Source organism: Nipponia nippon, unplaced genomic scaffold (genome assembly GCF_047370975.1).
Source record: "Nipponia nippon isolate SJK-2023a ecotype South Korea unplaced genomic scaffold, ASM4737097v1 scaffold_3, whole genome shotgun sequence".
NCBI classification, from domain to species: Eukaryota; Metazoa; Chordata; class Aves; order Pelecaniformes; family Threskiornithidae; genus Nipponia; species Nipponia nippon.
The window spans coordinates 46,759,982-46,881,877 of NW_028262347.1; the positions used below are offsets into that span (position 1 = coordinate 46,759,982).

The window sequence follows — 121,896 nt, forward strand, 5'->3', positions numbered from 1 at the left end:
ATCTGAAAATGATCAGCTTGGTGTAAGTTCGTGCTCCCCATACTTGGTCATTGGCCAGACTAACCAAAACTTCCTTACTGTCTGTCTCCCTGCTTGTCTTTTTATACATATTTAATGTCTCTTGTCCCCTTCCAAACCTTTTCATATGCACACACACACACAAACACACGTGTACTTCAATTACAATCACTGTAGTGCTAGGCAACCTATTTGCTCTGTTTTTGCAGAACACTTACTCTAGTCATCAGCCATGATTGATCTCCTAGGAATTGCAACAGGCGGGTCAAAAGAATCTCAGTCCTTGTAATTTTCTAGTAGACCCCATTGTAAGAGGTATGAGAGGCAAGACTAGACCATTCCTTAAAGATCCCATTGAAAAATACAATTCCTTGTTAAACAAGAAAGTAATAATGTTAATTACATGATCTCATTCTGAGAAATGACATTGCTATAGTGCATGTCCAGCAGTCAAAGCCTTGAAAGACTTTTTTTGCTTAAGCTTCAAAGCAAGTTTTGGTTGTTAGATAGATGTGTGTCAATATGAGTTGGCCATACAAAATTTTTGTAAATAGATTTCTGAAGTAGTTGTGCAATTCTCTAGAGAGCTGCTTGTCTCAGACTATAATTAGAACCCTGACTGGAGGCAAAGACATAACATTTAATGACATAGCTCTTATGCAGATATTACTAGAAGGAGAGAAGTCGTACATGTTCTTCTGACTGGAGATAGGCTTGGTTTTTTCTCTATTAAAAAGTATGATATGTTATATGTAGGTTCTAGCCCAGGATCTTACTTCACCTGCGTGGCCTCAGACATCTTATAACACCTAGCAGAAAGACAAAATGAGACTCAGGGATTCTGTATGTATTGTATGTACATACGTACAGCTACTTATACAACTATATGTACATATCTAAGGATTTTTCTTCCCGGAATACTGAAGAATTTAAAGGGGACCAAACCTGGAAAATCTAAAGTGCAGCATGATTACATGTATACATATCTTGTGATAACAGGATAAGGAAACAAGGAGTGCATAACATTTTACTGATTCCAAGATGATTTTGCACTGGCAATGACATGAGTTCCCAAGAAATTGTGTTATGGTCATTTGAGGAAGGATGTTTCAATTTAGTCACAAAAGTGTCTATGTTCATCTCCTTTGTGAGAATAGGACTTTCTGGACCAGTACTTAATAAATACATATTTATCCTGTTGGTTTATCCCAGATGATCTTTTGTCCCACTATATTTGATGCTTTAGCACAAATGTTATAGAAATATAATTATCTGCAGAGAACAGGTATGCCTATCAGCGTACAAGGGGAAAGGGGCTGTTTGTTTCTAAGGCAGGTAGGGCTGTCTAAGTGTATCTCAGGTGAACACCACTTTTGATTTTGCTTTCCCAATAAAAAAGAATTCCCACATGAATGCAAGGGATTTTTGCATTCACACTACATTGTAAAAAAGGAGAATCTACGCATCATCAGTTGAATGTCTTCTTTCATCCAGATGCTACACATTAAAACTTTAAAGGATTTTCTATGCCACAGTCAGGACACAGAATGGGAATAATTTCCCAGTGTATTAAAACTATGAATTGAGTTCTAAAAGACATACATGGGGCTTGAGTTGTTTTACTGTATTACTGAAAAGACAGTATCCATTTATGAATAGGAATATTAAAAGTACACAAATGTTTCAAGTCACTTATATAAAATATACAAATCCCACAGATGTAACCTATACTGATGGTAGAAAGGATAGCAGCGAAATAATTTTGCCGCCTTTTTTTTTTTTTTTTTTAAGTCTAGTGTCTCAGGGAAATCTATTCTATAGTTTCTACTAAATACTCTTTAGTTTTAATTATCCTCCTTTGATCCTAAGATTGATAGCTTTCCCAACTTTTCTATAAAATGTTCTGAAAGTTTAAAGAGACTAGGACTATCAGTAGTATCTTTAATATAGTTTGTCATTGAATATTTAGAAACTGATACAGACTTAGCCAATTGGGCATAGAATGAGTCAAATACACTAATTTCTAATACTAGGGTGGTAATCCATAATCCATCTTTACTTAGATTGAAGCTAGGTGTCTAAACTTCTGCCTTAGAATGTCAGAATGCATATCAATGTGTCTGTTTTCTAAGATAAAAAAATTCATCCTGGCAAGCATTTTTTATTGGGCAAAAGTCAAGATGCAGTAAAAGGATGTCTCACTTTAATGTGACTCAGAACACACACTTCAGTTACAACTAGACCTCCAAACTCACCAAATTCAGGTCAGTCTTTATATTGGTTTTCTGGTTTTGGTTCAAGACCAGGGCACAAGACATCAGAGGATGGATTTACATGTTTGAGCACATTTTTAGTTCAATTGTCTCTACTAGTAGATGCCTTACAATTCAAAAAGCTATACTAGGATTCTTGTGTTTTGATCATGAATACCTTTGCATAGCAGTGAAGCAAAAGTAGAATGTGCTTTAATTAGAATCTGTTCCAAAAAGAGAAATGTTTTTAACGCTTGAATTTTACAAGTGTAATTTTGCCATAAGCTCTCATATGGAAAACTAATCAAAAGGATATTGGAACATAGTATGCTTTCAGGTTGGTCCCAAAGAAAAGAGATCAGATTAATCACAAAGATTTACTAGGCAATGGTATGCCTGCACAGCATAGTGAAACACTACAAACAGATAGAAAACAGCCCTAAGTAACCTGAGCCACTCAGGTATTGGACATGTACTTTTCACCCAGGCAAAGGTATGGGCTGTGGGGGGCAGTAGCTGTGCAGCTCCCAGGACACGAGCTGCTTCTAGAAGTTGAGACTTCCCAGATGCAAGGGTAGCTGCTACTGCACTTGGAACTGGTTGGAAACCAATTGAACTATTCTGACTGAAATGTGTTTAATCTAAATGGAACATTTTTAATGTGTGAGCATCTTGCTTTTATTAAAAAAAAAACCAACAAACCTTTTATGTCAGAAAAGCTTAAATGATTTTATGTTGGTATTGTTTTGACTTTTGCTGCCTATATTGGTCTGACTTTTTGCTGAATGAACAAAAAATATTTATTTAATCATAGTAGTTTATATTTTCTTATTACATTATAGTGTCCGGGGTTTGACTTTTTGGCTCTCTGATGGGTTAGCTCTCTTGATTGAGAACAGTCTGCATAATTTAGTATGGAAGATATACAGTCTGGGAAGATATTCTAGTTCACAGACAACAGGGAATAAAGCTCCAAAACTTAAATTCTATGAGTCCATAGGATTGAATATTCATTAACCTGTCTATGTTTTTTTACATAATTTTAGTAAACAGAAATGGAATATATCGACCTTTCAAAATTCTTTTTTTTCATTGTGTACAAAAATGTCTCTCGTCCCAATATAGGACAAGAACACATCCTGAAATATTTGAAATGTCCAGCAGAAGAAACATTTGAATTAATTCTCTCTCATTTGACATATAGGATTAGAAACAATTTAAATATCTCCCACTGCTTCTGTAATTCTAAACCCTATTTTCTTACAAGTTCTAAAATGTCACAAGTAACATCACATTTGTATTATCTTTACTGAAAAATGCACATAAGAACACCAAGACACAGCAATTGAGCTTTCATTAAGTGTTCTAATTCTGCTAGTGATGAAGGTGCATTTGTCACGGATGATGTATACAGCTCCCAGGACAATTAAATAAAGGGATTAAGAAGTATCTGGTCAATAGAGTAACTCCCTTGCTACAGTATGATGGATGTTGTTTATCCACAAAAAACAAGGATGTACGAAAACTCTGTCATAAAAAAATATCAACCTGGAATGGCTTAAACTAATAGTATCTTCCCTGAGTATTTCCAAAATGGTCATAATCAGTGTCACAAAGCTTCTTGTAAATGACGTACCTTAATTTGTGGAAAATTACTCTGCTTAAGGACAACTTATTTCTAGATGGGAAGTGTACCACTGCTATTGCAGGAACTACTACTTCTTGAGGTACTAGCATTCACTGATCTTTCTGTACTGTTTCTCAGATGTCTCTGTCTACTTCCGCCTGCATTATAACTGGCAAACAAGTTGATACATATGCAGCCCTCAAGTAACTGGATTTATCAAACTATGCAGAGAAATACTCTTCACTTAGGGCTGAGCTGCTGGGCTGCACTGGTTGTGTGTTTTCCTTTGAGTATAATGTTCTGGATCTTATATTTTCTCAACATATTTGTCTGTATCAAGAAATCAACACTCCCCACTCATTAGCAGTTTAACTTCCATGAAAACTATGTGAATAGATAAATCAACTTAGTTCAAAATAATTTCCTACTCTAAAAGTGTTTGGGATTTATTAGATATTGCAGAAATAGCATTGGAATATTCATCACCAGGCAAACTGATATTATTGTACAGTAGACATTCATCAGTTTGATTTATCTTCCTGTTTAATCACTAGCAAACACATAAATCACTACTTAACTTTTCATTTTTGAACAGTGCCACTGTTTTTATACACTTGATAGCTTTAAAACTGCAGGTTTTGAAACATCATACAGTTTCTCAAATATGTGAGATTTACGTTTCTCATTGAAGTAAAGTGACAGAAAACCAGAGAAATTATTACTATTATTTCTTCAAAGTCGATTTTCCATTTTTTGTTGGCTATTTGATATAGCAGATTCCAGAGAAGACTGAAATAAATGTGGAGATTTACAGCTACTCCTCAGTGATTTCCACAGAGGAAAATATGAAATAGTTTGTATTTCCAATCAATACTTAGTGCTTCTTTCCTCCTTGCCAATTCTTTTTAATATCTTGCAAAATTTCTGCTGCAATGATTTAAAGTTTCAGGAGAATTTTACTTCTCCTCAGAATCATAGCAGTAGTTGTGAATCTGGAACCTTTCTTTGGGAATGCTTGATAAATAGGTCATCTTCATTATGATTAATTTTAGAGACCCTCCCCCATTTGTTACAAAAACATGAAGTATAATCTGTCATGGATTTTAGTACAGATTTAACTCTCCTGTCTCTAGAGTATAATACCAGACCTTGTCCAATGAACTGTGCAAAGCTGAAGGGCAGCTTTCTAAAACAGAAGGGAACAAGGACCAGTGATAGATACCATTCCTGGTCCACAAAGCTTGTAGATAAATCCCACTTAAGTCCAATTCCAAGCAGGACTGCAGTCTTCAAAACTGATGCACAGGTACTATGCATATGATTTTTCCAGTAGCTACGTTTTTTTAAGCAGCTCATTTTTTTTGAAGACACTAAAAACTTCAGCTTCAATGCTGTCTTGACAAAGTCAAGTAGCTGGTTGTTTATCTCATTCAAAATTCTGTTAGGTATGTCTTCATCTTAACTACCTAATATGTGAGGTTTTCAGAATTTAAGTATGGGGTAGAAAAAAAAATGCAGTGGTGATTATGGCTTTTCTTCAAAACATGACTAAGGAGAAGGAAGCAATGTCAGTCCCATACTATGTTTGAAAACTGACCATTCAAACTATTGGTCAGACTATTGGTCTGACTATTAAAGGCAAATACAAGAGCCAAGGAGGATTTGAAAGTCTAGCTTTTATTGTCTTTGAGTACTTTAACTATGAGAGTACAGCAGTCCTCTTTTTTTGTGAAGATGGTCTTAATCCCTTTTATTAAAGCTGTGCCACTTTAATCAGAAAAAAAACTTAATGGTTTTGTGATAGAAGAGGTGTGAGCAAAGCATTAAAAGAGGGATTATGACATTCTTATTGAATTCATTGGCTATTTGACATACTCTACAAAGTCAATCTTTACAGCAAGAATAGGAATTCAGGTCTCTTCCTTTTACTTACATCACCTAATCTTGAGAAAAGAGAGACACATTTACTTTGAATTTTTGTTATGACTAAATTATTTGATTATTTACTCAAAATGTATCATTTTGTGTAAGAGGAGTAAGAACACCCATTCAAAACTAGTCTTCAGATTAACGGGTAGAAAAATTTCTAATGACAAAAGAGCACTTTTCTCCCTCCATCCCATTCTGAGTGATGAAGAATTTGAACCATTTTCCAGCTCCTTATCTCACCATTATAATGAGTAAAAAGTCTAGCATTTTTTTTCATGTTTTAGAAGAGATTGACCACTACTTCTCTTTTCAGAATAGGACCCTCATTACATAACTGCAGAAGAGGGATGAGACTTGCAAATCTGAACATCTTTTCCTTTAGTAGTATGCAGCAGTTTCAGAAAACTTCTCAGTTTCTCAGGTAGGGATTAAAACGCTCTCCACAGAGTTACCAGTGCTTGGCTTGGGGCTGCCTACTGAAGTAGGCAGACCTTTGCATCTGAAGTACAGACCTTTGCATTGAATTCTTGGGTTTCTTAACCCTCTTACATATTGGATAGGATCTAAGTCTCTCAGAGTTAAGCACTGAAATGCTCTGTGTAATGACACTAAAATCTCTCTATACATCTAGGCCTGAGCTGTCAAGCACAAACCTTTCTAGCACCCTTTGCCAATAAAAGATTGATCTTTCCTTATGCATGATGAAAAGTCACTCCAAGAGACAGGATATGACTATAAGATATAAGCAAAGTTTTGGGTAATCAGTGACAATATCCATATATTTCCCTTCTTTTCTCCCTCTGTCATTAGAAAGAGAGAAAGAAATGTGAGTTTACTTTTCTGCTTCCAAACGAAAGTCATCAAAGTATTCCACTGTTAGAAATTTAGTGTGGAAGTGATCCTTATGCCTTCTCATGACTCATGAGAAATATTACTTTATGTGACATTTCATGGAAGTAGGAGAGTTAGGTCTTAAAAAGGACCGAGCTGCTTAGCAGGAAAAAATAGTTCTTCCTTTCACACAGCTCAAGCAGCAAGCAAAGCAAGTAAACAAGTTCAAAAAGGAAAAAACCCATCTAAATAGCAATTTGTAAGTGGGTTTTTTTGAGCCTTTTTCTATGTATTTACTTTCTAGTTGTTAAGAAACTTCTGATCAGACAGAATATTTGAAATGAGGAAACATCGAAGTCCAGTCTATCATTGCTTTAAATGGTTCCTCTACAAAAACTGATATAGACAATGCAGAGCCTTTAGCTTACATAGTCTAACCTATGTCTTTGTATATTGTAATACATGCTTAAAAAAATACATACTATTTATTGAAACATTAAATGTAACAGCTCCAACCCATACAGACTGCAATTAAATTCCTTTCCAACCTGCTTCATCATAATTCTAACTTTCTTCCCACAGATTATTTTTAAAAGAATTTGAAAAGAGTAAAAAAAAAAGCTATGTGACTTCCTTTGGTCTTGGGAAGTAAAGATTCTGTGTTGATCTGGCTCATCAAGTACTGTATTTGACTGGAAAGGCACAACGCAGAAATATCTAGATTGGTATAAACAACATATGTGTTTCATTTGACATCTTGCAATGGACAGAATGGAATAAATTTTAAAAATGGAGATAAGAGTTTATTTTATGATTACGGTTTGAAAATTCTAATAGCTGAAGTTATAGTAAAAATTAATAGAGAAAAGGTTAATAATACAGTTATAACGGTCATACATCATATTTTCTGGGTTGAGTTTGGTTTTGAGGGCAATCTATTGGAGCAGAATGATGATTTAGAACTGCAATACAGTGGGCTTCTCAGAATACACTACAAATTCTTCCTTTGCAACCCCTCTCCCATTATGGTCTAAAAAGAGCAGTTGCAAAGGAAGAATTTATAGTGTGTTTCCTTTCCATCAGTCAAAGGTGGTTAGTTTATTTTTATCTTTCGCTATTTACATATGCATCACTTCCTCAGGAAAATTTCAGGAACTGACATCTCTTTCCACACTGGAACAATAAAATAAGCTGTTTCCAGTCTTTTGTAGAAGAGATTTCTTCTTTGCTAACATAACTTACAGGTAGCAAATGTCTTATATTCTGAAATCTACTCAGGGAAAGTGTCTCTGACCAGATTCACAGATCACAACCAGATAGAGGTTACCTGTGTCTCCTCTGGCTTTCTTTTTTTTTAATGTCCTTATTAATCATAAGAATATAAAAACATCTGTAATGGCTCAGACTATACATCTATGCCCTTCTGAAGAGGTCAGGCCTAAAGAAGGACAAGAAAAGGATATACTGACACTTTCCTGATAATGTCCTAGCCTCTGGTGATTTGTAGCTCATGATTTCTTTTAGTGAGATGTAGTACTTTGGATTTAATAACCTTTGATTGGTTTATGTTTCATAAATTTTGCTTTGTTGGTGTTCGGACCCAAATCAAGTCATGAATTGTAGAATGGCATACAAAGTAATTGCCTTCAAGCTGGATGACAACTTTTAAGGATATCCCAGCTTTTGTATTCATAATTGTTAATCTGTATTTATGTTTATCCAGGATGTTCTCTTCCCTCCACCACAGGTTGCTTTAATTATAAGCCTGTTATTAAAATACAAAATCATTTATAAGCCTGCCTGATCCCACATGTCTTTATCGCTTGCTCTCTATTGGCCCTTCTCTATGCACACAGAGAATAGAGCAATAGTACTCTGCGCCTGCACAGAGTACCTTTAGCGTTTCCTCAGTTGTATTGGTGTAATTCTCTGTACCATCCACGATCTCCAAAGAAAATCTACTAATAAAGACTTTAATGTCACCCATGCAAAATCACTGCTGAGGACCATGTTACTTTTTTCCTTAGTCCATTCTTTCACACAGAATAGTTGCTTACTAACTACAGAATGATAATAAGTCCCACCTCATTGCACAACCACCCAGTTTTGTTCTGGAAAATGTTTTTACTACTCTTGAAGTCATGATCACCAGTTGTTTATAGAAACCAAACGATGCATTAAGACATTGCTGGAAACAATTGTAAAGAAAACAGGACTTAACTTGCTCCCATTCCTTAGATCAGCAGCAACAGTGAAAAACAAACTAACAAATACGGACTCATGTTGCTAAAAATACCGTCTTCTGAAAATATGGAAACTCAGAACCAGGAACATTAATTGCTGTAATCTTCCTATAAAATAGTATGAAAAACATTTCAAGAATAATTTTCTCAAATCATCTCTCAGGGACACTGAGAGATATATCTGCAGCCCAGTTGCAGTACAGACAAGGCAAGGTTGCCTGCATCTTAATTTTGAGAAAATTATAGGTTCCTAGTACCAATGTGATAAATATACAGCAGTGTGTTTTGTCTTCATTCAGTCATTCTTTGCTTTTTTATTTCAAGAGCAGAATTTACAAAGTCATTTAGTGCATTAACTGACTAAATATCTACCAACAAGACGACAGATCACCAAAGTGAAATTTAAGTTTAAAAAATACCCAAAGAGGTACTGAGATTAATAAAGGAAGCTCTTCAGGCCCTTACACCCAGACAAATATTGCACAGCAGCAGACAATGGGATTGGAGATATATATATATATGACTGGCAGTAGCTTTTAAATTGGATTTGTACCTAAGTATTACATTATGGCTCACATGCTTTTTTTAATGGTTTGTGTGTCAGAAGGGCTGGATTAGCTTTTCAACATATAAGAAAAGAAATTGTACCTTTCGATAAACCTTTCTTTTCCTTTGGAGCAAGCATATAGATTTTTGTTCATCTCACGGTTATAGAGACTTTTCAAAAAGGTTGTATTCAAGGAAATATGATTTCTCCCTCAACTAGTAAAAGGCCGATTGACCTGACAGGTCTCTTGAGGGTATGGGGTCTCAGAACTTGTCTGGACTTGTCTTGGCCTGAGCTAATTTTGGCAACTGTCTAGTGATCAATTGCTATTGCTTATCTCATTTTGGCTTAGCCCTGCAAATATCATGATAAAAGTCTCATAAACCTAGGTAGTAATTGAATAACAGACAATAGTTCTTTATGCTACTTGGGGTTGAGGGAGGCTATTGTGCAACTTAAACTAACAACTAAGGGGTGAAGATAGTCAAACCTTACCTATGAATCAGTGAAGAAAGAGCATGTAATCAGACTGTGTTAGGAAACATAAAAATATACCCAAGCAGATCCAAGACCAAGAAAGAAGAAATCCCCACCAACATCATAGTCCTCCTAGCAAAGAACAAAAGACGTGGTCAGCTCACTATAACGTCCATAGTAGATACTCAGATATTTATGGACTTCAGCCTTAACTGTATTACTAACTATAAGTGGTATCCCATTGCAACTGGACTATAGTAATCATTGTTGTTGTTTTAATTTGGATTTGACTCTTACTATATTATTTGGCAAGCAATAAGTTCTTGGCTCCATATGTAAGGCGGTTCATCTTTTGCCCATACAAGATTTTCAGTATAGTAAGGAAATATGCAGATTCTTATAAGTACAGTTCTCCTTAAGATGTGAAAAATACAATCTAGATCAATAAAGAAGTAACACTACCTGAGTTATAACAAGACCTTTTGGTTCATCAAAGGGCTAAACCCCCCCCCCGCCCAACATATATTTGGCTATAAATACATTCCCAAATACATAATACAGACACTTTTCCCAAAGTATTTTTCAGACTATTACAATAATTAACTTTTGTCTTTCATTCAGTGAGTAAGAATTAAGGCTGCTTGCAGTCACCAACCTGGTGACATTGGTCTTGAATAAGATGATTTCAAAGAACTAACATTTTTTATGTGTTTTACCCTAATATTGCAAAGGATTACTTATATTTTTCACTATCAAGGAGACTGTGCATCTTCAGATAGTGGTTTGGTTGAATATAATTTAATTGCTCTTGCAACTACATGTTTTTACTCTGAGCTGACTTTGATAAACATCCTATCCTGAGCCGATTGTACCATTTTTTCTTCTTTTATTATTTCAGTACACCAGCTCACTGAAAAAGGATGTGTATGTTATCTTTGTTCTAAAAGAATTGAAACTAAGCAAAATAGAGGTTATACTCTACTGGGAGAATAACTGTGCAAGAACAGCAAAGTAAGGTTTCATTTAATTCAGCCTGGTGAAGAATGCATTGTCTGTCTTTGTGGATAAGAAAAATAAGGGAAAGAACCTTATGAAGTTGCAGATTCCCTGTTGTCACCCTCTGAGGCATCACTCATGCTTGACAGCTCACATAACATAGCCTAGATGCGTAACTGATGACCTTTGCTGTTGACATCTTCCAGACAAGGGCTAACCAAGTCAGTCATACGCATCTTCCAGACACCTGTTTTCTCTGTGAGAAACAATGGGGGCTTTGGAAAGAAAGAGATGCAAGCTATCTAAAATGCCTTTAACTACAACAAGAAATGAGATATTTTCTAAGCCACCCGAATGACAATCATTGTGAAAGAGTGAAGAAATCATTTTGTTGAAAACAAAAAGAAAACATCTTTTTGTTGCAACAGGCATTTAATGGTTACTGCTAGACAAATGACTGACATATAGACGAGGGTTTCTCTTAGTGATACCATACAGTACTAAAAATTAAGAAAAAAAATAGACATGGTATTTGTAGGAACTGAACAACCAAGGCTAAAAGGGGATGGCAGTGTAGATACAGCCCAGTAAATATGATTTTGTCCCTACTAATAAAAGGCCACAAATGCCCAGCCTGACAGTGCAGGATCTCAGGATTTACCCAAGCTTGCCTTGGCCTGACCTGGTTTTATCTCATTTTAACAACTGTCCAGCTGCCAGGTCACCATTGTCTAGCCTGTTTTAAGTAATAGGGTAAAGGTCTGACAAACATTGACAGTCTCTGTGTAACAGACAGTAGCTCTTTTTCTCAAATGAGCCTGGGGAATGCTATCATGCACTTTTCAAACTTTATCTGTAAACCAACGAGAAAGCATCAAACTGTTTAAAAACATAAATTAAAAAAACAAACAAACAAACAAAACACATCCTACTCCTCCTAAGCAAAGAGCTCAGGATGCCGACACATCTTCATTGCATTGTCCCTTCCATTTCTGTTACAGGAGGAGGGAATTCTGTCTTAGGATCCAGAAGAGCATTGGACAGGAGAGCAAAGCACCAGAGAAAAGGGACAGAAACTAGAAAGGGCATTTTTGTGTGATAGTTCTAACTATCAATACTATTATTGAAGGCTGTTTTGTATTTATTTATTCTATTAAATTACTAAAATATTAATAGCAGTAACAATAAATTATTATCTCCAAATATCTGGTGTGTTCCTTGTTCCTCATAACAAGATTGTTTAAGTGTAACATGGAATTGGAATAAAAATATTTAAAACCTGTAAAGTAAATAAATAAATAAATGGGAAAAAAAGTCTTTAAGGTAAATGAGATGCTGGTAGCTAAAATGCCAAGTGGACAGTATTAAGGAATAAGTTTCTGCTTTTATAGGTCCAAAACCATTTCTTTTCAGATATAACAAGTAGCTTGTTTTCTGCAGCTCCTGGTCATCAGGATCAAGTTTAAATGGCATTTAGAGTTAGATTCTCAAAGATAAGCAGGCAGCTAAATATGTGTCAAATCAGATCTCTCAGAGGCTCCTGGCCTATGTGCACATCTGGCAGAGATAGTCTGGACCTGAAAACAGGTAGAGTGATATTAAATTTTTCATCCTGAAAACCAACATTATAGACCTTAGTCTGTCTTTGAATTAAGCCACATACCTCTGTTGCTGATCTGTCCAGAGATTTCCTTCAGACTGTCTTACTGGTAGTCAGCACTGATTTTGTCTTTCTTCTATCCCAGCCGTTAACTGTCAACAACAAAGGAAAGAATAATGGAAACAAAGGGCCAAGGTGGGATCCTTTTTTGTTGGAACTACAGTCTCACACTGTAAGGTAAGTCCAGTCTCTGGATGACCACAGACTGTCTTTTTTATCAATATGAAGCTTTCTCTCTGATAAAGCTGCCTGGTTTCCATCCTTTCTTCACCCTTTCCTCTGTCTGGTCCAGCCCTTGAAGCACCCATAATGAGAGAATGGAGCAAGGTTTTGCCAGAACCTAGTCGGTCTAGGAAACAAGTCTTATGAGGAGCAGCTGAGGGAACTTGAGATGTTTTTCTGGAGAAAAGGCTTACTGCTCCCTACAGCTACCTGAAAGGAGGTTGTAGCCAGGTGGGTGTTGGTCTCTTCTCCCAAATAACAAGTGATAGGATGAGAGGAAACACCTCAATTTGCTCCAGGAGAGGTTTAGATTAGATATTAGGAAAAATTTCTTCACTGAAAGCATTGTCAAGCATTGGAAGAGACTGCCAGGGAAATGGTTGAGTCCCCATCCCTGGCGGTATTGAAAAGTCGTGTAGACGTGGCACTTAAGCAAATGGTTTAATGGTGGACTTGGCAGTGTTAGGTTTGCAGTTGGACTCAATCATCTTAAAGGTCTTTTCCAGCCTAAATAATTCTATGATTCTATGATTCACTCTGAAGTTGTTCTTCTCTGCCATAAGGCTACTTTGCAAATAATGTAAGTGAATATGATGGCAAAATACGCAGCTGTTCCACAAAGAATGATGGAGCTTGCTGTGGCTCCATGTATCAGAAGGTTTAGAAGGGTCTGAGTCTCAAGTGCCCTCTTTTTCTCCTAGGGGGTGGACAGACTACAGTGCATAAACTGAAGATATTTATTTCCTTGCAGCCTGATTCATTAGACTTATAGCTTCAAGGGACATGTGGAAGCTAGGGTATTACCAATAGGCAAGACACAAAACATGCATATGAGAGTGGCAATGTCTGTACCTGTTGCACAGAGTGCTGGATCTTGTCTCTCAGAAGGAAAAGGATTGTAGATATGTCACTCATTCCTGTCTTCTGGGATCTCTACAGAACGAAGTCTGTTCATACATATCTCAAGTCTCACACTGGCCCTATTTTAGACCATGCAGGCCAAAAGAGGACATTTCCATTCTGTTAATGGAAGTGCCTGAATCAGTACATCAACTTTTAGGAGAGCCCATGTCTGGCTGTCCTGAAGCTTACGAAGTATCTAGATCCCTCTTATAACTCTATCAAGGGAGAAACAGGCAGTAGCAAATGCCAACACTACTGTGGCTGGAATACTTCTGCATAACCCTTATAGCTGAGACCAATAGCCTCTGAGTATCTACCTGCTGATAAACAGACTATTTCATTAGGAACCATGAGCTTGGAGGGCTGAAAGAGAAGAGTAGAAGAGACACTTATTGTCACTAGTAAGCTGTTGTGATTTTGACTTAGTGATTCTGGCAGAGCACATTCTGTAGAAATTTGTAGAAAAACAAGATGTAATGAGTATTTGTACCTGACTCTATCAGCTTCACTGTTAGTGGGACTGCTACTAGTCCCTTATGGGGTGGTGAAAACCTCCCAAAGACTCCTCCAGACTTTGTGTCTGCTCACTCCTTTTTTGACAGCAAACTTTCCATGTCTTTGAAACAATTGTGGAATAGCGTATGTGGCAAATATAATCATAGAATCACAGAATGATTTGGGTTTGAAGAGACCTTTAATGACCATCTAGTCCACCCCCCCTGCCATTGGCAGAGACATCTTTCGCTAGATCAGGTTGCTCAAAGACCCATCCAACCTGGCCTTGAACACTTCCAGGGATGGGGCATCCATAACCTCTCTGGGCAACCTGTTCCAGTGCCACACCACCCTCATCATAAAGAATTTCTTCTTTATATCTAATCTAAACCTATTCTCAGTTTAAAACCATTGCCTCTTGTCCTGTCACTACAGGCCTTGGTAAAAAGTCTTTCTCCATCTTTCTTATAAGCCCCCTTCACATACTGAAAGGCCGCAATAAGGTCTCCCTGGAGCCTTCTCTTCTCCAGGGTGAACAACCTTAACCCTCTCAGCCTTTCTTCATAGGAGAGGTGTTCCAGCCCTCTGACCATTTTTGTGGCCATCCTCTGGACTAACAGGCCCATGTCTTTCTTGTACTGCGGACCTCAGAACTGCATGCAGTACTCCAGGTGGGTTCTCACAAGAGCAGAGTAGAGGTAGAGAGCCACCTCCCTCAGTCTGCTGGCCACACTTCTTTTTATGCAGCCCAGGATACAACTGGCTTTCTGGGCTGCAATCACATGTTGCTGGCTCCTGTCCAATTTTTTGTCCACCAATATCCCCAAGTCCTTCTCTGCAGGGCTTCTCTCAATCAGTTCATTCCCCAGACTCTAATGATATTGGGGATTGCCTCAACCCGGATGCAGAACCTTGCACTTGGCCTTGTTGAACTTCATGAGGTTAAATAGAAAGAGAATCCTGGAGATGTCAGTTCAGTGAGGTAGCCTGAACAAAGTGTTGGCTTACCACATCTGTTAATGACATTAAAAGCCTCTGTAGTAAAGCTTTTACAGAAGAAAGTCAAAAACAGATATCATAACTTTGGCTAAATTTTTGAGTATTTAAATTATTTACATAAAATATTTAATATATGTTAATAGCAGTTCTAACAGGGCTTAGAGGTATAATTAAACTACTCAGGCTTGGCAGGAAGTAGTCAGCCAGCAGTTCAAACAAAAAACAATAACCTTCTCTCAGAAAAAGAAAAAAAATACTTGTAGGTATATAGACTCTACAGCTGGTTTAAACATAACCATTTTTCACAAGAGCTGAGTCATCAAAGGAATCTGAATGTATATCCAAAACCTAAAATCTAGAAGGTAATCAAAACATAAACATGTAAATCTTTAAGCACACATGTATTAGACGTGAAACCAGGTTAAGGATGAAAAAGATTATGGAGAACTCAGAAGATGATGCCCAGTTATCAGTCCCACAACCTCACAGCTCCTAGCAAGTTTTGTCTTCAGAATTGATGGAGGTCTTCAGGCAGGTGGGGTTTCCTGAAGTGTGTTAAGTAAGCTAGCTCAAAAATACTGAAAAGGCATCTGGTTGTTACATTTAAGCAAGACCTGAATTTTGTATATGTTTTACTTGTAATCTTTTGCCCCTGATGTTGTACCTAAAGACTTCTCTTCCTAAATAAATCTTTTCTTTGTTTTACTATTAAGTTTGTCTGATGTGATGAATCACTATTAGTCAGCACCAGGTGATTCAGAGGCTAAGCCTTGCACAGCTGCTGGAAATTGTAATCAAAGAAGGCAGCTTGATAGGTTCTTGCAGGGATGCTCCCATGTATATAAAGATCTAAAAGGCAGATGACTGTTAATTAGGTAGTGCAGCTCAATTAAATTTGCAGTTATTTTTGTTTTTACTATTTCTGTCAAGGATTTTAGCCTTGGCTCCTTGCAAAGGTGGGATTTTTTTTTTTTTAATTAACTTGGGAAGAAGGATGAATCAGAGTAACACAAACTTTAGTGCCATATATGAATGGGCTTGGCAGATCTATATGAAGCGGCATATGCAAGTATTTTTCAGTTATGACTAAGTAACTAAATAGGAAGAGCAGGTGGGTGAAGCTCGAGAGTAAGGAGTCTGGGGGTGTAAAATGTCAAGTTTGAATAGGAATCGTCTCGTAAGCCTTGAGTGAGGGCCCTTCTCGCAAGAAGCGGTTACCTACAAGGTATGTTAACGCTCTGGCTCTATTTTTAACCTTCATATGAGATATGGGGAATGGTGCAAACATGTAGTATCCTTTGAGAGTGGAAAAGAGAGCATCTGTATTTGTTTTGAAGTAAACTTCTCCCAACTGAAGGCTCAAGCAGCTTAAAGTCAAGGCAGGGCAAACTGTTGATCCTAGTAGAAACAATGTGAGACGCTGATAGTGCTAACTTGAACATGGCAATTGAGCTGAGGTTGCTTTGCATAAAGTCTAATTGCCATGGTTTTCTCTTGTACACAAAGCTGTTTGTATGTGGCTGAAGAAATAGTGAATGTTTACTTAAATCAAGGACTTAAATCAGCTTGTCTTAAACACTGGGAACTGGCTAAGAGACAAGGCTAGGAGTCAAAGGCAGACACAGGGACTATTATAGACCTGTTTGCTGTGACTGGTACAGATGATACTTTCTGGCTCTATCAGCTGAACCCTTACCAGGGCTGAAGTCCAGCTGTGACACTCCTGTGTTCCCTCTCCACTAAACTTCCAATAGATTATCACTCATAAATAACAGTCTTTAAGGCTGATTTTGGATGGATCCCAAGGTAGTCCCACAGATGTTTTCCTGGATACGCTGTATCTAGGCCTCAGAGGGAAAGGGGTATAAGAATCCCCTAGAACTGATTGACTCAGCAGAGCCAACATCTTTCTGTTTTTATTTCTTTTTGTTGATGCTACAGAAAAGACATGGATGGATGCTGTGTAAATTGTTTCATCTGCTTGGATTCAAGGAGTTCACTGTAAAAAGCCGGTCCACAAAGCATTTATTATAGTGTGCTCTTGCACCCTCAGCAACAGCATTTATGTCTCTCACTTTTGTAATCCATGTATGGTATTATTCCTGTGTGTAAATGTTTCTCATCAAATCCAGATGTTATATAATGTCCTTTCATAAACTTGCCTGATGCTAGAGCTGTGATGGCACCCATCCTCTATCCACAAACACATTAGTACCTTGCTCTCCTAATCACATGGCTAACCACCTTTTCAACTCCCATTCATTCCAAACCAATTTCTAGAAAATAGTAATTCTGAGAGCCTCTCTTTTTCTTTGCTGTTGACCCTGTAGCACATAGAGCATGGATGTTTTTATACTGGGGAATGGCTTGCCTAGCTAGAAATTAGGCTGGTAAAGGTGACCTGTTGTGTAGTCCTGACACAAGCTTGCAACCACTGTAAAGACTGGGCTTTCCTGTATCCCCTGGTAGTATGTCCTCCGTACCCTGTGTGGGGCACGGTTAGGTACAGTGATTTCAAGACAGCTTTTAGACAGCTGTTCAAAGACAATGTTCTTATAGCACTGGTGCTTTACCCCCTTGAAATCAGTGGAGTTAGAACACTGCTAAATTCCTTCATGGTGACTGACTTGCATCTTGAAGTGTTTAAGAATGTGACTCTTTGAATTAGGAAATTTATTTAATAAATAACACAAAACAGCTTTCCTCAGAACAGAGCAGATATTTATGCCCTCTTTAATAAATATTACATCACCAGTGAGCAGCAAAAAAGAAAATTCCCTCTGAAAAACAAAATAGTATTTTTTCCTTTTTTATATGGAACTGTAATATTGTATTTCTGGCACAATGGGATGCTGTTCAAAGCAGAAAATTAACAGTACTTCCTGTATCACTTTGTGCTTCAGGAATCTGCCCTCAAGCAAAAACTGATTTTTTCCAAATTTTTCGTGCAGATGAAATCCAGAGCACCCAGCAAAAGGAACAGGCAATACTGTCCTCCAGGAATGCATTATAGTTAGTTTCCCATCTCTCCTGGAACTCCTTACTAAACTTCAAACTCAAGTTTTCATGTTATCCAGATTATTTTTTTCTTTAATATTTTTACTGCCATTTTCCATTGAGCTCTCTCTTGCTGTGATGGTAGACTACTCCCTCACTGAGTGTCTCTCGCTTATGTTTCTGTTTATCTTTCTGTCCATCTAGCTATGCATGTGTGAGTATGGTTTATGTTTCTATATATTACAAGGAGTTTTCATATAGAGTTCTTATGTAATATATTGAATTCATACATTTTGTTATGTGGATTTTATTATCTTATGCTAGCATGAAGGAACTGAGTGGTTACAGGTAGAATTTTTAGTCTGATCAACTATAGACATTTCATTTTCTAACTATTATTTTTTCCTCAGTGTCTTTTGTGCCTTCTTAATCTTGAAGAAATTCTTGGGATGCCTTTATATTTGAAGGTGTTTACAGTGAGGACAGCTGTTTACATACCTGTTAACTGTTATGATTTTTTCCTGTTTAGTACACAACTAGTTCTGAAAAGTACATGAATGAGAAAGGAGCAAAGCCACAGAAAAGTGAGCTTAGTACTATTTCACACTCTAAACTCTCATAGATGCCCTCAGGAGTAAAAATATAATTCCTCTGTGTTATCCAAGAAATTGCACACATTCTGTCAGAAGAAATACAGGGACAAATTGATTAACCAATGTTTTTATTATATTATTATTTTATTATTACCATTTTATTATATTATATTGCATGTTTTACAAGGAATGGCTATTAAATAACTTTCTGAACTACATTTCTTAGTGTGAAAACAAATATTGATTTATTTATTTAGCATCTACTTTGGCGTGTGAGCTCAGACCTGTGCAAGCCCTCATTCTTGACACAGACTTGCCCTTCTGAAATTGCTTTAAGTCTGACAATACTAAAGGAAAGGAGTTGCCCATGTGATGATCTATTCTCTTAATACAGAACTCGTATATCAGCAGAATAAAGTACATTTTTCATTATTGTTAATAATGGAATAGGAACTAAACCTAGGCAGGTCAATGAAATTTAAATGTTTGTTAACCCTAATAATGTGAATCGTTAAAAAAAAAATGTGCAAGTCTCAGGATTTCAGTTAAAACAACTGAGAAATTGAACACATTCAAATGGCAGTCTACAGGGTATAATTTCATTTTCATGCAGACCTTTATAAACTCAACCTCTTGCAAAGTACTAGAGTTAATTGGAAAGTAAAAGATGAAGAAGGTTCCTCATAAGCCTATTTTCCCCTTTCCTCTACATTTTTTAATGGGAAATCTACGGGTTTTTGTCAAACCTAAAAACCTGAACAGTGATGATTTCTGCTTTAGGAAACTGAAACCTGGATATTTTTGTCCATAACTTCAAAAATTTGTGTATGTGTTGGCTAAAGAGTCAGCATTCTTGCCAAACTCAGATGTTGGTCAAAAGAATGTTTGAGGAAACTGTTCACTCTTCCCATTTAATTGAAAACTAATTTTGTTATTGAAAAAATGTTGATAGAAAATATTTCTTAGCACCAATAATAAGCCAAATACTGTGTGATTTAGGTTGTCCACCCAAAGGAGCAACCACTTATTAATTTCTCTGCCATCAAACATACTTTTGAAAGTATTTAATGACAGTGGTGGCCAGGATAATAAGTTTTCATGTTCTGCAATTCTATTCTGAATTATTAAAGAGCCTTGGAACCTTTCCCCTTATTTCCCTGCAGCTGAAACACTTCAGGGAAAATCTGGCCACAAAAAAGAAGGAAAAAAGAAAAAGCAAGCCATTATAATGAAATTTTTGATTGCTCACAAACAGCAATTTGATGTTTTATTTTGTTTTAAAGTAAATACTATAACTTTAGAAAGCAAAGAGGTTTCTGAGTTTTTAGGTTATGTAGTTATCTAAAGTTCATACAAGAACTTGAATTAAGCCTGTATTTTGCTGCTATAAAAGAAGCAATAATTTAATTTAGTTTTTTCTTAAATAAACATTTAAAAAGCAACAGTTTCTCAGTTTATAGAAGTACAAATATTAAACCCCACAATAAAAAAAAATCTTTCCAGTTTTGACTTTGAGAAACATTTCACTGTGTGGTCTAGACAGGTCCTTCTGAACAAATTGTAATAACCTGGACCAGATTTCATCTCTGCTTTGTGGTGTGAATAGGGAAGGCAATTAATGTGCAATCAAATTAGGAGTCATGCTGTATAAAGCAAAGTACTGTATTACAGGAGGCTACAAAAGATATGAATTAACGTAATGAGTTGTTAACAAGACATATTCACCCATTTTGCCTCATGGCATGAGGGCTAGATAAACCATGTTGCCATACCCAGACAATACAACTTTAATTTATGCTGTAGCTTTGGGAACACCGGTGCACCAACCTCATCATGCCAATAAAGATTAATGATCAAAATGCTTAAATAATTCACCTGTTTTTCACCAGAGAGATAAATATTCTGACACTACAAAACAAGCTGAAATAAATAGAATATAGAGGACAACAGGAATTTCCTGTGAAAGTCATTGAATACTCCAGATGTCATTGTGTAATTAGAATCTAATGAAAGCAGGGATCAGTTTAATGTCCTGTAAAATAAACTGGAATCTTTCCTTTGAACACTGTCTCCTGTCCCATGCTGCACAATGTGTATTCACTATTGCATTGCCAGGTTACATTTTAAAAAACATTACTGTTTCAAATGGTGTGAAACCGAAACCTAAAAGAAAATATAGTATTGTAGTATGTGCAGAAGAAAAGCTTATTAGACTTCAGAAATGGCTAATAAAACGCAGTCTTGAAACAGAAAATAGATTTAGAAAACAGAAATAAGACTTTTGTCTCAGTCAAGAGGACTTTTCCAAAAAGTATGAAATGTAACAGAGAACAAGGTTACTTCTTTGTCTCATTTTTAACAGCGTGAAAAAAAAGTACTAGAGCCAAAATGTTGCCTTTAATGTTATTTTCAATATTCCATCATGATTTTTATCAGTCCTCTCCCTTCATAACAAGGCCTTTTTTCTCTTTCCATGTTGAGGCCAATCTTAATGCAGAGCAAAACAGATCCTCATTTCCTTTTTCATTTTTAACACAGTCAAATGGTGAGAAGAAACATCCCAGACTGAGACTGATATGTTCCCACACTCTCTTTTTTTTCTCTTTAAAATGAGATGTCAATAAAATCCTCAACTATTTCAAAGCGTTAGTTACAGAAAAGCTAGCTATCTTAGGTGCTAAACATAAGAAAATCACAAGCCATGTTTTAAAGAGCATTGGGTTTTGACTTTTCAAAAGCAGTAGTCAAAGAAGCTGGAAATAAAATAAAGTGTGTTCAAAAATAAGAAAAAAATATTTGAAAGAAGACTTCTTCCAGCATATGGGGGAGGGGGGGAGCTAATACAATAAAAAACAAGTTTTTTTAATAGGTGTGGGGGAGGTACTTCCAAGCAGTTGAAAAGAACTGGAAAATGAGAAATCACAGGGTGAAAAAAGTTTAAAAGGTGAAAATAATGAAATGTAAATAAATGAAACATAAATCAGAACCAGACCAGCTAGAATAAATTGAGCAGAATTTACAAGGAAAGGAGGAAATAAAAAGAGGCAGATTTACTTCAGAACTAAAGGTCCTTCAAAGGAATCTGAAATGTAAAAGAAAGTTGACCTAAGTGAAATGATGTGTAGTTAAAACTGGAAACATAATTAAAAGTAGAGTGGTTGGAAATATTATTATGAAAAAAAATCTGAAGACTTAAAAGTTGAAAAGAACTAAAGAATAAAAATCAATACTGGTGACTGAAACATAAGACCCCAAGTAAATAAAATTAGAATTTGATTCAGAGTGCAAAAATAATACGGCATGAAAAGCTGCAAGAGATTTGAGTTTGTTCATTTCTAAAACCTGCTCCAGTGGAAGAGTTCTGACCTTCATTATAAATATACAAATCAAAATAGGAAAGCATTCTTTTTCATAGGCAAAAAGTAAAGCTTTTTTTTTTTATTTGCAGTACAGTTAAGATTTTTTTCTTACCATTTCTCAACATAGAATTTGAAGAAAGTCATGCTAAAAACACAGATTTCTTTTTTTATTGTTACTGGTATTACATTGGTAAATACATACCTGAGACAGACCAAGACAATACTCTTGCAAACCTAATTTAGGATAAGAGTATCCTCTTCCCTAATATCTTGTAACATCAGGCCTGATGTTTTAATTTTCACTTTTTCAGGGCAGCCACCTGCACAGAGCCCTCTTGACTGTCAAGCGGCTACACCTGTGCACAGGAGTTTGTTCATATAGGAGCTGATGTTTCCTTCGTATTTTTCTGCCAAAGGACAAAAATATAATTCCACTCATTAAGTGGAAGGATAAGTGGAAAAAAATCAAAGTTTTAGCAACTTTCCTGAAGACCCATGAAAGATCCTATTTAAATTACACTATTCCTTAACTGACCAAATGGGCAGGATCAAGTTCATCTTTATTTTATGTACTTTTATAGGCTACTTGAGCTAGGAACCTGTTCTTTTTCTGTATTCAGTAATTCACAGAGAGCTCTGAAGATTGTGTATCTTTCTGAAGGTTCCTGTGGAGGAAGATTAGACTTTTAACTCATCATCAAAGACTTAGAAGTATGCATCTGGGCTTAAATGCCCTTTCTTTTCACTTAAACTGCCTACTAACTTCAATTTGAAATCAGTGGAAAATAAGAAACTGCAGCATGAGTCTGGTGAACTGAGGCTGCCAGAGTGTGTCTCAGATATTTTTAGTTATTCTGTTTTTAAAGCTTTAAATTTACCAATGACGTTTTTTATTCATTGTATTGCCTTGAATCTACTGCCTATACTAAGTATCTCTACAATAAATAGCTTTACTTCTTGTTTCAGTGTCATTTTCAGGTTATAATATACATATCAGAACTAAGGGAAAGCAACACTTCCGAAATTAAAATACCATGCCACCTGTATTTTCTTAAAATACTTTTAAGAATACTGTATGAAGTTATTCTGATCCACATTTATAGTAAGTATGCATGTGAGAAAGATACTTTCAAGACATAAAATCTTATTAATGAGTATTGTATTTCCTACTATTGGAATAATAATATACCATTCTCCTTTTAAATAGAGTATTTTATTTCAAAGAGTATTAACTTTGGTTATGATTATAGAAGCAGCCCCAAAGGTTCTAAAGACCCTTTTAAAACTCATTGTGATGACAATAACAGTGAACATGTGTTTCCTTTGAAAACTCTGAAATGTATGGAACAAGCAGTTACTTGAGTAGATATCCTTAAATAGGAAAGATTACCTAATCCAACATGGAACAGATGATAGCTACTCTCCATACTATGGAAACTGTAGCAAACACTACACATCAAGGTTATCCCCCCAGATCTCCAGCCGACCCGGGCTTTATACCCCCAGCAGTAGGTGTGTCATGTTATAAGGGGCGGAGACAAGGGAGGGTCGACCCTTAACTCTTTCTGTACAGCACGTGATCTTCCGGTCGCCAGCCCTTATCTTTACTACAGGAAACTAACTTCATATAAGTGGAAAGGACACTGTTCTTTATGATTGAATCCTTAAATGTACAGTACCATATTCTATGCGGGCACTGAGCAACAGAATTAGAGAAATGAACATTGCCTGGTGATTTAGCTAATGTTTTCATTAGCCGCCTCCTTTGCTATTGCCTGCAATTCAGCTGGCACAAAGACTCATGGTGGAGAAAAATGGTACTCTCTCATTTTGTTGAAAAAGATAAACTTCAAGGAGACCCTACACTGGGATTGCAAACCCTTCATCAGTCATAAGGCTGATGTATATGGTCATAGGCTTGTCACAGCAATAAAAGCATTGACACAGTAACAAGCTAAGAGAAGAAGATTCTTACAATGAGGGAAAGGAAGGATGGACATCTGTTAGTGCAGCCAAAGGCTGCATTGCTGCAGATTCCTGGACAAAATCGTACAGACTATATTCCACAAGATATCAGATTAGGTGTCAGGAACATTCAACTTTTTCTTGGTTTCCTTTTGCCATACACTTATTTTTTTAACAGTGCCAATGCTGCTGGGTTTTGACCTATTCAGGCAAGGATTATGTGTCCCTAAGTTACATCCTTCATTGTAGAAAGGAGGGAGTGTTTGCTATGGACACGATGCAGCCTCCACTGCTTCAAACACTGTTTCTGAAAAACCTTTGTGAAAATGAACTTTTCCTAAGCGCAGGAGGGGGGGAAGCAAAAAAACATTCTTTGCTCTTCTGTCCATACTTATTGGGGCACAGATGGGTTTTGCACACAGTTTCAAATTCTTAATAAGTCTGCCAGTTAAAATACGGCCCTATGATTTAGCATACCTTTTGGTACTGTGTTTTCTTATCCACAGTAAGTTAAATCATCTGTATTAAATGTTATTATATCGGAAGAAAACTGTCTGAGGGAACACTATCAAAGGTTTATGAAAAAAGGTATTGAAGTTTTAGAAAGATAATTGACTGTTGCTTGTCACAAAACTGGTGTGTGATTTGGAAGTTTTAAATACATTTATTAGTTATCTAGGAAAAATGAACAGATATGAATACAGCATGCATTTGTCATTAAGCTGAGAGGATAGTTAAAAATAATGAGAATAAAGGACACAAAGGAATCTAGTTAATATTTATGTGGCTGATGATTTTTAGTATGTTTATCAGTGAAATGAGAGAAAACATGAAATTGTTCCTCCTTAAATTTGTAGGTGACGCAAAAAGAGAAAGGGTATTTGTATTGGATTTACATGGCAGGGCTTTGGCAGCAGGCGGGCCACAAGGGTGGCTGCTGTGAGAAGAGATCAGGTTAACCCACCGCAGTCCTTTCTGGTGCCCAGCGTGGGCTCTGGAGGAATTCCAGATAAGGACAGTAATTGGGAGAGGTAATGGGCAAAACTCAGCCTGGATATTGCCAGAAAGTGGAATATTTGTGGGGAATTTTTTGTTGTTGTAATGTGGTGAAGGGATGAGGAGTGGAGTGTGTGTATATTGTCCACCTTTGCCGGTGCAGTGATGATATTAGTTTGACTGGTGTGGGAAACTTTTTATTGAAGTAAGTGAAGTTTGTGCAGATTGTGTGATGAATGTATATTTTAATGATAATGCTTAAATATGTGTTTCACAGAGGTGAGGGGTGGATGTATGGTATGCAGGTGCCCAGGTGCTGGCAGCAGGGGCTGCAGGGCAGCCTCTGTGAGGAGAGGCTGGGGCTGCCCAGTGCCAGATACAGCCAGTTCCAGCCGGTTCCAACCAACCCATGATAGGGCACAGCTGAATCCCCTCAGACAAGATGGTGGTGCCTCTGGGAAAACAGATTTTAAAAAGGGTAAAAGATGCTACGTGGCAGCTGTGAGAGAGGAGTGAGAAAACTGTGAGACAAACAGCCGTGCGGACACCAAGGTCAGTGAAGAAGGAGGGGGAGGAGGTGTTCCGGGTGCTGGAGCAGAGACTCCCCTACAACTCATGGAGGAGACCATTGTGGGGCAGGCTGTCCCTCTGCAGCCCATAAAAGACCACATTGGAGCAGATATCCATTCTGCAGCCCATGGAGGACCCGATGCTGCAGCAGGTGGATGTGACCTGAGGGAAGCTGCAGCCTGTAGAGAGCCCATGCAGGAGCAGGCTCGTGGCAGGAGCTGCAGCCTGTGAGAGAGCCATACTGGAGCAATTCTGGAAAAAATGCATCCCATGGGAAGGACCCACATTGAAGAAGTTCATGAAGGGCTGTATCCCATGGGAGGGACCCCACAATGGAGCAGGGGAAGAGCATGAGGAGGAAGGAGCCGCAGACCTGAAGTGTTATGAACTGACTGCAAGCCCATTCCCCATCCCCCTGCACTGCTCAGTGGGGAGGAGGCAGAGGAGTCAGGAGAGAAGTAGAGCCTGGAAAGAAAGGGGCGGGGGAAGGCATGTTTAGTTTTAGTTTTGTTTCTCACTATCCTGCTCTATTTCTAATTGGCAATAAAATAAATTAATTTTCCTCAAGTTGAGTCTGTTTTGCCTGTGATGGTAATTGGTGGGAGATCTCCCTCACTCAACACACAAGCTTTTTCATCTTATACTGTCCCCTTGTCCTGCTGAGGAGCAGGAGGGAGAGAGTGGTTGAGTGGGCACCGGGCAGCCAGCCAAGATCAACCCACTGCAGTACTGAATAATGAAAGATTAGTTCTTGTCGATATCCATGTTGATATACATCTCTGCAAAGTCTGTGCAGATAAAAACAAAGACAATAAGCTACACAGTCTGGAGGGCGATTTTTTAAAAAGTAGTGACTAAGAAAAAGATACTGAGATAACCAGCTGAAGGATAATCGGTGGAAATTGCCTTCTGGCAAATGCAATTTTTGGGAATGTCATGGTGCATCTCTTACACGTAAGCAGACCATAAGGATTGGAAGGCGCAAGTGTAGATACTGTGGTTTCCTACAGCCTTTCTCTGCATGGCATTTGTGAAATCATTGTTTGACGATGATGTCCACATCTGGTGTTTATTCAAAAGAAAAATAAAAATGATTTTATTACATTCTGTAGGTAAGTGTGGAATAAATTTCTCAAAGTATGAGCATCTTTAATCTAACAAGCAAAAACTTCACAGTATGCAATGGTTGGAGGCTAATGTAAGACAAATTCAGACAAATATTGAGGAATATATTTTTTAACACAGATTAGCTAACCATTGAAATAGCTTTCCTAGTGAGACAATGAATTCTATATCATTTGTAGTCTTTAAATAAAGGCTAGACCATTTTCTAAAAAAAGTCTCTAGCTTGGAAGTTGTAGACTGGATATGTCACTTACCAGTTTAAATCTACAGCTTCTGCAAGCAGGTCAAGTTATGATGATTCCTTGTAGACTTGAAATCTATGCTAATTCTTAAGAGGGATAGCAAATTTGAGTGATAGGTTGGAAAAGCAATTGCCAAGAAGACTGAGGAAAGTTAGGCACGAATTTACAGTGAGGTGCTTGCAGAGGTGAAAAAATCAAACACAGATTTGTTTTATAAACACAGAGATCTGCATCCAAACAAAATGTAGGGATTTTGTGCATGACTAGTGATTTCCTTTTAGTGCATCTTATTCTGAGCATGATCTTGTAAGACAAACTGGAAAGATTTTGGAGAAAATCAACAATTCCATAGGGCAGAGATTCTTTTTTATTGAGACATTTAAATGGAATTATGTACATTGCATGTCTGAATGGTAATTATGAAGTAAAGGAAGATTTTAATAAACCAGTACAAATGGTGAGGAAAGTAAAGATGAGATGGTTCAGGATACTCATCAACCCATTCTTTCTGTATAATTACCCTCACACAAACCCACTTTAAAAGTAGGATCACTAGCATTTCAGCATGTCCAGATTCCTGATATTGTCAATTTTCATAATTCAAGTGAGATTTACTGGGGAAACAGCTCTAAAAAAGGGTGAAGCCACATGCTTCTCACCGACCATATTGCATATATAGTTCCAGATTTTTTGTTATGACTGTAGATATCCATGTACCTCCATTCAGGCTGAAACTTTCACTGATTTTTGGAGATGTTTGCAGAACGCTTTGAGTAGCTACAGAAGAAATTGCTCATAAATGTGTCCAGCTCTGAATAACCAGCACAGTATTTCTCCCTGACCTTTTGGACAATAAGAAGCTGACTTTTATGCAGTTGCTGAGAGCAGCAGCAGAAACCAGCAAAAATAAGGTGTCTACCATTAAACGTGAAGCAAATTTACAATTAAGAAAACAGCCCTAATAGACTGTTATGGCTGGCACCATGCAAACGGTTTCTTGCTTTCCAGTCTATGTCTTCCATCAGAGTAACCGTATGCTGTTATTATATTAACAATAATGCTCTGCTCCAGAAAATAAAAGTGATTAACAATTGATTAGCCAGTGTTCCATATGCTACTGTGTTTTCTTACTCTGCCTCAATTTAAATGTAGGCTTTATTGCCAACAGCTTTGTTCCACTTCCCTCAAAGCTTGCTTTTGCACAGTAGGAATAGCAAGGAAACTGCCAGAGGAAGGCCAAACTTTTCACATAGCGTCTGTGCACGCAAGAGCTGCACACCACTAGTCTGTCACAGGGCCGACCAAGTTGATCAGTACAGTTCCCCTTTCTTTTTTGGACACTGTGTCCTGTGGAAAAGCAGTGTCTGAAGTTTTACTGAATCTCTTTTGACCTCCTTCTATGCGGTTCCTAGTCTGACAAACAGAAATGAGAGTTTTTTCCCAGTTCATATCAGGGCTGTTCAGATTTGGGAGTCACGTATAGTGCAAGTTAGTTGGTACTAAGTCCATTTTCAACGAGATGCTGGTTTGATTCTTCCCCTCTCTGCCTTCCCCCAGGCGTTAGCAGCCTACCTGATCTAGCCAGCTGTGATCTCTCCTTTTCTGGATGGCATTTACAGGCAGTTCATTTTTCACCTCCGCGCTGGACTAGAGATTTCCTGGAACTGTTCTCCTTTCTCGGAATTGAGGATGGCAGCTCAAATGTTCTTAGAGCCTTTGTTAAATGGATTTTGGAAGGTCTCTTAAGAATAGGCAGGGCTGGATACTGATCAGGATGTCTTGCTCTACTAAACTAAGATGCATGGGTGCAGCAACCATAACCCTTTTTTCATTTTCTCCTTGGCTGCAGGCAAAAGGCATTGTGTTGAACTACAGCAATGGAGATTCAAATACAGGCAGAGTCTGGTGTAATTTGTTTTAAGTATCACTTGATTCTCCCTCTTGTGGAGCCCACCAGTTCTGCCACTTAACCAGCCTGGCACCAAATCCCCATCCTCACATCCCTCTAGAATATAGGGATTACTTTGAACAAGTGGAGCTGATGTTTCCCTGCTGCAACTGCTGTTACATTCCAATATTATATCCTAATTCTAGACAATGTTTACCCTGTAAAGCACATTCACCAAACAGAATCCTATATCATCATGAAATCTTTTAGCATTCATGTTCTGTATCATCTGATTTCCAATATCTTTTCCCAATCAAAAAAAAAAATCTCTTACATATGTGTTTACTGTGGTTGCTGGGTGTTGACAATATGGGAGTCACTGGGGAAAAGTGCACCACTATTTGTGAAATTTAAAAAGATACACTAGGGTTCTCATTGGGTGGTTTTATGAAAATATGAAGCAGTGAATTGGTTTGCTTCAAATTATTTATTATTTGGACCCTGTTGTACATGAGGATAAAAAGTACTTTCCAAGTACAAAAACAGAACAGACCATTTTTATATCAAATCATTCATGTCCCTCCACAAAAACACAAAGCTATTTCCCTAGAAAAGTTGCAAGCCAGACCGTACAGTCAATTTAGGAAAACTGAGTTTTGCTCACAGCAAAATGTGACCAGCTGGTAAGTATGCACTTCTTTGCAGCAGCAGAGAAAAAGAAATCTCTTTCTGCTTTATGCTTGTAGATTGAAATAAATGACTGCAAAGTTCTCAAGGTGAGGGTGCTGTTCACTTTTAGAAATATGTCTCCTTTCATATCTTAAAATTAAATTCATTTTCTGTACATGGAGAAAAGAAATTGAAGATCCATTGATAACTGGCTTTTTCTGCATTTTGAGCGGTTTCTCTAGTCCCTTGTTACTAGACAGAATGACACACCACAGAACTACATGTAATTTTTTTCTGCTTAACTTATTTGGCTAGCAGTACTGTATATTTTCAGCAGCTACATGACTATGCTGTACTGTGTCTTTTTGTGTCCATGAGTTGGATCTTTCCAAAGCTCAGAAGTCTGATTCAAAGAAACTATTAAATTGCACAGGCAGCAGAAACGGCAACCTGCAATATCTTCTGTGGTTCGCGATGAATTTGAGCCCTGACTTCTGACTCCTATTACTTTGTGTGGGTGGCCATTTCACAAGTTATCTGCAGGGATATTACTAATACACTGATACTTTTATTTGAAGTCCAAGCCTATCAGTTAGAATGAAATCGTTCTGAAGAACAAACACATTTTACGAGGACAGGGAAAACTTACTTTCAAATGAAATTTAGTCTCATGAAATCCACAGCTCTGGCAAATGTCTCAGATTGGCTGACCTACCCATCACCGGCAGTTTCTGTAGTGGGTTGAGGAAAACTATCAACAAAACACCTTGTTCCCACGAGCATCAAAACATCCCAGCTGCCAAAAATAGGCTCATTTTTATGACTGTATAACCTGCCAGAGTCTAAATATGATTATTAGCCACAACACTGTGGAGAAAACAACTACTTTGATTTTGTGAGGAGCTGAGTACTCATAGTTCCCCATGATACAATAGTCCTAATAAGAAAATCAGACCTGATATGGCCTGCGGTTGTCTAAAAGGTACTCCAACCGAGGTCTCAATATCTGCATGTACATTAACTATAGGGGTACTATTTCACTGAATACAAAAACCACCAAAACTGCTTAAATCAGTCTACATGTGATAGAGTTTTTCTAAAAAAGAGAACTATATCCTCCCATAACAAATAAAATCAGGCCTTAGTACAAGGTTGCAAAATGTGATGTTCTCACCCTGTTTCTTTGAATGGTTTTCACCAGAAATAGCTGGAAAAAATGGGATATTCTCAAGGAAATTTCGGTACCAAATGAGCATCTTTCTTCCCCAAAGAATTCCCAAGCAACTACCAACTTCATCTTGTCATCTTTGCAAACTGATTACAAAATCCCAAACCCACCTTGAAACATGCACATAAACTTTTAGTTTTGTTCTGTAGTCCTCTGAATGAAAGCAGCCTTGCCTGCATTCCCCTCACTCTATGTGATGTTGACTGCATCAAACCTGGAGTAAGAGTGCCAAAATATGGCGCTAAACTGCTTCAGAAGAGCTCCAGCTAATGTCCCTGATGGATGCTTTTTCAAGTTCCCATTCTGTACAGGGCAGCATTATGCATTGTTTTGTCTAACCCCCTTTATACTTGATTACCTCAAGCCTGTTTCCATAAAACTGAAATATTATGCACCACACTGTATTGAATGGGCTGGATGCACACTTATGACTGCACTTAAGAGAATGAAATGGGTAAATACTCTGCCCAGGATATAGTGCTCTAAAATAATGTAATGGAGAAAACAGATCAGTGTCATAGACAACTCTGAGGCATTTCTGTCATTGAGAAAAATGGTTTTCATGGGGATTGACTGATCTATCTGTCTCTGTACCTATCCGTATTTCTGTCTGCATTAATCTATTTCCTAGAAGCTATGCAGTGTTTCACCAGATGTGTTGCACACATTGGAATTGCTGCTCTTATCAGCAAATCTTTGGACAAGAAGCACTTTAACAGTATACAATGAAGGACTCACAAGAAATGAAAATGTACTTTTGTTAACAAATCTGTTAATCTCAGCTGGTATTTTACTATTTTGTTTTGAATTTATGAGCAAACTTTTGACTGAAATGTTAAAATTTACCTGAATTTCCTCCTGCCTATGAAGGGGCATAATTTTATTATTCTGCAGATCAGGTCATTATTATTGTTATTACAGTGATTCATGGTTGTACTATTCCACTCCCAGTATATTAATATTGGTGGAAAATTGGAAAAGTACATCAATGACTCATGTCCTTACAAAGAGGATTTCTGTCCTGACCAGCCACAGCCTAATTAAAAAGGAAAGTGAGATGAATTATACACCTAATTACAAAAGTACAAAGCAAGTTTTCTTCAGAGAAAGAAAGAGCACATATTTATCTCTCCAAGTGGCCCCTAGCATATCTGGCTTAAGATAGAACCATAGAATTGTTTAGGTTAGAAAAGACCTTTAAGATCATCGAGTCCAACCAAGCACTGCCAAGTCCACCACTAAACCATGTCCCTAAGCACCACATCTACCCATCTTTTAAATACCTCCAGGGTTGGGGACTCAACCACTTCCCTCAGCAACCTGTTCCAATGCTTGATAACCTTTTCAGTGAAGACATTTTTCCTAAAATCCAATCTAAACCTCTCCTGACACCACTTCAGGCTGTTTCCTCACGTCCTATTGCTTATTACTTGGGAGAAGAGACCGACACCCACCTCACTACAACCTCCTTTCAGGTAGTTGTAGAGAGCAATAAGGTCTCCCATGAGCCTCCAGGCTAAACAACCCCAGTTCCCTCAGCCGGTCCTCATAAGACTTGTGCTCTAGAACCTTCACCAACTTCGTTGCCCTCCTCTGGACGCACTCCAGCACCTCGATGTCCTTCTTGGAGTGAGGGGCCCAAAACTGAACACAGTACTCGAGGTGCAGCCTCACCAGTGCCGAGTACAGGGGGACAATCACTTCCCTAGTCCTGCTGGCCACACTATTCCTGATACAAGCCAGGATGCTATTGGACTTCTTGGCTACCTGGGCACACTGGTGGCTCATATTCAGCCGTCTGTTGACCAACACTCCCCAGGTCCTTTTCCACCAGGCAGCTCTCCAGCCACTCTTCCCCAAGCCTGTAGCATTGCATAGGGTTGTTGTGACCCAAGTGCAGGACCCGGCACTTAGCCTTGTTGAATCTCATACATTTGGCCTCAGCCCATCGATCCAGCCTGTTCAGATCCCTCCGTAGACTTCCTACCCTCAAGCAGATCAACATTCGTGGCCAACTTGGTGTCATCTGCAAACTTACTGAGGATGCACTCGATATCCTTGTCCAAATCTTTGATAAAGATATTAAATAGAACTGGCCCCAATACTGAGTCCTGGGGAGCACCACTTGTGACCGGCCACCAACTGGATTTAACTCCATTCACCACAACTGTTTGGGCCCGGCCATCCATCTAGTTTTTTACCCAGCAAAGAGTATGCCCATCCAAGCCATGAGCAGCCAGTTTCTCTAGGAGAATGCTGTGGGAAACAGTGTCAAAGGCTTTAATAAAGTCCAGGCAGACAACATCCACAGCCTTTCCCTCATTCACTTCGCAGGTTATCTTGTCATAGAAGGAGACCAGGTTAGTCAAGCAGGACCTGCCTTTCATAAACCCATGCTGACTGGGCCTGATGCCCTGGCTATCCTGTACGTGCCACTTGATGGCACTCAGGATGATCTGCTCCATAACCTTCCCTGGCACCGAGGTCAGGCTGACAGGCCTGTAGTTCCCCGCATTCTCCTTCCGGCCCTTCTTATAGATGGGCATCGCATTTGCTAATCTCCAGTCAACTGGGACCTCCCTGGTTAGCCAGGACTGCTGATAAATGGTTGGAAGTGGCTTGGTGAGCACGTCCTTCAGCTCCTTCAGTACCCTTGGGTGAATCCCATCCAGCCACATAGACTTGTGTGTATCTGTGTGGTGTAGCAGGTCACTAACCATTTCCCAATGGATTACGGGGGCTTCATTCTGTTCCCTCTCCCTCTCTTCCGGCTCAGGGGGCTGGGTACCCCGAGAACAACTGGTCTGACTGTTAAAGACCGAGGCAAAGACATTAAGAACCTCAGCCTTTTCCTCATGCTTTGTCACTATGTTTCCTCCTGCATCCAATAAAGGATGGAGATTCTCCTTAGCCCTCCTTTTGTTGCTGGTGTATTTATAGAAACATTTTTTGTTGTCTTCTACGGCAGTAGCCAGATTAAGTTCCAGTTGGGCTTTGGTCCTTCTAATTTTCTCCCTGCATAACCTCACGACATCCTTGTAGTCCTCCTGAGTTGCCTGCCCCTTGTTCCAGAGGTCATAAACTCTCCTTTTTTCCCTGAGTTCCAGCTGAAGCTCTCTGTTCAGCCAGGCTGATCTTCCCCACCAGCTCGTCTTTTGGCACATGGGGACGGCCTGCTCCTACGCCTTTCAGATTTCCTTCTTCAAGACTGTCCAGCCTACCTGGACTCCTTTGCCCTTCAGGACTGCCTCAGGCTCCTGAACAGGCCAAAGTCTGCCCTCTGGAAGTCCAAGGTAGCAGTTCTGCTGACCCCTCTCCTTACTTCTCCAAGAATCAAAAACTCTATCATTTTGTTATCACTATGCCCAAGATGGCCTCCAACCATCACATCACCCACAAGTCCTTCTCTGTTCACAAACAACAGGTCCAGTGGGGCGCCTTCCCTAGTTGGCTCCCTCACCAGCTGTGTCAGGAAGTTATGACCCACACACTCCAGGAACCTCCTAGACTGTTTCCTCTCCACTGTATTGTATTTCCTGCAGACTTGTGGTAAGCCGAAGTGCCCCGTGAGAACAAGGGGTGGGAATCATGAGACTTCTCCCAGCTGGTTATAGAATATTTCATCTGCCTCTTCATCCTGGTTGGGTGGTCTGTAACAGCCTCCCACCATGATATCTGCCTTGTTGGCCTTCCCCCTGATACTTACTCATAAATACCCAACCATATCATTAACATTGTTAAGCTCTAGACAACCAAAACACTCCCTAACATACAAGGCTGCCCCACTGCCTCTCCTTCCTTGCCTGTCCCTTCTGAAGAGTTTATAGCCATCCATTGCAGCACTCCAGTTGTGCGAGCCATCCCACGATGTTTCCGTGATGGCAACTATATCATAGTTTTCCTGCTGCACAATGGCTTCCAGCTGCTCCTGTTTGTTGCCCATGCTGCTTGCATTGGCGTAGATGCACTTCAGTTGGGCTATTGATCCTTTCACCTTTTTGGGGGAGGAAGCCCTAATTCCTAGATGACCATTCTCAGGTGCTTCCGTGATTTCTAACACATGCGTAATCCTTGTGTCTTTGCTGCTGCATGGATCTTCATCCCCTGCCTCCACTGAGATGGCAGACCAAAGGACCTTGCTAGTATACCATCCCTCAAACACTGGCGTGCCACCCTCAGGCTTATCTCTAGTGAACCTTGTTTTATTCCTTTCCCCCTTCAAATCTAGTTTAAAGCTCTTCCAATGAGCCCTGCTAACTCCTGTGCAAAGATCTTTTTCCCCCTTTGAGACAGGTGTACCCCATCAGTCACCAGCAGTCCTGGTGCCGTTTAAACCAGTTCATGATCAAAAAAACCAAAATTCTGCTGGTGACACCAGGCTCGGAGCCAGGTATTGATCTGCTGGCTCTTCCTGTTTCTTCCCCTATCATTCCCTGCAACTGGAAGGATAGAGGAGAACACTACTTGTGCTCCTGATCCCTTAACCAGTCGTTCCAAGGCCCTGAAGACTCTCTTGATTGCCCTTGAACTTCTAGTTGCAGCTTCATTGCTGCCTACCTAAAAAATCAATAATGGATAATAATCTGAGGGCCGTACCAGGGTAGGAAGCTTTCTCTTCACATCTTTAACCCAGGCCCCAGGGAGGCAGCAGACTTCCCTAAGAAGTGAGTCCGATCTGAATATTGGGCCTTCTGTTCCCTGCAGAATGGAGTCTCCTATGACAATGACTCGTCAGATGCAAGCAACTTGAACATTTTCTGAGATCCCAGGCTGCAAAAAGTCTATGTTTTGGCTAAGTTAGATAGTGGTGAATGTTTTCTGTGGAGAGGAAAAGTGAAGGGAATCTCTAATGCCTGCAGAGTTGCTTCAGTCTAATAGTGACTGTAAGAGACCTAGCATTTTATCACTGCTGATCCGGTATAACTCTCCTTCACTCGAGTGCAGCTAGAATCCCTTATGCCTTCTTGAGAATAAACTTAATACTAAAAATAGAAAAACTTTATTAACTAGAAAAACAGTACTCAATATCCTATTTTGACCGTCTTCAATGTATCAGTGAAAAATTTATTGTTATGGGACTGTTAAGATATGGGTTGCAACATATTCATACTTCATGGAGAAAATAAAAGGTATGAAGAAAGATGAATTAAACCATGTCACACAAGAAGTATGTGTCAGTTAGGTTTAGAACTGGTATTCCATGATGCATAATTCTGTACTTGAACCTTAAGAAATTCTCTCCTGTCAGTTATTTATAGCAATTGTTTATATATACTTGTTGCATATGCAAAATAGGCTTCAAGCTTGCTCTATATGCCTGTCATGACATTCTTGGTGCTCAGCTGTTTGGACATTCATTCACCCTATGTCACAGCTCCACATGTACATCGTCCGTCTGTACAGCATCTGCTGCCACACGATCTCATTCTCCCAAAGGACAGTCAGGTGCTATACATAACTACACACCGTCAGGAAATGTCAACATGCATTTGAATTTTCTACTTTTAAAGCAAAAAGCCCCAATTATTTTTTTTCCACCTTAAAAGCAAAAGCAATGGGAAAAAAGGATAGTTAAAAACCTCAACTAAACTAGGCAACTGCCTGCTCTTGCTATTAATTCAAAAAAGCTATAAAACAAGCACAGAAGAAAATGTAAGGTAAACACATTGGCCAAGGGCTATAGTGCTAGCCAGCTCTGCACTAGCCATGTGAAATTGCACCAGTATTCAGCATCTCCTAATCGCAGCAAAAAATGGTTTACAGCAAGGACACATTTCTTTCTTTGGCTTCATAAGGAAAACTTCTTCTCCTTTCCAATGAGTGTGACCTGATCTTTCTGTCTAGATCTGACACAAACTTCATTTGTGATCTTCCTAGTCTTTGTCTTCCCTGCAAAATGGAGACCACACATCCTATTTCATGGGACCTTCGTGCAAGTACAGATTTAAAGTAAAAAATAAGAAAAAAAAAAAAACCAAAATATGCATCACAGGCCTCACAGTTCTGGGAAGGGGCTAAAATGATCTAAACTATTCTTGCATTCTCACAGGCTTAAACTGTTGGAGAGTCAGTGTTGTCGTAACTCCAGCAAACAAGGAAGGCCTGTACAGGATGTGCAATCCCCTTTGCACTATAGGGTTGTTTACAGCAGCTCTCACAACACTTATTCCTTCATTCCCAATTGCTGACAGTGCCCTGCCTCCTGTAGGCTGGTACCTGACCCTTTCCAAGGCTAGTGTACTTGCTGGGAAGGAAGTGAATCCCATGGAATTTGGACAGCTCTATCTGCACCAGAAGAATCCTCACCCATGATGGTTTGTAGGTTTTTACAACATTGCCAGTCATGAAGGACTCATAACAAAGATGACAATCTCACAGCTTCAGTAACAAATCTGGCCTCATTGGAATCAATTCCCAAACATGTTTTTATTCCTATCTTTTTTTAAAAAAGATAGAAATGAAAAGTTAAAGGTGAGGCAATACCATATATATAGCCACATACAAGTCATACTCTTCTTCCATCCCATATAACATATAGTCTTAGCAAAAGGGTTTTTTATAAATAGAATAACTTAGTCTTAATAGCACCTACCAATGAGTAGACCTGACTTCTGCATGTAGAAAGGAAGCACTTGCCAGCACAGATGAATTCTTTCTCATGCTGTTGATGATGCAGCTATATTAGTTCAAGACTAGACTGTCAAACTAAATTAGGGGCCAGAGCACTGAAAATGAAAAACATACTGGCACATACTGCACAGTTTGGCTCAAATATGTGACATGTGAGCCAGGATGCCTAGTACATGAAAGATTCAAAAATGAAAATCTTCACCCTTAATGGTTGCACAAGGACATGTTTTCACAGGGTTAAGCTGCATGACACCCATTAAAGTAAACAGAAGTTTAAAGCTTAAATCTTCTGTCCCACTTTCAATACTTTCCTCATCATAGCATATACAGAGATTGAAATATCACATTTTTCCCTGAAGACCTGCAGTTAACAAAATGAGAGGTTAATTAGTTTGGTTCATTATGCACCACCTTACTCAACTTCTTAACATCATGCAAGCAATAAAAAACTGAACAGAGGACTTACTTATTTTCTCAATTTTGGAGGCGTTTACTCCTGTATTTTTTCTGTCAAAAAAGGAAAGGGGAGAGGAATATAACTGAGCGTCCCACCTAGTATCTCATTTTGTTGCTGTTGCATTCCTTTCCCTTTTTCAACAATTGTCATAAATCTTCTGGCGTTAGGGAGATGCACGCTGAGGGGACAGAGTGGTGCTGTAGCACAAGTTACTTCTGTCATAAAAGGCAATTGTAAGAATGTTCAAAATCTCTGAGACGAGATGAGGTTTCCTTGGCTTTTGTTCTATTTGCGTTAAAGAATTACATCCAAGTCTCACTAAAGCTGAGTACTCATTTCTCCTTGCTCAGTAAAACACTGTCTTGAGGGAACAGTAGGTATCTCCCACTGTATCTGTTTGCCTATACCACTGCCTGCTAGGCCAGATTGTGAACTGTAAGCTACAATCCTTTATTAGTAGAGTAGACTGTTTGAGAGAGGAGACTGAGCTTTGTGCATGTGTGTGGTGGCAGGTATTTCTGGCTTTATACTGCTTTCCACAGTGAAGTTTATACCCTAGTCAGGCTCCTGGAATGGGCTAGCAGAATGAATATATAGCTGTCTGGATCTGTTTGTCCCCTGCAAGGCTGCATTTTGACAAAGGAGGGTCCAGAAGCATGCACTGTGCATCATGCATGTAGTATATGTGAGGGTGTACAAAGGCAGAACACAAAGACAATTTTTGCCCTCTCCGTTGCTAACTGTTTTCTTGTTCCAAACAAGCAATACTTATAAAAGAATATCCTTCATTCCTGATGCTCACAAAAGTTAGAAACTCTACAATTTTTTTTCTCTGTATTAATCAAATTAAAGCAAATTATTTTCAGGTCTATAACACTGAGATATTAATGTTTGAACACCATTTTCTTTTCCACAACTTTACTCCATAGCTATGTTAATTGACATTGCCAGTCACCTGAATGTTTACCTAAGTACTTTTTAACTTCACTAGTATAGGATGTCTTGTTGTCTAAAGTGATCACCATATCGTGATCTCAGTGAGTTTCTGGCTATTTGCATACTTTCCACATGTAACATATTCCTGAGGAGCTGATTCACTCTATGATGACAAAACGGTTAACCTTCTGCCCAGTATCTGCTCCTGAAGCTGCTGAGACAGGGTATGCTTGTGCCTCTGAAAACAATGTGATACTTGTTGCCATTTTTCTTCAAATCTTCCATCTGAAGAAACTCAACCGTCTAACATAGCTGCAAACCTTTTGTTTTTATTCCTGATGTTGTGTCTTCAAGTGAGATCTTCTACATGTTGTATAGCGTATAAATAATTATGCATAGAGTCAACAAGAACACTGAAGTGTTACATTTTCATTATGCATTTTTCTTCATTTCCAGACACAGTCTTAAAATCTGTTACACCACATGCTGAGTTTCTCAAGCATTTTGCCTGGGCAGCATTCAAAACTTCATATATGCCTGTAAATGTGCTAGGAGTCAAATCTAAGATCTGACTTAGACACATTTGCATTGTCTCTAAAGAAATGGGTTCCCATGGCTAAATAATGATATTCTGTAAAATAAAATTAGCCATTCAGTATTGTGACTGTGATGATGAGAGGTCAGCAGCACAGTCAAGCACACATCAAGACAGGGAAACCTACTGAGTCAATTCAGCAGCAGCAAGCAAGAAGAGTTAAAAACTAAAGGAGTGGCAAATTATTATATTCACATTAAAGACATGATAAGGCACTAACATTTCCCTCACAATTTGCTCTAGAAGATTATTAACCTGGTTTAATAAGAATGCATTATGAATTCAATTAGTAGTACATACCATGAAAGTTTATGTACACATAATGTAGGCTTCTTATTGATATAGTGGATCTGGGAATTGTTCCTACTAAGCCAAAATTCAGATTATCCAGTCATGCATCTCCATCTTGGGCTAATGTTATATGATTGAGCAGATATAATAATTTCATTACTACCAAAAGAGAGAGGTCCATCCCTCATCCCACTCCAACTGTCTATTCCTTTTCTGACTGTACAATCTCCTCCTCTCTCCTGCATCTGTTCTTGCACTCATTTCACCCTGTGACGACTCAGTTTAATTCACCACCTAACAAATTTGAACTGGAATAAAATTTGAAGTGTGTTGCTGGGCTAATGAATTGGATCTGTTCTGTGAAGGTCTGATGAATGCCAAAGTGTGCAGGAGTGAGAGTAGGAAGATAAAAACACCCTCCTCCATCTCACCACATTGCTAGGTTTGTTCAGTTGCTTTTTGATATCACAAAATCCCACAACAGGTGCTTCACTTAAGAATGGTTTGAAGTGTTTCAGAGAATGAGAATTAGATCCCTGGGTCCTTTACACAGCCAATACAGAGAAATGCAGCATGCGTACACAGTCAGAGTGTGATCTGGACGAGACTCCTTCTGACCTGTGCAGTATTGGCCTAAGCGTTTTCTGTCCAGCGTAGAAATACAGACTCAGCTTCTCTGCATTCAAACTGCAGAGGCAATTAAGAAATCCAGTGCAGATAGTTAGAATGTAATTTGTATGTGTGTGATAAATGCTGTTAGGCTCCTTCTGCAAATTCCAGGTACTTCACCAAACTGTTAAGTGAGTCCTGAAGGCTGTTGATTGTGCAATGGGGCAAAGACAGACATGGAAGGCTAGAAAAAGTTATCCCCAATAACAGAAGCAAAGGCTGTGGAAAGAAGCTTAAGAATTGCAATTCAGTCCATTCTGTTGGTTTTTAATGATTTAGTGTCACCAGCTCTTTTTATACAAATATATGGCCATATATATGTACACCATGAGCCAGCTAATTTTCAGCTACCTGCCAACAGTAAATTACGTAAAACCTTTAAGAGACTGTGGATATTGTTTAGTTGTTCATATCACAGTTTTTGTGGAGAGAACTGAATATTTCTAAGGCTGAAAGTGAAATTCCATGTTTCTTTCTTCAGTGCCAGTGCAGGTTTAAGCAATTCCTGCCCTCAGCCCTTCCTTCCTGTCTCTACACCACATCCATTGCGCCAGCACAGCTGTTTGTGCAGACTGTGGTGAAAATGGGAACCATCTGAGAAATCCTGGGGTGGCAGAGAGGAATCAAAATCAAAAGGAAGCTTATAACAACATTTGAATTAAGATGTATGAGAGACTGACCTTGCACTGTGACAGCTACAAGGTATATGGAGGCCTTGTTAAACTGACCCTAGAGGATCTGAGGTCTGGGGAAGATTTTATGGTTTCTTATGAAATTTCAAAATGTGTCTCAAGAACCCTCTTATTTCTCTAATTCAAAAGATCTTTCTTTATCTAGCGACCTTACTTTTAGCCATTTGCCACTTGTAAGAGTCTTCATGGAATAATCTTAAACTTATTTGAAAATAAATCTTCTTGAGGAGTAAAGACAGATCCTTAAGTGTCACCTGTTCCATCCCTCTTTTGCTTTTCTCTTAGGAAGCCAGTTGCATTATAGCTAGATACATGTTTATGTATAGGTATAGGTATAGGTAATGTGTACGTATATGGCTTACACCATTTTTGCAAGGCACTCTATTTTTTATGTCAGGTAAGCAGTTTGTCTTTTATGTTTTTGCTGCCTAGGGGAGAGCAGAACATTCATGACTTCTTCATTAAATACAACATCCATGTTATTAAACACTTTTTTATTCAAAATACTTTATACTTGAACAGAGCTGAACACTCAAGTTCTATAAAGATCCACAGACATTAATGTCTCACCTGTCTCACAGTTTCTCCGGAGTGCCTCAGTTTCTCCTTTTTTGAGAACACGGGGTTCTGTCACACTTAAGTCCCACACCAAATATTGCCCATTTATAGATCTATAATTTTGGAACACTTCACTGTCCAGATGCATTGCATATGGGAGGCTGGGTATCTGGTTTCCATTCCCAGGACCATACCGTAAAATGCATATCACTTAGGTGCTTTGAGTTTTTGGCTAATTTCAAGTCTGTGAGTAATGGCTGGGACTATTCATATCCTTGATGCTAGGCAAATGCTCAGGAGATTTACTACAATGTTAAATCACAGTAACACAGTGGTCTCCGACTCAGAGCTTTTAGTCACAAACTCTCATTTTTCTTCATCCCAAATCCTCATACATTGAGTTTTCTGTGCTTTTAAGTCATTATTTTTCTCCTTAAACCTTAAATTCATGGCACAACTTACCTGCTATTTTACCCTGACAGTTTTGCCTTCAATTCAGACAGCTAAAATAAAATAATTTTGGAAGGCTGCATTTCTTTAACATCTTTCCCCAGACCATCTCAAAATGCTTTATGAAAAATAACCAAGCTTTTCAGTATGTGAAAGGCATATGAGTACTTAAAGAGCCCAAGTCTTTCTTCCCAGCCCAGCATTTTCTTGTCCACATTCCTCCTCTCTCTCTCCTCCTACGCTAACAAAACTTCAACCACCTTTGATTTATACCTCTCTTTAACAGCTATATCTAACTGTAGACTATTTCTTCTAAAGGCTTGATTACACCGTACTACACATAGCCATCAAATCCTGTTTTCTTTCTGAAGTCATTTTTTTTTTCCATACCTTTTTATCCTTCTGGTCACCTACTACTTATTCAATTTACACTTTGTTGTTCATTGAGTGAGTCTTATTTCTGCAGTATCTTTTTCCTTCTTCCTTCTTCTAGTGAGCTCCATTTCAGTTCCACCCCCTTTCACCACTCTTCTAACAATTTTTCTTAATTCCTTGTTCTTTGGATTGCAAACCTGACTCTTCATTTGCATGTATTTCCTTTTTGCTTGAATCAAAAATTTGAAAATCAGCTAGACTTGCTTTGAAGCAAATTTCTTTTTTCTTTCGAGATCATTTTCATTTTCGCTAATCAGTTCTACTTCTTTTAGTTAAGAGTATCTCTTATCCTTGAACTTCTAGTGATGGAAAACATATTCTTCTTTTTCCACCTGCTGAGTTTGGATTGGACATGAGACATCCAGAGGACATCTCAAAAGCAGGAAAAGATATGGGACTGAATAAAAAGGTAGAATGTCTACATCTGTTTTTTCACTTAATAAATTCTTTATATTCACACCATAATTTAAAGGCTATGGCATGGGAGCTCGCACTGCCATTCTGTGTACTTTGTTGGGAAAAAATCAACAACAAAGACATATATTGATGCTGATTTGAGACAAGAGTGTCTTAGTTAATATTTTCACTCATTTAGTACTAAGTAATGATTAATACAGTACAGATGAAAGACATGGTGATTCTGTCAGACTGAGCGAGCAATGCTTTACACCCTCTTTACGAAAAGGGTTAAACAGCTGCCCAAAGCATGTTTTAATCATAGAATCATAGAATCATAGAATCATAGAATCATTAAGGTTGGAAAAGACCCTTAAGGTCATGAAGTCCAATCGTTAACCTATCACTGCCAAGTCCACCACTAAATCATGTCCCTAAGCACCACGTCTACCCGTCCTCTAAATACCTCCAGGGATGGAGACTCAACCACTTCCCTGGGCAGCCTCTTCCAGTGCCTGACTACCCTTTTGGTGAAGAAGTTTTTCCTAATATCCAATCTAAACTTCCCCTGGCGCAGCTTGAGGCCATTTCCTCTCGTCCTATCGCTTGTTACCAGGGAGAAGAGACCGACCCCCACCTCACTACAACCTCCTTTCAGGTAGTTGTAGAGAGCAATAAGGTCTCCCCTCAGCCTCCTCTTCTCCAGACTAAACAACCCCAGCTCCCTCAGCCGCTCCTTGTAAGACTTGTTCTCTAGACCCTTCACCAGCTTCCTTGCCCTTCTTTGGACATGCTCCAGCACCTCGATGTCCTTCTTGGAGTGAGGGGCCCAAAACTGAACACAGTACTCGAGGTGCGGCCTCACCAGTGCTGAATACAGGGGCACTATCACCTCCCTGGTCCTGCTGGCCACAGTATTCCTGATACAAGCCAGGATGCCATTGAGCACACTGCTGGCTCATGTTCAGGTGGCTGTCAACCAACGCCCCCAGGTCCTTTTCTGTCAGGCAGCTCTCCAGCCACTAGTAGTAGTAGTAGTAGTAGTAGTAGTAGTAGTAGTAGTAGTAGTAGTAGTAGTAGTAGTAGTAGTAGTAGTAGTCGTCTATCAAGAAGTAGCTATCAAGAAGCTGCTTGCTTTCAAGACCCAAAAGTGTCCTACTTGGCACTGGGATACTGACAGCATGTTGTTGCTTTTACTAGCGTTAAAGATTTGTTGTGTCTTTCTTGGATACAAAAAAATCAAATACCTATGAAAGCAGCTGAAGGTTCAAAAGATTAGTAAACTTCTGACTTTTAGCAAGCCCATGATCATCCTAAAGAGTTCTCTGTCTTGGTAGAGAATAAAAATTCAGCATTTTCCCCTTCTAAAAACTCCTGAATAGGCCATTTTACCAACACACATGAAATATGAGCACCATCCAGTGGCAAAGGAAGTAGATCGCATCTTAACATTTTCGATGTATAATATATTTTGATTACCTCCTCTTTTTCCTCAAACCACAGAATCTAACTAAGCATTTAAATGTTTATATTAAATTTCCTGCATTTTTGAAAACTGGCATAACCACATTTCTGCTAATTTCTCAAAGATGTTGTAGCAATAGGAAGCTTTTTTTGAGTACATTGCATCTCAGCTGAACAGTGCATGTTAGTCTTTAATGGTGATCAGTACAGTTAAGTTTTTTCATTAACAATGCAAAAATCTTTTGCAAACACATCCTTATTTTCTCAGCCACTGCTATCACAAACATAACTGATTCCTCCGTAGCGTGACAACATAACTGTTCCTCTTATGCCAGCATGAGGATTCATCAGCTAACATGTATCATCTGCTGCTCCCTGAGAACAGGGTTATGATAGTTCAGATTTTTTTCATTCATTGTTGTTTTTTTCATTCTTTTTTGTTGTTTTTTTCTTTTTTTTTTCACTGTTCTCTTTTTTCCTTCTCTGCATGATACTCAGTAAGGTGTCAGTAAAATTTTGATACATTAGAAAAACCTAACAACAGGCAACAAGACTGTATAATCTCTGTCCTGTAATTCACTGAATAGGAGAACCTCTGTTGAAGAGTATGGAGGTAATGACGTGGCCTTCGTTTGTGCCATACTGATGCTGGCTTATTCTGTTATCTTTCTTTGGGAAAATCAAATCTCACAAAACATATTGGTTTCAGAAACCCTATGAATTCTGCAAGAAATTATATTGGAAATGTGTTCTCACTTTCCACATGGATGATTTTGTTCTTAGGCTATTTCAGATTGTGTAGGACACAAATAGGATTTTCTTTAATTTTAAGCATGGCTGCCTTTTTCAATGATCTTTTCTTTAAAAAAATGCAAATTAATTGTGGTTATGACTGACATGACACAGACTTTCTGGCTTTTAAGTAGATAAATATCTGAATCATCTCTCTCCTGAGCTCTACTTTTCTTTTACTTTTCCTTATCTATAAGGACAGCGAGTAGCAACTTGCTCTCAGTATGAAAGCAGTGTGCATTCCCATGGTTTTAACAGCAACTGTACATACTATTTCATACTTTGCTTCAGCAGTTCTTTCATTAATATCCAAGGACTTGGATGTTACACTTCACAGTAATTATTTTTAATGTTTTAAATCTCCACATTAGCATTTTTTTGGACTACTCCCACTTCTTCAGATAGGACAGTGCCTTCATTTTTAGCCCATCTGACTAAACCAAGTTAAAGGAACTTCTGCACTTCAGGGTGTTCAATCACAGTTGAGATCAAACTGTGAATCGAACATCTGGCAGTAGACAGGACATACATTCTGAGCTTTCTCAAGCCTGAAAAATTTCATGAAGCTGAGGTGAGACATGCTAATTGGAACTATTAGGAAGCAACTGATTGAGAAGCAGTGGTTTAAATGAGTGGAAAATCTAAATACTCATTAGAAGTGTTCAAGGAGACAGGCAAAAGGGCAGAAAAAAGACATCTATTCCCCAGCAGAATAATGCTCAGCAATCTGCTTAAGTAGCATTAGTCCCCTTTGTGATGCTTTGAACAGAAGTAGCTATTGCACTTCAGTAGTAAGATCTTGCTCACATTCTTTTTAACAGGTCTTGTGTAGCCGCAGATATTTGGCCATCACTTCACATTTAAAACTAGGTTCTATGTTAACTAAAAGCACACGTCACTACAGGCAAGAAGTCTGTAATAACTGGGCACAGAGGGGATGCACAACTACCCTGAGCAGTCACTTACTTTAGAAGCCTGGTGTGATATGATGGTGGAAATCTGCTGCTGCTCTGCCACGGCAGGAATATTTTGTACGTGCTTCCTCTGTGTCTCTAACGCTGATCCATTATACACATAGTAATATTGCTAATTGATCAGCTATGAATGCACAACCTCCTTTAATTACGCCAGTTCTCTCCCATGTGTTCTAAGACATGCATTTTAGAGGACTACGTTAAGGTCTGTTTTATGTGTGCAACTTCTAACAAGCGTAAGATAAGCCTGGTAATTAAATGCACCTTTTTCTCAACTAGTGCTACTAGTTCAACTTTCTGATGATTGGAAATAACTTCAAAAGTTCCCAGGTTAGAAATAGAAAATTATCTGGGATTATCCTCTCAAAGACAAAAGAGTTATCCCTAAGGAATTTTATTGGGTTGCTAAGGCATTTTGATTTGTTTAAGATTTTGCTCCTTTTCGTGTTTGGCATAGCTTTTCCACACTGACATGCTCAAAGCTGTACTCTTGAAACACACAGCTACAGTATGTGTTAGAACGCCATTGTTCCCCATGTGGACAAGCAGAAGGCACTTACCTCTTGGACCACCAGGATCCCAAATCCGGCTTCACTATTTTTCTTCCCACATCGAAGGGCAAGAAGTGGGCAACGAATGATACAGAATAGGCAGAGCTACGTAAGAGATCTGTTTCAGTTTTTGGTCTCTGAAACAGGGTTAAACTGGAGTGATGCAGAGTAGGATAGTGAGACATTCATACCCACTTATGATTCTGAGACTGGCAGTCTATGATGGAGTGACTACAGCAGTGGACAAGGGAAGAGCTACAGATGACATACATCTCGACTTCTGTAAGGCCTTTGACACAATCCCCAATATCCTTCTCTCTGAATTGGAAGGATATGGATTTGATGGGCAGACTGTTCAGTGGATAAGGAATTGGCTGGATGGTTGCATCTAGAGGGTAGTGGTCAATGGCTCCATGTCCAGATGGACATCAGTGATGAGTGATGTCCCTCAGGGGTCCGTACTGAGGCCAGTGCTGTTCAATATCTTCATCAATGACATAGTGGGATTGAGTGCACCCTCAGCAAGTTTGCAGATGACACTAAGCTGAGTGGTGCAGCTGACACGCCTGAGGGACAGGATGCCATTCAGCGGGACCTGGACAAGCTGGAGAAAGGGGCTTGTGTGAACCTCATGAGGTTCAACAAGGACAAGTGCAAGGTCCTGCACCTGGGTCAGGGCAATCCCCATTATCAATACAGGCTGGGGGATGAAGGGATTGAGAGCAGCCCTGAGGAGAAGGACTTGGGGGTACTGATAGATGAAAAGCTGGACATGAGCCGGCAATGTGCTCTCGCAGCCCAGAAAGCCAACTGTATCCTGGGCTGCATCAAAAGAAGCATGGCCAGCAGACTGAGGGAGGTGATTCTGCCCCTCTCCTCTGCTCTGGTGAGACCCCACCTGGGGTGCTGCATCCAGCTCTGGGGTCCTCAGTTCAGGAAGGACGTGGACCTGTTGGAGAGGGTCCAGAGGAGGGCCACAAAAAAATGCTCAGAGGGATGGAACACCTCTGCTATGAGGAAAGGCTGAGCAAGCCAGGGTTGTACAGCCTGGAGAAGACAAGGCTGCGGGGAGACCTTATTGTGGCCTTTCAATACTTAAAGGGGGCTTATAAGAAAGATGGGGACAGACTTTTTAGCAGGGCCTGCTGCGACAGGACAAGGCATAATGGTTTTAAACTGAAAGAGGGTAGATTCAGACTAGATATAAGGAAGACATTTTTTACGATGAGGGTGGTAACACACTGGAAGGGGTTGCCCAGAGAGGTGGCAGATGCCCCATCCTTGGAAACATTCAAGGCCAGGCTGGATGGGGCTCTGAGCAACCTGATCCAGTTGTAGATGTCCCTGCCAACTGCAGGGAGGATGGACTAGATGACCTTTAAAGGTCTCTTCCATCCCAAAGCATTCTATGCTTTACCTCAAATGAATTCATCTGGTTTTTTTGTCTGATGCTGGGACAATGTAACTAGGTTCTGCCCTTTGCTTATTGCAGGTAGCAAAAGCAGTATTTACGCCTAAATTTAAAGCTCTTTAAGGTAAGGAGTAAATCATGTACTAGCTTCCAGAGTATCATGCCAGTTTACAGTGCTACATCAACTACTGTATTCACAGTAAAAGTCTTTGTCCAATAGTTTATTAAGATGACTGATTTAGCATTTTTTGTTTTCAGGTTTCTTTTAGCATCTCTATTCAGCTGTTAAATGTTATTCTTTCAGACAGTCCAGCTGAGGGAAAAGCAGGCTGTGTTTTAAGTGTATTAGGAAATCACAGAGAAATACCTTGCCCATCTCTTTATTCATAGGTTAAAATGTAATGCCATACATACAGTTCTTAACAGTTACCAACTGAAAAAAATTATCTGCATAAAACAGAAGCAAAACTGAAGGAGACTAATTAGAAAAGCCATCTTGCTTCAACTCTTGAAACGACTACATACAGAATAATATACATATTTACATTACAAGTATATTATATAAATATAATATATATGTAATCTTGTAACCACAATAAATATCAAGAAGGTCTTTTGTAGGCACACAGCATAGAAAAAAATGCAGAATCTGCACAATCCTTAAGATTCTTGGAGTGACTCACTCTTACATTGTTTTCACACTGAAAAAGCAAATATTTTACACAAAATATACAGCCACGGTTTATGCAGTCCCCACTGAACAGGGAATCTTTCCTCGCCTTCCTGTAAGTCTACTCCTTGATTTTCTAATACTATTGCTCTATACAGCTATTACATAAGAAAATAGTTTGCAGGTTTGTTTTTTACTCAGCTAATAGCCTAAGTAATTATCAGTGCTAACAAAATAAGTACAGCATATCTACATAAGGTATATACAAGTGTTTGCACAAACAGGGGTTTGGTGAACTACTTCTGAGCTCACTTTTAATACTGGGGAGTTAACCTGAAAGCAGAAAAAAAGCATTTTCAGTGATACGACCTCAGAAATATTTCATCATTTGAGTGAGACCTGGGCTTCAGAGATAGAAAGCTTTAAATTTAGAAATTAATTAAAAAATCAAATTCTTGGCTATGCCGGCAAATGTAGGCCGCCATTGATTTTGAATATGTTCCCTTCAGTGCAAATCAAAACCCAGAGAATTAATCCAAAGGGAGTTTTCTCAACCTGTACGTACCGTCATGACATTTTAAAGACTGTCACTATGGAGCACCTGAGATTGCACCCTAGTAAATGAAGCTGACCACTTCTCATAGGAGAGCCATGATCAGTGAGAGACGAGAAACAAACAGCATTTTTTTTCTGCAGTTACAAATCAGACTCTGGCATATCAGGCATATCTGCCATCAGGTACCCAATACCATAACGTCCATTTGGAGCTGTATCCAGAGTTGGTGATCCAGTCTGTTTTCGATATATGTTTTTGCCAAAATTTGGAGATGGCACTTCACTTGGACTCTTCCCATGAATCAGACTTGTGTTATCTCCCTCCAGATTAACAGGTTCCTTTATTATCCGGCCTCTTTTGTAGGACACAGATGCCAAACTACCAGAGCTGTCATCGATAAGGTTGCAATGGCGCACCACGAAGACTATTGGGACCGGCAGTATGGCCAATACCATCAGCGATATACAGACGATCATTCCCCATGTTGGATAGCTGTGGAACTCTTCTGTAGCCTGAGCAACCCAAGAGAAAAAACTATTAATACATATTTACTTAAAGAAGAGCACATCTACAGTCCTCACCAAGGCATGGAGTTCTCAAACACACACTCATCTTTTTGTCACCTTGCACCCACAATGTGGGTATCGCTACAGATCTCAAATTTGAACAGATGTGGGATTACTACCTTTCTGCCAGCGAGCAGGACCAAAACACTGTCCCAGAGTTTGAGATGCTCAGAGCACTCTAGTAGAGCCCAAATCAAGATTTTCACATTAGGCCTTCTTCTGTATTTGTCTGTAGTTGTTCCCTGATCCTTTAAAGGATGTTCAGAACACACGAGTGTGCAGAGGTGTCTGTAACTGTGCCTGGAAAATAAGTCCCTGTTCTGTAGGCTAATAGCTGTCTAGACAGGGACTGTCTCAGATAACCCTGTGTAATAGTTCTACTTTGTATGAACTTCATGCAAACTGTAACATATTTACTAGGGAAGTAACTGCACCCCACACCTCTACTGCATTCACGAATCACTGGTCAACAGACTGTTTGCCTAGTAGCTCAGTTAACATTTAATTTTATACATGGAAAGGAACACTATGTTTGGCATTCTAAGATATTTCTAATTTTTCAGGGCAAGAATCAAACATGACAAGAGCATTTTTCTGAGAATCCTGAGAAAGCAGTAGTGGTTGTCTGGTCTTCCTACAGTAACGTAGACTTTTTTACACTTTACCTGTCTTTGCTGTGATTTTCCCCGCCGGCTAACTCAGACAATTGTCCATTAAGAAGGGTCCCTGAGATTCATTTCTCTGACAGTTTATGCTCCCTATATTTTGCATGACAAGCCTGTAGAAACAGCTGAGGGCTGATGAGCCTACAAACTAGCAGAATGCTTAGGAGTTATCTTGACTGAATCTCTTTTTGGAGCAACACGCAGCACTGACTCTGCAGTTTACACAGACAAGTTTTTTACAAATCAAACATTCTTATCAGAGACAGGTTTTAATGCAGTTGTTACCTACAATGTGATATGTGTTCCCAAAGGGGAAAATTTACGACATTGCTAAATCTCAATGTTTAATTCCACATAAAAAATTGATGTGATATCTGAAATGATTTGTTCAGTGTTATCATCCAACTATTTTCTGCAGTAAAATGAGTTAATGAAAGTGAACAACCTCTCCTATGCTTAAGAATTTCTTCAACATATATACAAAAACTAAAAGCCACAAAAAGAATGAAGGTTTGTGTCAAGCAGTTATATTTTAAAGCAGAACTACTCTAAAGTTAAAAAATAGTTGGTTTTACATTAATGTTACTTGAGATAAAAACCACCATGTCATTATTTATACTGATTTTTAATTTCTTATTGCAATTTTTTTGTCTTTTCATGTACTTCTGAAATACTTCAGAGATAATCATTATGATGGTGATGGCATCCATTACATACATACCGTATCTTCAATCCAAGCATTGTAGCCAGGAGGACTTAATCCCATTTGGACAATGCTAGCCACCAGCAAACATAACAATACTAAAGGTGAAACATACTTCCACATGTAGTAATAATACGGGCTTGGAGAAAACCCAAGCATATCCTTCAGATCCTCCATAAATCTGTGAAGGGAATAAAAGGTTATTGTTAGCGCGTACACTGAGATTTCAAGTACTATAATTGATACATAGCACTTAATTTGAGGGAACAGACACGCTGAAAAAGTGCATGTATAGAAGTGGCTGCAGTTTAGATTACTTGATGAACTGAAAAATAGAGCTTGTATTACTAGTTCAGAACAGATGAACAGAAGGTATTGCTACACAGTGCAGTGACTTAATAAACTGCTTGCCAGACCATGCTGGAAAGATATTTAAACTCACCTTTCTTTTATAAGATTCTTTTTTACATCTTCTTATATTGTCTACTGGGTTGTTTCCTAAGGCATGTGTCATTACTTTTGAGGACATATACAACCAGCACATCTTACAGATTCTACAGAATTAATTTCAAACCCACATGTGTGCTGCAGTGTAAAAAAATAACTTTATGCATAAGCTATGGTTTGCATCATATAAGTTGCTGAAATAAAACTTTGTGAACTTTTAAATCTGCCTCCTTGTGCCTCAAAATTGCAAATTACGATATGAACAGAATTCCTATTTTTGTATTCTTGATGGAGGAGTACATGGTTCCAGAGCCAGGAGAAAAAGAGAGAGTATTTTTATAATTAATTCTTTTGGAGAGTGCACAAACACTGATTCTGTTTTAACTTTCCTTGTTGTCCCACTCCCTTTTGAAATGCTTTTGAAAAAGCTCTTATAGCAATAAATATGTTTTCAAAGCAGTTACATATGTGAAGCTACTGTCATATAAACTCTCAACAAATTTTTTTGAACTGCATAGTTTGGGATATTCTGTCCTTTGCTTACACTGCAATGAAACACATCATTATAAAGAAGCTGAATTTACAGATGTATTGTGCCCTCTGTAGATAGCCTTTTCTTTTCTGGGATCTCCAGTTCTTCATCCAGTTAAACATAAATCTATTATCTTCACTTTAAAGTCTTTCATCATCTCCATCCTACTTGCCCTTTTTTAAGAGCTACCAAGCTCCTTTAGCACCAATTCCAGCGTGGCAGATTTTCCTTCTTGGCTACAGGGGATTCACATGTTGTCTTTTTTTCTGTCCTTTGGCTGTAATCCCTTTGGATGCAATGTTGGGTTTTTTTTTCCTCTATCTGATCAAAGACAATGTGTCTAATAAGACATATATATGGATCATCATCTATGAGGAGGACCCCCTAGTACTATCACAGCCAATGACAACTTGAAGTTGTTGATTCCGCAAACAAGAATGCTAGGCTCCTGAAGAAGGATATTCTGGAGAAATATGCATCAGAAGAAATATTAGGAATACTCCAGAGGGAGGTCCAGGTGGCTGTTATGAATGAGAAATTTGGCTGCTGACTTTTCACTATATCCTGTCAGAACCTCTTCTGAAAACATGAATCAACTGCACTGATTCAGAAGTGAAGTATTACCATATTTTAGCTATTCCTAAACACCAGCTTTCTCATAGGTTAAGTTGCTGACTTTTGGCCTGTCTACCTCCCTTCACAGTGGAACTCTACCTGACAGACACTACCCACCTGATACCCACATCATCCCTTTCATCTTTTGTTTGCATGTGTAAAAACATCTACACGGTGTTTTCATGTCTATGTGATCAATTATGGGATTATACATGTGGCCCAAGTGGGAATTCTCCCTTAATGAGTAAGCAGACCAGGCACTACTTGCATAGACCAGAAACACTGTCTGGAAACCATAAAATTAAATTTTCTTATTATAGTTTTATTTCATTATGGCAAGGGACTGGCTGATTACTCAGATTGAACAAGGAAAAATTCAAATGAAAACCCACCCGTTCTATGTCACCCTTTGTACATGCAAAGGAATCACAGATGTTTAAATTACTTCAACATGCTAGTATAGCATATTCTGTTTTATCTGTGGATGGCATGAGTTATTTTTGATACAAACTTTTCTATTCCTTAAGTGTGGCACACACTGATCTTGCTCGGTGAACACATTCTGGTGATTTTGGTGATAAGATGTAAAAAAAAATTAGAGGGACTTGACGGTCTTTTCTCTTCAGCCGTCACTGATAGAAGGTCACTTAACTTCATTGTCAACTGTACTGCTTCCAAATAAGTTTTGATCCTATTCTTTGCTATCATTTCCTCTATTTCCTCTCTCACAACTAATGCAAAGAACAATTAATTGCTATAACACCCCAAACTAAATCTAGTTCATAAACTGAAACTTTCTTATTGTTACTGCCATTAGAGTTTGCTTTGTTTCTTTCTCAGGCTGCCTGGAATACTGCCGATCTGGTCAGTATACTCATCCTCATCTGCTGCTTAGACCATGGTTATTACTTCTTGAAATCTTTCTCTTGCTGTCCGATTTCTATATAAATTTCTTATACTTGTATATCCAGCCTCCTTTCTAACTCTCTAATTTTGCCTCTTTTACTGCATCCTCCTCTCTTTGGATCTCTTGCAATTGCTCTTTGGGTTTCACTACACTGTCCTGATGCAGTATAACTTGCTCCAAACCTGTTTTCAAAAACAGACTAGATTCACCTCCAGATTGACCCACTTTCTACTTACTTGTATTTATGTGTACATCACAAATACTTCACGCAATATAATTAAAATAGTAATAATTATTGTAATGAATACTGTTGATATGGACAGGGAGATAAATTTCTTTCACTTACTTCTCTATTCCATAAATGCGGGTGACTGCAATATTCTCCAAAATAACCACAATAAGCAGGGGCAGAGTAGCTGAGTAGTCATCAAACATCGTCACAAAATAATTTCCAGAGCGCTGCACAAAAATCAGGCCAATAAAAAATGCTACCAAGCAGCAGATGACTGGAATAAAGGACAGAAATGTGAGCTGTAAGTATAACAAAATTCCATAGACAAAGAGGAAATAAAAGAGTTTGAAACAGGAAAGATACAAAACGCATTATTTCATATATTCAAAGTTGATAACATTTTCCGTTTTGGGGGCATCTCAATTTTAAGAATATTAGGAATCCCACCTATTCCCTACACAACCGAAAAGTTATGAAATTAGAATTACTGGAATTGCCATATCACAGCAGTTCTGATTAAACAGCAGAGATTAAATTAGTATTTCTCATTAAACATTTAACTTAATGTGAATGCAAGGCTAAAATAAACAAAACTGGTAAGCTAAACATCATACATGTTACCTGGCCACTAGATCACTTTTTGGAATTTGGAAGTGAAAAGAACCAAAGTTTCAGACTATGATTCTAAAAAATAAAAAGGCTCGGCTTCCCCTAGATCATTCACAGCATGAAGTTCCATTAGAATCTGTCTAAATGTATTCGTGCACTAAGCAACAAAATTTCTGCCCCTTCTTTTGTTCAGGGACAACCCGAAATATATTTCTTGAATGCTTGGTCCTGCATAATGAATCTCAATATAATTTTTCCTACTAAATTCATTGAGAATAGGACTGAATGCTTAAGTAGCCATAAAATAAGTCAAATTTCAATGAATTGTAAAATAAATTGTACGTTGAGCACCAGTAAGACATTCTTCCACTTAAAGTGCCCTTTTTTCCCCCCCACTGAGAACTTAGGTTAAGGATACACCTAAGCAGTCTAAAATTAGGTGAAACGAATCTGGGCTAAAGTATAAAATATCCTTACAGAATATACCCATTACATAAATCCCAGATAATCAATTAGTACTGATTAAAGTAGTGAAAGGAAGACTATGACACTTTTTTAAAATACTGTGGTGTAAGAGCAATCACTTTTTTCAACTTGTAGTAACTATTGTTATAATGACTTTCAGAGAACAGAAATTTAGAATAAAAGAGATCATTACAAATGGATGTGAACTCCTAATGCAAGGTGACAAAACCAGAACACAGATAAAGTCTCCCCAAACTGAGTCTCATTAACCACACCGATTTTTATTACTGACCCTGAGAAAAGAATTAGACCATCAGAACCATGTGTACGTGAATTTAGAAATTCTTGTTATTCTTATGTTCTCCTATAGTGTCTTACCATTACACCCCAAAAATATGCATCTTTAGTTGTAAACTAAGGCTGTGGTAGGTATACTCATCATAACTCAGCGCATACACATGCGGACTCCAATTTGGAAATAACTGAACTCAACTCAATTTGGAATTCCCTGAACTCCACAGGGGCTGAACTGGAACCATGGTGCAAAAAGTTGCAAATGTGTTCACACTTCTGCAACAATTGAAGATTTGTGGTTTCTAAGCACAAACTTTAGTGCAGGCATAATCCTTCTTAAATCCCACTGATACTGCATGAAGTATAAGGCAAGCTTTTCAATTTTATATGTTAATTATAAGTTGTAATCCTTTGAGTACAACTGAGTTTAGCAAAAATCATGCACGCATAACACTCAAAAATTACCATAGAAAGGCAGTTCTTGATTATTCCTTTATCTTAATAGGGTTTTTTTGTCAAATGCAGTAACAAGGAATTACTGTAAAATGCTCCATTACTCCACAGTAATGACTATATATCATGGTATGTGCATATATACTTAGGGAACACAGCTAATTTCTAAATGTCACACTGGTTAATCAATAACAATTTAAAAGCCAATTTAAAAACAGAACAAAACAACAAACCCCCAAGTGCTAGGTTAGGACTTCTGAAAAATCAGCTGATTAATCTTTATGAAGAATTTTATTCATAGATCTAGCAAAGTAAAAAAATACATCTTCTGTTAAATATTACTTATTATCTAAGTACTCAGCAGTCAGGAAAGAGCAGTGCTCTGCTGCATCATGGGTTAACTCTTAGAAAATAAAAAATACCATAAGCTGCTTTAACATTATCTAACTCTATGAAGGAAATAATAATAATATATTTTCTATCTCTCCTGTCACAGGTATTGATATGAAATCTGAATTTGTGTCCCTTGCAGCTTTCCTGAAGATTTTCAGAAACCTAACTTTCACATTTTATGCTGATGTTCTAGCTCAAAAAGAGAAACTGCTACAAGACAATATCAGAGCTACATGAACAGGCTACACCTCATGTAACTTTAGGCATTTAAAAAAAAAAAAAAAACAAAAAACCAAAACACACAACAAACAGACATCTTGTTTAAGACCCTTTCCACATTCAAGAGGGAAAAATATGTTCTGATTTTTAACGTATTAAACATTTCATCATAAATTAAGATTTCATTGGCCTACTGAGGAATACTTCATAGTAAATTGCAACGTATTTTCATTCTTTCTTTTGCTTTGTTTCCCTGGTCTGTGATGGCTGGGATGGAAAGTATTCTGGAAGAGCTCAGAAGGGCTGACCATACAGAAATTTGTAACAGAAATCCTCCATTAAATTTTAAGTTCTAGGATCTTCCTGCTCTTGTAGCATTCAGGGAAAGGTTTTACTTGCAGATATTAATGCGCCTCTGCAGGGAAGTACAGTCTGGAATACAGTGACTTACTGCTCTGTAAAATGTCAGCACTGAAAACTTTTATGTCAGAAAACAAGACTTTATACTCTCAAAAAAAATTTTTAGCTCTAGTGAGAAAAGAAAGCTTTGTGCAACTCACCAGTAAGAATTTCCTTCCTGACTTTGAAGGTATCAACAATGGGTGTGATGATGCCTTCAATAGTTCCAAACATACTTCCCAGTCCCAAATTTACCAACATGAGGAAAAACATGACTGACCAGAAGGGAGAAGCAGGGAAGTGGGTCATTGCTTCTGTAAAGGCAATAAAAGCTAAACCAGTTCCTTGAACTGCCTGTCAGTGAGGAAAAAAAAAAAAAAAAAAATCACATTATTCATGGAGAGTATTTTTTTTCTAGTGTGACAGTCTGACTTTATGTTCATGCAATGTCATTGATTAAATATTGAAGTTAGAGTGGGAAGCTGCTATCTAATATGTGATTCTTCCAAACCTGCAAACTTAATACTATTTACTGAAATACTGGATTTGGCTGAGAATCTGTAAGTTGATTGATATTAACAACACACTTCTTACTCTCTTTCATTGATAATTTTGCGTGAGAGCTCTTATACAGGATGGCTACAAAATACACTCTCTTCTCTCCAGTAAGTATATAAAAGACTTCATTTCTATACCTATTTGTTTCAAATTTAAATGGCAGGAATAGTATAGAAACTTTTAATGTCTAAGTCACTGATTTGACATTTTAGCTTCAGATACTGGTGCAACTACATAAAGGTCAGTGTTTAAAACTGGAAGTCCCTCTGAAAAAGCTAGAAAGGTATCTCTTCTTTTACAGATCTGGTTTACTGTAAAGATTTCAAAACAGGATGATATTCATTAAGCAATTATATAATAAGTAAAGAATAACTTTTTTACTTTCTAGTGAAGTAGTATTTATATTTAATAATTGTATCTTCACATTAGAAGACATCAGTCTGAGAAATTGATAGGTACTCCTCTGTTTAGTCTTTGGAAAAATCCTCACACTCAACTCTTCTAAAAAAACCAGAACTTTAAAACCTCATGAGAAGAGCAATATAATGATCAGAATATATTATAAATCAGTGAAGACTATATTAAGACATTGGACCCAAAAGTCCTCAGGTGAGCTGGAATGCGACCCTGCATAGAACCATGTGTTTTCATATGGATCTCTAGAGATGCACTGCTCAGAGGTATACTGTACTGATACTCTGTGTAAGTATACTTCACAGTTTACTTCAGGCTTCAAAATACTCATCCGTTCATAATCTCTGTATTTAAGACTTACTTATTACTCTTACCTTGTTAAGTTCATCTTCAATTTGACAAGATTTCAGACCAAGAGAATCAAACTCTTCTTCTTTAACTTTCTGAATAATATCATAAACTAAATTGTAATCTTCTGCTGTAATGCTTGAGAAATTGATATGATGTGGGATCATATCCTGGCTCAGATTGCCTACTTTCAAAAGTTTTAAAATCTTCTCTGAATTTCTGTAAAACACAATAAAACAGAGAAATCAAAACTTGATGATCTGTGTTAATTCATAAATGAAATATACCATAAAAATAATAATAAAAAAAAGAAATGGATATTCATACTGGATAACACATTTTTCATTTATGATATTGGCTTTGAAACCCAGAACTGCAAACACCACCAAAGTTGCCAGCACGGAAGTGAAAAAATTGATGAAGGACACCAGTACAGCATCAAAATGGCAGTTGTTGTCTCTCTTGTTGTAGCTTGAAAAGGCAATGACTCCACCAAATCCAAGCCCTAAGGCAAAGAACACCTGAGTAGCAGCTTCTCTCCAGACCTTGGGCTCCAGCATTATTTCAAGCTGTTTGAAATTAGATATAATATATGTCAGCTATAAAATGCATTTCTAGTATATGAAAAGACAACAGAAGAAAAACAGGAAGACAACCTACATTACAAAATGCTAATACTCCACTACAACTGTATTTTCATTATGATACAATGAAAGCTGAATGTGACACCTAAAGTTGAGCAAACTTATCAGCCAGAATTTCTATTGATTTTATATGATACAATCCTTAAAGACAAACAGAGTATGTTCCTAACAATGAGACACTACTAGAGCTGTGTGATTATTGAACTAGCAGCTAGTTATACTGTGAAATTAGAGAGAACATCAGTCTTTTTTTTTTAATAGTATTTACTGGTTGGGTTTTTTTGTTTGTTTGTTTGTTTGTTTTACAGTACATGTATTATCAGCTGTTAGAATTAAGATTTATTTTGGGATGATCAACCCTTTTATAAATGCAGTAAGTATGTTGAAAGTTGTTTGTTGTTACTTTTCAAAAAAAAAAAGTGACCATGAAATACACATGCTTATATGGAATTCTATTACATGCAAATATGTAAAGCAAAATGCAATATATGAAATAAACACAAGCCACCATAATCTGTACAATCCATGAGTCAAATCTCCTTTAAGCTAGATGCTTCAAACTTACTGTAAGTTAAATGGGTCATGTATTTCAGGGACAACTAAGCCTTTTATCAAAAAAACTGAACTGTATTGCTCTTTCAGATGACCATACTTCAAGAAGTATCTTTGTTAAAGTTATGAGTCATCATCTATCTATCTCAGATCCTTATAATACTGAATCACAAAGAAGAAATACATGTGAAATTTAAACACTAGATTTTCTTAAGTTGATTCAGGGCCCCCATTCATTTAACAGTGAAAGACCTTACTTCTGTGAATGTGTTGGGATTTTTTTTCTGGTTTTGGGATTTTTTTTTTTAAAACCCTAGGCTTATCAAAAACAGTAAAACTAAAAAGCATCAGCATAGATGTCAGCATCAGAAGACTGACTGTCTTATTCTGAGGAAAAAAAAAAAACATAAGTCTGCTATTATTACGATAACATTTTGAAAAATTTTCCTATTTCCCATAAAGGTATAATATTTATTATAGATAGGTAGCAGATACCTTCTTTATTCTTTTACATATAGCTAAAATACAACATATTTGAAAAAAAAGGTGTTTATGACAATAAGCTTGTTACTGCCTTACAATTTTTGTTATAATTACAATGCACAAGTAGCTATTGCACATAGTTCAAGCTGCCCTAGACCTTTTCCACTAGAGGGAGCTCGAGGAATAGTCTTAATTTTACCAAATCTGTAAAAGGTTTAAGTATCGAAACACTTCTCGCTTTCTGCAATACATGATTTGGTATCATCAAAGGTAGTACGTTCTCAAATACACATTGCCTAGCATTTCAAAATAAACTTGTGACTCATTTGCTATTGTAAGATATTTTCTGTGAAATTTTGGGGGCTCTGTACTTAAGCTTCATACAGTCCTACAGTTTCACTGTAGTAGTTGACTTCAGTGGGCTTTTCATATACCTTCTTTAGGTTTTTCATTAAGGTTATTATTTAGAATTTCTGCTTTGTTCATCAACCATGCCAAAGAAAGAAATTCTCCCCTTCGTTAGCCCTGTGCTCCCACACCTGCATCATTATGCTAACACAACTGTTCTGTGGCAGTGTTCTGATTGTCTGTGGTCAAAATGTGGTCCTTTGCTGAACTAATCAAGGCTAAAAAGACTTTTCTCCCTCCTCATGTTTATCTACCTAGATTATTTTCAACCTAGGTCAGTTTAGCAATTCTTTTTACAGTCTGCCTGCCCAAATAAACTGTAAGCCCAATCGAGCGAATGGACACAACAGGTGGGTGAGTCTGAATTCCTTCAGGTAGTTTCGTACAAACCTACAGTCCAAATTAGTGCTCAAGTACAGAAACAATCAGAGATTATAATGAAAATACTTTTCAAGGTATATTCACATATACTGTAGGTGACATATAGGCCTCCTAACCTCAAATTTAAGCCACAACTTAAATTTTGAGATACAGAACTGGAAACCAGTAGCAGAAATTAAAAACAATTTTTCTTTCAAGATTGTTTATCTGAACACTTGAAACAACTGTATGATTAAGTTATAACGTAACTGTAAAGTAAGCATCAGCTGCAACTTATTTTAGGTCTAACTCATGAAAGATGAAATAGTGAAGAGGTGTTGGTATTCAAGGGGAGTTTCAGTGTTTACTTTCCCTCAGTATCTAGTGGTACTTCTCTAGTTAAAGAAAGGATTAACATTGTGCCTGAGAAACCAAATTATAACTTCAAGAGGCCTGTATTCCATCTCTGCTACAGACTTCCTCTTCATCAATAAGCACTGCATTTCTCTGTTCCTCAGATTTCCCAAATTTGCCTGAGCAGCGTCCAAGTTCCTGCAGAACCACAACTCTAAAGCGGTGACCATGAGTGAAGCAGAGCACAACTGCACATCACAATGCAAGAAATAACAATGTGATAGCTAACAAAGGTCATTTTTATAGGATGACAGTTCTCCACAGACTCAAAACATCTGGAATCAAAACAACTGACAACATCCCTGTCATCTGGCATTAGCCACTATGTGCATTGCTTTTAATGATCTTATTTAATGATCTTTATTTTTGAAACATCAGTCCTGTTCTGCTCAACTGTATTATGAAATGCACTTGTTGAAAAGTCCATTTCAGAATACAATAATATAACATGAAGCCCAGCATTATGCATTCCTGAGCAAGCATGGCTCTGACTACTCAAGCATGCTGTTCCTGTAGTATAGATACAGTTACAAGCATTTGAGATGGGTGTGGGTAGAATTTAGATCTTCAGGCTAAACATTGATTTGTAACATCCCTTCTCACCTCCACAGTTATAAAATCTAAAGTTCTGTAAGACACATGCCCAGTAAAAATGTTGACAGCAAAAAATGTATGATTAGACCCACTGCTATCTTGGAATGACAACCATACAGAACATGATAAGGAAAGCTCAGTAGTGAGTACTTACACTACTTTTACAGGATGAGCAGAGCATTAAAGACAGGTCTCCTGTACTTTTGGGCTACTATGCAAACAGCACTAGTTTATTTCTAAAAAGGGACAAATCTATCCCCTTCCAAAAGGGACAAGTTAATTATGTAAATCTGTGACAGCATTCAAGGTAAGGCATTTCACTGTGACATCCCAGAACTAGGCATTTCAATCCTAGAGAATGGCAAAATTTAAGATTTGCTTCTCTTTTCAGTATTTGGAGCTTTCTAAACATCCTGAATCCTGGAAATAACAGTGTGAGTTGCTTAGCTTTGTAAAGGCATCTAACTGTGAACTTGTCACCTAAGGGAGGTAGCTCTACACAGACCCTTGGAACACTTAGAGCCTTTGGACCCTAGGGCTTGATATTGTGCCACTGAGGGCAACAACAATTTTGCAATTTAACCAAACAGGGAAATGGTCAAATGTTCTATGAAGATAATAAGCTTAAATGACAGCATTCATAAAAAAATGGCCAAATTGCCACTGAAACTTTAATAGACTGCAAACAGAAATTAAGCACATACCTTAGGTGTGAACATGTGACGAATTCCATCCACTGACCCATTAAGGAGAAGTCCTCTGATCAGAAAGCATAAAAGTACCACATAAGGAAAAAGGGAACTAAAATACATGATCTGAAAAACATTAAAAAGAAATTTAACATGACATCCACCGATTTTATTTTCAATAGCTTAATTCATTACTCAGTATATAACTGAACTGATAATCATATGCTCCAAGAAATATGCAGAACACTTCCCATTCCCCTTGTCTCTGCAGAAGAAAGCAAAATCACACGACTGTAAAATAAATTCTGTACTGTATCAAAACAATACGGTTGCCATTGTGTTGACTAACTGATAACAAACTGCTGAGCTTCCAGGGAAATTCAGTATGAATTCAATGAGATGACGACGAGAACAGAAGTAGACTGTTTTAGAAATGCTTCACTTTACAAATGCACTTTGATTCAAGTACATAGTATGGTAAAGATATGCAGCATGAACAAAAACTCATTCTGTCTTCAGGAGAGAAGACAGAGTCAGGGGAAAGTATATAACCAATGGATTCACACCACTAGGTAATTCTTACTGCCAAAACAGAAGAAAAGCTGGGGATATTCTCTGATCTACAGAAATGATTTAAGATCTAGTAGGTTTGAGTCATAAAAACTAGACAGCAATATTGCACTGACTACTGGACAAACAACATGCCACGGAGTTGTCAGAATCCTGAAGTGCAATGCCGCGCAGCTTTCCACAATGAAGCAGCATGCTTTTGCTACTGCACATGTGAAGCCCGACACTTTTGGGCTTCTGTATCACTTAAACACTTTCATAACAGAACACCTTTCTGACACACTGACTCATTTATCTAATACAAATCGTAAATAAAAAATTAGTAGTCAAATACAATCTTTCATTCTCCATCATGAATGAAAACAAATCTATTCTGTGCTTTAAAGTTTAGTAAAATGATTCTCTTGCTAAACTTGCTAGTTGTTTCTTTTACTGAAATACACTAAAGAGGTCACAGAAATTTTCATCTCGGTACCAAACCTTTTAATGGCAAAGAATTTGCTATTAGAACAGATTATTTTTCATCTGGAAGTCCCATTGAGATCAACAGAGCTAGTAAATCATTCACTAGCCAATCCACCTGGCTGCATGGAAAGGAAAGAAGACAACGTGATGGACTCGGATGCAAAGGGATGGTTAGTCATTAGTCAGAAGAAACAATCCAGAATCCTGAGAAGCACCCGTGTTAATGACAGAAGCATGGATTCCAATGACAGTAACAATAAAGAGCAAAATGCCAAGGAACTTTGAGGACCTGAGCGCACTGCAGTCATACTGTGAGTATACATCGAAGTCTAATTCCTTAGACGTTCAGAAACACACAGACTTAGGCTGCATTAACAATTCAGCAAAGCTGAGGTACAGTTACTTGCAACAGTTACGCTGATGAGAACAGAAATTATTCTTCTTCAGATTTCCATTCCCACTAAATTACTACATTTCCCACTAAAATTACTACAATTTTAATGTTAAACTACTAACATTCCTCTACTTCAGATTATACAAATACAGAGATGACTCACAGCTTCTAACCTGCTCCTACATATTTCATGAGAGGGTGTGGTGAACAAAAATGTTGTGAAATTTTTCAAAGTAAAACATTGTCATTTAGGTAAACAGTATACTCACTTTTCCTGAAGATTGAATGCCTTTGATCATGGCTAGGCATACCATGACCCAGGCAGCCAGCAAGCAGATAGTCATCTTCCAATTTAAACCCCCGCTCTCTGACAGAGAGCTGGAAATATTCAGCGCTTCTCTGTACCAGTAATAAGTGGTTGCAGAACTTTTTTCACACTCTGGCTCCACAACTGTCAAGAGATGTCAGCAAGTAAAGTATGGGTTCAGGACAGAAGTATTTTCCCAACATTTTATAACAATGTTCTACCAGTTCCCAATATTTGCAATTGTGTTGTCATAATTTACTGAGAAACCAAACTTACAAGGAGTCTAAGACATTCACTAAAAGAAAAAGTGACTGCTATCGGTGAAAGGTTCTGGGAAAATCTTTGTAAAACAGCCTTTTGGGATAACATATTCCTTTGCATATGGTCAATCAGGGTCCTAGGCAAAAATTAATTTTCACTTAAGTACTAAATAGTAGGCAGGCCTAGATGAAGACACGCATTTCATTTACCACAGAAGATTACATTACCTACATATGATACCGTGACTTACATACTATGAAAAGTATCTCTCTGAAATTGAATACTGAATTATATTAATTTTGAAACTATATGGAAAACAAATTCTCAATTGTGTCTGCTTTGATGTGACACTGAAATTAACAGGCACTTAATTACTATTAGAAATGACAAAATAACATAATGATACCAAAGTGATGAGAAAAGGAAAAAATGGCTCCTACACAGCTACGTTAAATGAAAGTTGCTATGTGTATTCCAGAATTGATTTTTTTATTATACTGTAATTCTGCTTTACTTACGTTACCAAACAGTTTAAGAAATTGTGTGTATCTAGACATATAACACATATTAATAGAGAGAATTCTTCAAAGAAAATACGTACTTAACTTTTTTATAAATTATTTATATCTGACAATCAATCGTATCTCTAAGCTAGGTCCTGAGTGAAGGTTAATTAATGAAAAGAAGGGAAAAATATACTAATTTTAAGAAACCTAACACAGATGTCAGATCTTCACTGAAATAAACCATCAAAAATGACAGGATGTTATCAAATATAGTACTTTTCTGTGTTTAAGCTTAGTTCAGATGAACTCAGCTGAAGTTAGGCTGAGACATTGTATCTTAATACTTAGGCAGGATAAGAGTATGTAAACAGACAAACGCTGTGGCTCGATTAATGGACAATAGCTTCTGGGATACAGTCAATTTGACTGTGTGCCAACATTCACAAATACTGATTATTTTTAACAACTGAAGCAAGCAACTCTGGTAAAGACACTATAAAAATGTACAACTTTTCAAATGTCCCTGGTTATGTTCTTTATTAAAGGGGTAAAAAAACCACAAAAGGTAATTAAAGAAAATTTAAGATCTGAAATAGGAAGAAATGAAAAGAAATATTTCATATTTCAAGAGCAAGGATAATGCAAAATGCGTAACTATTATGAGATAATCGAAACCAAGGGATAAGGAACTTTTAATGCTGTTGTATAATATGTCCATTTGAGACCATCTCATTATAGCAACAAACCAATGCCCAATTATCTAATTTCTATTAGTTTACAAAGCAAACAATGCTTTTATCACATGCATTTCATTGATGTTTACAGTTTTCCAATTTCTGCCTTGTTAGTAATGCAACAATTTTTACTTGGACACCAGGAAGTACCCTACTAATTGAAATGTAGGAATATCTTTCCTCCACCTTTGTTTTTCACCACATAAGCATAAAAAGCAGTATCAAAATCAGAAAAAAGTAATCAGAAATTGTTTTTTTCTGCACCACATTAAATAGCACTCTCTTAATTTCATTACTCTTTAAAATGCTGTTGACAGTGATGTTCCTCCCCAAATACAGTATATATTTATCTTAGATTAGGTTTTTTAATAGTATTTTTCCAAGTATATTTTCAAAGTATTATAAAATGACATCTTATTAAGATAAAAAAGCAGCTTTGCATACAACACTTTTTCCCCAAAAGTCTCTCTTTGAGTTGTATTTTTTCTCCTTTATGTTTGAAAATCTCGAATTTTATACATTTTATATGATTTCTAAGAACATTAATATAGACTTACAGGTATGAGATGTATTTTTAACTAAAGGACACTGGTCCCATGGTAATGGATGCTGAAAAGACTGGGAAAAGTAAAACAGACTCCATCCAATAATGACATTGTAGTACAGAGCCACAAAGAAACATACCTATAAAAAAAAAAGTTAATTAACTACATTTGTAAATTAAAAAAAAAACCAACCTACTGAACTTCTGCATATTTCTGCATATCAGCTACTGAACCTAATTTTAACTAAAACAAGTCAGAATAAGAACTCAATGGCTTGCCCCATTGAAGTACCTGGCATTTTCTAAATTTTCACTTTTCTCTGTATTTATCATGTAATACCTAATATTTTTTTTACAGGCTTTTTTTCTCCAGAAGACTACTCTGTTCCCTAGTCAGAATCACAAAATACAAGTTGATTGGTTTTACAGGCACTTCTGTATCAACGTTTTTAATGTACTAATTTAATATCTTTTGAAACAGTGCAAACCGACCTTGAAGCCCAGCTACAAATCAGTGGCCTTTTCCTGCAGCAGAACGGAAAGCCTAAATCATACAGACTGAAATCAAATCACACAATTAATGTTAAAAACTTACTACACAGCTTGCAAATCCAATTCCTCCAAGTTTAGGGCTGATATAATTCCACACACCAATACTCCCTCGGCGGATCCTCTGCCCCACAGCAAGCTCCAAGAAAAAGAGTGGAATCCCTATTACCAGTAGTAAGATTAAGTATGGCACAAGATAGGCACCTATTAAAGAAACAAAGTATAAAACAGAGTGAGAGGGAGAAGTCAGAACTTGACAAAACAAATGTGAAACCTTCTAATAGTTTCAAGTTTGAATTAGTGTCATTCACTGCAAAGCTTTTTTTTTTGATCACATGCAAAGAGTAATTTTACCTGAATCTTGGCCATATATCTTGTAAGATATGAAAAGCCCAGCAACATCAAATTTCTAAAGCACTAAAACATTTTGAGGCAAAACTTACTGAAAGTGAGTTACTACCTAATCTAGTTGTTCGCTTGCACAAAATTTTGGGCATTTGATCAAACTTTTTAGAAACATAGTGATGCAATCAGGAGCTGAATCAACATTCCTTAAAAACTCTACACCTTGACTTCTAACAGAGCAGCAAGACTGAATTTATAAAGGAAATACGGAAAATACCGTGCATACAATATTCTGAATTTCATCCAATCTTAAGCAGTTTCAGAAGACCATACTGTTGATTTCTCCATGTGCACCTCAGATGCTCAGAAATGGGATTTCACAGTTTACAGAATAATGATTCTATCCAGCTAAGCACAAAAACCGTATCAGCCCGTTTCTACCAGGCTCCAGACAGAGGCTAGAGACATGAGGTGGAAATGACATGGAGCATTTTAGATCCAGATCTTGCAGTATGCACGAACTCTCACTGAAGGCATATTTGAAAATGCAACTGTTACTTCACCTTTATATATATATATATATATGTAAAACAATTCCTTTTTTCAAGGTGTTGTTCCCAGGAAGTAGTCATATATAATTCTAACTTCAGGATGTATCTCCATTTATTTCAGTGAAACTAATTGCAATACACTAACTGCCCTGACAAGTTCCGAGCCCAGCCTCCTCCTTGCTGTTGACAGTATTTAGTACTAGAGCTAACAAAACATTTAGGCATCGGCAATTAGCAACGTGACACCTAATTTTCAAATGCATGGCTCTTATGCTGCAATATAGAGTACTTTGCTGGCCACCTAATTCAAAGGGCTTAGGACTTTTAACTGCAACCACTTGTAAGGCTAAAGAAAAGCACTTAAGAGATGGAGACTGCAGCATGTTGGAGCAAGCTACAAAGCAAAGATCTAAAGACATCAGAAGCTTAGACTAAGAGCTATTAAGTTGTCTAATCAGTCTATTCATCTCTGTGATGACAGGGAAGATGAGCAAAGTTCAGAAACCAATTTGGGATTTATCATCAACTCCAGCTAAGTCCTACTTTAAGTTTCTTCATCCAGCATCAACTTTCTAGGGCTTTTTTAGGGGTCTATCAAAATACACTGTCATTTGCATATCCTTAGTAGGTAGGTTATCTCACAGAATACGGTTTATTTTAGAAAAGTTAAACTTTCCTAAGCTGTGCAGGAGGCCTCAGATTTTCTGGTACCATCCACTCATATTTAGGTCCACTTGCTATTTTGCTCTTCATGAAATAAGCACAAATTGGACATCACCTTCCATTATAAAGATCTTACAAAGATTTTAAGCATGGAGTAACTACAGTCTTGAGTCTAAGAAAAGCAAGAAAAAAGACAGAAGAAAGAAAATCTGAGAAAAAACTACTGGTGGACCAAACAAAGAATATTGATCTTATTTACCTCACAGTCTATAGGCCATGGTTAGCAATGAAATAGATCCTTGTGTTTTATTTTCATGACATGATAATATGATATGCAATGATATTGTTCGAGCAGCATTTGGTCAAAGACTATGCCAGGCTCTGAACAACGTACTGGTTTTGAGGTTACCATACACCCTCACAGAGACAAACATCATGGTCTATCTATCCATTTCAGCACAGTATAGACTTTAGTATTATTTCTACTGAGGTAGCAGCTACATTCCCAATCAGTACTTTGGAGTCTCTTGTCGTTCATCTTGTACGTGCACATAATGGAAAGAACTATGAAAAGAGAGACAACAGAGACAGAAGGAAATAAACATAAGGAAAACCGAGGAATAGAGTAACAACCACATTCCAGAATGAGGGGGACTGTCTGTCATAAGAATATATAAGACAAATAGTACTATTAAATACCCTTGATTTACCATCAACATTGTCTCAAAATTTCTGTGAGACAGAAGTATACTGTTAATTCATACCACAAATGAGAAGCTTTGGCATCACTATCTTTAAAAATTTGGTCATACAATTAATTGAAAGCCAACAGTACATAGTTTTTTACATAGTATAAGACTACTGTAAATGATACCTGAGGTCTTAATTAGACAGGTGTTGCATAGCTGTGCAGAGACAAGCCTAAACAGCTCAAAAAAATTGGGGCCTAAGTGACTTACCCTGTATCCCACTGGATGACTGTACTAGAGCAGGAACTGAACCCAGCTCTTCAGTGTCCCAGTCCACAACCTTTATCACAAGGCTGCAAAGTTAAGCACATGTTTAAAGACTGGGCTGACGTGGGTGTTTTATGGTGCAGTATCAATTTAAGTTGCAAGATTTATCAGTTAGATTCAACTAAATGAGTTAACTAAATGTGGTGTTAAATCCACATCACATTATACATGACACAACCCTGTACCTCAGTGTATGTAGCCAGCAGACTTCATCTCTATACTGCAGGGCTTGTGCAGAGCACCTGTAGCGGTGGTCTTATCATTTACACCTGCTGAACTCCCTTTTGATCTTGTGCCCCTCCCCAAAAGGAGGACATAATGGAAAATAGTGCACATATGAGTTTCAGTGCAATACAGTTTGGACGTAGCTGATTATACAACAGTACTTCACAGCTGCAAAGGGCTTCTGTGCCCTCCAGTCAACATGAAACCACAGCATCTCTGCACAAGTATTTTGTTTCAGCCTCCCCTTGAAGCTAGACATACTTCAAAGAACTGTAAGACATCTTCACTTCCTCATAAAACAGAATCACTATGGAAACAGCTCAGCATGTCTCATATTTGCCAGTGCATGATAACATGGGGCCTTGGAGTTACAATATTGAGTAAGCATCATTTTTATCTGAATTAGAACAATAAACTATACATGCTGGCCTTGAACAGCATCCTACAATTAGTTATATTATCTGCTAGATCTGCCAGTTAAGCAGTCTTCTGAATATTACAGTTCTGTGTGGTTCATGATCCGCAGGTCTCCTTTCTACATTTTAAAAATTGTTCTACAGTAAAGTAGCTTTTTTGCATATTTTGGCCTTAAACACTGGCTTTCATATTAAAAAAACTCATCTCAACTTCATAAGGAAAAAAAAAATCTAAAAAAAAACCCTCATGAAGAAGGCTTCACTAGAATGAACAACAAAGATACAAAAGATTTCAGGAACTGGTGAATGTTAATACTGTGCACAGCACTGCTTTGATTTCTTAATTTTTTTATTTAACCAAGCACCGCAATGGGATAACTGATAAGTTGTCTCTCTTGATACTACAATATGTACTACATTTGGCAACATTATTGATAAAAATGGAATATTAACATTGGTTTTGATTTAAGTTTTTATAAATGCTCAGGGGGGAAAAATAACATAAAATGACATGATTCATAGTGATTAGAGTTGGAAAATAATTTCAGAAGCCATAATGCAAGACGACGTAACTATTAGTACCTTGATACTACAGAAGAACTCGTCTTCTCCTAGCCATTCTTGATGTAACCTGAAAAATCTAATAACTTTCCAGATTTGTTTCAACTGCTGCTGTACTAATTTTTAATTAAGTGTCTAGTACCTGATTTAATTTTTATTCAATGAAGGTGAGCTTTACCACTGTCTTGAGGAGACATGCCAGTTCTTATAGCTTACTGGACACGTACTAATAGAAAGCAAGCGAGAAGCTGATATTCAGATGAAGATCAACTTATTTTCAATGTTGAATGTTAAAATTTTCAAAGTTATGACAAGTGAGCAAGAGAAGACTATAAGTTTACAGTCTACTAAGCTCCTATAAGTGAAATTATTTACCATTACAAAATATAAACTGCTTTTATCAGGAAAACTCTGATAAAAGGTTTTGTGTTTTATCTGTAGGTTTGTAGTCTATCCTACTGATAGGATAGTCTTCCTGTTACTAGTCTTTCAGTTTAAACATGTTCAGGTGTGCCTATTTACGAAACTGTGCTTAAAGGATGAAAATCCCCTTAGCCAATAATCTTTAAGGAAGAATTACATTTACAAAATAAAAATAAGACATTTTCAGCACACTGAAGTACAACTGAATTGAGTCTGATAATACAGTTTAAATCAGAACTCACAAAATGATATTGAAGTCATCAGTGAATTCAAGGCACTAATTGTAAATTATTGATCAAAAGCTAAATAATGAAGCCACTGAATCCATACTCAGTTTTGCAATACAAGGGAATACGTGCTTTGCTCCCATTCCGCTTGTATTAGACAATCAGACTGTAGCTTCTAATGACTACTCGGTCTTTAACAGTTTACATACTATTTCCTCAGCACTTATGAGCAATAACTGCTTTGTTTTTTATAAGACCACAGAACTTAACTGTGCAATCTGCTGGTGTTTCAGTATAAAATCCAGACTACTTAACTGTAAAAACTTGTGATGTGACTCTACTCATGTCAATCTTTTCAAAACATAATGGCAAGATAATCTGCTATAGCTTTCCCTATGCTGCTCACAGCTTTTATATGTTTATCCTTGTTTACCAGTTCCTTTGACTTTCTACGTCACAGAGATACTAAAAAGACTGACCTTAAAAAAAAGAAATCGGGAAAATTAAGTTAATGCTCATGAAAATGCAACATAAAATCTTTGGGTGTGCAGTACTTTGTAGACTCCCAGGAACATCTGCAACACTAGAAGCACCTCTTAGATAACTATGCTCATTTGTCTTCATAATAAAACTTACTCAAATATCACTTACTCTAGCAGAACACCTAACTTAGTTTGCTTTTGTTACTTCTCATATGTGAAAGTACCATTTTACTTCTGCTAATCCTAAGGGAACACAACAACCAAACAGAATAAACTTTAAATATTTCCTTTGTTTGAGAAAAGTGAAAGGTGTTCAAGCTATTCACCAGATGATAGCAATGAGCAGCAGAAAAATATAGGTCTAGTTTGTCACTACTTATCAGCCTCACGGCAAGACTGGTTAGACCTGAGCAGTTTATTTTTAAGGCTCACTATCAATCGTAGGAAGCTAAGGCAGCTTTGAACCTACTGCATGCTAACATAGGTTATGAAATTGTTATATAGGAACTGTGCCTATCTAAACAAACACACATATTGGTCTTCATATAGTAAAGGAGTAATAAACTGTCTAAGTGTAAAAATGATAAATATAAAAAAAGACTTTAAAGCTAAGTTAGAGTATACCCAGCTCCAACGCAAATCATCTTTGTGAGGCATCAAGGAAGAAACAGCTTTTTTATCTGTTAGGCTGCAAAGAGCAGAGGAGGTGCCTTAACTGCCAGAGGGGGACTGGGCATTGCCTACCAGGGAGAAGGGGGACCTGTGGTGAGGACAGAGGTGAAGAACGCCGAGAGATCTACAGTGAGTTCCTCAAAACTTTACTGAACACCTTCAGCCCCTCATTCACAGAGCCTAGAACTCCTTTGAGCCTTCCCTCTCATCCCAAGTCAAGAAAATGAGCACCCTGGAGTGCTCTCAGTCTCTTCCCAGACTTAATCCTTCTCTTGATACTTCCTACATTACAGCTACATCCCAAATGTGGATTGAAGTTTGTCCCAGCTGCATACTAGCCTCTTCTCTCACCTCTCATGACAAACTTTTTTGTGGGAGAGAGCCAAGTATGAAAGCCAGCAAAGAGCTACCCAGTCTAGCTGTAACTTAAATAAGCATAAAAAATACAAGATATTACTCTAAACATTTATGAGTTTATATGAATTAAAGCAACAGGAAAAACTGTTAAAGGATCACAAGAAAGAAAGCGAAGGCAGTTGTTTTGGTGGCATAGACCAGATCTGGAAATAGAGATTGGAAAGATACTTATGGATGTCCAAGTACCAGTGCAGTGTAGCAATACACAAGTTACCTTTAAAGATGGCACCACAGATACCTCACTGAAGCAGTACAGAGCTCTGAAGTCAGGAGTGTTGGCATAGCACAGGCCCTAACCATAAACAAACGCAATCTCCCTAGAAAACAGGGGAGTAAACACCCAATTTTTTCTCCACAAAACCCTCAAATAATACACATCTAATTGGGCTAACTTTTCTGTCTCTTTTCTATGTTTATTTTGTTGCTTTTGTTGTTTATGTCGCAGAAGTTACAAAAAAAAAAAAGCCAACATTGAAGATTACTACATGGTTAGGATTTGCCTTCTCTCTTACTGATAGCTTTGGAACATCTAATGTTGGAAGAAACCTGTGAAGGAAATCAATGAGTAACTACAGTTTGTTACTTCTGTGTGTTTTAAACTTGGAGCAGATGTATTGCTTTACTACTTTTCAATATACTCCTCTCGCCTGATCATATTTGCCAGATGTAAGTTGCTTAAACATAGGGAGAAAATGAAAAATGTTTGGACAAGACTAAAGGTGGAGACCTAGCCGTACACTCCACTGAAACAGTTCCAATGAAAATCCACAGAAAGGCTGTTTACCTTATACTCAGAGCCTTCAGTGAGTATTTATAGTAAAGCTTTCTCAGCAAAACACTACAGAACAGTTCTGACACTGATAGTTAGAATGGGTTGCATAAAAACACTCTAATTTTCCCTACAATGAAACATATATGAAATAGTATCTGTAGCAGAAAACTAGAACCTCACATAAAATGCATGTAGTTTTTACCATGCATTGGAACTTTTCCCTTCCTTGCATTATGGCTAACTTGAAAACCAAGAAAGCTTTAGCTCTAATGATCACTTGCTTTTCCCTGTTGTTCTGAAGGTTGCAATTCGCTAAAATGGTGCACAATTATTGTTAAAAGCCAAATATATCCTTGTCTCAGCCATGTGCAGAAAACATTATGTCTCCACAGACTATGTTATATATCCAAGTTCCTGCAATCACTGCACAGGGGAAAACATTTAATTTCAACCTGAAATGACTCCGTATTTATTTTTTCAAGTTTGATTTGTGAAGTGCCATAATCCCTGAAAGTGTTTTGGTTTTTTGGGGGTTTGTTGGTTTGTTTTTATAAATGTGAAATTAATAATTACTTTAATACATTTATATTTTATCTGAATTAAATTTACACTCACTGGCAGCATAACTTTAAAAGTGCCTGACAGTATGAAGCCACCATCCTAAGGAACATACCAACAGATCTTTTCTGTTGCTTTGAAGGAGAATCCAACGGGCTTGAAAAATTAGTAACTAACTAGATTAAACACAGACTTTCAAAAGGGACACAACTACACGAAACAAACCGCTGTAATGCATTATCCTTGAGACTACATCCTGACACCATACTTAGGATGAAATGATAAAAAATATAAATATTTTAATAGCTACATCTTTAACTACAAATCTGTTTTAATAATTGTTCATTAACAAATTTATTATTTTTTTCAACTAGTAGTGACATATGATCAGTTCAGTACTGTGTCTAGCAGACTAGATAAGATTGCCATCCATTGAAAAGCTGTTTTTTGAGAAATGACATTCAACATGTTTTCTCAGTATCACAGTTACAGATGAAGGAAACTTTAGATTCCACACAAATCATTAAATCAACCATTTAATGACTTTCTCTCCAGAATAAAGAAGAAAAAAAAAAAAAGGAAGGTAAATGAGAGTGGGAAAAAAAAAAAAAATCTTATAACTAGATAAAAAAGAATTTAGACTTTATCCTGGACATAGAATACTTGAAAGTATAAACTCCATTTTTACTGCTTGAACTGAATGAGAGAAAACAAATAAAGTACAAAATTGTATTCTGATTATATTCTAGGCTCGTTTCTGTACTCCTCAATTACATCGGCTTTACCATTCAACTTCTAAAATCCATCATGAATAAAATGTTGTTCTTTATTTTCTATTTTGTAGTACAGATTCACTTTTTGTTATCACAAAAAGTGACAGATTTGTTTTGAATTCAGCTAAGTAATTAGCTACAATATGATGTGCATTAATGTTGTATATAGTAGGGTACAGTATAGCATAGGATAAAATACTAATCCTGGATTCATAAAGGAAGGTCTCCAGCCTCATACTTCATACTACATTCCAGTCCATAGATCGACAGCTAACAAATAAAACAGCTTGATATTATTGTTCTAAGTGAAAGGTAACTTGTTATTCAGGAAAACGGTTAACCAGCACAAAACAGATGTATTCCCTTAATGTAAATGTTATGATTTAAATTATTATCAGTAAAAAAATCCATTTTATTCCTACAGTATTTTGTTGTTCTTGCAGAAAGTAAATTAGGATCAAATGACTTAGAAGCTAAAGGCAATTAAAAAGTAAAGGTGTGAAGCTTAGTACCACTAAATACTAAAGACCAAATACTGCTTTGGTCTTTAAAGCGGATGCAGATTCAGTGCCTTGATTTATTGTCCAAGTACTATAAAGAACACTTTAGCACAACAATCATCAGGTCCTAAATAGTGCAACCCCTCCATAAAGATGTGTTTTGCTTAACCACTACTTTGACCACTAGTTAAGGTCATACCAACAGCTTTCTCCCCTAAAATGAGGAAATGGAATCTGCTACTTACTTTAACAGATGTGTCTCTCTAAATAAGGAGAACATGGGTTTTTCCTCATAGGCTCTGGCAGAGATTAAAAGAAAAACCTGACATACTGGAGCAGGTTTTACTATGGAACTCTCTGCTAACCTTGAAATCTGACAGGTTAGCTTCATCATTTAGCTGTGACTAGCTGTCACGAGACTTACCTCCACCATTTTTCTGACACAGATATGGGAATCGCCACACATTCCCCAATCCCACAGAAAATCCAACTTGTGCCAGAATATATTGAAGTTTGCTGTTCCAAGCAGGTCTTTCATCTTCTACATCTGAGCCTTCTTCAACATCCACATCTTTTTCTTCTTGATCATCAACCATAAGTTCACTCTTCTTAAAGGCATCATCTGAAGAGTCTTCATTAGAGAGAAGGTCCTTAACTGACTCAATGACCTCATCATCTAGTTCTCTTTTCACTACTTTGCTGTTTTTAGGCATTTGTAATATAAGAAAAATAGTAAGGAAGTCAAGTTCAGCTGAGACAGATGGATGAGTGCTGAAGAAAGCCCTCCCTCTGCTTGGCCAAAAATATTGAAGAAATAGACTGAAGATGGTGCCTGATGAGTCCTTGATACCAGCAAATCAAGAGTAAAAACTCTGGTTTCTGAACGTTTGTTCTACTGAAAGGATCTGTGAAAAAAATAAAAAAAAGGATATTATACTACTATGCAGAAGAAACTTAATTTAGAAATCATATGCTTTAGTTTACCCATTTCTGCTTATCCTGATTTGACAAAAGGAGAAAAAGAGAAGAAAGGGATGTTAAACCACTTCCAAATTATAGGAATCAAGTCCACTTTTTCATGTTAAATATTTATGTAGAATACATTTCATTCACCTGCTGAGAGGTTTTTTTGGTTTTGTTTTTTTATTTCCTAAAGACTGATAGGCTAATTGCTCATATTTTGACAGCTTAACAAGATTCTTCTCAGCAGGCATAATGGGGTATGCACTTTACATAAAATTTAGGAGCCCAATTCCATTACTTCCTGACTAACAGCTGTACTTGAATTTATTAAAAATACATTTTAAACAAAGTAGATTAAGTTTTTCAGACCATTTCTGGAAGTCATGCAGCAATTAAGATTTTGATACATAGGGTGCACCTAGTGCTTCAAAAGCAAGGGTGACTTATTTTTCTGTTTTCTTCATCAAGGAATATATACTCACAATCATTTTTTCAAAGGAGAGATGCTCATCTCTTACAAGCTTTGATGCTTTACATAGTTTCTTAGAAACAGGAAATAATTAAACATACCTGAAACATCTGAAAAACTGTAACCAAATCCATTTTAAAAGCCTGCTGTTTCAAACGTGTATGTACAGACACAAAAATGCCTCCATTTGAATATGTGTTTTTCTTCTACGACAATGAATCATTTAAAAAGACAGAAAGACTTGCTTGCAGCTGCCATACTGAAGGTAACCGTAACATTTTGGGGAGGAATGTTTTTTGAGAAATTCTTCACTAATCACATGGGACAAAACTAGTATGTGCAAAGCCATCTGCACAATTAAGAGTCTTAAAAGGGATTTAGATTATGTGTTAAGCTTCATGAAAACCCTAAAGAGGGAATACACAAGGAGTCTAATCAAGAACTGCTAACTGATGAGAATCAGAAATTACTGCGGGATACACAAGACCTTTCAGCTTTTGCGTACGGACTTGCTGCAACATCTGGTCCATAGGACGAAGGCTGTATGATGTTCTGATGAACTCGCAAGTAACCAAGAACTGCAAGGTATTACTGGACTGTTAGCACAATAATCGAGAAATCAAGCACCTCACGGCTCCTTCAGTGACAGAACAGAAAGACGTTAAGCCACTGGAACCCACAGCTTATCAAGATGAGACTTCACAACAGAACTTAAACCTCTGTCACCACAAGTACTATCATCAGCCTTGTGGCTCACAGGACAATTACCTTTTTCAATAGTTTCCAAGGATTTGGAAGTTGAACTTCACTCCAGTTGCCTACTAAACTCCATTCTAACCTCTTTCCATTCACTCCCTAGGCTCCCGTCACTGCCTTCTCACTTTCCCTCTCCCTCCTGTTCCTGCCTCCTCTCAGCAACTCCAGCTCTGGCAGTCAGCCCAAATTTTTTAAGCACAGTAGAGGCTACTGGCTTGTGATCTGCATCATGCTCACCACTGACACTGGAAGAGTGGTCCTATAAACCCTCCTCCTGGCATGTGGTGGAACTAGTGTCAAGCTTTGTTTTGTCTGATACCAGTCCTCAGAAAAAAATTAAGTATATGACCTATACACAGAACCATATAATGGGGAGAGTTGTTAAGACAATAAATAAATTCTAATGCTGTATCCTGTATATCTGGGCTAAATGAATGTCTGCTCTGGCCTCTTTTTATCTGTTTTGTCTTTCAGGTTTCAAAAGACTACATCCTTTTCTACTCCATGTATGGTTCAGTAGCTGTTAGTTATGACTGAGATATCTAGGTAGAACCAGAACGCAAACACTAAGTTGAAGCATTTAAAGAGTCCTAATGGAGCTTTGGGACTATAAGCCACAGCATCTGGTACTTCAACCACTACTTTTAGTCACATTTCAAACTTTCCTTTTCCTTTTGTTCCACTGATGTAAATTAGAGCAGCTTCTCAGTTCCAGTAATTAGTAATAAGATCAGGGAGTACGTTAAAATGAAACAATTTTCTCTCTGTATTTAATGTAACAGCTGCACAAGTGAAACTACATCAGTATTTGTCTGTAGGTCTGAAATCCTTCTCTAACTGTAATAAGCAAAAGATATTTTCAGTCAAAAAGGCACAAGCCATCTATCAGGATTTATTAAAATGTTTAAAGAGGTCATATCTGCATTAATTATTTTAGATATAGTAACTTGCAGGGCAGCAATGTGATTTATCTGGAGCTCTCACAGATGAGTCAATTCCAACAGAAATTGCATCATTCTGTCCTGTCATGCATTAAACATTGCATTACTGCACTTCAGAATAAACTGAGCTTGATACTTTTGTTCCTAGCATAGTATCATATTAATTTCCCTTTCATTAACCTTCCATTAAGCAGGATGTTATCAATAGTGCTATCACTGTATGGACCTGCAATACTTGCAGGGTTTGAGAAAATATGGGAGGCACGCTCAGAAGACTGGTGCTTGGTCTAACAGTACTGGTTTTCTAATTGAATATGTATCATTGGCCAGCCTGCATCAAGGATGCAGGATAGTTCTGCAGGATACGTCACAAATCCACAGGTGGTCTCCAACTGTCAGATTTAACGACTTGTTCTCTACCTCTCAAGACACTACCATCAGGTGCAAATGTCCAAAACGTGATCGCAGCTGGTTTGTCAAGGAGCCTGCCATTCTGTGCTCGGCACTCCCAGAACACACTCTAAGACAAACACAGAAGCCTCTCTCTTTGATCCAAATCCCACCTGCACAGAAGGTGGACACCAAACTACTCAGCCCGAGCTAGGTCGGGACACAAGTGCTCCTGAGTGAAGACTGAATAGGGAGATACCTAGTCAAGTTACTCACTAGCACAGTTTGGCTGAACACGAACCACTGAACAAGCTCTTTTTTTATATCACAGTATTGAACTTTAGTACTTCTACCTATGAAATGGTATTTTAGGTTCCCACATCATTTGGACCTAGTCCAGCATTGAAGTTCTAATGAAGAGCATAAAATAGTAATTAGGAAATATCATGCCCAATTCTGTGAAACTGCTCTTTCAATTAGTTCCACTACCAGCTACCTTATACACAGCCTGGTGCAGTAATACAGCATTATGTGATAGGATTGTTTCTCGTAAGTACCATTAAAAAAAATCTACATAACAAACACCATATTTACTAATGAACTACAGAATTCAGTATCGCAGACTCAGCCATCACTGGGATCATTTTAAACTCCAAGTCCTAAATCTCGTCACGTATTTTAAAATATTACTATACTATACTATTACCAGCACCTTGGATTAGAAGTAGAATGTCTAAAATATAACTTAGCCTTATTAAAGCTGTTTGTTTAGGGGTTGTTATTTTTCTTCTGTCTTGGATATACATCATGGAATTTGATCAACTGATTTAACTCTGGTTTCCAGGCAGTTTCACCCATCCCCTTCAAAACTCAAATGATGTCATGTGTCAGACTAAAACACTGAAGGGAATTTTTTATTATCACATTTACTGCAGAATATAATACTTCTCTGGACTCTTCCACAACTGAAATGAACAAATAAAAATAGTATCCCTTTTCTTACATAAAATCCCTTTAAAAAAAAAAAAATCTAAAATTAATCTTAAACTGACCTGACCAGTGGCTGTATTGTTTGAGGGAATTTAACAGAATGGAAATTGCTGAACAGTACACAGTTCAGTTAGAAGAACATTTAGGAAATTATTCTGTCGCTGAATTAACAGTAATCAATAATCCTGAGTTAGCATAAACAAACTTTTGGAAACAACTTTCTAAATCAAAGTAATCAGCTAGATTGTTATGATGTCTTACTAGCATTGTCCTTCATATGTTAAAATCTCTATTTCTTTCTCATACGGAAAGATAAAACAGTGAGTCTTTTTTGACACATCAAGGAAACTGCAGACCCAAACTTACTTTCTCAGAACACAGTGGGAATTTTGTTATTTTCTTCTACAGAAGAAGAATCAAGCCTTAATGCATCAGCATGCAGAAGTAAAGTAACATGATTAGACTGCCACATTATTAGCAGATTAAGCAATAATAATCCCTTGCAACAGGGAATTCAGACCCAAATTAGCTCCCTGGGAGATCTGGGCTTGCTATAGAACTTTTACTTCAGCTTCAGGCCCGCATTCAGAAACGCTGGCACAGAGAGATAAGACCTGTAAAGCCTCTGCTGACCAAACTGCATGCGTCTGCAGTAAGACTCAGAGGAACTTCATTAGTCAAAGCACCAAAAAACACATTGAAAAATTTTGCTGCATACCCTTTTCTCCCATTCTTATATGTAATACCTAGTAAGGGAGTTGTACTAGTTCTGTCCAACACTGCCTGCTCCTCTTCACCGTTACACTGGTAATGAATCTTACGTCAGGCTCCCTTTCAACACACCTCTATTAGACAGATCTGCATGCCGACATACAGACACTACTAGACCAACATTGTACTTCTAGTTCTCTCAACTGTGTAGTACCAGTAAACAAGTAAAAGTTACGAGGCTGGAGATTTTCACAACACGTACAGAAAAACGGGCACAAAAAAATCTCACTTGCTTACAAATTTGAAAGTATAATGAGTACAACTGCCCCATGTTCTTGCAACTACAGCCCAAGTCTTCATAAAAAGCTATTTGTACAGCGATTTCATGTTTAAAACATCCCACAATACTATTGCAACAACTGATACAACTAAATACTAAAGAACATTTAGCAATGCTTTTCTGACATAAACTAAAACACGATTATTTTTACATTGTGTTCCTTTTTTAAAACCAGCACTCCTCTCCAAAAAGGAAAGCTCAATAAACCTTCCATTCTTTTCTAACACTGTCTACTTTATTTCTTTTATTATCATATTTTTACATCTGATGAAAACACAGCAATTCAGCAAAATTATCTACATTCAAATTTTAACACATTACAAATAATCCTCAAATCTTCTTTGATCAAAAATGGTTTCAATCTTCAATGTGAGTTGCAAGGAAAGGAAAGAAGAGGAAAAAAAATAAAATAGTGTGTTCATATGTTCATAAAAGACTAACAAGAAAGTCCAGACAGAAGATAACTTTCTAGAAGGCTACTGCAACATCATAAAAAATAGTAAAAGGAAAGAATGGATACCTTTTTAATTTCACCGTTTGCCATTAAAGGGAGAAAAAGATTAATGTTCCGTTCTTCAGAGCTCTCCGTTCTTCTCTGGTGAAGCAGCCAACATATCAACATGCTGCTGTGGGGGTAGCAAAATGCAATATAAAGCTGCAACCAGTTCACATTACTATAATCTCTGCTTTGAAAGTAGATTGTGATAGCACAGTGTACCATTCCAGTCCCACACGCTTACGTCTTACGCTCCTGTTCACAAAATCTCCACCTTGACTCCCAGTGAAGAAACCAGTATGATTCAGCAGGGGACACTGAACTCAAAGTCAGGATTCTCACCATGGCAGATGTCATAAAAGATCTTGACTGATATTCATGCCAAAGGTTTCAGTCTGTATGAAATCACTGGATGAGAATTATATGCAAAAGTGAAGAAGAGCAGGTTTTGCACATTGAAGGAAACCTATAAAATGCATCTCAAATATGAGTCTATGAGCTAGGCAGAAGAAAGCATGATGGGAACAACCAATACAGAAAAAGGAAACCCAAAGTTTTAGGAGCAAAGGACTGCTCTGAGTCTGCAAAAAGGAATCAGGCCACTGGTGCAGACAGAATGGGTGGAATAGCTAATGACCATCATATTTGAGTGAGAAAGAGAGAAAGACTGCAGGAGCAAACCAGGTTTCGTGGGAGTAGTGTGATTGTGAAGAATGGCTATCACTGGGGGAATCTGTGTACAGATAATTATTTCAGCAAAAGCTACTGTGTTACAGTGCTCATTGCACAGACTGAATTACTGCTGCAATGCAGCATTGTGTTCTTTGGCGGATTTAAGAATATGCACCATAGCCTTTTTGCCTAGTCAAGCCCATTTTTATCTATCTACTGAAGCTGCCATAATGCTGCTCTTCAGCATGAACTGCATGATCTAGCATTTTGCCCTAGCTAGTTTAATACAGCCTGTCAGTAACAGATATAGATTCAATAGGTACTTAACTCAATCATAATGAAAGATAATTGTATTCTATACAATGAAACTTACATTTCTCTGCATTGTTCAGTGATGTTATCCGAGACATGCTAATGCATGTTACACGTACTACATTACATTGTACAAAAAAAAATAAGAGCTCTTTGGGCTACGGGAAACTTGAAAGCATTAGAAAACATTAATGTTTTTGATTCTGGTGTCTCTATACAATTAAATCGCTTAGCCTATAGCAAAACTATTTAAAGACGCAAGACTAAATTCACACCTGCTACAAATATGGTTAGTTATACAGACTTCAGTGACACTGCATCTGTTTCATATTGCTGGGAAATTTGTTCTCAGTTCCTACAAAACTTTCTTCCTGGCTTTATCTTACATCAAGACCCTGCACAGTCTCAAATGCAGACAATTTCTCTCACAGGTTAGTCTCCTTAAATTTTAGTTACAGGAGAATACTTTCTACTATTATAAGACAAACACAATGATTTGACAAAAATAGTAAGACTGCTTTCTCAGAATTGGTCATTGTCAATAGATTTCATCTTAACAGCTTGTATGACTTCTTCCAAATCACTGGCCCAACAGAAATATCCAAGAGAGAGAATGTTACAAGCTAGAGCTCTTGAATGTCAATTTTTCTCTTTTCATTGCATGTAATCTCTAAAGACTTTATTGGCCTTACTGTAGTTTCTCACCTGCTTTCACAGATTTCTCGGTATTTTCTTCTCACAAATGAAATACTTCACAGACTTACATGATGTGCTAACTGTAATTTCCTATTCAGATGGAGAAAACATATCACTTATTCTGCAGTCTTTTCTTATATGTACTTTATTGAAGGAAAAAATTCAGTAGTCCCCACTCCTCCAGCTGAAGCTGAGCGAAGTAATCTCAGCAATTCTGACAATACTCCACCCTTGAGTGGTCAAGCTCAAAAGGCATAACTGCTGGCAACTTGAAACAAAATCTCCATTTCCTAGGTTTACCATATTAGCTAGAAGAGGACCATGACTTTATTATAAAATCTTATCACACTTCTGAGAAGTGAGAGAATATAAAAGTATACTAAATATTTCATTAAAGTACTGAAGTTATTTAAGTTGCAAAATCAAGTACTGAAAGTTAGACATTACCACATATATAGTTGCCCTGAGACCTTAATTCTCTGTCCTCTGTGCTTTGGAATGGATCAATAAGTAAATCAAGTTGTCCTTGGGAAGAATTTGTGTGATTACTTCTTTGTCTGTTTTTTATACATAAGCAAAGAAGCTGAAGTGTTCATAGACAGCAGAAATCTTGCTTCTCCTCAAATCTGATTATCTAATTTCATGATATAAATCATGCTTTCAAGTTATGTTACAGTAAATCCCTATGTCTTTAAAAAGAAAATGATTAATAGCAATTCCACTACAGAAAAATCCAACACTGTAAACGTCCTATTGCAGTTTCCCATCCCTTCTCCATTTTGGCTTAAGAAGAGTATGCTGAATCATTAGCACTGCAGTACACATTTCTGACACTTGAAATGCAAAAATAATATCATTTGCCAGTAGCAAAAAACTATTTTCCCAAAGTGGGAAACAGACCACTGGCACCTTGAGTTAAAATTCAAGGCTGTTGTACACAGCGTTAAGCAACCTTTTCTTTTCTTTCTCCCATATAGACAACAAGGAACCCCTAGTCTTAAGAATGAAAGATAAGAATTAAGAGCTCTACTTCAGTGCAGGCTTCTGGGAAGCTCAGCCCAGTTATTGCCATTGCCTAAAGCAACCATTCTGGCAGGTACCATTGCTCTTTCACACTACTTTGTATGGGCTTGTCAGGTTTTCTGTATCCAGCTCCTCAGTGCAATAGTGCTCCGTTTCATTTGTCGATGATACTTTTTTTTCCTAAATTATTCCAGAACATTTCCTGAGTAATGGCAAGGTTACTTTGAATCAAATTTCAAGGAAGAAGGGAGTTGCTTACGTTTTAAGATGCCACCTGCTGATACGTCAAAGTTATTCTGCAACCAACTGAGAATTCAGACACCTTTAAAGTCCCATGGAAAAGCTGCTACTGGTATTATAATTTTTTACAATCCATTGCCATGCTGAGCTATAAACTCTATGAAAAAAGGACCCAAAACTGTTCTTCCAAAATCAACAGTTACTTTGTCTTTTGGAGCAAGAACGTTATTCCTTGATAAAAGTGAAACAGTGCAATGGAAAGTAGCTGGGGACACAGGTGAACATGTCCTTAATGCTGTGGACACTTTTGGTTGAAAGCTAGAGAATTTCAGAAAAATTATCTGTCTTCCCAAAAAGATTCCTGCCACAAACACTTCCCAAGTGATGTAATTCCATATCACTTGAGCAGCAACTACTCCAATATATCTTAACAATGCAAATTATACCAAAAAGAAGAGCTGTAATTAGTAGATTGTGTTTCTGAATAACCTGTGATTTTTTTTTTTTCTTTTCTAATAAATTCAAGATTTTAAAAGTTTTGTGTATACAGGCTTTTGCAATATACAGCAGAGAAAAGACAGCTGACAGAGTTGTTCAATCTATTTGGTCCTCATCTGTACTACTACTTTTTCACTTGCTTGCCTGTAAGAAAAAAGAAAACTGTAAGAATGGCAAGACACTAAAGGTCAAGAGGAATTAGTTTACACTGCAAAACTAGTTTCAAGATGCCTTAGCAGTTTCACTTACTCAGTTTTACTACTGGTGATACATCTGAACAGCTATGAAACGGCTTGTTTTTTCACCCACAGATCAAAACCAATGGGATTTTTTGTTCTTGAATCTGAAATGCAGAGCTGAACCCAAAGGGAGTGTTTGATATGCACCAAATGCAGGCTGTAATTCTAACATTATCTTAATATGGCCTATATGTAAACCAAAATCTTGTATATTAGCCAAGACAAAATTAAGCAATCCTTAAGTATTTCCTATAAAGTTTCCTTTTTAATGAGATGTTGATAATGGGAAACACACTACTAAATAGAAAAAAAATGAGTATGTTGTCATCATTTTCTAATCAAATGGAGTAAGCTGTCTGCATAATACATCCAGTGCACATGTACATAACGTCAGATAACAAAAATCTTTACTTCATTTTTACTTCTCTTTGGAGAGGCAAACAGAGAATTGGATCCCTGTCCTATAGTATGTCACAATGACATATTCACGGTGACAAACTATTTAAAAATAATTAGGCTTCTCTTAGAAATCAATACTACAGCAGTGAGCCTGTTATACAGCAATACCACACAGAAAATAAAATGGCTGATGAGGATGAGGTCTTGACTACATCTTTTACAAATAAAACAAAGTGCAATTTACTTAAATGGAACAAATCCCACTGCAGCCTCTCATGTGACAGGTCAGTGTGACAGTGCAGACATATTTCAATCATCTCATTTACTTCCACAACAAAAGCAAAGCCTTGCAAAGAAATTCCAGTTTGCTCTAATACTAGCAAAATCAGAACATAACCAGCCAGTATGGGCATGGGAAATAAGAATAATTAATAAGAAAATGGAAGAGGAAAAAAAAAAAAAATCACTGGGAGAAAACTGTAGGCATGAATCTACCCTGTGGATACGCCGTAGTACACAGAGGACTGCAACCATTAAAATCCTGAACAGAAAATAAATCCAAGACGCATAAAGGTTGCGAAAAGCTCCTCATTAACATACCCACCCAAACATGGCTGACACCAGGGTGCACCAGCCCCCGGCCCGCCGGGGCCGCTCCCGCCTGCGCGGGGCGAGGGATGCGGGCGGCGGCGGCGGGAGGAACCTGTGGCGGGCCCCGCCGGGAGACGCCCACGCTCCGCGGCAACAATGCAGCGCCCGGGCGGCCGCCGCTCTTCCCCACCTACCTCCTGCGCCTCCACCCAGCCCTCCGACGCGGCGACCGCAGCCCTCGCCCCGCTGCTACTCTTCCCACTGCCTCGCACGCTGCCGCCGGCAAACGGCGGGGACAGACGGACGGACAGACACCGGCCGCTGCCGTCGTGACCGGCGGTCCTCCCGCTCCCTCATCTGCCGGCGCGGCGAGGCTCGCCCCGCTCCCTGCGAGCCCGGAGCCATTCGCGCAGCGAGGGACATCAACACGGTGCTCCCGTGATGGAGACAGCCCTCGCCCCCTCTCCCCGCGAAACACGCGCTACACATACATTTAAGGTGTTTTACGCAACACGCGGGAGATGAATGAAATTTCTGTCACTCGTGGTAGGAAAAGGATGTACATTCCCCCGCCCCCTCGATAATAAGAAGAATAAAAACTGCCCCGTACATCCTTACAACCTACCGCTGAGTTAAGACACATGGGCGGCTTCCAGCGGGCGCTCGCTATTGTCTCCCGAGGGGCCGGCTCCCTCCCTGCGAGCGAGAGGCTGGCGCCGGGGCGAAGGCAGCCTCCCCGGGGCGGGGGGGCTGGGGGAAACCCCCCTGCGCCCCGCAGGAAAGCGGACACCGGGCGGAAAGGGACTGCCCCCGGCCCCCGCACATCCTGCCCCTTCCCGCCCGGCGACACAGGGGAGGCGGCGGGCCGGCCACGCTCCCCCCGCACCCCCAGCCGCACGGCAGGGCTGGCAAAGCGCGGGTCGCGGCGGCGGCGCCCAGCCCGCCCGCCCGCCTGCCCTCCGCAGCTTTGCCTTGCCTTGCCTTGCCTTACCTCCGCCCGCGGGGCTCGCCGGGCGCCAGCTGCGGGAAGGGGGGGCTGGGTGCCCCCGCGGGTGCGGGGTGGCGAGCGGGGCCGTGCGGACGCGGGGCTCAGCGGCGGGCAGGCGGCGGCAAGCACATGTGCCCAGCCCTCGCTGCGACGGCGTTTAAAGACAGACATAAAAGCGGCGGGGGGAGAAGAAGGGGGAGGGCAGCGCCGGGCCGGGGGAGCCGCACCTCCTGACGCAGGGAGGAGCACCCCCCGCCCGCCCCCGCCTGCAGCAGCATCTCCTTCGCCGGAGGCGGGCGGCGAGGGGAGGAGGCGGAGGCGGCAGTGGGAGGAGGAGGAGGAGGAGGAGGAGGGAGCGGCCCGCCGGCCCCGCCCCCGCGCCAGGATCCCTGTGGCCGCGCTCCGGTAGCGCGGGAGCCGCGTCCCGTGCCGCCTCCCGCCTGGGCGCGTGACGGTCACCGTGTCGCCGCGTCCTGTGCGCCGCGCCCACGGGCTGCGAGCGGCCGGCGGGGCCGCCCGTGGCCCGCCCTTGGCCTCGTGCTGGCGGGGTAGCGGGGCACAGGCGGGGAGGTGCCTCCGGGGAAGCAGGCGCACGGTTGTGAGCTTCCTTGGAGAACGTGGAGGTTTTCCAAAAGAAGGGGGTGAGTGGGAGCGAGGGGTGTGGGCCTGAGGAAGGAAGAGGGGTCGGTCAGGAGCAGGGTGGCGGCGGGGCGGCCGCAGCGGGAACACCTGCGTGCTGGAGGCCGGGAGGCAGCTGGGGGGACGAGGGATGGAGAGCTGTCAGGGGCGAGCCTGGAGACCGAAGGGATGGAGGGAGGCCGTCAGAGGGTGGAAGGCACCACCGAGTACCCGTGGTGATGGTGCACGAGTCTCGTAGCCCAGACTTTGACTGCTGCCGCAACGGCGTGAGGATGATGTTTCACTTTAACACCCCTCCCTAAACTTTCTGTCGTTAAGTCTGTCCACTGCCCTTCTGCCAGTTTTTTTTCTTTGCTTGCATTTTGCTTTAAAAAAAAAAAAAAAAAAGTGGATCGATTCTGGCTAGAAAGGAAGGCTTGTAGTAAAGATGAGAAACTAAGCTGTTCAAAGGCGCGGCAGTCAGGCAGGAAAATCATGTTGACGTTGGTGAAGATAGGCACGATGGAATGGAGAGTGAACTGTTTTAATGTTCACTCTGTGAATAATTATTGCAACAACTTAAATCTTAACACATGCTGAATAAAAATATAGAACTTTCTTACACCACATGAATCGAGGATTTTTCTTCAAAGAGTTACGAAGTTGGTCTGCCTAGCTGATTTGCGTTTCCTTCATATTTTACTGAGAAAGCTGTGATGCAAACTTATTTTCATCTTTCTACTTCATTATCAAAAACAATTTGTCATAGTATTGTACATTTCTCATTATTGTTGCTCGTACACTTAAGTAATAATTTCCAGGATGTATTTCAGTTATGTGTAAAAACGGTCCTGTAAACAATAGATTTTGCACCAAGTAATTGAATATTATTTGGAACTCTGTAAAAAGGAGCTTACGTTGAGTAAGTTTCTAACTGTGAACTAAACTTCTTTTATACTGAGTACGAATGAGAGGAATAATTTACGCTTTCTATTGCCAGATCATGAGTGATACTTTAGTAAATTACCTAATAATGTTACCACATGACTTCATAGTTAATTGTCACAGGAAAAGGTCATTCCTGCATCCCTTTGAATTCTGTGTATAGCTAATGGTGAGCTTAGAGCTGTAATCAGGTTCTCAATTATTTGATGCCACTAATTTTACCATAGGAAAGATATCATTCAACTTTTTATGTCCACCAAACTTATCATCAGATATTTACAGCTTTTTGCAATTCCTTGAGGAATTTGCGGTTCCTCAAATACCATGTAAAATACCACATTGGTAACCATTCAGTAGCAGTCTTTTCCTCTTCTTCAGACTTTCTGCAAACTAGCAAGCTGCATTCGGAGTAGATGGACTAGGGTATTTTTACTGCAGCTCTTGTAAACGGGGTATTTTTTACTCCAGTGCTTGTAATCACCTTTGTAATCTTTTTTATTAGGTTTATTGGAACTTAAAACACCCATCTTTAAATTCCACATTGTTTTAGTCTTCAAAGTGCAGATACTTCTGGCTTTAAAACTATAGAAGCAATTCCACTTCCAGTGTAGAAGGATTTGTACTTTTGCTTCTGGATGCAAATGACAAAAATATGATACAAAAATAGCTTACTAATTTTCGCCATTTTGTTAAACACAAGAAACCACTGGTGGACACAAGGTTTGCAATTTAGCTGTTATAAGATTGAGCTACATTGGAGGGGAGCTTATAATTCTCTAAGCTGAGTTATGGGCCTACATGCACAGAGAGAAAGCCTCATTTGCTGGTCAGACTCAGTATATCTGTGCTTGTGACTCAGGAGGTTTGAAGACAGAGAGAAACAGTCTAAGTGGAAAGCAAGAAATGCCAGCATGAGAAAAAACATTATCCTAAAGCAAAGCTGAGATGTTCATGTACAAAACATCTATCTCGTCAAAACTTTAGATTAAAAAAATGCAAAAGCAGAGAAAATGAGTGTATGCTGCTTGGAAGAAATGTTTCAGGTAGCAGTTATGCCAATTTTCTGCTAGGTTTTACTATCTTGTCAATTGCATAGAGATTTTAAATATAACACATTATTTTGTAGTGTTGTTGGCAGTAAACATGTATGAAATAAGCCACTTAATAAAAAATAACTACAATCTTCATTAATAATGTATTGAGTTCTTTAAAAATCTCTCTGCCCTGAACTATGTGTATTTCTTATGTCGATGGTGTGCCATTCAGTAATACAGTAATAGGTGAAAGTTAGGAATAACATTCTTGTAACTAGAATGAAGTAGACAAGCACATGCCACAATAGGAATAAATAAGAGTCAGTATACACCAGCAAATTTGAATGGAAACAATGGTTAAGTGATTGTCATTATTACTGGTTAAAAATCATACTTCAGGTTCATAGTCCAGGGCTTGAACTTCCAGGACAGAACCATTTAGTGTTTCGAACTTCTCCATAAAATCTGTTGCATGGTGCTTCAATAGAAAATATCAGTTTCTTGTTAAATGGGCCTTTTGTGTACAAGTATTGTTAATATTCTCAGTGCATATAAATGACACTTTTTATATGCTGACTAAATGTGAAATTACATAATACTGCATCTTGCACCTTTTGAATCTGTCACTGTTGTTAATGTTCCCTCTGTCTCGGTATTAGCTCAGCACCGAATTTTAGCTTAAGCTATTGCAATTCAGAATATTGAGGATTGTAAGCTGAATTACATCAGTAATTATTAAATATATAGCTATTTGACCAGTCTGCTACAGCTGTACCATGATGACCTGAGTCTCTGGAAGACTGCTTTACACCAATACTTTGTTTTTACAGATTTTAAACTATGATTTGAGGCACAGTAAGCATGCAGATGCTACACACAAAACCCATCAAGAAGTCAGATATGTTGTCAACAGCAAGTCCAGAGTTTTGTGCTTACGCAGCAAGATGATTGTCCTAAGGATCACGTTCAGCTTGAATTTTGATCCTGTATTAGTTTCAAACTCCATTAGAAGTTGAACAAGAAAATACACTTGACTTTGTTAATATAATTCGTCAATGCCTATTGTCAAAGCCAACCTCAGTTTTAGACAGCATCACTTGATAGTGTGCTGTCAAAATAGAAAATTTTTACATTTTCCACCTTGGGTTGCCATTTATACTTTTTGGTTCAGCATTTAACTTAGTGCAATTTAACCCCCAACCTAAGTTTTTAGCACCCCTCTGCTCACTCTTCAAACCCACTCATAATTTTGTCTGTCTGTATGTGCGCTTCAGGTTTGCAATTATCATCAGACAGAAACTCAACTAGTTTTGAAACTCCAGTTCTGGACAATTGAATAGCTTTTCCGCTTATTAAAATATGTCCAAATGATTGCAATCACATTTCTGAGTGCATTAATGGGAATTGCTGCATAGAAGAGAGAAAGAACAATCTTGAAAGAACAATCTTGAATTTTTATCTAACTTAACTTAACCTTCAAAAATGAGAACATTTCAGGCAGTATGACATTTCAGTCTGACCCTACAATGCTTCTTACTGTAGAACAACCTGATGACACAAGCAGACTTTCTTGGACAAGCAAACAGACGTAACAGTTGTATTCCTAAGTGTTCTTACTAAATCTACAAAAAATAGCGTAGACTTCAATGTGGTTCTTTCATGAATGATGAGGTACAAGCAACATGTCAGCATATCTTGGATCAGGTGTGTCCTGGCTTCGGCTGGGATAGAGTTAATTTTTTTTTTTTTCTAGCAGCTGGTATAGTGCTGTGTTTTGGACTTAGTAGGAAAATAATGTTGATAACACACTGATGTTTTAGTTGCTGCTGTGTACTGCTTATACTAAGTCAAGGACTTTTCAGCTTCTCATGCCCTGCCAGCAAGAAGCTGGGAGGGGGCATAGACAGGACAGCTGACCCAAACTGGCCAGAGGGCTATTCCATACGATATTACATCATGCTCAGTATATAAACTGGGGGGAAGTTGGCTGGGGGGCAGTAACCACTGCTTGGGAGCTGACTGGGCATCAGTCGGTGGGTGGTAAGCAATTGCATTGTGCATCACCTATTTTGTATATTCTCCCCCCCCTTCCTTTTCTGTCCTACTAAACTGTCTTTATCTCAACCCACGACTTTTACTTTTTTTTTCCCTGATTCTCTCCCCCATCCCACTGCAGGGCAGGGAGTGAGCAAACGGCTTTGTGATGTTTAGCTGCCTGCCAGGTTAAACCACAACAAGGTGAGAAGCCACTGTGATTGAAGAAATACCAGGCAATGGTTGTATAGCAAGTGATCTGTTGAGATATTGCCAACTACTGTGAGCAGTTGTAAGCCACGGTAGTTGCTCCTACACGTTGCAGTAATGATGGAGTCCTTAAAGTCTGGCTGTACTTCTTCAGTTTTTTATATTTTCATCTCTAAATATTTTCTAAAATATTAACAGATATAAGAGATTTGCTACTTTTTGCTGGCTTTATCAAAGGACATGTCTGTTTCTGTGTCATCAAAAATGTGAATTGTCTGTTACTCTGTGTATAACTTCATTGCAGTATTTAAGAGTCTGTTGAGAAGATGACTGAAACATTTTTACAATTACACACAGAAATTACTAACAACTAGGTGACATAAGATGAAAAATCAGTTGAAAAATCCTCTGAGTATACCAGTGGCACATTCAACCATAGTGGCAGGGCAAGGGAGTATCTAGGATTAGCTACTAAACTTGTATTCTCACCCTCACTTCCACTGGTTTTGGATGGAAAGTGCATGAAGATTTCAGTGCATAGGATTTCTGTAACTCTACAAGGGCACTGCAGGAAGAAGTGGTTGTAGCAGTTGTCTGTGCCTTGGAATTACAATATGTTAATAATCTCTCAGCCGTGGTCTTATGTGGCCTTGCCACATGAGTATAAGAGAGCAAGACAGTGGCTAATGTGATTCCTGCCATCATTGCTGTGTGTATCATGCTGAGAGAGGAACATCCTAAAGGTTAAATCTTGCCTTCAGGCCTTGTCTCTTAAATATATATATTTAGGCAACTCTAGCAGCTAATTAAGGAAGTTACACTGTACTTCATTCTAGTAGGGAGTAACATGATAAATTAAGTCCTGGAAGTTGTGAGCTATTGTAGAAATCTGTCCAGAATAAATGTGCACTTCTGTCACCTATTGAAGAAAAAAATATCATAGATACTTCCAGATGCGAAACAATGGCATTGTACTGAGTGATAAAACAGAACATTAGAAGGGTATGCAAATCACAGATGCTCAGAGCACCACATGGTTCGTTGCAAGTAAAACATATATTAAGTTAGCATCCAAACCAAGCAGAAGACTATATATAAAGTAATATTTTAGCAGTTAATATCTAACATAGATGATTATGCTACTTGCGAAAATGTGGAAAATGAAGATATAATTCTGATAATGGAGCCATTCTCTGTATTTTTGACAATTTAGAAATCATCAAAATTAGGTTAATGACAGCTAGCAGCCACCTAGCTACATCTTCTTTTCTTGAATATAAAACAACAGATATAATAACTACAAGAATTTATATCTGTACAAATCAAATTTCAAGACACCAAACTTTTAAAAATAATATGGTTGAGTGGGTTGAGAATTAGCTAAGGCTAAGGAGCTAAGAAATCCCCCAGCAAATGCACAGCAACTAGAAAAATGAAATAGTCTATGCAAACATTTAAGCCACCACTGCAATACACTGAAAGAGATCCTAGCTAAAATGTGAACTCTTTAACATACTATACATTGGAGTCTTAACTACAGTTTTCAAGAAGCTATCATTCCTATTTTTTCCATATTTTTCAAAAAGCCTCATGATCCAGTAATTCTAAATCACTTATGACAATTTTCAACTTAAAATTTTTATTTTAAATGTAATCTTTTTGGTTAATGACTTTAGTGATCTATTCATGGAATTAAAAATACGCTTTGTCTCCAACAGTAGCAGAAGGATTACAAAAACAAAAAGAGTAAAAATGTTTTATCTAAGTTGCCTATTTTCACTGATTTTGTGATAATGAACATGTTGAGGAACTTTAGCTGAACAGCACAGAACCACTGAGAAGTCACCATGACTTCTTATCGCAGCATCGTGCCAGCTGCTCTTAGTTCTCTAGGAGATGGCGTCTGGTCAGGATTCTGAAGGAGATTTTTCCTTACCCCTTGGGACATGAATTATCCCTTTGGACATAGTGAGCATGGATTTGCTGACTGCACACCTGGCTTTGTATTCTGGAGACATTTAGGAAGGCATCTTATTGTCCCCAGTCTGGGGCAAATCAACATGCATTGCAAGACTTGGGTGTGTATAGAGATTAAAATATTCAGTTCCAGGAACACTGTGAGTTGAGGGTTTGGCTACTTAGGTTTTGAAATGTGTATTTAAAATTTAATTTTCACTAAATCAAAGGTTTAGGTATAATTAATGGAATAGTACATTGACCATCATTTATTCAGCAAAATAAATTAAGTAAGTAAGTACCTTATTTTATTCAGAGAAGAAAGAAATGGCATTGGAAATACTGTTCAGATAGATACAAAGTATCATGTAAAGTGTAAGTGTAGACATAAATATGTGAAATTTGGTTTTGAAAATAATACAGAACGTACTGCTTACTAAGGAATGATTCCGTGTGTTATGTTCATCTATACAAGACATTATGAGAATCTCAGAAGTTATATTCTCCATTTGAATCTAGAAGACCGATATACTTACCATAGAATCATAAAATCATACCCAGGGGAAGTACTTTCTGATTCCCAAAACTCACTGAGACTAGAAGAAAAAGATTGTAGCAGTTCAAAACTGTGCATGAGTTATAAAGTTTCCTCTCATGATGTGTTGTATCTAAGATGACACGTTTTCCAGAAAATAGTTGGGAATGTATTTTTTAAATAAGTTAATACTTTTACGATAGAATGCAACAGGTAGGGACTGTTATTTCAGTTACTGTGATTCAGAATACCATGTAAATAACTGAATGTAATATTCAAAAGAAAAGGGTTTATTTTCAGAAATCCCCGAAAGGCTCTTTTACAGATTGAATCTTGATTGATTCTTCACTATGAGGGTGGTGAGGCACTGGAACAGGTTGCCTGGAGAAGTTGTGGATACCCCATCCCTGGAAGTGTTCAAGGCCAGGCTGGATAGGTCTTTGAGCAACCTGGTCTAGTGGAAGGTTTCCCTGCCCATGGGCAGGGGGGTTGGAACTGGATGATCTTTAAGGTCCCTTCCAACCCAAATCATTCTATGATTCATTCTATGGTTCTATGAATCAATGATAAATTAATTTTTGTGACAGCAAGGAATAAATAGCATAGGATGTTCACTTGCAAGCCATCCATGAGAGATTTTTAAATGCATTTAGGCAAGTAAATGTGCATTTGTACAGCGTGTTCTACATGGCCTCCAGGACATGGGGAAAGGAACAAATTCTCTGCTCCAGAAAACAGAAGAAAGATGTCACAGTCATGGGTGTCATTGCTAGGGCTGGGCTAAGACAATAATTGCTTTGAAAATGAAGAGGCCAGCAGTCTACTGAGTTGTTTTCTTTACACCAGAAGTCTGTGTAAATTTGTGTTACAACACAGCATTCAAAAAATTAAATGTTTAAATAAAAGTCTAATGCTTTCACCTTGTCATATACTCAGCTTTAGCACATTTAAAATTAAGTTAATATAAACCATTATTATTATCTTTTAGGCCACATACACATAAGTGTCACATAATAGTCCAATATACAGCTGAGCATAGTGATCTATTCATGAATGTACTGTAAGTCTTGAATGAAGACATAAAATGATAAAAGGGCAGGAAGTTTGTTGGGTTTTTTTAAAGGTTGTAGAATAGCCCTCTAAAGAAAATTATTTTTGCTTGTAGAACCACACTATATACCACATTTTGAGTATTATACTGAGGACTCAGTTCTGAATGGTATTTTTGTTCAATTCTTGCCTGAAACTGCACGATACTCAGAATTGTTCCTTACATTTGAGCTAGGTAGACTATTTTAAATATATACTTTTGCTATGCTTTGGTGGTTTTTATCATCTCATAATGAGATAAGCCAGAACAAAATCCTAGCCTCACCAAAATGTGTTCTGAAATTCATGGATCTAGGATAACATGGGCTAAGTCTATGTTAATCTGTACGTTGCATGAAGAAAAGTGTGGTTTAAAGAAAAGTTGCAAAATGTCTGTGGCTGTGTTGGTAGCCTCAGTGAGATTTCAAAGCAAACTGGTTTGACAATTTATTTTAATATATGACCTCAGATCACAGGCTTCTGGGCTGAGAAGATCCAAACACATTTCTTAATCTTAGGACTGGCAAGGGCAAATGTAAGGCTTCACTCATGTCTGTAATCCTGTCGGTCATTGCTGCCCACAGAAGCTATCATTCTCTACTTGCAGTATAATAACTGGGTTATTTCATAATAATATGAAATCCATGTTAGATTTTGCCCATGTCTTACATATGCTGTTTCATACTTAGTTATTGATGGGCAAGGGTGGAAATTACTTTTTTACGCCTGCATGGAATTTTCTTAAAAATCTGTGGTATAAGGGACTGGTGTATTCCATATGCCTCAAGCTCAATACCTTATGAGTCAACCACCACTTGATCCTCCTGTCGAAAGACACAAGCAATTCATTTGAAATAATTTCATTTCAATACATTACAATCATAAAGCAAATCTGAGGAAATGTAAGCTTATAGGATACTCATAGAATTAGAATTTAGTTGTTGGCTGTCAGTTAAGGTCAGGGAATGAGGACTAAGGTGTGTGTTTCATCCACAGGAGTAAGAGACTGGCGGGGACACCTTGCATTAGCAAATCCGGTTCTGTGATATCCTAGTCAACCTACCTGTATAAACTCGTCCCTAAACTTATCATGTTCAGTCTTAAAACTACTTAGATTTCACCACTGCATCTTGTTGAAAAGTTTCTCCAGAACTACTCTCCTGTGATGGTTAGAGACCTTCTTCAAAGATCCAGTCACAGCCTATTCATCATCATTTGTTCTTGTGCTAAAAAGTTCTTAAACTGTTTTCTGTCTTTGTATTTTATCATCATGTATTTATGGAGAGTAACACTATCCCTTTCTCCCTTTGTTTTGGGAGAGTGTATAAAACTGAGGTCTTTTAGAGCAATAAGAGAGAATATAAAACTATCCTCATGCGTATCAGTCATGCACATCATGAAGAGATACTAGCTTGAGTCTTAAAAGGAGCAGGCATGTGATAGTTTACTACAGTATTGTAATAGTGAAGGGTTATCCCTGAAGTAATTTATTACATCTCTGTGGAAGACTAAGCAGCTCATGCACAATACAATGCCAAAGTAGCACATGTTGTTTCCAGTTGTTATATATAGGACCAGAACAAAGGTCCACCTGAACAGTATCTGTCTCCATCAATGGTAAATGGTAGAAGTTACAGAAGAGCATTAAGAACAGTACAGATATGGTTTGCCGTACTATATCAAATACTTAATAAATTTCAGACAAAATTTCCTATAGTTAAAAGAAAATTCTAATTTTTCAAAGAAAAATATGAAGCTAATATGCATTAATTATCCTTAGTAAACCCGTACAGAACTTACGGATTTTTATTTCTTTCTTTGACTACCTTTTCTTCCAAATTTGATTGAAAATTCTGTATATGGTTGAAGTCAAAAGAGTAGTCTCACTGTTTATGCTTAAATATATTTATTTCCAGACAATTTGACTTTAATTTATTAATTTTCAAAAATTGCTAAGAAAATTCTTAAAAACATGTATTAAAACATGTGATGCATAGTACTTCTGGTATTCGGGGATGGAAATAATGTGGCTTTTTCCTCCCTCAACTGTCTCCAGCTACACAGTAATGGAAGTTTTGTTGTTGAGGTTTGCTCCGTTTTAATCATTCTCATTAGCAAAGCTCCCTTTGCCACCAAGATTTACACCACCAATTTTGCTGAAGACTCAAGCAAGCTCTTATAATTTTTGCATGTTTTACCTAAGGAGATTCTGTACTTCCTCATTGTGTAAGTCAATAAACTTCCCTAGTAAGTTTCCTAACTTCTTACTGTTGGCTCCTCTAAAACCAAAAATGTTAGTCACAGAATTACTTAACTATTCTGTTTATGCAGTTGAACTAGCTAGTGATCGGTCGACTCTTCCTTTAACTGATTTTTTCCCTTATGACTTCACTGTTCCCCAAAACAAGTTAATATTAACCTATTTTTACTTAATTATTTTTTTGTAAAAAAAAAAGAAGTCTATCATATGTCCTGCTCTGGAATAGTTGGTGTTAACAGTAATATTTCCTCTCCAAACTCTCTATAGTTTCTGTCTGTATGACACAGGCTTCAGCAGTATTTATATTGCCAGTAACATATTATTTTCTTCATTTTAGTGTCCTATTCTGAGGGTTTATAGAAGACCTATGCCATTATTACAAAACAAAAAAACCCCTTCCACCACCACTCCAAAAAATTATTTTAACCAAAATGTATTTTATTCATGCTCAATTCTGATTTAATTAAAGCTTGCAGCAGCAGCTTCTAGAATACTACACATCATCTTTAAGTTTCTCTTTTCCATATCTTACACCAGCAGTTCTAAATCTTCATTTTACTTTTAGAGGTCTTTGCATTAATGTAAAGATATATTAGTTATTTTCTCTTGAGTTCATCCAGTTTCCTAGCTGAATTAGACAATCTTCCTCTTATATCCCTGACTTATGCTCGTGTCACTCTCATCACTGTTCATATTTTCTTTCTCCTAGAATACGTTTCTTCATTTTCTGTATCCTTTACCACTCCATTTATCAATTTTTCTCTTCTTCTTTACTAAATGTAAGTCGACTGATTATCTGAGACTCTCAGATTTAAAAAAAAAAAAACCAAACAAACAAACAAAAAAACCTGGGGGACCAGCTTTGATCTTAGATACCGGGGCTTACTTGCATGCTTAGAATCGACTCCATCTGTTGAGAAGTTGAGAAGAGTCCTTTTCCTGTGAATACCTCCCAGAAGCTGGACATCTCCCTTAAATCTTCTGTTCAGCCTCGTTTTCTAGATCTGGATTTCCAAAACACTGCTGCCTGCGGGCTCCACTTCTGAAGGGTTTATAACCCCAAATACCAATTTAAATAATCAAAGTGAGTCTTTGCTGTCTCGCTCAAAAGTCCTAAAACTCCATTTGTGGTCAGATTCCTGCTATGAGAACTGCTGGAATAGCAGCAGTCTTGTGTTCACTGACTGCCCACTTTTATGAATTTTGCCCATGTCTGCTATTTATTCATGGTTTTCAGTGGAAATCAGGAAGTTGTTTGGCCGGACATGGAGAGCAGTCAATGGTTTTTCGGCGTTTGAATCCTTTTCAGTCCAAAGTCAGTATCTTAAATCTTTATTGTGTCTGAATCTGCTCAATGGGCAGGCCTCTTTATTCTTAATTTCTAACCACAAAGACCCGACTCTTTTGATGTTGTAGTGAATATCAGACTCTCTCTCATCTGTTCTATTCCTGTCTAAGGATCATTCTGCCTTGTAGACATTCTCATGTTTCCTATGTATCATCCTGTCTTTGCTTTTCATCTCGTTCTTGATTGTCTCTCCCCTTCCTTAAATTTTACTACAGTGACGAGCTTCCCTCCTCCTATCTATGCCACCCTCTCTTAATTTGGTAGAAATGAGGATTCTTTACTGCTACCGATCTGCAAAGCTACTTTGCAGTTTCCAGCAAATTCCCAGTCCTTCTAACCTCCTGAATGGTGCTACTTAAAAAAATAAGTCTTTTACCCGTTCTGTATTACTATTGGCTTAATCACTTTTCCGTGTATCTTTTGAACAAGCATTTTAACTTGTTTGTCTTTCAGTTTCCCTGTGTTTCACATAATGTTAATCACACTGGCTGCTGTAAAACAACAGATAATAAAGTACTGGTTTACATTATAGTAATTAATCAAAGGTTTTGGAGTAAATAATGTCAAAACCAGTTTATTTATCCAAAAGTTGGTTTTGATCATTTTACTTTTATTTCATTATTTCCATTGGCCTACAAGAACAATACTGAAAATAAAGTTTTGATTCAGACAACACTTTTTTCTCTAAACTACTGGAAAATTTCAAGTAGAGTTAAATACACACATAAAGGATCTGGATTTTGCATTTTATCTGTTTTAACTATTTTGTTAGCAAGAAGTTACTCTCTAAAGACTATTAAATAGTAACACTGATTAATTAAGAAGTGGTTTTTAGTGGGGAAAACTGTAAAACTACTCAATCACTCATTTTTCCATAAAGAAACGTAGTTGCTACAGCTACACACAAGCTAAGGCTGCTTGCATATAGTTTTAAAGGCCTATTTTATGCTTTAGTACCTTATTCCATTATGGAATAGTACTTTATTTCTTTAACAAAAATGTTAACATTATGCCATCACAAGGGAAAACAGAATTGGTAACATACTGGAAAATTATTTTTCGTAGTAAATAGATGCATTTGTTTTAACTACTAACATGTGAGTTCAAGTTATAACATTGGAAAATAAGTTGTATTGTAAAAAACTGCTGATTTTAGTAGTTATTTTTTTCAGTTTTGTGAATTACAATGAGTCATATCCAGTATTTTTTTAAAATTATGTATCTTTCTTAGTGTTCATTATAATTTGTGAATTTTAAACCAAATTCTAGTTTGCAATGGTGCCTTTAAGGTCTAGTTTGGACTAGAAAAATCAACAATTCCTTCAAACATCAAACACTAACTCGCTCTTGAAAATCAGGTGCTTTTTTAGATTTCTTTTTTTTGTTACAGGAAATGCATCATATATGGTTGCATCACAATTACTTCAAAGGCAGGATTTATCTAACACAGTGCCAGCCATCCCAACATTATTATTACTTACATTCCTCTGGTGGGATGGGATAAGTTGCCCTGTGGATACCTGTTGCCCATGCACCTTACATAGGTACAGCTTTGAGATGCCAAGTCCTTAAATTGTTCCATTATGACAGAAATATTTTGACATAAGCTTGAGATTCAAACTAACTAGTTGTACACTTTGACTAAATCCATATTATGAGAATTTATGAAGAGCAAGGATTAAAAAAATGGTGAGGTTAGAATGACATCATTTACTGCTAGACTATGTAAAAATGCTGGTTTAAAAATACCAGGCTGTAGAAAAATTGTCTGTGTAGACTACTTTGGATTCTACATATTATTTTGCATTCTATGTATTATACTAATATGAATATTATTTAAAGACTACTATGATTCAATTTGGTCATAAAACTTCCTCAAATTACATTTTTCTGAATATATGTTTACAAATGCGAGAAATCATTAACTAGTATTTGCTTGAAAATACAATAAACACTATTTTCTGTATACAGAAACCAAATACGCAATATTTACACTAATATTCTTGTAGGATGATTTCTTTATAGAACACTCTAATTTGGTTCCCCTTTACTGCTAGACAAATGATATATCAAGGAATTTATATTACTTTGGTGAGACTTTTCTATGAAATTATACCTAGACTTCGAAGAGTCATTCTAACAATACAGTTTAAAGTTTCAGAATGAGAGACATTGGGCTCTACAGGGCTTGTGACTCAAAAGCAAACCTTAAATGCAATTTGCAGAGGTGCTGGTATGTAAGACCAGGGTTTGGAGTTTGGGGAGGTCTTGTTTGGTTGGTTCTTTTTCCTAGAGCTGTTAATTTAGCCTGGATGCTACTGTATACCTGAGAGTAGTATGGGGTGTTATACTGTGGAACCAAAATCACTAACTAATGAGACTGTGAGTTTAATTCTCTGTAAACGTACTTTTTTATGATCTTGCCTATCTTACAAGGTTCAAGGCTATGACAGCAGGGATTGATCCTGTGCTTAGTGAAGTCAATGGCAAAATTTCCATGGTAAGTAACAACTAGAGTCCCCCCGTCCTTGACAATGGGCAAGTACATGTGAACAAAAGCTTTACTTTGCTGCAGGTATGAACTAGCAAGAAATAACTCCCTAGAGTAAGAGAAGTAGGCAGGAATGTGCACCACAACGATGTGTGCCTCAGGGCAGACAGTCATGGCACCTGTGAGCGCTGCAGCTTTGTGCATCAGGCTTGCTTTAAGCTAAAATCTCTAAGGAAGTCGGTACACAGAGCCAACATTTCAAGCCGCAGTTACATGTTGAGAAAGTTTGGCAAGCCTGATATCTTTGTTCAGGTGAAGTATATGATTAAACAGACAGAAAGCTTCTTTACAAATACATGTTTTGTTCACAAAAATAGTATGTCCGAAGTAATGAATCTATTGTGAATATGTACAAAGAGACAATTAATGCTGGATTCACATGAAAACACCAGTTAAAAAGCTGATTTGCTTGGTCTCTTATCTTTAAAATGCAATGGTCTTACATGGACATGACAAACGGGGACCACAAGACCCTGCAAAACAAGCCTTGTCTACTTCATAGCGCTGATACCATTGTTTAATTAATGAGAAGGATGGATTTTGTTATAAAAAATGAAAATATATTATTGATTTCCTAAGGGATCTCTGTGAAAAAGCGTGCGAATAATATTATTCTCTTTTACCTGTAAAAGTAAACAGATTACACACAATCAAACTTCAGTCTTTAATTATGGGAGATGTTTATTCAGATTGGGGGCAGAGAGTTACAGCCATGTTCATCCAATAGAACTGATAAATGCTACTAAATTAAACTGAGTATTTTTCCAGCTGTTTTACAGAGGATTATGTATTTCCAAAAGCTTTTCATAAATCTGTCAAAAGCTGGAAAAAAGTGAATAGAGAACAGAGCTTCTTGCTAAACAAATAAGCTCATTAATATGCCAGGGCGTGGGAGGATGGGGTTTGCTACATACTTCATGATGGCAACTTGAGTGTTGTGTCATTTTGGCAGCCAGATATGCATAATGAGTATAGCACTCACTGGAAGATCAGCACAAATGATGGGTACGGAGAAGCTGCAGCACCCAGGGCTCAGTTCAGCATTTAGCTTAAGAGCCAAGAATGGACTATGCTGAAGAAGGTGATTAGTTTAGCAAGTCTAGTTCTTCAAATAAATATGTACATGTATTCATACTCGTGTAAGTGTGATGTGCCATGATTCAGTTTTTATTCATCAATAGAAATTAGGTGCTTATTTAGGGATTTCCGCAAACTGAGAGAATCTTCCAGTCATTGGAATTTCTCTAATTATTTTCCTTATCTCAAGCTACTTTGATAATGATAACACTGCTTTAAGTAACAAGATTATAGACATTTAATGCATAAGACGATTGTTGAAAACAAAAATTTAAAGACAAAGCTTTAAAAATCTTAGATAATTTGATTTTCTCACATTATTTTAGCCTAATTACTTTCTGTACCCGTAGAATATTTATGTATTTAAGAATTTAACCTTGTATATAAAAAAGCAAATTATCTGTTACATAAATTCACTAGTCCAGCTCCTTAATTCATGTAGTTTGAATTTGGCTAGAGTTACAGTACAGTACAGTACATACTTGAGGGCCTGGCCTTTTCAGTTAAAATGTAAAATGGGGTTAGAGGAGGGAAAGGCAATTTCAGCCATTTTAGCTTTGCTTATTTAGAAAGTTTATGAAAAAAAACCCAGATGTTCTTATTTTCTCTTTAGAGTGGTTTAGCAGATTTTATGTTTGGTTTCTTCTTTAGAATTTTCTCTCATGTCTGAGCAAAAACACTGTAATCTTTTCTGTCATCTCCTTTGATGTGCGAAATAGAAGGATTATAAATCAGAGAATTCCTGCAAACAGAATCTATTAAGTCCCTTGGAAAAATTGTGTAAATGAATTTGGATGCACCACTGTGAAATCCAAACTCAAACAGCTTGTGTTCTAGGAAGAAAAAAGAGCTCTTACTACCTCACACCAGCCAAAGGATGATAGCTATTATGTGCAGAATGCCTGATGTGAAAGATTTAGCTATAGTTTTTACACAGATTAGCAGATAAAGGGAAAAATAAAAGGAAACCTAATGGATGTGATTTCATAATGTGAGAGGCTGGTAAAAAAATCCTGAGAGTACACACAAAAGGCCTATTTAGGAGTCTGGTTGAGAGAGTCCCTTGGATGGCAGTCCTGAAGGGCAAAGGAGTCCAGGAAGGCTGGACATTTTTCAAGAAGAAAGTCTTAAGGGAGCAGGAGCAGGCCGTCCCCATGTGCCAAAAGACGAGCAGGCGGGGAAGAAGACCGGCCTGGCTGAACAGAGAGCTTCAGCTGGAACTCAGGAGAAAAAAGAGAGTTAACCATCTTTGGAAGGAGGGGCAGGCAACTCAGGAAGACTACAAGGATATTGTTAGGTTATGCAGGGAGAAAATTAGAAAGGCAAAAGCCCAGCTAGAACTTAAACTGGCCACTGCAGTTAAAGATAACAAAAAATGTTTTTACAAATATATCAGCAACAAAAGGAGGGCCAAGAAGAATCTCCATCCTTTATTGGATGCGGAGGGAAACATAGCCACAAAGGATGAGGAGAAGGCTGAGGTACTTAATGCCTTCTTTGCCTCAGTCTTTAATAGTCAGGCTAGTTATCCTCAGGGTATTCAGCCCCCTGAGCTGGGAGACAGGGATGGGAAGCAGAATAAAACCCCAGTAATCCAAGAGGTAACAGTTAGTGACCTGCTACTCCACCTAGATGCCCACAAGTCTATGGGGCAGATGGGATTCACCCGAGGATACTGAGGGAGCTGGCAGAGGAGCTTGTCAAGCCACTTTCCATCATTTACCAGTAGTCCTGGTCAACCAGGGAGATCCCAGATGACTGGAAGTTAGGAAATGTGACACCCATCTACAAGAAGGGTCGAAAGGAGGATCCCGGGAACTACAGGCCTGTCAGCCTGACCTTGGTGCCGGGGAAGGTCACGGAGCAGATCATCTTGAGTGCCATTACGCGGCACGTGCAGGACAACCAGGGGATCAGGCCTAGCCAGCATGGGTTCATGAAGGGAAGGTGCTGCTTGACTAACCTGATCTCCTTCTATGACAAGGTGACCCAGTTGGTGGATGAAGGGAAGGCTGTGGATGTTGTCTACCTGGACTTTATTAAGGCCTGACACTGTCTCCCACAGCATTCTCCTGGAGAAACTGGTTGCTAACGACTTGGATAAGTGCACTCTTCTCTGGGTAAAAAACTGGCTGAACGGCCAAGCCCAGAGAGTGGTGGTTAACGGAGTCCAATCCAGTTGGCAACCAGTCACGAGTGGCGTTCCCCAGGGCTCAGTATTGGGGCCAGTTCTGTTCAATATCTTTATTGATGATTTGGATGAGGGGATTGAGTGCATCCTCAGTAAGTCTGCAGATGACACCAAATTGGCCAGGAGTCTTGATCTGCCTGAAGATAGGAAGGCCCTACAGAGGGACCTGGACAGGCTGGATCAATGGGCTGAGGCCAACTGTATGAGATTCAACAAGGCTAAGTGCCAGGTCCTACACTTGGGTCACAACAACCCTATGCAACCCTACAGGTTTGGGGAGGGATGGCTGGAGAGCTGCCTGACTGAAAACGACCTGGGGGTGTTGGTTGACAGCCGCCTGAACATCAGCCAGCAGTGTGCTCAGGTGGCCAAGAAGGCCAATGGCATCCTGGCTTGTATCAGTAGTAGTGTGACCAGCAGGACCAGGGAGATGATAGTGCCCTTGTGCTCGGCACTGGTGAGGCCGCACCTCGAGTACTGTGTTCAGTTTTGAGCCCCTCACTCCAAGAAAGACGTTGAGGTGCTGGAGCGCATCCAAAGAAGGGCAAGGAAGCTGGTGAAGGTTCTAGAGCACAAGTTTTATGAGGACTGGCTGAGGGAGCTGGGGTTGTTTAGTTTGGAGAAGAGGAGGCTGAGGTGAGACCTTATTGCTCTCTACAACTACCTGAAAGGAGGTTATAGTGAGATGGGGATTGGTCTCTTCTCCCAGGTAGCAAGCGATAGGATGAGAGAAAATGGCCTCAGGTTGTGCCAGGAGAGATTTAGATTGGATATTAGGAAAAATTTCTTCACAGAGAGAGTGGTTAGGCACTCAAACAGACTGCTCAGGGAAGTGGTGCAATCACAGTCCCTGGAAGTGTTCAAAAAATGTGTGGATGTGGTGCTTAGGGACAAGGTTTAGAGGTGGACATGGCAGTTAGGTTAACAGTTGGACTTGATCTCAGAAGTCCTTTCCAACCTTAATGATTCTATGATTCTATGAAAAGAAAAGTTCTCGTTCTATAAATGCATTTAGAAATGTAGTATCTTTGAAAACTATGAACTGTTTGTGATGAAACTAAGTCTTTGAATCAATAAATATTGTTATGAAATGCTTCTGTATAAAATAAACCACCTGTGGCTCAAATTCAAGTTCATTGAAAAAAAATGGGTTATTAATCTAGCATGTATGTTTTAGTTTAGCAAACGGACTTTGTTTGTTTTATGATGGGTAAAAGAAAGAGTATGACTGTACATTTGGGATACTTAAATGGACAGTGATTATATTACTCATCATACCACTTGCTTCTTATTCTTAATTGCAAGTCTGGCAGTGATCAGATCAATCATCCTACAAATGATGGACTAACATGAAAACAGCTTCAAAAGTTAACTCTTATTAGCTGGCAGGTGTTCTTACCAGATAATACTTATTAAATTATATATATTTTTACTGGAGCTCACATACATTTTATATATATAAAAATACATACATAAACTGTTAATATATATGTACACCTGTATGTATACATTTGCATATACATACATGGATATCTGTGTGTGTGTATGCATACCTACATACACTCACCTACAGATAAATCATACATCACAAACAGAGAGAGAAGGAGAGACAGGTGTGTATCTGTCTGTCAGGTCCACCAACACTCACAACTCTGAATTGCTTGCGGGTGAGGACTGGGACTGACAAGATGCTGTCGCTAAGCCCAATATGGATTTGCCACAGGAATTGCATGGTGACATTGGATGGTCAGGAGAAGATGAGTCAGGGCTAATAGCATGGTCAATTTGGAGAGTTAGTCCAAGCATGGCATCAAATTTGGAACTCTCTGTCTTCCTCTGGACGAGCATCTTTCTACTCTACAGGGATCCTGGAAAGACTGTGCCTCCTAAAAAGGGCATCAGGATATAGTGTCTTGCTCATTCTGCATGGTAGAAATGCTATATGCTTTCAGTGTCTGTGAGAGTGCATTCTTGTACGACTTAAAAACAGGTCAGAGTAGAGTGATGGTAAAACAGCGTGAGGAAAATCTACTTAATTGATATATTTGCTTGTGTTTATTTGCCTGTCTTAATTGAGCAGCTAATGCCAGTTTCTAAGGCATATATTGGATGACATTATGTCTGTTGTATATAATCAGGAGAATGATATCCTGCCAGCTTCCCAGTTGTGAGCCATAAATGCTGTCCTCTGGCTACACAAAACTCAAATTTAAAATGTTGCAAATATGCAGAAATTATTTACTTTCTGCATCTTGTTAGACTAAATATAAACTTTACCATTTATTGTTTTATTATTCACTTATTTCTTTTCCTGTGGAGTAGAAGAAAGTCTTCCTGAAAGCTGTTGGGGATGAGGATCAGTGCCAAATGAAATCTGAAATAAAATTGTCCGAAACAATCAGTGAAGTTGTACATTCCTCTGGCGGGTTTTGGTATATAGATTATAATCATTTCCCTTAGGATATAATCCTGTTCTCCTGACAATAAGTATTTGCCTCTGGCTATGATTTTCAAAAGCATATAAGTTACTTCAAAGCAGATTTTTATCAGTTTGAAACGGAGCCGTGCCTCTGAATTATGGAGATACTTTAAAATTGCTTTCCTTTCACTTTAGTAAAGTACACTCAGGTCCTCTAATATATGAACACAGATTACTTTTTATCTTTGAACCATTTCTACATATGAGAAAATATATCCTTTTTTTGATACTACACATTCCTTCCTTTATTATCTGAGAAACAAATTTTTTGGCTGATATATCATTTTAGGATGATAGCATAGATAGCATAGTACTCCCACTCTTATCCCGTAGGGGGAAATATACATTCTGTGACATCTCAGATAAAACAGTGATGACAGTAAAATGAAAATATTACTCAACCACTTGTTTAAATGATTGAATTGTCCAATAAGCTAAAAGCAAGGTGCATTTATTATTTAAAACAGGCACAGGTTTCTGACCACAAAAACTTCTGAACTTGCTTTTATTATGATGATTAATTTCAATGCAAAATTCAGCATTCAGGGTGTGGGGGGTAGGACACAGTTTATATGTCAACTTAAATATGCTATTTTCCTACTACATAATTCAGTCATTTTTTTCTTCTCTCTTATTTGTAAGTTAACCATTGAGTTATGAAGTGGAAAAACCTACTGCCACTACTGGCTATGCTGAAAAAATGGACTGTGAGGGACTGTCTCAGGGCTACAACTCTGTGGGATGGAGCAAGGCAAGCCACAACAAGACAGGCAGACCTTGGAAGCATGGACACTGGGCAAAGGATGTTCTCTCCCTGATGATCCCACATTTACTCTCCAATGAACCAGATACTACTCAGAGCCCAGTCTTATTCTCTCTTTTGAGTGACAATATTGGAGGAGTAGAAAAGCACCAACGAACTGAATGCATCATCTTTCAGATGTAAGATAACCAAAGGGAGGTCCAGAATTTCATTTTCAGCTGCCAGGTTCAAGATCCTGGACAAGGGCTCTGGCAAGGTACACTCATTCTGTAGTGCCACAATAACAAGTACGAGGTCCCCTTCCTGGTACCAAGGAAGGTAGCCGCCTTCCTCACTTAAGTCTGCTCACCACGGGCTCATAACAGTTGTTCAGTGATCAGCTTAGGGTGGGCAAATTCGCAAGTGCTTTGATCATAGTCTAGATAAGTAAACAATTTCTGTCTTTCTGTAAAGTTCACATCTTTGGCACCCCAAAGTCATTACCAGACTGACAGCTGTTCAGGATCTTCCTTTCCTTTGCCTCCTTTTCCAAAAATAGCCTGGTACCTCTGCTCTAGATAGGGCTATAAGCCCACTCAAAAGCAAAAGATGTAAAATGGTATCTAAAAAAAAAAAAAAAAAGGTAAAAAATTAGTCTTTAGTGAAAATCAACTTTCCATTTAACAAACTTTTGAACTCTGCAATTCTTTTTGTTGCTGTAAATCATAAGCCAATATATATATGTGTGTGAATGTTGTAATATATTTAAGTCTTGAGTCTAAAACTCAATCACTCATCCCTCATTCAGTTTTTCAGACTGCAAATCATTTGGGACAAGGACATCTATTTGCTTATGCAATGTGGAACACAATGGACATTCTATACTTCTGCTCCCAAGTAATCTAAACATGACACAATGACTTTTAAAATATAACTTAGCTTTAGATTTATGCTCTTGCATTGTAAAATATGGGAAATAAATTTGAATGCTGGCACTTTTTTCATATTAGAAATCAATCAGAAAAATTGGGTTCTGCTAATACAGAACAACAAAAACAAAGTTTGAAAACTTTAAAGTTACTGTGAAAAAGAATTTGTCTCCTGTGCAGTCCAGAAAGGAGTTGATTCTTGGCTTAGGTGATTTCAAAAATACAGCTGTATTTCCTCATGACAAGGACATCTGCAGGCAAAAGATATGCACTAAAAAATTGTTTTGAAAATTCTAGCTACTCAGAAATTTTCACAAAACAATTTTTCTTTAAATTATATCATTCCACAAGCAGAAAAGTGAAATCCATCAATTTCAAAGTGCACTGTAGGATCACAGAAGCTTACACTTCATGAGCAATTACAAATTGTTTTGTATCAGGCCTAATTAAGCCTGAAAACAGAACAAAAAACATTAATCAGAAAGGGTTTGTTGGCCAAAAGGTAGTCAAAATTTAAGTCAGATTATGTATGTTCTTCCCCTCCAAAACCCACTGATACTCAAACACATGCACAGACAGAGAAAAGCTCCTGTGTCATGGCTGTGCATACAGATAACAACAATGAGAAGTGAAGATAATTGAATCCATTACCAAACGATCACTGCTATAATAGAGGTGGCAAAATACAAGACATTTTCAGATATTAATGAGCATGGAGAGAAACTGTGTCTTCTAAAGAGGGAGAAGAACCATCAGCAAAAGATAAAAGCAGTAATGTGGACTCAATACTTATTCACTGAAATTTGTCAGCTGAAAAATATGTATCATTAAAGCTATAGTTTAGTGAAGTACTTCACATCAAGTCCAGCAATTTTAAACTTCTGTGAAAAATCTCAGAGTGCATATAAATTAATATTTCATTTAGATTTGGATTGTTTTTTTCTGCTTTAACATCTTGTTAGGAACATTTCATTATGTTCAAAGTTCAGAACAACATCACATGTTGCTCTGCATGTCTTAGCCTGGCTGAAAGAGCTTTTTGTCTTTACATTTTTTCCCCTCCCAACTGATTCTGTTTAGCCATTTGCTCCTCCTTTCCAGGAGCAGGTCTTTATTGGAGAGAGAAGGATATATCATGTAAAAATACAGATAAAGTAAATCTTGCAGGAGAGAACTTATGACTTAAATGTTTACCTTTTACATGTACAAAACATGCATCCTTGGATCGGAGAAGCAACACACTTTTCTTCCTCATGACTTTACACTGATTTGCATATTGCACCATGATTCATGGCAGCCCAGCGGTCTGTGTGAACATCAGCATGCCCACAGTTACCCACGGCATGATACCTGCAGGCAATCATACCGAAAACAAGTGGAGCAATCGTTGTGACTCACCTACCTCCAGCAGTGAGTCTGCTGCTGTGGTCTGTTCTTCTGTTTACACCCGTGTTCATACACAGACACATGCATGCACCCCTTTTCTTACTCAGATAAATTTCCCTACGAAGATGATGATAGTAAAAATGAAAACCAAACATCAATATACAACCTAATGTGTGCCACTTCTAGCCCATTTACAACATGCCAGTATTTCCTTGACATATTTTCTTTACAAGTCTCCATTCAACTTTAATTAAGTTTTGCCTTGAGCTCCTGAAATGGGGACAGTGGATTTTTTTTCCTCGTACTACAAATTTTACCTTGAAGATAAAAAAAAAAAAAAAAGTCACAGAGCTATAATCAGCAAGTTGTAGAATGAAAGGATTATGAGTTTTATACTGGCTAAAAAACCTTTTGAATTAATTATCTTTTCATGAGTTTCATGTACATGAGAAATATCAAATTAGTAGGGTCTTATTCCATTCGTATTTGGTGTTAGAGGAGTCTTAAGTGAGCAAATGTAACTCATGCTCAATTTAAGAGCTCTTTAAACTAGCAAGATGTTGCAAAATGATTAAGAACTAGGCCCAGAAAGCTTCACCAGCTTTAATAGTTTAAATTAATATAAGCTGTAGGTTTGGGGAGTTTAACAGATACCTGAATAAGATTAATAAAATTCCACATCAAATAAAACACTCTTTTGCACTGAAATATATTGTCTTCAAATTCATTTATATGTCTCTGATACGAGCACTATCATTTCCAATCTTTCCTTTCAATGTAGGATTAGAAAGCCTATACTATTGCTCATTATACACTCATGTGCAAGAGATGCAGTAGAAACTAGTGAAGTAATCAGTAAAAGGTAGAAGCATTTACGGCTCTGAAAGATCAAAGAGCAGGTAAAATAAGTGAAAAGGGACACACTTTCTTGTATATTAAGCAGGTAAATCATTCTCATTTATGCTATATATATGCCTGTCAAGAATTTTAAAGAAAATATAGATAATCATGAAATATATTGTTAAGCATTTCTACAGACTTTTATGTTTTTGAATCTCAACAATATTCAGAATGTCTGATTTCATTATTCCTACAAAGCAAGTGTGAGTTGCCAACGATCACAGGGCAATTCAGACTAGGTATGAGAATCAGAGCCAAAGGTTTCATTGTCCAAAGCATAATCTATTCTACATACCTCTGCTGAAAATGCAAATAAGGCAATATTTCACTGTACATGGGCAGAAACTCAAAGTGATTTTATAGTTTCTGTATTCCAGGTATTACAGATGGCTTTGCCATGTAATTTCTAGAACATTTAATGTCCCAGTAGCATCCTATTACTAAAACAAAGAAACATGAACAGATATTGAGCATGCCAAAAAATACAAAGCCAAACTACTAAATAGTTACTTGAAGGTGTGCAGAAATGCGTAAGTCAACACTGATTTCAGAGAATAGCCTGACACGTTCCACAGAATCTATTTTTCATTTCTGCAGCTGAGACTTATACATACCATATGTCCTAATAACTACAGTAAGAAAGGCAGAGGGAAATGCTAATTTGAGATCAACTCATTTTTGGAACCATGCTCTGAAAAGTAAAACTGATATGAGAAAGGAATGACCACAGCCCAAACTTATGTTTATAGACAATATTACCACTTCAATATCATTTTGATTTCATGTCGAAAAACCTAGGTCTGAGACAACAATCTTGTCAGAAACAGTGACACTAACTTAACTTCATGCCCTTGTGGTCTCTTGCTCATGACCTTCATCCCCTACCACACAGATTTCTCTTTCAGTGCAGTGGCTTGCTACAGCTTCCTGTTTAAGGGGAAAGTATTGCCACACTATCTTGAAATAACTTTTTAGTTTAGACCAGAGCTTCTGGAACAACATAAGTGGTTGGAAAAAAATGGCAAGTTCACAGGAACTGAGGAATCCCTCAATAAAGCAGTGTTTTATCTGATCAGCTAGATAGAGATTTCAGAATCTTGCTGACAGGTTAAAGAGGCCTATTTTAATATGCATATATGACTACAGGCTATTTTTTGAACTGTTAAAACTATTTAATAGTTGAATCCAGCTGAATATTCAGCTATCACTATTTAATATTTTTTCCCCTGTGAAGTTCAATAATTATGTTGGTGCTATCTCTGTTTAACAGTTAAAGTCATCCTCTTCTTCATTCACTCCTCCCATCTCGTTCAGCTTCCTTATGTGACTGTCAAAACTTGCTCTGACCTGAACATTAGAATAAGCCTAGGGTAAGCCACATTTTGAGTCAGCGACGAGTATTGTTTCGATCAGTACAAAACAATGACACTTTTATTTACTTTTCCTCAGTTTGTATTTTGAGTATTTTCCTTTTTAAAGAAAATTTAGAATCCACAGTTTTCAGACTTAGTTTGAAGACAGACTAATTACAATCTGCAGACACATTAGACTGAGGGAAAAATAATCCACTCTCCATCAATATGACTAAAACCCTGGTTAGCATATCTCTTTTTACAAGGTAATTTCCATTCCAAATAACAAAAGCCAGCAACATCTCTCACCACATTATGTCAACATGTAAATCCCAAGCGAACATCAGGATGTGATAAATCAGCACTTTTTAATGCAGATTTCTTCATCATAGCCCATACCCCTTGACTTTCCTCTTTACTAAATCATGAGGCATTATACACTCTGCTATGTGCTGTTTCGCTTGGTGAGGGGACCATGTGCAGCTGGGAAGCCACCAACATAGCTCCAAACACCTCCTTGCCCTCTTTCAGGATGCTACTGGTCAGGTCCATCTATCTAGTACATCACAGGAGTGCAAAAACCAGTTGTGTTTGGAGCAGGAGAAAGGCTGCACGTGAGGAGGGAATAAATTTGTTTGACTATGGTGCTTGACACACAGAGGCCTGAATTCTGGGCCAGAAAATCTCTCACGTGGGAGTAGCTGAATCCTTTATTAGAATCTGACTTTAACTAAGCTCAGCTGTAGCTATAAGAAACATTCCTATTTGGAGATTTTGGAAGTCCTGGTGGGAAACGGACCTATAAAGGTCATCATCCAGGAAGTCTTTTCTCAGATTGGATTTAGCATAATTTGAGATTTCTTTGCAGTGCTGTTGCTAGTATTTAATCAAATTTACCTTCTTTTCATTCAGAATATTTACTAATATTTCCCATGATTCATTTGCTATAGTGGCCATTTCTGGAAGGTGTGAAGTAAAGAAATGCTAAGCCATTTCTGAGTCACAGGAATGTAAAATATTCTTTTAAACAGTTCACAATATACTGAGAGGAAGTCTGATTCCCTGTAAAAGGACACTAGGTTTAAAGAGATCTGGTTCTGCTCTTGGCTCACACACTGTCCTACTGCATGGGCTTCAGCAAAATACTAATTTTTCACTGACTCTCTTCCCATCATTTGCAAGTTCTGACTATTTAAACTGAAAGACCTCAGAACAAACAAACAAACAAACAAACAAACGAACAAACAAACAAACAAACAGTTTCTTATTATTGTATTCACTATATTCCAAACCAAATTTACAGTAGCTAAAATAATGCAGATTATAATAAGGCTATATTTAAATTTCTGTTATCATGTGACTGAAGCATGGAGTATAATACATGTGTACAGAGGAACTGAGCTATGACTGTCCGAGAAACTAACCTTTTTGTAGAGGAAGCTAGAGCAAAAAGAGATATGCAAGAGGTATAGTGACTCTGGAAGCTTCTGTGTCAATCTTTTTTTTCATGTTTTCCGTTCAGCAGACATACCAGAACTTCAGGGGCTAGGTTTGTTTCGGTGCTACACTGCCACAGAGGTTTTCCAGGTTGCACACACACAGGTGGTCTTGGCTTCTTATTAAGAGCAAAAAGAAATAGATTTGTACTGCACTTGTTATGCAAGAATGTCACCTCCTGACCCTCCAAAATTAGATTTTTAGTTCACAGATATCCAGTAGGAGTTCACTAGCTACATATTCTTCAATTCTCAATTCAAGGTTTCCTGATTTATAGAATACCCCTCTGTTTTCAACAGTAATTTGCAAATACTATTCACAGCATCACACAGGCAGCCTGGGGAAGTACTTTTTCAGTCCACTTAGTTTTTCTCCTTTCCATCTACAGGAAAACCATGCCTGGTGCCTGTATCAGATAACTATATCAAGTTCATTCTGAAATTCTGAGAACAGCGTTTATATCTGAGAAAGAAAAGGCATAGACTGAAACTTGTATTGCTAAAGCTGCATTGTAAGAAAAGAGGAGAGAATGGTTATATTTATTTCATGTGCATAATCTATTTACCCATCCTTACCACTTAGCTCAGTGTGTTTTTCCAGCTCTTCCCTCTCTGTCTGGCTCTGTTTTCACCTGATGAGCTCCTGAGTCAAAAGCACTGAATCCTGCAAATTCCAGACCAATATCCATATTGGCATCTGAGGAAGGCCAAGCTCTGTTTACCCTTCTTCGTTCATAGCCATCGCTCCAAAGGGCACAATCCACGCATTTGCTCAGTAAACCTGCTCTTCTTTTAGTAAAGTGCTTTTCAGTTCACAGCTTCCTCTCAAACATGCTGCAAAGGTGGCCTGTGCGTGAAGTGAGAATGGAAATTAAGAGACTCGTGGTGATGAAAGGACTGTGGTAAAGCAGTGTGCTCTTCCACAAAACAGCATGAGCACAAACTGTAGGACGTTTTATAAAATGGCAGATGTTTATCTTGACTACACAGACATAAAGCTTTTTTTCCCCTGGCCATAAAAATTAATATTAGTCATCAGAATGTGACATCAAACAATACAAATTAATAGGACTTTCTACACAGAGATGATGTCTTTTAAAATGTGCATGCAAGCAAAGAGAAGATGGGTTATTTTACTAATAGTTTCATGCAGGTTCTTGTCCTTTTAAAATATTTCTATTATTACTAATAACTTATGTTCTAAGTCAAGGGGAAAACAATGGCTTGTCTGTTCATTCTTAGACCATTTCACACTGCTAGAGTGCACATGAGCAAGCTTGTATTTCTTCAGCCAAGCAAGCGCAAGCCACAGTCTTGATAATGTTTAAGGTGCAAGACAGAGTTCAGATTTGACCAGTTCTATGTGTTTTTGAAAGTTCTGGCTTTCCCTATGAAATTTGTCCTATGACATTTGACCTCTTATTATTTATATTTCACATAGTCCTAGTAACAGATTTATATTTTTTATATATTTTCCGGTAGGTTAATAAAGCTTGATTCAGAGGCACTTAAATTTCTCCACAAGGTCCTAAAAACTTTTAAAATCAAAATTTTATTTGGCTAAAGTGAAAATGGAAATTCCATTCTGAAACTAGACATGCAGCTTTAAAATAAAGAAAACTGAAATTAGGGAAGAAAAAAGCTACAAGGTTTCTACACCCCTCTCTTTCTTCCAGCTGTGTTCTTGAAGGTCGGTCATTGCTCTTGGTCCCTCAGTGACTTTCTGAGGAATGCAACTTCTGCTATGGTCCCTAGGAAGCACTTTCTAGCAAGGCTGAGGTCTGCCTGCTCCTTGCTGCGCACTGCAGTCCCTTTAGTCTCTATGTGAGACTAGGCAGCTCTCACTGTTGCCTTTCCCCCCTGTAGGAAAGATGCAACCTCTCTCCAGACAGCCCACCTGATCTCATCTTGTCAAGTACAAGTAAATCCTCTCAAAACCAAGAAAGAGCAGCGAATACTTTGCCTCAAAGCAGGTCAAGAGTTTCCCTCTCTTCTTTTGGAGGCAGATGACAGTGATCTCTGTCCAAACAGGCACGTTGTGAGCCAGATCCCCAGCTACGTGGCTTCCATGTCAGTGCAGGCTTGCACCTGACTCGCTCGGAGTCAGGCAATGCTCATTCATGTCATTTTGCAAAAGATCATAGAGATACACTCAAAAATAAACACCGGGCATGTCAGCAGACTTATCAAAAAATGAACACAGGGCTAATTTAGAGCTCACTCAAGTTTCACTTGTATACATGCATGCATGTTAGGACAGCTTGTAGTCACTACTACTAAATTATTGTTATCTGTATTTACCATTCATTTTTATTTTGTTACCACTTAAAAACAAGTCTGGGTCTCATTGTGCTAGACACTGCATGAACATAATTGATGAGAAAGTCTGTGTCCCTAGAAGCTTTTAGTGTGAAGGATAAGACATAAATACGAGATGAAACAGTCAAATCAACTGGATGAACTTGGGGGAAAACATACTCAAAAAAATAAATCCACAGTTTAATATGTTCTGCATCACAGTCACAATTTTTCCATCTGTTTCTGTCTGATAACAGCCTGAGAGTTACCACTTTCCCTGTTACTGCTTTATTTAGCAAAATGTTACGTTAAAAAAAAATGTTGCCTCTCTGTGTGGCATTAGTAGAATGAGTATGAGTGAATACAACTCTTTAGAGGCTTTGGCCTTCCAATTACTTCCAAAAATAAATGCAGTAAGCTTCAAAGTGATTGTTTGCTGTCCTATATTGTCAATAAAACTGGTAGTTCTAATAACAGGCAAGTCAAAGAAACCAAGTACATCTCAGTCCTTCAACCTTTCTGTGTGTCATCCCACCAAAGTTGTTGCGAATTAAAGTTTCATTTCAGGAAATGAATGTAAATAAACCGAAGTATAGAGAAGAGAGAGGTTTCTCTTTCATTTAACTTTTTAGAGGGAGGAAAAAATCTCCTATTAAAAAGTGCTATCCTGCAAAAGTAAATCTAAGCAATTTTGCTTAAAATAGCTAAATGCATACTATATTCACAACCCTTTTATCAATCTTTTCATGTACTCCCATAATATTTTCATTGGTGGAAGCCAGCGACTTATGTCCATTGTAATTATGATTCATGAAAATTGTGTTGTCTTAAAGAATTTTGTCAAGATTTTCAAAGGATACCGGGCTAATAGAAAAATTAAAGTCATCATTTCTGTATTTATTCACCCTAGAAAAAAGTTGAATTTTAATATAACTCATAAATCATTATTAACATACTTTAAAACACCCTTTAATATCCAATGTACAGAAAAGTATTGTTCTAAATTTTTTTTTCCTGGACATAGTTCACTTTGGTTCAAGGTGAAGACAAAGCATATTATGTCTAATATTTGTCAAGATTCATTTTACCTTAAAATCTATCCATCTAGCATAATTTTAGCTAATGCATTTTAAGTAAGGATAAAATTTGGTAGTCTAGACAATTTTCTATCTAAGCTAAATCTTAAATTTTAGGCTTATATCCCAGTATAAAGGGTGGGATGTGGGGACTTTATTTGTGTTTTGTTTAGATTCATAAGCAATATTTAAAGGGTCAGCTGTATTTATCAAACTGATTCTTCACTGATTTTTCTTTTGCCATGTAGCTTATTGATTTATTTGTTCTACTGGAAATTGTCTGTCAGCTGTTCAGTTTGACCCATTGACTTTTCAAAAACATAATTAGGGAGCAAGCACTTCATCCTAGGTTATGGATATGAGAACTTCTGGCAGAGGCAGAGGCAGAGCCATACACATCTGGGGCAACTGCTGTTTGCTAGGTGAGCCTGTGTCCATGGCCAGTTGCACTGTGCCTTGGGCTGCTGCAGCTGAACTTCTTCCCTTCCCTCAACGAGGTCATGTAAAGGTATATTGAGCTTCTCCATCTTACATTGTGATCCATAACATAATTGTTATAGTGTATTGCACTATATTTAGGTACACTAATTTATCTACATCTCAGAGGAGTAAGTTGCTTTTGTTGTCCGTTCATAGGTAACAGGAAAAATGTAATCCTCTCTAGTAATTAATTCAAAAGCTAACATAAGCTTTCTGGCTGCATTTTGAAGTGTCTTCACTTTTTCTTTTCTTTCTTTTCTCTAATATGATCAATAGTCTTCTATTTGCCAATCAGGCCGTCTCCTACTTGGCTGTTAATTTAGAAACTTCCTGAAACAGAATTTTTCACCTTCGGTTTTCTATTTAACACATCCCAAGCATGACCTCTCAGGTAACATGAAAGATAGTTTCTTTTATATCACAAGAAAAAAGAAAATTTCTAGCTATTCTTGAAATTATTTTCAAAGGATGGAAGTGGGCTGCAATATTTTGACTGGACTTCTTTCTTTCTTTTTGATTGTTGGGTTTTTATTTTCCCTTTTTTTTTTTTTTCTGGAAGCCCCCAAACTGATTAAGACTCAAGTTATTGAGACAAAGTAATTTTGAAAGATTATTTTGAAGTTTTTTATTTCCTTAATATTCTTTAACCTAGAGACTTAGCTTACCCAATAACATACTGCATAGCATAAGCTACACTGACAGGAGAGGCATGAAGAAATGATGCTCTTCGCTTCACCTAGTTTATTTTTGCTTTTAAATATAGGCATAGAGAAGACAAAAATATTTGTGATATTACATGTAGTTCATAAATAATCACAACCCTTGGGACTAATTTTTTCAAGATTTTGCCCCTACTACCAGAAAACCTGGACACAAATTATAAGGTAAATAAATATCAGAAAATCTGATGCCTATATTATCACAGTATAACATTATACCTCATAAATATATTCTTTCAATACTTGTACTATACTTGATATTTTAAACTAGTACTTCCTTCCTTTTTCAGTTGTACTCAAGTGTTACAAGGCCATTCTTAGACTCAAAATCTATAGAAATTCGAAGACAAAAACTTTCTGTTTTTCTACTAAAGTACAGCTAAAACAAGAAATGGTTGTTAGTATTTTATGAGAAAAAACATAATAATAGATGTAAATGGAATAGAAGGAAAGGAAAAATAGGAACTATAAAAGTGAGTGAAAACACTAAGAGAAGAAAATGATGGTACAAGAATAAACTTGCCTGTAATTTCTTCTCACTCTTGGCTTACATTTTTGAGGCAGACAGAGACTGATTTTATATACTGTTCAAAATATAATTATTTATACATCTCAGATAACGGTCTCAACAGAAAATAATATTATCATATACCATTTCACACATTGAATACTCATTTCCAATTCAATATAGACCTTAAAGACCTCACTAATCTTAAAAGATATTAAGTAGAGGTTCACATTTAAGCATACAATTAAATTCCGGTTCCTGTTTTGTTTTACATATGCTACTACTCTGTCCTTATTTTTAGCAGATTTCATTGTGTTACTAAATATCTTTCATTTCGTTGGTAAAATATGTAAGTACATATGTAAGTATATTAGTGTTCCATATGTACATTTTAATGAGGAATACAGGAAACTACATTTTAATGGACAACTTGTTGAGAAATGGTCAACATTTTCATTTATACTTCTGCTTTATCTTTTTGTGTTATATGCTTATATGGAATTTGTTTACTGTTATACTTCAGAAGTCATTTATGTCTATAAAACACATCACATTTTAAAGACAGCAAAAGAATAAAAAGAAGTTATACAGTTTATTCAAACTATAAGTAAAGGGAAGTCCAATGGGTTGTTTTAAATATTTTACATTTTCTTTCAAGGCAAAGGAATGTGGAATTTTATATTTTGATATTAAATTGTTTTATAAAACCTTAATGGACTCTTTATTCCTGCTAGTAATTGTAATCCTTTTTAAATTATATGGCACCATTGCATACAGTAAATAATGTCCCTTTCACTGCAACGTATACTAAAGCCAGTAACAATACCTTATTGTGAAGCAAAGTTAATAGCTGTAACTGGCAGCAATATTTCAGCCTCTTGCCAGCTTCTAGCTGATAAAATATTAATTCTTATGTCTGTCACAGAAAATTGAAGTTGCTGAGCTACTACACTTACCAGGCATTATCAACTACTAAATATTTCATCAAAAATTGTGTCGCAAATCAGTGCTATTATGTGTTGTTGTGGGGTTTTTTTGAGTCATCGTGTATCTACATGTCAATACTGCCCTTGGCTAGCAGCATACTTGCTTCTCCTAGAGAAGCCAAGAAGTTCCACACTAGGACATGTGCAACCCACAGCACATTGCCAGTTAACCCTAAACCATGGATACGGGTGCATTGCAGGGGTCAGTGGGGGAGCGTCCATTAAGCTGCTCAGGCAGCTGCTTTTGAATTGACACAAAAGACAGTCTAACATATTACAGGAAACTGAAATTGATGGTGGTTTACCTTAATATGACAGGCTGTAAACTGCTGTGGTTCATTATTTCAGAAGCAAGTAAGCAGCCCCAGCAGCTGACTGGGAATCAACAGGAGCAGGGAGAGGCAGGTCAAGCCCAAAGCCTTTGATGCAGGAGAAGAAGACCAGAAGCTGGGAGGATGGCTGAGTCTACCACACTCTTCTGGGGAAGTACATGTTTCCTGGGTCCTTTCACCCTTCACTAGATACCCACTTTTGGCTATTGTTGGAGGAAGGGTACTGAAATAGATGGCCCTTTGGTCCGTATGACTCTTCTTAAGTTTCTGTTACCTACTCTTTCAAATACAACTAGCAATCACAGTTCAGGAATGTCCAAAGCACTTTGAAAAGATGAGGAGCACAGTGTAATTACCCATACTGAAAGTCCAACTTTGTTAGCAGCATCAGGCTGACACAACGAAACAACCTGCAGATTCCCAGAAGGTCTCTCAGCTATCCTGGACTGCTTTGCACGCTGACTTATTGTGTGGTATAGAAATACCTTTTTTTTTTGCAGAACGCTTTTCTACCTAATGATAGTTTGTGTGTGTTTACTCTGCTTCTTTTTCTTTGCTTGTTTGTTTTTTCTTTTTTTTATTTTAGGAGTGTCTTTGCATTTGAGATTTTAGGATTGTCTTTCTCTGGGACTGAATTCAAATGCAGCTGTAAGGCTTGGGCACTGCAGCAACACATCTATTCCCACTAAGTACTGCAGACATAGGGTTAACATTAAGCTTGATTCTTACGAACTGAAAAATGTAGGAAGTGAGTATTACTGTGACCTGAAGACCTTGATGTTTTAATTATAGTCCTAGTTATTGCTCTTCTTCCGACCATAACATGGGTCACATGCCTCCCTGATCATTCACTGTTTCTTTAAAATTTGATATTCAGTCTCTGATAACTCCATTCTGCTTCTCTGCATGCTGTCATTTCTGCATGCTAACTTATGTGGTGCCAGTGATTTTCACACACTGATTAACTGAACTAGCTATTGAATGGAGACATCATTTTATCCTGTTATCTTTCACTTTATTCAAGCCTGCAACCTGCCTAAGACAAAGAAAGGCTGCTATGTTCAGTGAACTACACAGATGGTGCACATGGTGGTCTCTGAAAGTGTATTCAAGTACAACTGAATCTTCGAAGAATCTTTAACCTTCTCAATCATGAAATATCTTTCAGATTAAGGTAGTATGTTGCTGGGTTTTTTTGAATGACTCTTGTGACAACCTCATTTTCTAAAAGTGACGAGGCTTCTGCAATCCTAGTATTTTTAGTAGTTTATTTTAAAGGGTTCTGATTATTAAAAAGTGATGAGCAATTATCCTGTGAAAATTAGGTCCCTTTGAAAATTTAAATCCATCTGTATTATTTTCTTTTAATAGCTTTGCATCTTGAGAAGTCATGGGAAAA

At 37.9% G+C, this 121,896-nt stretch overlaps 1 protein-coding gene and 1 long non-coding RNA gene across 6 annotated transcripts; one reads left to right on the forward strand and one right to left on the reverse strand.

Annotated features, from left to right (window-relative positions):
* Positions 1-48,523: 48,523 nt before the first annotated feature.
* Positions 48,524-87,256, reverse strand: SLC6A15 (solute carrier family 6 member 15). 5 transcript variants are annotated; one of them, XM_087764962.1, is made up of 12 exons: positions 86,970-87,256; positions 75,677-76,157; positions 66,698-66,855; positions 66,116-66,242; positions 64,020-64,201; positions 62,337-62,447; positions 58,505-58,746; positions 58,204-58,396; positions 57,019-57,211; positions 54,140-54,299; positions 51,311-51,473; positions 48,524-49,870 (listed from the first exon to the last, which is right to left on the reverse strand). In XM_087764962.1, the coding sequence occupies exons 2-12, from the start codon at positions 75,963-75,965 to the stop codon at positions 49,499-49,501; spliced, it is 2,190 nt and encodes a 729-aa protein (XP_087621088.1). In that variant the 5' UTR covers positions 75,966-76,157; positions 86,970-87,256; the 3' UTR covers positions 48,524-49,498. The 5 variants fall into 5 exon arrangements, with proteins under 5 accessions (XP_087621088.1, XP_087621089.1, XP_087621092.1 ...); XM_087764963.1 differs by lacking the exon at positions 86,970-87,256 and adding an exon at positions 86,604-86,742; XM_087764966.1 differs by lacking the exon at positions 86,970-87,256 and adding an exon at positions 86,470-86,509.
* Positions 87,257-87,391: 135 nt separating this feature from the next.
* On the forward strand, positions 87,392-121,649 carry LOC148054565 (uncharacterized). The gene is made up of 4 exons (XR_015706890.1): positions 87,392-87,607; positions 91,740-91,801; positions 120,514-121,245; positions 121,522-121,649. It is a non-coding gene; the product is annotated as an uncharacterized LOC148054565 (long non-coding RNA).
* The last annotated feature ends 247 nt before the right edge of the window (positions 121,650-121,896 follow it).

Bases quoted from the DNA above. Each gene is read 5' to 3' on its own strand.
- SLC6A15 (XM_087764962.1), bottom strand. From the start codon at position 75,965: ATGCCTAAAAACAGCAAAGTAGTGAAAAGAGAACTAGATGATGAGGTC. The intron at 66,856-75,676 runs GTAAGTCTCGTG...TTTCTTTAATAG, and splicing joins GTGTCAGAAAAATGGTGGAG to GTGCCTATCTTGTGCCATAC. The intron at 51,474-54,139 runs GTAAGTGAAAGA...TTCCCTTCACAG, and splicing joins CGCATTTATGGAATAGAGAA to ATTTATGGAGGATCTGAAGG.